The sequence below is a fragment of the Chlamydotis macqueenii genome, chromosome 1, assembly GCF_036417535.1.
Source record: "Chlamydotis macqueenii isolate bChlMac1 chromosome 1, bChlMac1.mat, whole genome shotgun sequence".
NCBI lineage: Eukaryota > Metazoa > Chordata > Aves > Otidiformes > Otididae > Chlamydotis > Chlamydotis macqueenii.
This window is the reverse complement of record NC_141556.1, coordinates 28,212,994-28,357,172: the sequence shown is the minus strand read 5'-3', so window position 1 is coordinate 28,357,172 and position 144,179 is coordinate 28,212,994. Positions and strand designations below refer to the sequence as shown.

Genomic DNA, 144,179 nt, shown 5'->3' with positions numbered 1-144,179 from the left:
AACCCTAACCATTCTATGATTCTATGATTCTAATATATTTTCTGTTTGAAAAATGCAATAAAAATATAAGACGAATTTTTTCTTGACCTAGTGCTATTCAGTTAATCAGCCCAAGTGACAGCAAAATAGGTACCAAAATGGCAGGAAAAACAAAATTAAGCACATTGGAGTGAGTGGGCAAGGACTATATGTAATCTTTCACCTCCAAAAAGCTATCTTGCATCTCTATCGTCAGTCTTTGCATCCAGCATAATTGGGACAGTATCTTTCTATACAGGAATAAAGCTAGCAAGAATTAGGAAGATCGTGATCTAGATCCTCAAGTTAGAGTGAATCAGTATTGTGTCATAACAGAGGCTGAAGATATATTCACATGCATGTGAAAAGTCTACACCAAGAGAGAAAAATTATCAAGTGATGACAAGGTCTGGAGGCTGAGGGGACACCTTATTGCTCTCCACAACTACCTGAAAGGAGGTTGTAGGGAGGTGGATGTTGGTGTCTTCTCCCAAGTAACTAATGATAGGACAAGAGGAAATGGCCTCAAGTTGCATCAAGGGAGGTTTAGATTGGATATTAGGACATATTTATTTACTGAAAGAGTAATCAGGCACTGTAACAGGCTGCCCAGGGAAGTGGTGAAGTCACCATCACTGGAGGTGTTAAAAAAACATGTAAACGTGGTGCTTTGGGACATGGGTTAGTAGGCATGGTGGTGTTGGGTTGATGGTTGGACTTGGCAATCTTAGAGGTCTTTTCCAACCTTAATGATTCTATGATTCTAAGGTAGAGGCTTATTTTAGCTGTAGTTGATATTCTTTGTATTGCATAGCTTTGTTTTATTTATTGTGTTGGGATTTCAGTTTTTTACTCTATTTTTCATAACTATCTCATGATCATCACATTTTTAACTTTTCAGTTGCTTAACATTAATTTCTTCCATTAAACTTTGCTTAGAAAAGAAAGTCAAAAGACAAAAGAAAGACTATTTGGAAAGTGATTAACTGTGTTTCTTCATTAAATGTGCAGGAAGTGGAGGGTGACACCTTACAGTCAGACATTTTTGAGTCTGGACCTAACTAGCTGCCCAGTAAGGCTGAAAACACAGCTGCATGCCAATGCAGGTGGCCCCACTCCAAGGCCTGGGCACTTGTGCTCACAGCCATGCTGTTGTTTTCTTTGGTATTGCAAGACACACGACCTTGTTTATAAGAGAAGAGCATTACATTTGCAAATAATATGGTGTGTCTGTTTGAGGATTTGGACTACAGGGTTATGTGAGTTGGCTTTTTATTGCTGTTACTCAGCTGAGTTACCCATTCAGAGAAACAAGGATGGCCTGTTGGAAGTGTAAATGCACTCTCACGCACATGCAAGAAACTTAATGAGATGCCAAAACCCTAAGTCTGAGCATCAAAATGTCTGGCTGTAAAACGTGTACGCAAAACACAGGCTCACATTGATCACAGAAAATAGAATACACAACTGCTTACTGGTGAGTTCTAAAATGCTCTGAAGACTGGAGCCACTGGAGCCACATAGTGGTTTTCAGTCTTCTAAACTGATCTTGTTTCAGTTCAGCTGGAAGAAAACTCTGTTTAGAATCAACAAGATGGTCCATAAACACAAGGAAAAGAGGGAAGAGTGACTGGTACATGCCTTTGAGTGCATTTTAAAGGGTACCATGTAGAATTTATGCACTGAAAATCGGATGTTAACCAGCCAAGCAGAAAGAGCGTGATGTCTGATCATATAGTCATCAGAGTTTCATTTTTCTTTACCAAAGTGCTTGTAGACTATCTGTCTGATCATCACCTGAGACCAGCTAATGCAAAAATTAGTCTTTCACGTATCCTAACTGCTTCTAGGCTCTCCTAGACTACTTTCAGTGCTGAACAACAGAGATAAATTCAGTCTACTAAACTGTTTCTCAGAAGAGAATTTGAAAGTTTCTGGTGGATGATAAATACTAGAACATTTTTTTCAACCAGCTAGCATACAAATCCCTTTTTATTTAATAAGTCAAGAACAAAATGATCTTTTGTCCTATTGTAGTGATGAGTCAACAGAAGAAGCTACAAATATGGGGAAAAGCCTGTTGGGATAATGCTACTCACTTTGGTTTTCATTCCATTTGGCTTGCTTTCCCTGAACTTATGCACTTATGGTAGTGCGTAGGAAAATGCTTTATTGGTTGGTAAATGAAAGTCTAGATGCAACTCTCCTCCTCAGCACTAGCTCTCCAAAAAGAAAGGATAAAAGAAAGAAATTGAGGGTGTTGCCTTAGTATAAGGCTCCTAATCTATGCTGCAGCCTGCGGCTCTGCCGGACTGGGGTGCCACACCGTAGGAATTTTGCACGGCAGTACCCATGCAGGAGTGAGAGCAATGTGCTGCAAAATAGGCAGTCTGCCCAAGGCACATTGCTCTCGATGACGGTGGCACAAATCCCAGGGGGATGGCTGCCTGGGAGAACTCGCTGACTGGATATCAGCTGAAGAACATGTTTAAATATAGCAGCCACTGGTCTGGATTGAGGACCTCACTGTCACAACAAGATTGCTAATTGCTAAGGCTTCCCTACTCTGTGGTACAATAAAAGAAATTACTGTAAAATGGATTTACTGTACAGATGAAGACAGTGCCTGTGGCTCCATAGTCTTTGGCCTAATAGCCCCTTGAGACCTGCTGAGTGGTATTTTCAACCACTGATCAAATTTTTGGCCACAATAGAGAATAAAGAATGATGCAGAGCACAAAGGATGGGGAGAAGGGTCCAGTCAGCCTGGAAGAGGACTGACACATCCTTTGGTTTTGCTGATACCTGAGGATGTAGTGCCCTGAACCGTATTTCTGACAGAGGATTCCACAGCTCTGAAGATCAGACTTCTTCTGTTTGGGTAGAATACCATGTACTCCTTAATGGAGAACCAAGAATGCCAATTTTTAGTAGTACTAGGGACCTACCATTTAGTGTTTGGAAAAAAATACATTAAAGCTTGCTGTTCCTAATCTATAAAAATGTGTAACTGTCACAAATACATTGCTTCAAGGATATGGAAGCATGCTAAGGAAATAGATCAAATTTTGGATCAGATGAGGAGCTATTTCACTGCAAGAAAACTACATATTTGAAAATCCTTCAGTTTAAAGTTCCTTGATCCTCAAATCCCATTGATTTTCTCCCTTTCTGCGCCGTGGTCCTTCTGCTGCTTGCATGATTTTATGGTATTTAAGTTCTCCCTAGAGAAGATCACAGGCTCATTCTGCTGCAGACTGTACAAACACAGTAAAAAAGCCGTTCTCCAGAAAACTGTAAAGATTTGCAATCAACATATATAGATGTGTTTATATGACAAGATATAACAAAACTCAGTACCTGAAACATTTATAAAAAGAAGTGACCTAGTCAAGGTCATCAGAAAGAGCAGGGGTGGAACCAGCAGCACCATCCCAGACTCTGGATAAGGAATCGAGGGCAATACTCACTACTCTGTGGCTGCTAGATCTATTTATATACAATATGACTTATAGCCACAAATGCAAATGTATCAAAATCATTTCCACTCAATTGTATTCTCCTCTGTAAATCAGGAACTGGAAGCTATTGCCATGCACTCAACAGCATCGGTATTAATTGGTCCCATTTCATATTCTTTTTGTCTGACCAATGCAGCTTGACAGTCTCTAATGGGATTTTCAGATGCACACCATGGATTCTTAAGTGATCACTTTTTCTCCCCAAACATATGAGTTCTCTCTTATTCAGACCTACTTCCACACCCTTCTAGTACCTAATTTCCAAGCACACAATGAAATGCTAATTCTTTTTAATCTGTTTTTTTCCCTGCCAGTAATTGTAGAAACATCTAAATATATGAGTTAATCTAGCCAAGGTTTTTCTCTAAATGCAACACTATTTCATTCACTCTTTTAAAACTTATTTTATAAACTAAGCATTTTTTAAATTTCATGATATTTAGTAAAATGTTACAAAATTAAAAACAATATATTCTCTCCACACCAGAGGTCCTACTTAGTCCCTGTTGCTCCAGCGTATTGCAGTGTCCTGGTTTTGGCAGGGATGGAGTTAGTTTTCCTCTCAGTAGCTGGTGTGTTTTGGATTTTGTGTGTGAAGAATGTTGATAAACACCCTGATGGTACGAGTTGTTGTGAATGAGACCAAGGACACCGTCCTGCTTTCCAGGTCTTGCTAATTTGCAGACGCAGGAAGCTGGGAGAAAGACGGACAGAATAATTGACCCAAAGTGGCCAAAGAGAGTATTCCATGCCATAAACGTCTTGCTCAGTATATAAGTGGGGACTGGCCAGGGTGGGTATCTGCCTTCCTGGCATCCATCTTTCTCTCTCGTTTTGCTGGCATCATTCCCTCTACCTTGCTGGCTCCCTTTTGCTCCTTTGCCTGCCACTCGGTTTTGTTTCCATGATTGCTGCTCGGGACGGGCTGTATCGGTCATTGGGACATTGGGCGGTGAGAAAACACATATTGTTCACTTTGTATGTTTTAATATCCTTATATTCTGTTATTATTGTAGTTTTCCCATGTTATCATCTCAACCCACGAGTTCTCCTTTCTTCCCAATTCTCTCCCCCATCCCACTGGGGAGGGGGAGGGGGAGCAAGAAACTGTGTGGTAATTCGGGCTAAACCATTACATACACATAGATGAGACTAATTATCAGGGATCCAGCAAAGACAAAGGATGTAGCTTGCTTGGTGAAAAGGGAATGTTGAAACAGTTTACTGAATACCCCTTATCCTTTGGACTGACGCTGTATTTCTAGGATTACATATCTGTGTCCTGGATGGATATTCTCCATTGAGGAAAGACTGTCATTGCTCCAAAGTATAGATGTGTTTAAAAAGCACAGATTAAAAGCATGCTATAAGTACCCATTACCATTCTAAATGGTGTAGAACATAATCCAGACTAATCAATACTCTCATGAAGGTTTCTATATTCATAGAAGTCCCAATTGTTGTAATAAAACTGCATGAAATCAGCAGTACCTTTTACTGAATAAAATATCCTTTCATTCCTGATAAAGGAGCAATAGGGTAGGCTTTTTTTTTTAATTGTTGACTCAATACTACAGGATATTTACAACTAAATCTATACTTATATGTAATGTTTGTGCAGTACTCCATTGTCTGCCACATTATTTAAAAAATATGAATCACATTATTATTTTGGAAATAGCTGAATTATAGAAACATCAACAAAAAGTCTGCAACCCTAGCTTTTCTCTGTATTTAGGTAACATTTTCTGTCTTGTTTTTTGACCTACCCTAAAGCCAAATTGATTGTGAGATTGGCCAGATATAAGACGACACCAATTTTAAAAAAGATTTTTTAAGGGATGTTACAAAAATGTTCAGGTATTCTTTTGGAAGTGAGAAAGTCCATGCCCATTTAATTGTCTCTGTATTTTAAGCCACTTAAATAAATGTTATCATTACCTATACTCCAGGTATTGTTTACTACACATTGAGCAAATCAAGAAATGTAAATGACAGTGCCCTTACTGAAGTTTGTACTCTACCCTTGTAGTGATACAAGTTCAAATATCCTCTTGTAGGTATTGTCTTCAAAGCTGTTATATCCATTGCATGAAAATACTCTGGCAGACTTAGCTGTGGCTCTGTCTTTATCTTAATTCTTTTCTCTAGCCTATGGATCTTGTTTCTCTAACCTTTCTGAATAACTAAGATCATTGTATTGCTGTGGCACTCTGCTTGCCCTTAGCTGCACCTTCTCCATTTCTGTAATATCCTGTTTTATAATAGGGTGACCTGCACTGTGCTGTTTTCTTAATATGGACTCATTAGTCTCTTGGACTGTGCTGGCATAATTTCCTCAAATTTCTATTGAATAATCATATCTATACTTTTCCAACGTATTGTTTGCTTTTACCTCTTTTTCGGCTGATAAACACTACACAAATTAGCTCACTTTTTTTTTTCCCCCCAGCAATGTGAAAGTCCTTCTTTGCTCAAGTGTAGTAGTTTGGTTTAAATCAGAAGCACATGAAAGGCATCAGGATGATCTTAGTGGTCTCTTTCTTTCTCCCACTAGAAGACAAATATCCCTCCCTCTGTCTCCAGTCGATTCCCAAACTGTCCATTCATCCTTTCTCCCCTAGAAGTCCTTCTTACATTGTGACTAGGGAGTCCACTGTGAGTACTGAAAGCCAAGGAATAGAATCATAGAATCATAGAATGGTTAGGGTTGGAAGGGACCTTCAAAGGTCATCTAGTCCAACCCCCCCTGCAAGGAGCAGGGACATCCCTGACTAGGTCAGGTTGCTCAGAGCCTCATCCAGCCTGGCCTTGAACGTTTCCAGGGATGGGGCCTCCACCACCTTTCTGGGCAACCGGTTCCAGTGTTCTACAACTCGCATTGTAAAAAATTTTTTCCTAATTTTCAATCTAAGTCTACCCCCCTCTATTTTAAAACCATTACCCCTCGTCCTATTGCAACAGGCCCTACTGAACAGCCTCTCCCCATCTTTCTTGTAGAAGGATTGCCTTACTTAGAAGCTACATAAATATGAACACAGTGATGGGGACAAGAGGTGCAGGAGGGTGTGAGACTGATGGTGGGATGAGAGGAACACTTCATAAGGAAGCAGAGGGGCAGCCGATGGACATGAGAATGCTGGGAGAGTACATCAGGGATGGATTTTATGGCCTTTAAGTTCTCCCTAGAGAAGACAGCAGGCAAGGACAGAAGAGGAAGAGTAGAGAGGTCACTTGGTCACTGTTAACATCTAGCTGGGCAAAAAAAAAAGCCACACAAATCAAGACTAGTTGTCTTAAAGTATCACCAACAAAACACATGCTGATCTTCACAGTGCTTACATTTTGAACTTAACACCTGCTCATCAAGACAGCTACCAAGTCATCAAACCGTTATTCCAATCATACTTGTACATATAACTACTTAAAATGAGCTAAAATGGAAAGAAAAAAAACCCCAAAACTCTCACATGACAGTTTTTAGTAATTGTATTTAAATCCCACAAAGTGACACATTCTAAGTATGTCACCTTCTACTTTACCAGATCAGACTCTCCTAGATAATTGTGATGCTGAGATCAAAACAAGACTGGTAAACTGCTAATTGTAACAGGCTTTGACGTACAAGCTCAAAACAAAATTGGGTTTGAGTACCAATACAAACAGCTCAGAAGGTGTAAAATATCTCATAAAAAAAATTGAGCAATGCCTTTTGATATCAGAAATTCTGTATTTTGCATGTATTTTTGTAAGTCCCATATTTAAGAATTCAGACCAATATGGAAAAATAAATCCATGAACGTTATAACCCCATTGTCCCAGGGAGAACAGGATTATTTCTACTATGAAGATAACTTTTATAGCCCTTACCTTTCTTCCATGAGGCTATTCCAAATTGAGTTTTGAGGTGGAAATTGGTCAAATTTTTTGTATATAAAAAAAACCCCAACCCAATAAAAGTACCAAAGAGATTTTAATTTCGTGGACTGTGTTTTAATTGAACAAAAATTAGAGCAATTGAACTCATGAAAGCTCAGATCTGCAACATGAGGAGGATAAAAATAAATAATTCAAAGTAATTTTTACTCCTTGCCCACAGTATCCTCTTGCAGATTGGGGTAGGAGAAGGGGCAGCAGGCTTTTCCCCATGTCTACCAATCTTAATGGTGATGATAAGGTGGCAAGGAATTGCATAGTCTCTTCTCTACCCCAGGACAAATCAACATTTCTTCTGCAACCTCTAAGGACTAAGTGTGCATGTGCTACCATCTCAGCAAGCTGCAAAGTTGTCCATATGCTGTAGATGCTCTGGATGAGTCTCCTGCCTTGTTCTGCAGTCTCCAGGCAGTGGAGCACATGGGTGGCTCTCAGGATAACTACACCTTACTTCTCCCTGGTCCCCTGGACACTTCAACCTGACTCGGAGTGCAGAGTTATTCCCTGTTAGCTCACAGGTAATTTTTAATTTTTTTTTTCTTCTGAATACAGCATGTGTTTGTGGGGATTGTTTCTTCTGGTGTGTAAACTGGCTTTGGGAGAAGTCATTTGTGCATCTTTAAATCTATGACCATCCCATATGAAGATGCTGGCTAAGTAGGAAGGAACTTACAATGTCAGATGGAGTGAACATGTTACTAAAAAGGAAAAGGGGAAGGCAACACAGATCTACTGCACAAAAAAAAAAAACCCAAAACCAAACAATTGTTAATATCAAATTTCCAAGAGAACTCACACTCCTTGTAGGTCCATATCTACTGATGTTAAAGTTCCTTTTCAGCCATCCCAACCTAGAAAAGCAGAGACTGGACAACACAAGTGCAACTGTTGTTAAATCTTCAGTAGGCCTGAGAGCTGGATCTGGAGTTAGACTTGGAACCCTGTTTAAAGATTTTAAATCTTCCATCTTTTCAAGAAAACAAAAAATACATTTTTCAGTGCTGATCTTTAAGAGGTTTGTGGCACAAAACTTCTGTTCGTTTCAGCTACTAATTTTTCACGCTTTGTATTGGCATTTTGTTACATGTTCCTCAAGGCACATATTAGTCAGCATCATAATACTTGGGTAGTGCCAAGCAGATTATTCTGTGTTGCTTTTTGGTAGCAAACACAAGGGACTATCAGCATGAGAGAGATTGGATTGGGAATATTAGTTTGTAATTACAAATGATATTTAATTAAAAAATTGTAACAGATTAGCTATACCATCACTTTCTGTAATTTTCAGAATCACAACAAAAATATATTCGTGCATTATGCTATCTTATCTTCATATGTAGTGATTTGTATAACAGCACTTTGCATAAATTAACGGAAAGCAGGAGAATCTCTACAAGCACGAGGGAATTTACAAAGCAAAAATGATAGAGAATCACTTCATTTCCAACCCCACTGTGTTATCCGTAAGGAAAATGATGCCCACACTCTTTGCTTCTACCAACATAGGAATATTGTCACAGAGATGTTGCAGTATGTGCTTTCAAGCAAGCGAGCTTGTGAATTAAAACCCCAAATTTATATCCATGTTGAGTAATAACAACAGGTGTTGGAATATTTTTTACAGCAAATCTACTGTTAACCTTTTTGAAACCTTTCTTAAACGTTTTAAAAATATTTTTTATATATATATTTAAAACTCTTAAGTTCACAGTCAAAACCTGAGAGTTTTTAATAGAAATTTAGATGAACTTCTGTTATTTTATTACAAAGCAATTTGATTAGGAGAAAAGAAAGAGCACCTGATACAGATTAAGGCTCTACAACTGAGAAATATCAAACAGCAAGGGTAGAGCCTACTAGGAGGATGATAAAATGTACATCTCATATTTTTCATGCTTATAAAATTTGAGCTGTTGGCATCCCAAGAAATTTCTGATTTAATGGTTCTTCTTGAGATACTCATCTTCTTCATGCTTTTACTGCTTTTTCCCACTGGTGGGTTGTTTTCTGCAGGTGCTGGTGCATTTTTACCCCCTCTGCAGTTTGATTGCTTCGTCAGAGAAGCATCGCATCAGAAGTTTTGTCTGCTGTGCAGAAGACCACCGATAAGGCCCTCTACCTACACTAACTTGGTTTGTGCCACAGCCAGATCTAGTACAGAGCAGTGCCCAAAATAATTAACAGGTCCACTGTTTCTGCCATGTGATAGTCAATGAGCCACTAAGAGGTTTTGTGATAACACAGGCTAATTAACCATAGGTAGAGAAAAATTTCTGTACTAAGTCACTAGTTTAATATCTGGGATGTTTGCTATGTCTCACTACTCTGGGAGGGAAAAAACTTTTCCTGTTACAAAGGTTCTTGGAATTACTCACTTATAGACTATAACCTCTGATTTTAGGCAATTAACCTCAATACAGCTTTTTTTCTGATGATCTTCTTGGAAAGATGACCACCTCATTCATTCCATTCCCTTCTCTCCATCTTACTGCTGAACTGACTTCGTTTTTCACTGGTATTCATAAAAATGACTTAACCTTTAAAAAAAAAAAAGGAAAGAAAAGAAAAGAAAAACCCTCTAACATCGCCAGAGTTCATTTATGTCCAAGCTTTAGATAGCGATAATCTAACTTCTACAGAACAAGCCCCTTGAAGGCCTTCAGAGGTTAAATATCTGTATTTAGATTCTTATCTTCCCATTACTCGATATCCCCATCCATTGCACTTTGAGCACTGGTTATGATTTGCCCTCATGTAAGACCTGTGGCACCTTATTCATTTTAGCCTAATGTGGTTTTCTCCATTGTTCTGACTACACATTTTCCACTTCTTATTATAACTCAGACATCCATCCAGACAGAGTGAATTTGACAATTCACATCTAAGATTTTATCTTGAAATTTTTTTTTTTTTTAGAAATACCAGATTGAGTAGGACTTTCCTATCTGATAATGATGTGCAATGAATCAGCTAAGTAAAAAGTACCTTACCTCATCTTTTCTGACTGTCCAGGTTGGTGTCAAGGCTAGGAGAAGGAAGATTGTGAAACAACATGAGCCCAGAAAGAAATCTCTTTATGAGAGGAAGGCACCAGCCACTAAGGGAAACTGGAGGAGTATGTTGAAGTTGGAAGTAATAAGCAGACACCAAATGACTACAGAGGACAGCAAAATGGGCTAGGACCAACAGAGACTACAGACTGGTTTATTCATAGTTATGGTGAGGAAGAGACTGCAAAAAAACCCTCTTGGGGACAGACAGCCAATGGTTGCTTTGTCTGGTAGCAGATACATCAATGTACTCTACACAGGGTAACTAATTTGGGTTTAGTAGGCTACCTGTGTTCTAAAAGGTACACTGTGTATTGATGTGAGCTGAGAAACCTGCGAAGGTTTCATTTTAATGAGGAAATGGACTGGCCAGGAAACTACAGGCACTTGAGGTGTATTAGCTCTTCATTGAACTTGTCCCAGTAGCTGCAGCCATGTATGAAAGAACACCAATGCCTCAAAGGGATTTCTATATGGTAAATAAAAGACAATGAACTCTGAATATTCCCTCGCAAATCCTGTCCCTGTCTCTCACTCTTCTCAGTCAGTCTTGTTAACTTAAAGAGCATAATTTGTCAGGACCTTCTCTGGCGATATGTATTTGAGCCACTTCAAGTTTTTTTTTGCATATGTCTTTTTGTAAGAGCCTTGATAAATATAGTCTCCTTTTCCCTCTCTTCCCAAGTATAATATTCCTCTTCTTGGCACCAACTGAGCAGTACTCTGACATCAGTTCAAAATGCCATTGGTAGCATCTATTTTCTGGTACCTATGTTAAATATTCCTAGTACAAAAGGGACTTCTCTTGACTTGGATCTTCTGAGCTGTACTGTACCACAAACAACACAAACAAACCACAACTTTCAATAGAAAAATAACATTGATCCAAACAAAATATTGACTGTTTGTGGTAAAAAAAAAAAAGCAGAGATTTTTGAAGCACAGGGGAAAATATGTTATTTGTCTCTCCTATTTCTTTCAGTAGATTGTACAATGAATGTAAAAGGACTGTACATCAAAATTTTGACTGATATTATTAGTTCAGTGTGAAATGCTATCTACTTATACTACTGACAAAATTATTATTGCAGAAATTGCAAATTTATATTTCACACTTGTATGAAGTGGCATTTCTCTGTGAGTAAGAGTTACTAATTTTGGAGATGTTATATTACTTTTACAAAATCATTTAATACCAAGTCAAAATGTTTTCTCCTAGAAAACTCCACAGCTGAGGGCTGGAACACTGTTGGATAGAGAACTCCTATTGAAAGGGGGAGGAGGTGTAAACAGTAAATGTATTGTTTAAAGATAACACTGTAAAACTTTTTTCTCAACATATATTTCCCTGAAAATAAATGTCATTCATTAAGATTATAGTTTCAGTATGGGAATATTGTTTATGAATACATTATAGATTCACATATATGAATGCTATTTGTCCATAAACTGTTAATATTCAACAAGCCATGTAAAATGCATGGAAGGCCCGCTATCAACAGGTGGTATCAGCTCCAGCACAACTCCCTCTGTTCGTGACACTGATTTTAGGCATACTATATTAGCATGCAGGCAGGCAGATATTGTTAACAGTTTCCTTTAGCTAAAAAAAAATATACAACGGAGGATTCAACCTGTGAAGTTGCCAAACTACACATTAATGTTGTCAAGAATCAATGTGTTGGGGGAAGGGGAATGTTGGTTTCAACCATAGTTGCTTTTTAAAGAAGTAGCCTTGATCCTGCTAGACAAGCATCTAACTGATTTCACTGAAAACCTTACTGAGGTACACCAGCAAGTGTATAAAGGTCTGAGGGGTGACATTCAGAGCTTATTGAAAACAATGGGTAAACTGCATTTGATGCTAATGGAGCAAGAATTCTGCCTAATCATTTCTTCTTCATTCTGCAAGTCTGCATGAACTCCTCCTCTGCTACAGTCCCACTGGATTCACTGGGACACCCCAAAGAATCTCATCCTTCCCACAGCACTTTATAGAACAAGAAGTAACTTGGCAGTCTTGGGAAATGCACTAAGGTAATGTCTCAGAAACAAAGAAGGACCACATACACACACTGAGTAGAGGTTTGAGCATGATTTTTATCTTAGAGGTGATCTGTCTTAAGCAGTTGAAAGACAGAAACAAGAGTGGCATGTTGCACAGCCCTTGTCACTTCCAAAAACCAGCAGCGGTAGTTCAGAATTTAAAAATTAAGGTTGGTGTTTTTCTGATTAAAACACTATAGCAGAATAATACAATAGAAAATAAATAAGCAGAATGGTTATCACACTTTGAAGTTTTAAAGCAACAAAAGTAACATAAGACCTAAAGCTACTACAAGTACTTGTTAGTGAAAAGTGCAAAAATTTGTGTTTTTACAGAAAGAAAATGCTTAGTGGCCAGCTAACAGGAAGAGCTGAGCTCACCAATGTAACAGAGGGGTGTTTCAGGATCCTAGGGAATGTCCTTCAGGCAGAGGCCCATTCTGTTGAGCTGAAGTAAAGTGTTGTTGGGAAGACTGCCCTCTGAGAAGTCTGTGCTACGGGCACTTCCAGAGACAAATTTTGGTTCTGGAAGGATTAGAAAGACGCATTGTAAGCAGCATAATGGGTGAAAGTATACAAACAGCCTGGAGGAGGAAATTAGCTATTTCCCTGGAAGATTTTGGAGGAAGAGGTTTCATTTTCAAAAGCAAATATTTGGAAAGGTGTGCAGATTCTGGTTTACATTTTTATATGAATACTTTGCATAATGTTTTATTTTTTAATAGTAGCCACTCTCTCTACGTGGACTTCCTTTTTAACTTGAGAAACTCAGTAATGTTTTATTATATTCCATCAGATCTTTTTTTTTTTCCTTAAGAAACTCCTTTGTTGTTGTTGGAGTTCCCCAACAAAACCAAAATTATATCCTTTTTTGTCATCACAATTCATTGGTAAAACACAAAATGTCAGAGGAAATCAGGGGAAATTGTGTTTTTTCTCAATCATGGTTGACCAATGCCACTATTTTCAGATATTTGAGGCCATTTGGAAAAATGAGTAGAATTTCAAAACCCTGCAGGCTCTTACTCCTGAGTTGCAAATGAGGATTTAGAGAAATGTCTATACAGGTGGGTGCATACAGAGACCAGCTTCTCTTCCCATGCTCCAAGATGTTTGGATAGGAGCCAGCTCCAGGCTGGCAGCTATATAGCTGAGTTTGCTCTCTCTACCTGTATTTGATGTTTCTAGGCTAGAATTTGCCTCCAAGGCTGCTCTCTATTAGCAAACTGGCAAACTATGTGTAAGATATTTTGGGGAGGCCTTCGTTTTAGTGTTTTAGTCTGTTTACCCTTATCTTCTTCAAGAATCCGTCATGATGCAATGGTAACTGCTATTCTATAGCATGACTTCCTATGAACACAGCTTTGGCACCATGTTTGCTTGTCCAAACCATTTGCATACCTTTAGTTCCCGAAGTCTGAAGTGACATGACAGAGAAAGCAAAGCTTGTAGAGTCTCCAGTGCTCTTCAGCTGAAATGAGACAACAAGCTGCTTGGGCAGCCGTGGCACATATTTCTGCCTCACAGATTGATCAGAACTCTACTGAGTGGTTTGTGCCTTCTCCAGTGACACAGTCAAGCATGTTTGCACATTTCACAGAGCACTGGAGAACCGTTAAGGGATGAGTAGTTACAGGTTGATTCTGCTTGGGCATTTTCTGGTAACAGCTTCTAGTTTCAAACTACAGACAATAGGAAGCAATGTGTTCTCAATGATGGTTTATTGCACTGTTATTTCACTCCCTGTTCATCTCACAAGCACAAGGTTGTTCACCTTCAGGTCACATTATCAGGCTCACCAACTTTGTTTATTCAGATTTTTTTTGCCAGTGGTGAGGATGGAGAGATGCTTGGGTCGAATACTAGGGTATTTGTTCAAGTTCTTAGGGTGAGATCCTGCTCACATAACATTTTATTCAATGATCAGTCTCAATACTGGCTATTACTTAACACAAACCACAGCAATGCCACCTTACTTTTTAAGCCAGGTAACAGGCGACAGATTTGCCTGTTTTCCACTGTAAACCACTGTGGGCAAAGGCTGATGTGTTAATTGAGAATGCAGTAAGTTACACACATCATAGCAAATATCTGCTGTATCAGGTTTACTCTTGAAAGCTTTAGATAAATAATTATTTTTTAAAAAATCAGAATAGGTACCACTGGTCTCTTAAACTTATGTATTTCCTTCATTTGAAATGAAAATTTCTTTCTTCACCTTTGAAAAAAAAAAGATATTAAACCAAAGTACTTCAGAAATGTCTTTGCTAAATGAAATACTGAGTGCATGATGAAAAATGAGGTTCTTTATTAGTATCTAAATAAAATCCGCTGAAGTCAAAGAAGAATGTCAAACATGCTTGAAATCTTGTACAAATAACTTTCTTGTGCATTGGTTCTGAAAGAAAATGACAATCTGTTAGACCATTGTTCACTTTTTTGACACTGATGTTGAATCCAATATTTTTTCACACTTGTGCGTTAGAAACATATGTGTTTATAGACATACAAAGTCCTGATCCATTTTTTGAGTTAATGATGCCACTATACCATATTTAACAAACAACAGCTGTTATCTAAACTAATAAACACAAAGTCTGAAGTCATTAGCTGGGGTGATCTCTCATTAGAAGTCCCACTGGCCTTAGAGGTAAAGCAGATTACTCTCCTTTCTGTCACAATAATGTACAAAGAGATGTTTTACTTTCTCCTTGCAGTATCCTTCTAGAGTTTCATTATTTTAATAATTAAGCACATATGATGACAGAAAACTCGCAACACATTTATTTTTAAGTTTCATGAAAAGTAATAAATATTTCCTTCATTTAGCCACAGAAATGGTCCTTCTGTCACAAGAAATATTGTTTACCTTTCTCATAATGACGCGGTGAGGACCAGACTTTCTGAGAATGGCATCTTTAATAAAGTGAATGTGATACAAACAGCCAAGGAATGCTGCACACTTTGAATTGAAACATACGGCTGTCACAGAGTCAGGCCATCGCGCTCCAGCCTTTTCCTGTTAAGCATAATTGCTTTTTATAAAGGTTCTATGGGAAAACTAAACCAACACCCCAAAAAAAACCTCTGCATGGCATATTTTTTGTGACTTTACACTCTCTCTGTGTGTAATTTATAGTTGGCACAGAGAAACACTATTTTTAGGATATTGAGACAGTATGATTGGTACTGGTTTTCTGGTTCATTGTCCCATTTTCTAGGACTCCTGTTTCACAGCAGTCTTCAGAAGTCCATGTTTCACACACACATATCTATATATATACATTTTAGAGGCAAGTACAGCGTTTGATTCTTTCCTGTGTCGTATTCAAAGAGAGGCCTGGCAAGTCAGCACCAGTCTCAAAAAGGTCACTGCCACGGGCAGAGCACGTACAGACATAACACGGTTGTAAGAAGCTGTGAAAGTAAAAACAGTGAGTAAACTTGCTTAGAAAGTAAGAACCAGTTCAAGCTCTGAGAGTTTTTCTTGATTCATGTATTATGAGCCATCTACTATGAATATGCATAAAGTTACCTCTTTTGAACTTCCATGAAACAAACTCTCATAAATAAACAAGGAATGCACAGTAGTAACTGACAGAGTCATTTAGACTAGATGTATTGTGCTAATGGAGTGAAAAGAATAAAAATTTTCAAGGGCTTCAGCCCTCAATTTTAATAAATTTCATGGAAATCGGATCAAGCCCTAATTGCTAATTCATCTGAAATTATTAAAAAGAGATTTCAATTACATACTACCATTGAATTTTGATGTACCAAATTAAATTAGGACACTAGATTGTATCTTTTCCTTAAATCCAGACCTATTTAAAAGCCTTTTCTGTAAATTCTGAAAAGGAACTTTGTGTTCAGTTATGTTGTAAAAATCCAGCATTAGTATGAAATAGTAGGTTAAATCTCTTACTGAAGATTTTTAATGACATTTCAGTGTTCCTCTTATAATTACTCTTCATCTAAGATATCCCATAATGATGTTGGACATTCTTGGTTCAGGCTCACTGGCTTGCTTCATTAGCATGTCATTCCCATTCCACATCATAAGATTTAATTGTAATGCCGAATATGCACAGCTCTCCACAGAAGTCTAATCAAAGTGGATTCACTTGTATTATTAATATCAAAAATCAGTCCACTTGCTATTTTTATAAATAAAAGAATCCAGATACATAAATCAGCTGTCATTTATTAGCATGTTACTGGCATATCTGCCAGACATATGAGCAGCCCTATCACAGTTCCTTAGGATTATTTTCATCAAGATTAAAACCCTTCTACATTAAATATACATACTAATTCCTCCATAAAGTAATCAGATTACAGTGCAGGTGACATTGTGTGCTGGAATTCAAATGATTTGCAGTAATGAGCTGGAAAGGTGTACTTGGAGACAGAGGGAGGAAAAAAAGAGAAAAGGCTTTGGTTTTAAAATCTGATTTCTTATATCCCTGTTTTGTTGTTATTGTTACCTCTTGTTCCTTTTTTGATAGGTTACAGATCTCATGGTTGTCAGCTGCTACTTGGCAAATGGAGTGACAATCGAGTGGTGCTGGTTTTAAAGGTTACCTGATGTCTGGGCGAATCTTCCCCCGCTCCTCAGGTGAGCGGAGCAAAGCACGAGTAAGGAGTGTGGAAGCCATGTCGCTGTCCTTCTAATACACACGCGTACATATGCAGATATATTCGTCTCCTTGTGTTTTGTTTCAGCAACTCTCTTCTCCTTTTCCTTATTTTCTCACGTTTCTGAAAATTTGTATCCATTTCTGAAGTCTTTTCTGCAGGAGTCCTAAAATGTGTTTTTTGTTAGGGCCTTAAAGCCATGAAAAGGCCTCACCCACCATCCTCCCCAGGGCCTTTCCCACCCCTTCTCATGGCCCAGGACCCCATCTCCGCTCAGCCTGGTGCCATCAGTCCCTGTCCCAGGGATGCTGCAGGGGTATCCTGTCCCATTCCCTGCTGTTCCTGAATTGTTGTTTGGCTCTCCTCAGCTGACTTTGGATCTAACTTGTCGCCTTGCCATTGCCAGATTGCTGAGCTGTCAACAGGATGTGCCACCAGCCCCACCTCTGCTTGCCCTGCCCTGATGCTGAGGGACAGCATCCCATCACTGCGGTCACTGGTATCACAGGCATCGTGCCTGTGTTTGGGTCACCACTGGCTTCCCGATGCCTGCAGAGCAGCCCTGCTCCCACTGCTTCCCAGTTGGTTTCCAACATGCACCCAAGTGCCAACTGTCTGCACAGTGTTGTCCCAACCAAGGCAGCACAGAAACACTCTTATGACTGTCTGGGGCTCACATCTAACAACTCAGCTGTTGTTGCTCTTGTAAGGTACTGTTAAACTTATTTGGTGGCAGACGGTACCACTGCCTTATCATAGCTCTTCCACAATTCAACAGAGAATTTGGAAACCCTCTCCTACTCTCTGCATAGGATGCACCCCTCGACTCCAGTGTGGAGGAGTGGTGTATTAGATCTGCATAACAGACAACAGTAACCAATGAAGGTTTTAAACAGTCTCAGGATTTATGCTTTCAAGATGTGCTGTGCTTGAAATGAAATTTTCTATTGTAAATATCAATGTGGTTATTAAAGTTGATATTGAAATATTGATAGGCATTGCAAGCACACTTCTAAAAAAATGTATTTAAAGGATGTTTTAAAATACATAACCTGTTCGATGCTGATGATTCGATAGATAATAGAAATGTTTCCTGTGTTAGGGAGTATTTTGATGCTGCAGACAAACAAAGACTTAGCTGAGTGGGTCTGAGCAAGGACTATCATAATTTTTTTCTCATACTGGAAATGGATACTCTGGATTGTTTGGTTTTTTTTCAGTACAAGACCTGCACTGAACATTCTTTCTTCATTCATAGTTTTATGTGCACGTGAAAAGAAGATGCTATTTTGTGATGTTTGCAGTATTTACCCAGCTACTGACCTAAAATGCAGGAACGCACTGAGTTACTACAGACAGTATAATCTGCTCATATTGCTGTTCCTGTGTTTCTACCAGAAAGAGGTAGAAAATAAGGTAGATAAGATAGAAGATGGGAATTCACTTTTACCAAAATCGGTTGTCAAAATCAGCAGGATAAGCAATGGTAATACTGATAATAAAATAAAGGAGGACAGCACTGCTTCATCTCAAATTGGGTTAGTATCACCTTATACTTTCTCCTGTGATTACAGAAGGCTGGTCATGTGTGTTGCAATTACAGTAATTGATTTTGCACCACAAGCTTGTATAACTAAGCCGTAATAATTTTTCAAGCATTTTTTTTTTTTACTAGTTAGATACATAAACAGGGAATAACCTGTAATCTACTAAATTTAAACATCAGTCACATTTATTTGACAAGCAAATAGCATGGCTCTAAATCAATCAGCTGTCTGTAGCTTATCTTAGTTCATATCTTATCCATGAAAGAGTTACATATCTGAATGGCGAACTGATACATACCCATGAATATTGCTTCTAGAGCTGTTGTTTAAGCCACTCTTTGATTATCTGTAGAATGTTTATATTGCTTCATTGTAAACATCTGCCACTTTTTTTTTATATCTACCAGATGTATTGTAATGGTAGCCAAATCATGTCACTAAGAAAGTCCTCATGTAAATAAAGCAAAAATACTTGATGGATTTGTGGTCTAGATACTTAATACTTTGACCCTATTTTGTTATGGATATTTCTCAGAGCATATCCATTTTGTATTTTTCAGGAAGATCTAAATTTACTTTGTTCATTTTCCAAACTTGCTAAGCACATACAAGCTTCAACCTGAAAGCTAATTTAACTCAATGTTCAGTCCAAGGCAGTAAGGTCTGTGGATGGGCTTGGCTTCATGAAGATACACCTGTACCTTTTAGTTGAATCAGACCTTTCAGCTAAAAGATACACCTTTTAGTTGAATCAGAGAGCTGGCAGAAGTTAATTTGGATACATTTTCAATAAACACATAGATGTACTCTAAAACACCTGTGATCATCATTAAGTTTAAATGCTTTAAAATGACTGCTTACATCACTGTGTAAGGTCCAAAGGCACATCTAGAATAAGATCTGTTCTTTAGCTAATGAAAAAATTGTGGTATGAATGGGATGTGATTCAATATTTAGGTTCCTCTAGATGTCTACATGAGAGTTATCAAACTGAACTGCCACTGCAGCCAATTAAATCTGGAAAGAAGTTCAGCTAAGCAGACTACATATGGTGTGCTGCCTAAACTTGAGCACCTATTTTCATTTGAGATGCCCTAAGATATTAAAGCCTTCAAGATAAAGGTTTGTAGATGTGACTTAAGAATTCCAAGAGACAACATCCTTCTGGAGCAGCTAGAGGAAAAGGATAGTCTAAACCTCATCAAAAAACACTAGATGCCTGTGTTTAGACAACAAAATCAAACCCTAAATACCTGCTTTGGGATGAGTTAGGGTCTTGATTCACATAGGTATCCAATGCCATTGGAGATGCCCCAGAGCATCCAAAACCTACACTTAGGACTGCAAAATATGACATAAGATCCACAGGAGGCCTGCATCTTTTTGGCTTGGCAGTTGAAGGCCAAATGTGCTATTGCAGGGAATCTCAAATGATGCTAGAATCAACTGAGTCAAAACCTAGACCTACAATGACTGTAGTGAAAGCTTAGGTACATTTCTCATGTAGATATGCAAATGTCTATATGTGCACCTAAGCCCCATCTGAGGTTTCTTTATAAATATATGATGAAACACCTTACAATTGATCTGATTTCTTGCCTTCATTGCTGCAATTGTGGTGGTGCTTCAGTACCCATCTACTATAACGGTTTTGCTCCATTCTCTAAATCCTAGCCTAAATTCATTAATTATTAGATTATACCTATGTTTTCATGCTAACATGGTCTGATAGCTCTTCTCTTTTCTTAGTGTCCATTTCCATCAGCTATTTATAAAGAATATAACATCTCCTTTCACTTTTTATTTTGCTGTGCTTAACTGAACAGTTACTGATTCCCCTCCAGGATAAAGACATGTATACTGTTCTGAATTTATGCTGGTCACTCTAGATGTCACTGTCTCCCAGAATGGAACTCTCTCACAGCATTTAAGTGCATTATTTTGCTATTATGTCCATTATTTTGCTATTATGATGATGACAAGAGGAAACGGTCTCAAGTTTTGCCAGGGGAGGTTTAGATAAGATATTAGGAAAAAATTATTCACCAAAAAGGTTATCAAGCTCTGGAACAGGCTGCCCAGGGAAGAGGTTGAGACACCATCCCTGGAGGTATTTAAAAGACCTGCAGATGTGGCACTTTTAGGGACATGGTTTATGGTGGACTTGGCAGTGTTAGGTTTACAGTTGGATTCAATGACATTAAGGATCTTTTCCAACCTAAATGATTCTATGATTCTGTGACAAGGCCAGGCTCTTTGACTGCATTTTAGATTACTGTTGCAGATCCTATAGCAGAAGCAGCCACATGAAGATCTCTTTCAAACCATTTTATTACAACATGGCAAAGCGTGATACAAAGATTAGCCAAGAAGCACTAATGGATTTTTTTCAATGTTCTGGATTTAGACAATCTATGTTCAGATGAATGACTGAATGTGTTTTTCTGAGAATATTAAGCAGGGTTCATTATAATTATTGATCATTTTACAGATGCATAAAGTTATGAAATGAGCTTTTTTTTTAAAAAAAAAAAAAGTGAATACAAGGGCAGAAGCTGTTGTATACGGGAATTCTGAATGGAATTGCAGTGCCAGAGTCCACTGAGAGTAATTTTTCTATCCACTATATTGAATACTACAACTTGCCCTGAACTAGCCTAGCCCCCTTCTTTTTTTTTTTTTGCAGAAGTTGGCATAACTATTTCATATTACACAACAAATTCTTTCATTCCCAGATATGCTATTAAGCATGTGGAATGTAGGTGGGGATAAAATTACGTAATCTTCTAGGATACATAAAAGGGACATTTCTTCCTGTATCTATTTCAGTGTTATCCATGCTCACTGTTTTTGTTGACCTAGCCTAATGGAGCCAAGATTGTATCAATCCCATACTCCTATATTCAGTTTTGTTCTCTTTCTAAAACACTATGTTGATAAAAAAATCAAAAAGAACACAGGAGACAGTCCTAGGTAACATTCTTGGTTGCATATTTTCATTTTCTGATTTCTAGATATAATTTATACTTCATTTTTCAAGTTGTTTTTGAGAAGAAGAAAATATTGCTGAAACAAATTATAAAGACTTTTAGGAATTTCCAAAGATTCTAAAAAATGTATTTCAAAGGATGAACTTTACATTTTAAAAAATTTAGTATGAATGGAGCTAGTTTCACTGGAAAAAAAAAATATATTCTGAAAAAGAAAACAATGATTCATTTCAGATTGAACAAAAAGTTTTAATTAACCCTAAACTTTTTTTTTTGCTTCTTTTTACAGGAAAATTAAATCTGTTATTTAGATATTCTTCTTTTCCCCCTACTCCATAGAACATTAAACGTATTAATATTAAACCTATTTTTTTTTCTCTCTCACAAAACTATTCATACTCTGGTGTCTGACCCTCTCTGCAGTGAAGCAGAAGACTTTTTGAGTGCAATTAGATAAGAACAGACATTATAAATCTTTTTTCTCCTTGTTTCTTTCCAGTAAAAGTTCTTATCTTCTTGTTATCCCTATAACAGTAGTTGCTCTTTTCCTAGGGTGTTTTTTTTTTTTACTAGTGAAAGATTAAGGAAAAGACTGAAATGACCTTTGCTGTGATGTAACAGGGTTATTGCAGTGTTTTGCTCAGACTTTCAGATGAATGTGAAGGTCTGCTAATTTTCAGAATTCTTTTTGATGGGCAAAACCTTGTAATAATGGAGATTACCTGTAAATGAGATGAGTTTTCTTCTTCTCTTTAATTTTGATTGATGAATAAGAAATTGCTACAACCATCTCTTCATGTCACCATATCAGTATCATGATTTCAATGTATGGGATTTAGGCCAAATGCTGATGATATGAGACCTTGGTGTAGTGATAAGTACACATGCTTGGCACATGAATTACTCTGATTTCAGTGGGTGGTTGTCCATTAGTACTAGATGTTCTGGGTTGAAAAATATTTTACGAACAATACTGGAAGTTACGCCAAGAAACTCTAGATTTAATCTTAGCTGGCCTAAGATGATATAATATCATGAGCATCTGTGGACCTACACTGGTTCATTTTCTCCAACATGATATTTTGCTTTCTCTTTTCTGTAATTTTTGGCCAGGAAATGCCAGTTTTAATGCTTTCTATCTTATAACAAGTGACCATTATTATTACTACAGCTTGTAGGAGGTCTAGTATAAAGTAGGGCTACTTGGCATCCCTCAGGACTCAACAATGTTTCCAACTCAATGGGTTAATGGGCCAAATATGGTGGAACTAAAGGAAAACCATAATACTGCTGGTCAAGGGCAAGGTTATCAAGGGATGTGGAGGCTAGAAAGGCGAGCAGTGAGGTCTGAATCCCTGACCTACCAGCTCTGCACTCCCTGCCTGAGGAAGGACTGATCCATCATCAGTGTAACCAGTGCATAGGTTTTGAGGCCTAAGGGAAAAGAGAATTTTGAGGCACTACTGGAATGTACTAATGAGATGAAGTTTAGACTTGTTAATGTTTTGGGTACATCTATGGTTATAGTTCCACAGGAAATCTATAAAACAGTTAACCGGCAGAACAAGAAAAATAATCCTCTAACATAACAACATTGCTTCCTTTTGAGTTGATGAAATATGTGACTTGTGTGTCAGAACACCTTGTGATGTGCTCAGCATGCCCAGTGTGCCAACATACAGAACTTTCAAAAAGCAGCCAAAACATTTTCTCTCTTTGTTCTCTTCCTACATCCCTTTGTGCTGTCTCTCTGACTTTGTTTCACTGTAGAACAGGAAAATTAAATCTGTTAATCTATGCTCATTACTCACCTCTCAAATCAATTTCAGTCAAACATATTTTCCTTTTTTTCCTTTGTATTTATTGTTAATTGAGTTAAAAATATGTACGGATAATTGTGAAATAACTACAAGATGTTTTTGTGACATGTTCAATAAAACAGAGGTGAAATCCAGCCCAGTGTTCCGCTTTGGGCTACAGACAGCACAGAGCAAAACAAATAGCACACTGCCAAAACAAACTAGAAAAGCTCACCACTGTGTTAGTTTCACGGATGCCATGCTGGTCAAAAAAATATGTAAATTCCCCTCAGAAATGAGGGATACCCCCAAGTCTGAGGTAAGTGTGTTTTTTTCCTAAGTCCATTTGGACCTTCTCCAGCCAAAATCAAAACGTTCTGATACCGTTTCAGACTGGAGAGCCTATTGAAAACTCATTATCTTCAAATAGGATTACACTCAGTTAACATGACAACATGCACATTACAATATCACATAAAATCAAAAGTTCCAATTTGCTCACTACATGTAAATCCAATTCAAAATATTTCCATAACATATATCCGCTGGATGTTACACTATTTGTATGTCACTCTAGAATGGATTAACTCCATGACAGGCTAGTCTCAGTTTTTCTGCATTTGGTGTTTTTAAACAGTTTATATTTGTTATCATATCAAAGACAGGCTTGCAGTTTTCAAAAGGAAGAAGAGAACACAGCGCCCAAGGCTCTTCCAGCATTACATTTCTTATTCCATTTTATCTTTCTTGGTTTTGACTAATGTCAGTAACAGCTACTGGTAATAAACTGCTTGTTACAGCTTGCACTTGCCTTCAAGCACTGGCTTTGATACATTGTCAGCCAATTGGAAGCATTTCCTGATTACATTTCCAAATTGCTTGTTTATTGATCGAAAGTTAATAAAGCAAAAGACAACTTTACGGCTTAAATTAAATGAAAGGTTCCTTTGATGTTCAAATTATCCAATCAACCAACGTGCGATGAAATGCAAGCATTTGAAAGTTTTATCTGGAAAGCAAAATGTACTAGATAATGGTTTCTAGCACAGGCGCTGTATCTAAGAGCTAATGAAAAATACCCCTAACTTTAAATTTCATTTATTTTCTGCTGAAAAATAAACAACATTGAATTTTGTTGTTTCTAGGTAGCTGAAAACATCAAAGGGCAAATATTGTGTATCTTTTGACAAACTATAATTCCTGCTACCGGTGTATTTGGTTAGCTGCAATAAACACCAATATAGATTATAATTTCCTCAGAGTTTTGCATTTGCTTGTCAATCTATTTGCTTCTGGTGCTGTATTAAAACTGCTGTGCCCTGTCAACTATTACCATCCCATCCAAGAAAATGTTGCAGCCTTCCTGGAATATTTAGCTGTGCAAGTGATGCCTTGTCTCCAAAAATGACCACAGGTCTTATCATTACACTGCTTCTTCAAGAGCTTTTAGTTACATAGTGATATTTATTTAAACCATCTAGGCTTAACAGCATTGTGTTTTTTTCAGAGAGTCAAGCACTTCTAGTGCCAAAAATTTCTCAGGCAATGATTTTCAGTACAGTTTAAACTGGGAAAATGGGAGTGGATACAGTATGTGGTATGTACAGTAAGAACAAAATAACAAATAAGAGCAAATCTTAGTAAGTAAGCAAGAATGACACCAGGAGAGGTACAGCCACGTTATAGCTCAGACCTCATTAGGAGATTTAGATATTTTACGGCAGAATAATATTGAAATTGTCACTTTCTGCAAAAAAAAAAACCCCTACAATTGTAGTAAAAATGAACGTAGGTAATGCTTTCTATACTTCATCCTACAATACCATAACAATATTGGGGTCTTTTAAGCTGAGAGCTATATTTGTACACCACATCACAAGGAACAAACTTGTTTAGCTGCACTAAAGCAATGAATGTGATACTTGTCCTCTCAAATGATTAATAACTCTTTTTTTTTTTGTTTAAAAGTTTACTATTTCATGGCAATGGCACTAGCTTTGTAGCAGTATGCAAGTGTAAATGTACTGATGTATGAGGTCTCTACATGTCAGAATTAAAATCTGTCCCTCGAAATGAAAGGCCTAATTGAAATAGATTTGTAAAAGCTGGAATTCATTCTGCAAAAGACAGCATGCTGAATGTTTTTCTGTCCTTTTGACACAAGCCCACATAACATCTCTGAGGACCTTAATGTCAGACAAAGCTTACAAGCATAGCAAAAACTACACAAAGAATTTTTTGATGTGATGATGACCTGGTCTTCAGGAAAGAAAGGGAAATATGGATTTTATTTTATTAGTGTGGCTCTTGAAGACATTACTTATGCTGTGGAAGACCAGCTTCATTTGGCCTGTAGTTAATATTTTTTTCTCTTTCCTATTTCTATGTTGATAGAGAGATATACATTTAGAATTGTCTGTGTAAAGCAGAAATTGATTTATGTTAGAATCCACTGCTGCAAATGCCAAACCTAGTGGCAGTGGTCCAGATTCAAGATTTACCAATTTTTCACCTTTCGTGACAGGTGATCGACGTGAAATGCAAGGAGAATAGGCAAACTAGCACTGAAGTGGTAGGAGAGAAAGAGAGTCACAATCACTTATTCCTTGCACAGAACACTGAAGATGATGATGGGACCCACTGATTCCAGGCTGAGTGCATGTGCACAGCAGTATTCTGCCAATATCCTCCTGCTTACCAAGCCTCTGCTGACACCATCAATCCGCGAGCCTTCCTGCACCTTGGCCTTTATGGTTCCTTTTCTACCATCAGCAAACGTCAGACTCAACAACATACAGCCTGCGATGTGATTGTATCTGGCAATTCTTGTGAACATAGCATCTCTTGGACACACGAGGTGCTGCAGACATGCAGTGAATTCCTTCATACGGGGATCAGCTTCTGCACCTGGAACGCTAAGCCAACAGGTACAACACTAAAAATAAAGGGATAATTTTTTGCTTGTTTTCTCCACAACAGAAGAGAGAAGGAAAAGCAGTAATGATAGTCAGGAGCTGGCTATTGCTTCTTATTTAATACTTTTTGCTAATATAAGGGTATTTTATCTGCACACTGTTCATGAGCGTTTACAGCTCATGTTCTCCAGCTTATTCTTCAAAGAAAAGAAAGAATAAAAAGCAGAAAATCTACCTTTATGAATGAAAATTTATACAGACATGTAATATGATATCCGAAGCATAGCTCTTAAGAAAAACGGACAAATATCACAAGATCTGGGATTAACTGAAAAAAAATTGAAAGCACTGCAAGCAGCATGATTTATTTTGTGGATTTCCCTTAGAAATCAATCGGGTTTTTTTTGTGGCTTGAGTTCTTCAGATGATGGCAATATTGAAATCTACCCAGTGGGAGCTCTAGAAAAATGTTCTGAGACTCATAACCTCCTTTGGAAAGTTAATCTTAATTTGGGGCATTGTTCCTTTCATAACAACCGGATTTCCATTAATTTCTCCTTTTGTTGTAAGCAAAAGAACCTCAGAAATAAAATTACTAAAATTAGAATCAAGTAGGGTTGGCTTTCAGTTTTTGTTTGTGTTTTTATCCTATTTTAGACAACAGATTAAGTCACTTAGTCCTGGAGCTCCTTTTCATGTCAAAAGCTCTGTTGACTGATGTGAATGAGTCATTCTCAGCTAACTGAATCCTAGGCATCCATTACTCTTTAAAAAAAAACAAACTAAATAACTCTGTGGATGTTTACCTATCAAATATTTTTATTGTTAATAACTTCATAGTGGCAATACTGTAATTAATGGAGAAATGTAGATTTTTTCTTGAAATTATAAGTGTATTTTGCACACTGATTTCCCCTTACAGCCCATTTTGCACTGTCCAGTCTACATCTATCCGACATAAAAATACATCCAAACCCACGAATCCAGGTCCTTAATCACTTTCTAACTTCACTAATCTAATATAGCACTTTAGAAGTCTTTATTTTTAATGACATAGAAGTGCAGGAAAATGTTCCATAATATTCACATATTTCCTTATTCTGGTCTTCTGAGTTTTAGAAGCCATGTATTTTTTAAGGATCTTTGCATTTGGTACGTGCAACTTTATACTTAGGGTTCTAAATCATTTTGGGAAGATATTGTATTTTTAAGAATAAACTATTTAAATGCTGCAACTTTTTTTTTTTTTTCCCAAGGAGTAATCTCACCCTTACCCAATCTTCCAGCAGATGATTTCCCTCTGAACCACAGACCAACCATTTATTAGATTTAATGGTGTAGTTAGCTTTAACTCTAAAACAAGCGCGATACCAGAGGCAATCTGAAACTCAGGCAATTAATTGGATGCCGATTTTGTTTAATTTTAGTGAGAGTAAACTGCTAAGTACTGACAGAAGACAGAAACTGCTATATGCAACATTAACCCTTCTCCTGCCACATAGGAGCTGTGCCTTAGGGTAGCCACTTGAAGGTATTGACTCAAAATGTTGTCATTAGAAAGCTGTAGGGGCAAAGTCCAACGCATTCTGTGCGTATAAAGCCACAGGCTTGGCCTTTTGTTTGATCTGCAGTGGCTGGAAATCTTACATCACCCAAAGGGTTAACCTGCTTAGACACATTTGTGAATTTTAGCCACAAGAGAGAGACTTTTGTTTGCATCTAGGCAATTCTTTTTAAAAATCCTGCTGTCTCTGAAAAGGCTTCAGCCATGCTGGCTTGCAAACTGTGCAGCGCTATAACCCACACACCCCTCAGTCCAGCTCCTCCTCCTCCTCCTCACTGTGTAAATGGGATTGTAAACAGTATTTTTATTTTAAAGACAAGGCTTCAGGTACTGTGTAGCTATTTAGCCGCTATGCTGTACCAGGCAAAGGTATTTCTCTTGTTTAATTTGTCACATAATCACCACAGAACACTCAGTCCATCAGAGGGTTGAAGGAGTCTGAGTTGCCTAATAAATTCACCCTTTGCATGGTGAAAATGTTTCTCAATGAAATAATAAAATGGAGTTTCAGTTAGGAAAAAAATGAGATAAACTAGTGTAGCAAATAAGTAAAGATTATACACACAGGCAACCCACTGATCAAATATTTCTTAGGGCTATCGGGAATCTATCAAGGATACTGAGCCAGTTAGATAAAGAAATTACTGAAGAGTGATTTACTGAGTTGTTTAAGAGTCATGTTAGAAAGATTATTTTGCTCACAGCAATGTGCTAGCTCTGTTTTATTTAATGATTAGTTAAAAGCTGTGGTAGAATATTGCATGCATATGCGAGCTTCAGTCATTTATTTAACTATTGGTTATGCTTACCTCTACACTGTCCATCTGAAAATATTAATCATGCCATCAAAGTCTAGCTTTACAAATATTTCTCTACTCAGAGTCAGCATTAAAGCAACACTGTACATTAAAGAAAACACCAGCATGTCTCAGGACATTACCAGTTTGGTAAATGACTTCTATTGTTTGGACATTTGAATCACTGGACACCTGGCCAGAACAGACCTGAAAGGACTGTCTGTATTTTGAGTCCTAGGAACCAAGAAATAAGGATAATTATGATGCCGATTGATTTGCCTTTGACATATTCTGAGCACCTCCATTGAGCAGGAAAGAGGACAGCTACGGAGAATAATCCCCAACGGCTAACTCCCTATGCTGACAGTGGCCCCTTTCTGCGGATCACTCATCTCCTGAGCTCTGCAGATCCAGAGCAGCAAGGAATGGCCCCTCTCAAGAACCAGCATTTCCCCCCTCAGCACATCCCCGTTTGCAGTCAACACCATCTTCGTCTTCGCTGCTAGAGGCAGAGGGGACCTTTTGGCCCTGATTAGCACCTATAATTTCAGAATTTCTGAAATGAATCGGTCTCTTTCCATCGCTATTTGCGCTTAATGCTTTCCTTCACTTCTATGTTTCTTCACGCAAACGAACAAGTGGGAATTTTCATTTATGTCTATTTTTTTAATAGGCAGCAAAGGTTAGTTTTTTCTCCTTCTGCTTCAAAACCTTAACATTTTCCTGAGTTTTTAAAAAAAATTAATTCCACACTGGTTTCCTGAAATAAGGGAATATAAAAACATAAATGTTGGTTTTCAGTCTTCAGTCTTTTTATTTGCTTTCCCAGCACAAGTTGAGATCTGAACTTATTTGAGACAATGTTAAAAAGCTTTTAACAAGATATATTTAAAAATATAAAAGAGAAAATGAATTTGCCTCTCTGCAAATGTAACTCAATGAAGAAGTATTAGCATGTTTGCTTCCCACAGAGCACTGAAGTAAAAACACTCAGTTGCCAAAGATTCCTAATAATTTCTGGTAGATCATTAACAGGTAAGATTAACTAAATTCTGGATACATCTCATCTGCATCGTCATGATGTAAGCTTCTGGATTTTCAGAGTTTAAAGATGAGTAAGGCATTAACTCCAATTTGGGAGCCATTTTTCTTCTAACTTGCTTTCTTTTGGCTCAGACTCTAAGCAATGATGAAGCACAAGGGCAACTTTCACACTTGCCCATATTTGCAATATTTGTTTGTTAACTTTATACAGGTGAACGTGCTCATTACCAACAAAATCATAGGAAGGGATCTCAGAAGCTAATTGACATCAGCATTGCAGCAAATCAACTTAAATAGCAAACATACATAGTATAAGCTCTGGAATGAATGCGCTGTAATAACAGATATTTCCAGGCTCGGGATTATGATGGATGTACCCAGCAGGGATAAATTACTTCTCTCCACAGCATGACTGTGCCTAGAAGACACATGCTCTGCCTTGTGTACTTTTATCTTTCATTATACTTCACAGAATCAGAGCAGCACCGACACAGAACTGCTCGTTTGCTTGCCCCACATAAAAGCCAACATGCCACTGCCCTGTTCTTCACTACACAGGGCTACACCACTGAACTGGATGCCCATCTTCACAGGCAAGTGCACAAGTGCATTTCATGTTGCTGTTAGGCTCGCTCTGCTGTGTTTTAGTTATTCCCCTGGGGCTGGTCTGTAACATAGGGGAGCCTGACAGTTAATGGATGGTGTACATTCCGGCTTCCCAAGTCTGATCCAGCAAACACATACGCAGAGTGGCTGAGCCATTTAAAAGCCAGTGATGGGGAAGGGAAGTCTGTGACGTGATGTCTTTCTGCTATTACCATTATTACATATATATAGCCATGACTGCTTAAGTTGTGTTTTCTTGCCTCTGGTTGGAAGACTGAGATGAAGTTAAGAAAGGAAAAATATTGCTAAAGGCCAGTGAAAAATCTTGTACTTACTCAGGCATTTTAAGATATGCAGTAGCCTCCCAAGAGAAATACAAAGACACCTTTTCTTGCAACGTGTAGGATTAGAAAGTAGATAACATGACAAAATGTGCAAGAATGAATTGTTCTCTGTTCTTAGGAAGACCTAGGTGCAATAACAAGCCATCTCCATCTTCGACTTTTATGTTGTTAGTTCCAATTTGTGTTTAAGAATTTAAGAATCTTGTTAGCAATCAGTTCTTATGGAGATAATGTACTTTCTCAGTATTAGTAGGTAGAATGACAAGTCAGCAGTAGTATTCACCTTTCAGTTCCCAATACTACATTGTATTTGTGACAACTTCAACTTTGAACAGGCTTCTAATACAAATCCTTAGTGTCTTGGGTCATAAGACAACAAACTTCTGTCAGAGGTAAGGAAGACATTTGCCTGACTGTAAGTAATTGTCAACAACAGAAGTGCTTGAACTTTCCTTTAAAGCACAGGGTAAAACCTGGCTTTGCAGAAAAAAAATAAAGTAAAAATATTTACAGTCATGAACAAGCTAAAACAGCAGGCTAGAAGCATCAGTAATACTGAGAGAGTCCTTCTCCATACAGGCAACAAATAATCTCGGTTGTATCATGGGTTTTTGCAATGGGGGCATAAAGAAAGAGCTGGTAGAAAATAACCTAGTGCCAATTGTTCACAAATTTATTCAGCTTAATTAACTGGAAGAGAAGTAGCTTGAGGGAGGGGAGGGGGGCTGCAACCTTTCCCATTAGCACCACTCGGTGTGGCACGGGCACCAACTCATGTGCCAGCACAGCAGCTGCATCACGATGCAGCCATCACCCCCACCAGCACAGCTGCATCCAAGCTTCCAAGGATCTCAATTTCAAAAGGATAAACTTTGAAAAATTAAGGAAACTAGTTAATGAGGTCAACTGGATTAAAGAGCTTAGGGATTTTAATGTGGAGAAGGCGTGAAATTTCTTTAAATCAAAGGTGTGAAAACTGTCTGGAACTTGCATCTTAATCAAGAGGAAAATCTTGTAGGGAAGGCCTTCAGAGCTGACTGGATAAATAACCACTTCTGAAAGGGCAGGAGAATAAGCAGATAGCCTAAAGGGATAGGGAGTGTTCTATGTCTGAGAGGCCAGGAAACAGAGAAGTAGAGTGCCAAAAGTCAAGCTGAATTAGACCTTGTAAATTAAAACAAACAGCATTAAGTAGGGGGTTTTTTTTTGCCTGATTCATGTATGTATAAATATAAAAGAGAACACAGTAGGTGAAGCTCAACTACAGTGTAACGAATGAGAGGATCAAGAATAAAATGGTTCATGGCATCAAATTTAAATCAAATGTATTGTTTTCTGTAAGGACAGAAGTGCTGACTATGGGAGGTGAGCACAGGCTGGAAATTAGAATACCCAGGCTGAAAGTAAGACTCAATTATGTAACATAGGCCTAAGTGTTTCCATTCCCAAAATACCCAAATAAGTAAGTGCATTTTCTGAGTGCACCTGTCAAGTGGAGTGACAAAGTTCCTGACAGGGATCAGCAAATAGAGCCCTTATATTTTAGATGATGATGGGGACATAGGATAGCTTAAACACTGGAGGCCCATTAGTCTGATTGTGGTATCATACAAAGCTATAGGGAATGTCTTGAAAGAAAAATTAAGGAACAAGGGCTAACGCATAAAACGCAATATAGACTTTCCAAAAGGATGTCTTGCCAGACTAACTTGATCTGTTTCTATGATAACTGATTTCCTAGACAAAGGAAATGCAGCAGGTCTAATCTATCTGGAGTTCAGTAAAGAACTTGATTTAATGCCACTTGTAAAGTGGTTCAATGAAGTTCAGTAAAATGCAGGTAACCAGGCTCCCCAAAATAAGAAAGAATAAATATTAGTAAGTCTAACAGAAAAGCAGCCTACTCTCCCTTCCCCCCTGAATCAGTCCACACCATTCGAAAAAGTAAACTAAAATCATCATACTTGAATTTTGTTTTGCACTGTAACACAGAGCCAACTGATATTGAGAGAAATGTGTCTTGCATTAACCAATTTCATGTTATATTTATTAATGCACTAGCTGGACACAATATTGCTTATTTTTCAGTAGAATTAATGAAACAAAATGAAATTAAATCATTAGAAATGTATGTTCATTTTAAGTGCATCATATGGAAAATAGGAGAAAAATGGTTATCTACCCTGGTGCCCAAATTAATCAAGCATAGTAATAGATTGCAGGAAAATCCATGTTTTTGTTTAAATGTATTAACTAGAGAGGCCAATTGAGATTAGTGTAGGCAAGCCATCCCTGGACACTGTCTCATTTACAGCACTGCCTTGGAGAATAACGTGCTGGCGCATATTTCTGTGTTGTTGACTATGGTTCCACCCGCTCTCCAGTTGGGAACATGTGGTCAATTTTTTATTGGTAATGGGTGTTTTCATGTTTCCACTTTCTCTGTTTACCTGAGTGTTCGCGTGAAGTCTATCTAATTTATGGATGGAGGATTGATTGTGCTCAGAAGAGTTCTAAACACTTTTGGCGAATCCGTCATGTTCCAAAAAAATTAGAAGAAAACAGAAAAAAAAACCTCTATGTGTGTAGTGTGACTTCTCACAAAGAGTCTTTTCCCTCCCTTTCCCGTATTACTTAATAGTGTTTTGTATATCTGCATTTTCAAAAGCCTGGATTTCGGGAAATAGCCAGTAGGATTGTGAAATTTACCTTCCTTAGAAACAATTCCAGAAAACAGATCCCTAAAGAGTTTTTCTCTCGCTATGGTCTCCCACATAGGGGACAGAAAATGTGATGGGGAAACCTGAATATTTTTAAAGCACTTAAAGCTTGCTAAAACACTTTGTAATTCACTTGCTTGCTGGAGATGGTCTGATGCAGATTAAGTTTCAACGGATAGTGATTTGTGAATAAATACTTGGCAAACAGTTGGAAGGCAGAGATGTGAAACAATCATAGCCTTGGCTATTTCATTAGCCACATTTTAATGATTTTTTTTTCTTTCAGAGGGAAGCTCAGCAAAATTATAATTTCTTTAATAAATAATTAACAGTGTATTATTTCAATAAATAAATTAGTGTTTATATAGTAAAGAATACAAATGTTTTGTGCATACATTCTGACCTACTTCTCCAGTCTTCTTGGCTGTTTCCCAAAGAATTATTTTTAAAAATTAATGATGAACATCAAAATATTTCTGTTTATAACATCATATCAATGGTAGTTAAATCTATAAAATAATTCAATCGTTTATCCTTCTTATCTTGGGAATGTTTAATCAAGCTTGATATTTGCTTTAAATTAGCACTGTCAAACGTACATTTGTATAAAATCTCCCAAATCATGAAAGATTTATAATTTGAAATGTATTTGGATTATTCTCTAGTTAATCAGCTAGATAAAAATTAGTGGTACTGTAACTAGAACAATTAATTGGATTTAAAAATTAAAAAATAACTGGGACATGCTACTTCATGTACTGCTTCACTTTGGAAGCACATATAATATCCTAACTATGTCAAAGAAGTTTTATGAACTGTTCACTAAATCCTAAATCCCTTATTTTGTCTTTAACAGACAAAAGTTGTATTTTTTTTCTAAGGGAGTTTTGAACAAGAAAGGGAGGAATACATTCTTTGGGTAGTGATTCTATGAAAATATTTATGTGCTACAGCTCAGTAAAACACATACATATCAAACCACAGATGAAAATTTAAGTATGGAGAATTTCATATTTAGTTCAAGTTTAGGGGTGGATATTCTTTTATTCATCACTGTTGTAGAGGTTTCTAAGAGGTGAAGGCCATCTACAGAATGTACTAACTTTGCTCTGTACATTATTTTAGTTAAAAACCCTTATGTACTTAGCCTCATTAATGATCAAAATCAGCTCATAAATAAAGCACCAGTGGACAGACTTTGCTGTACGTCCCTGCGAAATTACTTCACTGATGACTTGCAGAGAGTGCCTGATGATCACCATACCCCATTTCTGCAAGGACTGGGCTGGACTGGTAGGGTAATGGCAGCATGGAAAGTTTCAAAGACAGTACTACCCATTTCTGAGCTGCCCAGAAGCGTTTGGCAGGTAGACTCAAGGGGGAAAAGGAGGTTGAGAAGGGAGGCACGTGGTTGTTCTTGCTTGGGAGAGACTAAAGGAGTTGGGAGGTACTGCCTTGGGGGAAGGAGAGGCTTGAAAATATCCTTTGCTCTTTATACTGAAGGAATGGCAGAATTTATAGCTTCTGGGGGTTTTGGGAGAGATAATGAAGAAAACTACTAAAACAGGAGACAGTAAATAGGATGATTTTACATTTGTAGCCTGATGCTTGTCCCAGATCCCAGCATCCCTCATGCCAGTCTGTGCATCACAGGACAGTGAATATACGTCTATCTGTCTCACAATGCATTTGTTTAAATGAAATCATAAGAGGAGCTGCCATTTGGGTAAGTAGGAATTCAACCTTGGTCATGGTTTCAGGAGACCACTGTGATAGAAATAATCACTTATGTGCCACATCTCTTGTGTTGTCCAAAACTTGTCCAAAACAAGCAAAACTTGCTGTTCACAGCAAGATGCGCTTTACTCATTCTAGCAGGCTAGCTAGGCTTTATGCTTTTAAATTATTTAGACTTGCCAGGTAAGTCAGAATCTGTTTCTTCTGAGCCTTGCCTTGTACACTATTTTTTCATCTCACAATACTGCCATTAGTCAACACAGGCTAGCTTACAGGCTAATAAAGCCATTCACCTTCTGGCACTGGAAATGCTGCCTTGGGCCTTCTAGAGCATTGGAAATTCTTCAGAGACCTCCTCCAGTCCTCCAAAGCACTTCAAAAAATTCTCTGGATTTGGCAAATAAACAAGAAAATACCATATAAGATAGACGGAATTTCCTACAATTGTTATACATACTGGGCAAGCTTTCTGCAGTCAGGTCTCAGTTCCATGATGTGAAAGTGACTAAGGATTTTCATTTGTATGTTAAATATTCACAATGCCAATTAAAATGGCATTGTGAATATTTAATTTTTCTGAACACCAAATTAACAAAAGTGCCTATAATAATAATGGCCTTACACTACTGAAATGATGGAAATACAGATCCAACTTTCCTGAAGGAGCAAGTAGAAGGTTGCTGCAAGTGGTACCCTCTTAGAGAGACAGTTAAATAAGGCAAGGGCTTATTGTCTCTAAACTGGAGACACATGGATTTGATGGAGGGACCACTCAGTGGATAAGGAATTGGCTGGGTGGCTGCACTCAAAGAGTTGTGACAAATGTCTCAATGTCCAAGTGGAGACCAGTAACAAGTGGAGTTCCTCAGGGGTTGCTATTGGGACTGGCCCTGTTTAGCATCTTAGCTGGTGACATGGACAGTGGGATAGAGTGCACCTTCAGCAAGTTCACCAAGGACACCAAGCTGTGTGGTGCAGCCAACACGCTGGAGGGAAGGGATGCCACCCAGAGGGACCTTGACAGGCTGGAAAGGTGTGCCTGTGCAAACCTCATGAAGTTCAACAAGGCCAAGTGCAAGGTCCTGCACATGAGTCAGGGCAATCCCTGGCACAAATACAGGCTGGGCAGAGAATGAAATGAGACCAGCCCTGAGGAGAAGGACTTGGGGATGCTGGTGGATCAGAAGCTCAACATGAGGTGGCAGTGTGCTTGCAGCCCAGAACGTCAACTGCATCCTGGGCTGCATCAAGAGGAGCATGGCCAGCAGGCCGAGGGAGGTGATTCTGCCCCTTTACTCCACCTGGAAAAAACGAGCGTTGCCATGCTAGATGAGGGCTACCTCAGATGTGCTTCTCCTCTCCTTTGCTTTCTTGAGCATGAAAGATTACCACCTCTAGGCTGCCCTTCAACCCCTGTGCCTTTGGAGGGTCCCCACACCCCTGCCTGCTCTTCCCTGGCGGTCAGCGGCATGCTGCATGCAGGAACTTTGCTGGGTGTCCCAGGCTGGCTGACCTTGCTGGCCTCATGGGGTTGGAAAGCACAGTGTAAAATGAGAACTCTGGCCCTCTTATACCTCAGGCAATATACAAGTATCCATGCATACCCTCTACTGCTGGAAAAGAAAAGAAAAAATATCTCACACTATCCTCTTGGTAGAGCGCCGTTTGGGTCCTGTTGATCTGGCAAACTGTATTTTTCACGGCAGTGAGCTCTCATGCATTTTATCAATTTAAGAGTAAAGAATGCTAGAGGTTGGTTTGGGTTTTTTCCCCTCATTTTCCTTGTTTTGGCTTCCTAAAATTTCAATTTTTTTTTCAAAGGAAAGACAGAGGTTCATGTTTCTGAGACCAATGGCAACAAACAGTTCAGTTTTCTTCCTGGTGCGTATTTTCTCTGTGGTATGGCAGCCACTACACCACAGCTGCTTCCCAGCACTGCTGCTCCTAAGACTTTCCTTAATCCTGGCCGTCCCTTAGTAAAACATCTCATCTCAGTAGGCCCCAAAAATGAGAATATTGCCACTATTTTTTTTTTCATGTAACTGCACAAGGGAGGGCTGTACATCAGCAGCAAGAGGCTGCAGTAGTAGTGCTAGGAAATACCGCAAAGCAGAAATATTTACCTATGTCGCAGACACTGGTGCTCTGTCCTCATCACCATAGCTTGGGCTGGAGACCAGGGCATGGCACACATTCACTCTCTTGTCAGTGGTATTAATGTCAGAAAGCAAAATATGAGCTTGAATATTAAGCTTTGGAAAGAGGAGGTGGGAGTTGATTTTCCATCTCCTGACCTTGTCCTCTTCACTGTCTGAGCACCCAGATCTGCCATCCTCCAGCTGGAGGAAGGTCGCTGCAGACCAGGGGGTCTCTGCCACTGCGTTATGGTTCAGACACAGTGCAAAGTTCTCCGCTTTCAGCGAGAAGTTATTAATGCCGTCACATTTGTACTGCAGCCATCGATCAGCTATGGTGTGATTTTCTTAGCGATTTCCTGGTCAAGCAATCTCCAGATAATTTAAGAGAACATGACATAGTTGTGCTTCTTGCTGCTGCTTATGTGACATGATTGTTGTATTTGCAAGGATAAGATCAACACCAAAACACAGCCATGGTTGTCTGCAAATTTTGGAGATAAACGTATTCTTAGTCTGTGATTTTTTTTTTTTTTTTATTTCACTAACAGATCTTTAAAAGCAGGTTTTACTCTCTGGCTGCTGTGTGTGTTAGCTCTCTGTAAGACTAGCAGGCCTATGTTACATCTGTGGGCTTAGATCTCAATTAGTATTTTAAGTCTCACTAAAATTCAGGGCTTTTGGGCAAACTGGATTTTGGGTTTTTCTGATGGCCATGCCTTTTCACATTTTTAGAGCAAGAACAGCTCAAAATCTACACAGAAATAGATTCCCCAGCACATAACTTAGTTCTTTCTGGTCTCCATGATAGTGGTATTTTGATATTGGATTCTGCTTCTGTTGTAATTGATAGTCTGGACATCAGTCATCCACCAGTCCTCTTTATCTCTTCTTCATTTTGTTCTGGTTTTATTTGACCTCTTTGCATTTGAAGGAGAAAGAAGGCGAGCTTTCAAACACCAGGCAATCCTTACCTTTATTATCCACTTTCACATTTCAGCTGGTACTTTTGGTTTTCATCAAAGGAAGAGTTGTGATTAGATCAGCATACACCATCGTATATGAAAAGAAGAATAAAAGTGTGTGGCAGCGGTAAGCTGTAATCTCAAAACACTGAAAATATTTTGGGGTAGTTATGTCTAAGGGAGTGGACATTTACCTGAGCTGTTTGCAGCGGTGGGCAGAGCTACGTAGTGGCTGGGAATGGACCAGACAGACTACAGAAGCTGTTGGTATTCGCACATGCTGGAAGAGCCAGTAGAATGAGGAGCACCAGCCAAAAAGTTGCAGGGTAGATATCCTGACACAATCGCACAGCAAACTCATAAATCAAACTTATCTCAGAGCTCATATGAAGCAAGCTTACTTCACAGTTTTCAAGATAAATTATGTCAGCTGTTTAATTTGGGGTTTTTTTTTTGTTATTTCAAATTAATTTCAGCAAAGGTTTGTATCTGAGGTACGCGCATCGTCAAATGAAAGCAAAACTTTACCTAGGTGGTTCCAGAGGAGATGGAATGTTTTCCATTTTATAAAAGTACAGTGCTAAAAATATTTATTTCTTAATATTCTGTTGCCCGTAAAGTAGCAAACACAAGTATGGTATTTCAAAGTTTATTGCCCTGGTAGGCTCAGCTAAAAGGCCATATGTTTCCAGCAGGGTCTCTTCAGACCAATAAATGTAATGTTGCTTTGCGCATTGAGAGCAGTGAGATTCAGCTGTACAACCATTTCAGTTTACTACAGAAGCTTTTACAGTAGAAACACACTTTTATCCATGAGGGTACTTGCTTTGTTTCCGTAATGCTAATAACTCCTTCCTTCATTCTCGGAGTGTTTAAAGATGATTATTACAGCTGGTTGGCACTGCCTCGGAATGCCAAAGCCTCCTCGGCCTCCTTAAAAATTCTGCATTGGGTATTATTCGCTTAGTTTTTAATTATTAGCATTTATATCTGTTTTTATATCTTTTGCATATCGCTCAGCTGTTCAAAGGGAGTATTCCCATGCTGCCGGTCTGAAGCGCTTCTGTTTGAAGGCACCGGCAGCCTGGGGAATCCTCCCATACGCTGTCTGTGGCCAATCCAAAGAGCTGACGATTGGGTTCTGCCAGTGCACATTAAACTGATTAAACTATTTTGGAGTCACTTTATCTGTTATCTTGAAATAATGAGCCAAAAAAGAGTCTTTCTAACAAGTTGTGCTTGCTTTGGTCTCTCTGCTATTTCTTTTTACTCATATACGCTTTATTTTCCATTACATATTTATCTTTATGGCCTGATACTCTATTTTCCAAATAAGCTGAAGGCTGTCATGATTGCTATGGCAGGGAACCTCCTGCAGAAGCTGCTAGAGAGATAAAGTGCAATTACCAGTATTTGCTAGATAACATAAAAACTGTGTTAGGTGACATCTAGAACATTTCTCAAATAAATTACTCAGTATTTCCATTACCCCCTCCCCTAGTTTGTTTTTACTTGGAGAAGTAATTTCATCCATAGCTTAAATGGGATGTAATCAAAATTTTTATGACTTTCTCTTTTCAGGGTCAAAATTAAATTCAAATTTTTTTTTTAAATTGGCCTTTTGATTACCTATGCATTTCTAAATCTTCAAAGATAATCTCTCTGTCAAATCATGGTTTCCACTGTTGTAGCTTATGCTAGCTTCTTTTGTTCTCATTTTCATCTTGTTTTCTAAAGAGTCTGTTCACATTGTGCATGTTCTACATGTTCATGCTACATGTATAGGAGATACAGGAACTTTAAAACCTACTGAACTGTTTCAGTGCATACCTGTAAATGCCTACCCTCTTCATCAAAATCCTTAAGACAGATGCTGGTAATTCTCCTACTTCAAGAATAGTTGCAGTGTTAATTTGTTTTAAAGATCAGAGAATCAACACTTAAGTTGTGGGGAAGAGGGAGAGAATTTTTTCTAAAAATTAAAGACTTCTATAAAACTGAAGTTTGCAGTCTATTATAAATCAAACAATCCAATCTTCAGTTAAGTTTCTCCGTCCTCTGTATTTTTTCTTTTCTATTAGAGATCATATCTTGACTTACATTTTGCTATGATTAGGTCTTTTGCCATTTTCTTCTCTATGGATTATTTGATATCTAGGCCTGGCTTACACTGCAGCCTTAATATAATTAAGTAAAAAATGTCAACCAACACAATTTCTTTTGAAAGCAGTCTGTCTTAGTTCCACTGTTCACACAACTCCCTAGTTCCTTCCATTTGGTTTCCAGTTTCCTCCGGCCCTTGAATCTTCTAGCCTTTGGGTATCTTCATACCACATTATCATTTGCAGACTAGAAAACTCTTTCTGTGTGATAGATATTTTGTTCTAGACACGCCATTTGACTTGAAAAGTTGAATAGTGTGTCTGATGTTTAACACAAGGTACGTTTCTGCGTGGTTGTTAGTTCAGAGGAGCTAACGCACCACAAATCTGCACACCTGTATACCAAATACTCATGTGAACTGACCTTATGCTACTTTGCCCCACTGCTTCTCTCTGCATGCTTCCCGCTCCTCTTCGTAATGAAATACATTCAAAACTTAAGTTTATGTGGTATTTTTTTTTAAATGTCTTTGTCTTGTCTGGTAGAAAATTTTTGACCAGCTACAATTAGTGACTGAACTTGCAGAATGGCATACTGCCTGTATTTTGCTTCGTACTTTCTTATAGCTTTTTTACCTAATATAGAGTATTCTGTGGGACAGAATAGTACTCTGTGATTGAAGAAATTTTTTTTTTGTGAGTGTTGCTGCCTGCTGCAGTTGCTGTGCCTATATAATGAACTGCAAAAGCCCCACTGTGTGGGTGCAGCACAGGTCAGCAGAATTACATTTTCAGTTGATGAAGTTTCACCAGTTTCCTGAAAATAAGTGGAATAATTTGAAACGGTAAGGCTCTATTGGCTGTGGAGTTTCACTTTTAGGATTTTGTTCTGCAAGCACATCTGTATCTGTGGTATCTTTATTACCATTTTTATTTACTGTCATTTAAATGGATCGATTTTTAAAAACTAAACCTGGCTAGAGTCAACATAGGACATGGCCAATCTTCAGTGCATGCTTTTGTACTCACAAAGAAAACATCTTCAGAAATGCTTGTAAGCAAAAAGCTTAAAGTCTTTGCCTTATATTGCAGATACCTCAGTAGGTTTAATGCTGTTCAGAAAGCTCACAAGGGGTGTTGCGTGGACATGATCCACTTGCTGGATTGCAATGAAAGATACTCAAGTATATGGCACTTGCCAACAAAATGGTGTAGAACCCCATTATTTCTTTCTAGAGCCACCAAGCGCTACTTTTGTCTTCACAATAGGTAGCTCTTCTGCTTTTTTTGTAAGTCATGGAGATAATTTTTCAAAAGAAAGATCCTAGTCAGATGTTAATTGCATTATTTCCATTATTACTTTTATCACCCTATGACATTTCAATATCAATTTGAAATGTTTTGTAACCTTGAGACAAGTAACACTGTGCAGCATCTTTCAAAGAAGACAAACTGAAAATCAAGTGTAAGTATTAATTTTGTAAAAATGACTTGAAATGTTGTTTTAAGAGTTTTGGATACATACAGTTGTTTTTATCTGGCTGCTTTCAGTGGCTGCAATGTTAAAGAGGGATCAAACATTGAAGCCTTTTTTACAAACCTTTGAAATCTTTGGCAGTTGTGCCAAACCAGATTATGTAGCAAAAAAAAAAAAAAATGCACATGTATTGTACCGTGTGTTATCTCTGGTACATACAGACATCTCACTATAGTAGAAAAGAATGTGTACTTTAAGTCCATACAACAATAGCTTCCCAAATGGTAGAAATGGTAGCTACAGAAGCATATGGTAGTTCCAAATTTCCACTCTGATATAATTCCATCGTGGAAACTATTAGAGAGGAAGATGGGGAAAGAAAAATTTACGTACCAGTCAGGGCATGATGTGAAGAATACTGGTATACTGGAGTTCAAAACAGTATTTGAATTTAAGATTCTCTAAAATGAAAAGGTGAGAGATGTGGTAAAAAGCTGGTAGAAAGGTGAAAGCCAGCAACATGTAGAGAAAAGAAAATTTATCTCTAAGAGGAACTGGTTCAGAAATGTAATTTACTGTGGCCAGTTAACTTACTAGTGCTTTGAAAATCTGAAACGTGTGTGATGCACACCATCAAATAGGGGATTTCTTAAATTACAGTTGTATGCTAATTACTTACTTTAGGCAGTGGTTTGTCTGAAGCAGTAAATGATCCTAGACTTTTTGCCTTAGCAAGAAAAAAATCTTACCACTAAAATGTTGGGGACTGTTAGTCACCAGTGCAGGAATTGCCACTTTTCTAAACCTTGAATAGAAATGAATTCAATAAAAAGAGACATAATGACAGATTTATAAAAGCAACGTTCCTTTACATAATGGATTTTCTATTCTAATGTTTCTTTACTGTAATCCTTTAAAATTATGCAAAAAATTTATTATTTAAGTGATAGTAAAGAATTCATTAAAAGATTAATAGTTCTGGTTTACCAATTCGCTTACCAGGTCACTTAATTATTTAGTTCATTAATTCTGTAAATGTCAGACTTACCATGAACTCTAGTGATTTGCATAAGTAAGGTTATAGTTCTACGAGCAATTGTCGTCTAACAACTTCAAACAAGAATTTGGCATTATTTTTACATTTCAAACGAAATAAAGTGTTTGTATCCACACATACCCCGCCCCTATATATAAAGGTGGGAAAACCAATCTAGCTAATTGATCTATCAGCATTAAGAAAGGCTTGAGGGGATATATTTTTTCAAAGCATCAATAAGATAGTGTCCAAATTAGACTATATGCGTGGAACTTCTTTTAGGAGCCACATTTCCCATTTAAAAAAAAAAATAGTCTTTGAAGGAAATATGAAGTCTTCTAAAGCTTCATTTATTTATTTATTAAAAAGTATTACTTGTTGGAATAGTGAGATGACGGTTCAATGCAATTATGAAAACGATCCTAGTACTGAGGTGACATTTCAGACAAAACAAACATTTATGCTATGCTAACATGATCCCAACACTAGCACTTATGTGTATAGATTTGCACATATACACACGTGTGCATAAACATGCCTAGAGGTATGGAAGAAGTACGTGTAAGAACATTGGAATTAGTTTAAGTAGCCATTAGCTGTTATTTAATCTTCAGCAGTAGCCATCAAGGCAAGACACTGTACAGTATGGCACGACGAACCTTCTTTTTGCATAGGTGAAGTTTTCCATTCACTTGGTAAGCCTGAGTGGAGAACATCAATAGCTGGTCATTATGCACCATGTAAAATAATTTGATGCCCTATGATGCATACAGGCTAAGTAAGGCCATCTTAAATAATTTTTATTGTGGAATGATTTCTTCCATTACAGATTCTATGCACTGTAAAATAGCATGGGGCTGTAACAGTCACAAGCCAGTGTGTACTCATGTATCTTGCTGCAGTGAGCGGTTCAACGTGAAAATGAATGCTTTCTGGCAGGCGAAACTCACAGCCCTCTGTAGTAGTGGCATCTGCTCTGGCATGTGAATCAGCCTCACTCTTAGAGGATGCATGCCAAGCAAGCAGAAGTTTCTAGGGGGCAATACATAATCTGCTCAGACCCACTCCCGCAGCCCCCATGAGTGGATTCATTAAGTACAATTAGTCTTGTAATTAAGGACCACAGTATTAAGCCCTTCAAGCATCTTTTTTTTTTTTCTTTTTGACAACACAGAATCAATCTTGTGACAGCTTCCCTGACATACAATCTTAGATCTTGATAAACAAAGTGCAAGGATTACAGCTAAGGTGATGTGAAAACCAGTAAAGCACGAGGTGCTCTTACACAGATTAGGATCCTTCAGATCTGTGGAGTAAATAGGTATAAATATAAGGAGAATAGGTCAGTGTTACATGTACACAAAGGTATAAAGGAGTAAAAATGGGAGCTTTAGAGACAAGAATCTTTGTGTATTCTCACCTAAGATATTTGCACATATTGGATATTTCCTGCTGGAATAAATTGCATCTTCTGCAGTGTCAATAATTTTGGGAGCAGCAGTGTGAGTTTTGTATGGTCTTGGGAAACACTCAGTAGTTTTAGTACAAAGAAATGTAGAGTGGAAGTTTTGTGGATGAATCGGCTACTATGTGCTTTCCTGGGATCGCCTGTGTGTGTTTATGGACAGAGAGGTAGGGACTGGGCTGATCTCAGTGACTTTGGGACACAAACGGGCCATAAAGCTCCTATGCACTTTAAAATCTATTATGCTAAAATAGGCTCTTTAAAGGGAAAAATCAGTGTAATGTCATCTAATGTGAATCACCACAGAGCTAGCTCTGAAGAGGACCCACAGTTTATAGACATTCAACAATATTTGCGGACAAACCAAAGTGATCCTCAAAAAATGGCAGATGTCCTATAATCTGATCCTGCTTTACCTACAGCTAAAAGGTCAGGTTGTTGTCTCTTTGGTGGTTCACAGTAGTTACTCAAATATTTTTACTAGCTCTGAAACCTTCTGGAGAGAAGAACACAAACCCAACCATACTGAAAAGCATTTAAAAGTGTTCAAATATGGTTACTTCTAAAATACTGTAGCCAAAATAGTTTTAAAATTGATGCTATATTTCATAGTTTAATCAATGCTTTTATTGCTTAATTGGGCACTTGCTTTCAAAAAAAAACCCCAACAAATACATTAGTGTGATAAAGACAAACCTTGGTGACATTACATTAATCTTTAAATCCCAGAAATCTGAGGGTTGAATCCAACCTTAAGTCATGATGTAACTAATCTGACAATCCTGTACAAATCAACCATAACAGCAAATTGTAAAAATCACCACAAAATCTGATACAGTATGTCTTGCTCAAGCTTCTGGTGCTTCATTTCTTCCTATGTGTTTTACCTGTGTTAGCAAGAAGATTCTTTGTGTAATCATGTGAACAGTAATACAGCTGGTGAATAGGTCTGAGTTTGTTATGTCTGATTTAAAATTAAACCAGCTGCCTTTTCTCAGTTCCTCAACCATCAGTGAAAAAGCAGGTAGAAAGATGGGCTGAGAGCAATCTCTCCCATTTAGGTGAGAGGAAAGTTAGGTGGCATTGTTGCCTTACCCTACAAAAAAGTATTATCTGATAATCCCCAGATGAGTTTACTGATGAGTAGTGTCTCAGTTAAACTTTGCGATTTGTCATTTTCCTACACGCTTCCACCAATGACAGGAGCTCTGCAAACAGAATGGCAGAACGCAATGCCAAACCCTCTGCAGCTCAAACTAGTTGCTGTGATGTCCTATTGCTAATAAGCATTAATTTTCTGACTTTGCAGAGCTCACACGAACAGAAATCCTTTAAATTTTCCTGACCCCTAGGGCATAAGAACAGCAGCATTGTACTTAAATCTGTAACTGCTTGTGGTATATTAGCTTTAAGCACAGCAAGGACTGAGGCTGTACTGCACATCCAAGAACAGAAACAGTCCAGATTCAGAGTTTGCTTGCAGTTGCTTGCAGATGCAGCTGGTTTGGATTGGAGGCTGGAGCAGAAAATGAAGTGTGGCTGGATGCAGCTTCTAAACATCGGGCCAGAATCCCAGCTGATGTATACTGGCACAGCTCCGCTGAAGTAGTCATGTTAGTTTATGACAGCTGGGCTCTTGCTCAATAGTTTTTCTGATGTGCTAACTTGTGTTGTTGGCATTTGTCTTTATTGCTCTTCTGGTCTAGATAAAATAATCCTCATTTCATAAACCTGCAACGTTAGCCTTCCTGATGCAGGGCTTGTTTGTACGTGTGACATTATCAAAGTGAAAAACGCTGACAAAATAAAAATGCTACTTCAGTGTAGGAGAAACCTCACAAAGACACTTTATGTTGAATTAGCCAGCTATGTTGCATAAACCAGTAGTGTTTGGATTAAGTGAAGTGTCATTTGCAGGGTGTATTTTGAAATACGATGTATTTTGAAGGTCATGGACATCAATGTTTCATCAGCTTTGTATTACTGAAAAATTTGGGTATTTCCTAATGATTGTTAATAGCCAATGAGTATATATTCCTCACTACCTACTGGTCAGTAGATTATTATGGAAATATGCTTCCATCTATTTCAGGAGTATAGATCAGGTCAAAACTCTGTCTCCTCTGTTACTGTGGTCAGTAGTAGGTGTTTCTGATTAATAACTACACAGACTTCCTTATTCTAATAGTGCTTTGAAATGTGAAGATTTAATAATGCTTGTAAATTATGCAGTACACAAACTTCAATGTTATAAACTAAAAATTGAGACCATTTGCAGTTTTATAAATGTCTGTGTGCTAACCATTTACCTTTTGTCCTATATCATGTAAAGCATGTGTCTTCTCAACACGTATTTCAGGTTGTTGGTATAAACAAATTTTAAAATATTTTTTACTATGAAAACTGAAATTTGAAGCAAAAATATTTGTTCTGAAGAACTAGAAATATCTGACATTTTCAATTCTGTTTGGAATGATAGAGATTGAGCAGTACAAAATAATCGTAGGATTAGTATTCAGCCTGGGACTATTCAGACTATTGCTCAGATAAAATGACAGAAACAAATGTGAAAGTTCTATGAAAAAACATCCAAGGCTGTGAAAGTCTAAGTACAGGGGACACATTCTGTAGTATCTATTCCCCATCTTTCTATGGTTTAATCAAATATCATGTTAATAACTCTGATACTCTGAGACCTTTTACTAGCTTGCTCTGATGTTTTTCTGTCAAGGGCTAACTAATAGTTTTAGCTCTCCAAAGAACAACATAACAAAGATAAGGCAAATGCCAGGAAATGTATTCATTAAATAGTCAAGAGAATGCCAAGGACAAGCTCACTGTATAATGCGTTAGGAGAACATAAATATTTGAGAAAAGCAAGATGCTGCTTTGGTATAACATATTTGTGAAGACTGGAATAAGCATGTTTTAAGCAAGGCTTCTCTTTAATTATTGTCTGAGTTTCACATAAAGTCTGCTTCATCAACTGGATAAATATTTGACTGCTGTTCAGTAAATTGCATTAGTTTACTTTAACTGTATGCTCAGCCTTATTCAGGCATCCTACATTAGGCAATGTAGTGTGTAATGCATCTCTGCAGGTGACCAGAGCTATTCTCTGTATGAGGTAAATTAAAACTCATATTTTAAAAATTAAACATTCTTGCACTTCATGATTTCAATATTTAATTATAACCTGTGTCAGGGCCTAATCTCTGACTGAGTCAGGCATGAAATTAATCAAAAACGAGGCAAAAGCTTAGCAGTTCTACTGCACTGTAAAAATATTTTTTTTTCAGCAATCCTGTGATTATTACAGAAGTTTTATGAGAAAGATGCTCGTGAGCATATATAGTTAGGGCAACAGTTAAAAGGTTAGTAAGTAGCCAAAAAACTGATGATTTTTGTTGTTTGCCTCGAAAAAAAACCCAGCAGAACAGTTTACTCCTGAGACGTGAGCACACCTAGGACGTTGTAACATTACAGATGCCATCAGACAGGGAAAGAAATCTTTGATTCTTTCTAATCTATTTCAGGAAGAAAGCTCACCTACATTAACAAAGCACAGCTTTGTCATTCTCATGGAAGTTGCATCAGGCTACTAATATAGGAGTAGATTATTTCATGTCAAGTTAAGTATACTGCAGCTATAAAGAATACAACTACATTGTACTTCCAAAGTCTTTGTGCAAATTAATTTGCTTTAAGTGAACTATTTCTGGTTATATTTTTTTTTGACTGATGGAAAAAGCTGGTGTGGAGCAGTGAGTTTCTTTTTCACTGTGCATAATTACCTTATCTTTCCCCCTCTTAATCTGCTCTTTTAAACTCAGCAAGTTCAGAGCCAAACTTTGTAGCTGAGAAACAAAGGAAATGGTGATGTGCTGAAAAAGGCTGAAAATAATTCTTGAAATTTCACAAAGTTCAAGCTTTTTCTGCAAAGTCATGAAATTGTGCTTTGGTTTTACATGGAAAACATCGCTTCAGCCGGGTTTGGTTTATTTTGATGAATTTATGTATTTTGTGTGGCCTCAGCACTTCCTGAAACAAATCATCCATAAAAAACAGGAAGTGCAGATGCGGCCAACAATAGTGGAAAAATTCCCAAACAGGCTCCTAAAAGCTGCCTGAACTACTTCTGGCATAACAATATAAAGTATATAAACATGTTTGAACATACCGTGTGTATGGTAACTTTCTCCCATCCCGCTACAAACAAAGCTGACTGGCTTCTGAAGGCAGTCAGGTAGCAAGACTGGCAATTTTATTTTTCTCAGCTCTGTATTCTGTTCAGACACAGGCTGCCTTTGTGGTTTTAGGCTAATCATGTGTAACCTCCTTAGTTTTACCTGTTGTAAAACAGCTCACATTGATAACGATTTGTCTGAGAATTAGGAAGGTGTCTGTTATATGAAAAATTTCTTATTATTACTAGAAGAAAGATTTGGAAGGTGGTAGCTGAGCATGAACTTAACTGTTGGTTTATTTATTTGGGAGAAGGGGCCATTCTAGCAGACACAGGTCTTGGAGTGCCACATTTTAAAAAGAAAATAAATTTTTTGCACAGGTTATTCATATGAACCTGCTGCCCAAGACCAGCCAAGAGCAAGTCTAGCTCTCGGTGATAGTTCAAGAACCATCAACTTACACCCACTCTGTTCTTTTGTTAAGATTATCCCTTAGCCCTAGAGTCACACTGGATCTCACAAATGAGAATATTTTACACCCATTAAAGTACCTTGGCCATTTGCAATTAAAAATGTACTTGACTTCACCTAGTCAAGCCGATGTTCTCAGGAAAAGCCTCTTGCTCCCCACACATAGATGGTACGAGATAGCTGATGTTGGGATTCTGCCACTGGCATTGCTTTAAATTGAGGTGGGATCTGATGACTTACCAGGTGGGACTTACCAGGCCTAACTCTGCCTTGCTGCCTGGGCTTAACTGAAATCCATCACCTAAACAGGATTTGCAGTCATTAACACACCTTCTGGTGAATCTACACATTATTTTAATGACACATACTCATCCTTTAGATGTAATTTAACTTTATGAGAACTGTCGTAGTTTAGCCCCGATCGGGACCAGACTACGCAGTCTCTCTGTCACTCCCCCCACCCTCTGAGAAAATGGGGAGAGATAATATAAGAAAAAAAATCACTAAATAAAACCAGAACAATAACATTTGAAAATATACAGAAATTCTGCATGAAAAAAAAAAAACAAGCTATGTGATGTAAAGCACTGGTAAAATAAACTGTTACAAAGTATGGCGTTTTTTTAATAATGTTGGACAGCTTCCATTATGTAACACAAGTATTACACTTAGTCTTTGAGCTGAATCTGTTAAGAAAGGTTTAGCAGACTTTCCAAGTATGTATTTTCAGTAGAATGGAGTACAGTATAGAAATTCAGAAGCTTATTTTTCAGTTGATTTAAGAATATTTTTGTCACCTTAATACACTTTTCTGACTTCCTTCAGGCTTTTTGAGTCTTCGAGATCTGGAGTTCCTGTTTTACTTTTGGTTACAGGATAAAATCTAGTTCTTCAGAGGTTTCTAATGTGTAGTGAATGCAAATAATTTAAAGCCGTTTGGCAGGATTATATTAACCAGGGTAACTGTTGCTGTCACTTAAGCCTCCCCAAGTTTTTCTTGGAGATGTCTCAGCTGTTGATCAAGCAGAATCCACACAAACTCTTCAAAATCAGAACCACCTATCTCATGCGTGTTGCTCCCATTTCCATGTGGAATAGAAAGATTTAGATTCAAGTGTCACCTCAGATAAAAGATATTTCTCCAACACATTGACTTAAAATATCAATTTAGAACAGGCCCAACTTTTAAGTGAACTCAAACAGTTTATTATTTTTAAAATAAATAATTTGTCTTTAACTTTTTTAGAGTTGAGTTGATATGCTTAAGAGTTATTGCAGAGTATGTCCGATTGCATTTGGTGAGCGTTACAGAATTACATTTATTAAAACTCGTTTAAACTTTTTTCTCAATTTAAATTACATAGAATATACTGTACTCAGAATGATAGTAACTTTGCTTATTGTCGTAGTTCAGCCCTGATCGGACCAGACTACGCAGTCTCTCTCTCACTCCCCCCACACTCCGAGAGAACAGGGAGAGAAAATATAAGGAAAAACGGCTCGAGGTTTGAGATAAGGACAGGGAGAAATCCTTAAAGTTACCGTCACGGGCAAAACAGACTCGACTTGGGGAAAACTATTCATTTATTACTACAAACAGCAGGATAATGAGACAGAGAACAAGATAACCTCCCCCCACCCCTCCCTCTTCCCGAGCTTAACATTATCTCTACTACTTCCCCCCCCCGAGCGGCACAGGGGGGAAGAGGGAATGGGGGTTGCAGTCAGTTCATCATATGTTGTTTTACGCCGCTGCTTCATGGTCGGGGGAAGAACTCCTCACATTCCTCCCCTGCTCCATTGTGGGGTCCCTCCCACGGGCCACAGTCCTTTGTGGAACTGCTCCGGCGTGGGTCATCTCTTCCACGGGTGCAGTCTCTCCAGAACAGCTGTCCCAGCGGGCCCTCCACGGGCCACAGCTGCCTTCAGGCATCCACCTCCCCCGGTATGGGGTCCTTCACAGGCTCCAAGTGGATCTCTGCTTCTCCGTGGACCTCCATGGGCTGCAGGGGGACAACCTGCTCCACCATGGTCGTCACCACAGGCTGCAGGGGAATCTTGGCCAGGAGCCGCATTACTCCTCCCCCTCCTTCTGAACTGACCTTGGCGTCTGCAGCCGTTCCTCACAACAGGCTGGTAGATGTCTCTCAGGATCTTTTTTTACATCTTATTCACTTCTCATCTCCTCTCCACTTCTTGCAGCCGGGCTGGACCGAGTCGGGCCCAGTCAGCCACCTGGCAAGAGGCCAGAGGGTGAGGCCTGCAAGGCCCATGAGGCCTGTGCCTCCCCCTCTGCGCCTCTGCCCCCACTCAGCTCCTTCACATCTTCTCTCCTCTCTCTTTTTTTTTCTGTTTTCCCATTCTTAAATACGTTATCGCAGAGGCGTTATCACGAGACATTCTGCTACCAATCGGCTCGGCCTTGGCCAGCAGTGGGTCCGCCCTAGGCCTGGCCAAGTCCCCTGAACAAAGGGGAGCGACTTCTAGCAGTTTCCTACAGAAGCTACCACCTTAGGCCCCCCCCTACTAAACAAAACCACGACACTTATAAAAAAGATTAATGACAATGAGGATATTGTTATATTTATTGCTATGCGGTTGTGGAAGATAGTTGAAAAAGTAACCACTCTCTTTTTCATGCAATTCAAAAAGGCTTTTCTTAGCAACCTGAGGGCTATTTGGTGTAACATCCTATTTACCGTGAAACTTCAATAATTTCCCAATATTTTCATTCCTAATAATGGCCTAAAACAATTACAGTTTTAGGAGTTCTATAGCCCTCACTGCTCTAGAGGTTTTCTAAATATTTTCATTATCTGATAGCAAATGGCTTTCTGCTCAGTATACCATACAAATCTGACCATGAAGTTACTTACTAGGGTAAGTGAAAGGTGTTGGTCTGTGCTTTTATTGCCCTATTTATGAAGTGATTGCTAAACCAAACAGTACCTTATAACCTCATGAATAAATCATGGAATCAGTCACTGTATTTATAAAAATGTCTGATACTTCTTTCCAGTTTCCAGCATTTGAACATCTTTGGGTGACTGAAATATAAAACTACTGAATGGTGAGCAGATAAAGTTATCAGAGCTGGCTTTTGTGGCTCGAAATGCTTGCAAGCAAGGGCTCCTCTGAATGTCAAAGCGAATTCGTCTGTTTACACATACATACACACTTCCACATTTTCATGCCTGTCTGGCTAGGAAGGAGTTTATGGTTCTTCTCGAATGCAGAGACAGTCTTGCATCAAGAGGTAAAAATCTCAGATTTGAAGCTGTGTCACAGTGCTGTGCCTCCCACCTAACTCTCCCCTTCCTGCAGGGTCTTTTGGATGGGAAGACACGAAGTCTCCATGCACGAGGAGAGCAGGCAGCTCTTCAGGCAGCCTGCCAGAGCAGCAAAGCAGTCCCACCATGGGGCAGTAACAGCTCTGCTGACTGCACACTTGGTCCCACAGCTTGGTCCTGGCTCTGTTGCCGCCCCCCAGCTCCATCCTGCCCTGGGGCATCAGGGGACGGGAACCAACATGGACAGCAGTACGACTGCTGCACAGCTGTACTGCACTGAGTTTATGTTCCTCTTGACCTGTTGAACCTTTAACCTGGCTCCATCTGAGGCTTGAGAGAGCAGTGAGATCGTCTTCCTAACATGCAAAGGCAGACTCAGAACCATGGTGTATGTGTTGGGAAATCTAATGGTGCTGCCAGGTCAAAAAAGCTTTATCATGCTCCCCTCAACACTTATATTGATATTGCCAGCAACTTCCCATCACATGGCTGAGTACTGCAAGAAAATTACTACAGCAATCTTGTTAGATGCCATACAAGCATAACGCTATGCCAGTGTCCCATAGACCCACCTTTTATTTAAAGCTCCATCATGCCTGTTGATGACTTTACCGATGTGCTCCAGACAACTGTGACAACGATTGACAATGTCTCAATTTAAAACAAACTGGCAGCGCTCGCCTGGCTTCTTGTGCTACCCCTTCCTAGCAGACAGCCCCTGAACACCCAGTGGTCCTGGGGGTTTCACTGAGCCTGGACTTGCTAGTGAGTCCTGCAGGCGCTGGAAGTAGTGGCATCAGTACTCGCCCTCAGGCACTCAAGTAACCAGTGGATCCTGAGCGAGGTATCACAAAGCTACGATCAAGTCTATTCCTCTCGTTCACAGATTGCATACATGAGACAGTGGGAGCCACTGCTTGTGCTTGTTCTTTGTTGTGTATTTCAGGTGCCTGAAAGTAAATCACCAAGACACACTTTCTAATATATGAAAAGCTGGAAAGAGATAGTTATAAATGTATATATATATATACACAAAGTGCCAAAATTAGATACACATATAGGTAGCTGAAACTTGAACTTTAACACCATGAAATTTTTTTTTCACTTCTGGCACATTTTCAGTCCTTTTCAGACTTGACCTTCCAGTTTTGGATATACTAAAGCAAAGTAAAGCAGGTAGAAATTCAGTGAAGTGCCCACATCATCTTTCCCTCCCCTCTACACTCTAGTATTAAATGTGTACACTGCAGCATTAAATGTAATGACTGATTGGTTTTGGAAGCATTGGTAGCATCTATCCTCCACCTGCTGGTACCGTTTCAGAGACAATTTCTGTGCTGTAAGCATTTTTAAATAGTTCCTGATACATGAGAACAGAATGGACTCAAAATGTAGACAGTTAAAAATGTATGAAAAGGGAGTTGTCTTCATATGTAAAATTCACTTATCAAAACATCAGGAATGTAGGAAAGGCATTTCTCAAGTAACTGTAGTAGTGTATATATATAGGTAAAAGTATAATTTTCAATGTAAATGAGGAAAGCAAACCTACTGGTAGTCTCAAGCTTATTCTCTGATAACTGGAAATCCATTTTCATTTAGATAATGTCAATTACTTGTTAATATCCCATTAATATTTGGAGAACAGAACCAGAATGAGGGGCAAATACATTTTTCTCAGGATTCTTCATTATTACTTTCATCTAATAGAAACTATCTATTGACAAAAAGAAAGGATGATTCAGAAACCAAGAACAGTTTATACTGCATCTATCTTAAAAGACAGAACCATTGGGTGACTATATGAAACAAATATCATTCTTTGTTATTAATTTCTTCCTATGCTAGTGTCCACATCATGTGGACAATCTATTACTGCTTTTTGTCTAACTGCCACCTGTATCGGCAGTGTCAGTGGAAAGATATTAAAATGAATGAACTTAGGGACTAAACAAGTCTGTCTCCAGTTCAGATTTAAGGCATATTGGCAAGGTAACGTGGGTAAACTCCCAAATAGATGATATGTCTGTCATGTGAGGAAAAAACTAGAAGATCTGAATTTCAGAGCAGCATTTGGGGCAATTTTTAGGCAGTTAGGTATAGAATTGCAACCATTCAGGGAGATTTTTTTTTTCCATGGAAATACAGATCCACGATCAGGTTATCTTACCTACAGTGAGACTGATTTATTCTCCTCTGTATGTGGATTTTGAGCTATGTGATTCCACTAGGTTATTAGGATTCCCCAAGACCTCTCAACCTTTCTGATGTTTCCAGACATCTGGAATCTTGGATGAAGTAGGGTGAAACCTGCCCAAGCAAAACTTATAGTGGGAAAATCACCAAGACCAGGGAAACCCAGACATCTACTAGCCTTATTAAAGTTGTTTTTTCTTCAGAATGTTTCTGGTCAGATACTCTGGTAAGAAAACATATATGTGAGATTACATTTGCGGGTAACTTGTATTGTTTCAAACCTGTATTATTTTAAAAAGAAAACACCTCTCTACATCAAGTTAACACGTGTTGCCTGTATTTTAAACTCCTCTGTATTAGCCATAATTGAAAAAGTCTTGTCTCTGAGTTTAACTTTTTTTTTTTATGTTTATGGTCAAAAGAAAGCCAAAAGCATAGTTATTTTCCTAATATGTTTTGTTACTCTACCCTTCTGTCAAAATTTATAATTCACATTCATTTTAAATAGCAAAAATTAAAGAAATACGCATTCATGTGACTGAAAGAACATAAAAACTTCCATTACCCATGATTTCCAGCTAGGAGAGATGGCAATCTACAAAACAAAGTGACGATGATGTGAGACTTCATTTCACATATTGAGAACGTTCAATGAATAGCTTAGCAGAGAAGTACTTTTACATCTCTTTAGCTATGTGCTCTTGCAATGAATTTTGATTAATATTTCTGTGGTAACTACAAAAAGCAAGTACTAAGGAAAAGTCTGTAAGGTGTGTTTAGCTACATTAATGCAGTGGCACTGCAATAAATGAGAAGAATCAGACTGAAAAATACAAGTTGACATGAAATAGTATTTAGACTGTGCAGTGATCAATCATATTTGCTTCAATACAACTTACATTTGGCCCATATTTATTTGACAAGTTCTGTGAGTAACTTACTTGTCATACGCAAGCGGTGTCGGGTTAAAGCAATGACCCTCTGCTGCTGGACCAGGCACAGGGGCTGCTGGGGTCGGTGTGGGAGCTGGAACTGGTGGGTACTGCCACCCCCAGCACTGTGGTGCTCATGCACGCAACTCCACCTGCTCGCTTACCATGGCAGTGGCTGCCTCCCTTTGCTGCATCATTGCTGGCAGTGTTTTATGCCTTTTATTTTACTCTAGCAAGTCAACAAAGACAGGCTTAAAGACTGGACAAAACCTGACTCTACATGTAAGACATGTAAAGCAGAATTAGGCAGTTCTGTCAGTGGCCTCTAATTGGGTCCACTTATCAGCCAAATAGTAAGCAAGTGACATGCCGTGGGCAACGTTTTACTGTTGGCTTTGGTTTTAGCTTTTTAATATACACTGGCATGAAGCACGCCAGAAGACCTTACAGTCTGCCAGACTGGGAATTACTGATCTAATGGTTATAGCAGAGATTTGAGAAACAGGACATCTGGTGCTTCTTCCTACTATTTTTGCTGGCTTTCTGTATGACCTTAAGTAGATCACTTCCCTCCTCTCTGTCTTAATTAACTCACCATCTATATTACAAAGATATTAATTCCTACACATCTTGGCCTAAATATCAATTACTGTTATTATGCTGTGGCTTCATATGAATGTGCATTTTATAAAAAAAGGGATATTTCATAAATAAAATCATTTTAATGCCTTTCTTTTGTTTTGCACTATGTCAGTTAGATGCTCTCTTCAAATCTGAACATGGTTGATTGTCTCCTATATCTTAAATGATTCTTCTGTCTGACTTAATCAAAAAGAGTTGTTTCAATGATGATTGGAACTCCTTCATTTGTCTCTAATATGACCTTTTTAAGATTGGAAAAGCTGTTAGTCCCTCTTCCGTGCAATCAAACAACCTTTATCTGCCATTTGGCATCACAAGTAGCAGTTTTCTTTATGCCCAGAATGCACCCAGATGCTTTCGGTAGATGAACGGAGATTTTATCCTTTTCCTCCACTTTCTCTGCTTCATTTTCACTGAATGAATGGGTGGGATATGCCCATATTCTCATAGAATGGGATGTTATAATGCCTGAACTTTATCCTTTGTAGTTCCAAGTGATTGGATCATTTCTTCTCTTCTAGTAAAATTGGACAGTGTACTCAGTTTTTCATAAAACCATGTTACAGACTGGCAAATAAACTACAGGATGCTTAATTTTTTTTCCTATTTCAAAGTGACAAGATCATCAGAAAGTCAGTAAAGAGAGTTTTCAAGGGGGTTAAGAACATTTTTCAGACTGTTTCTTCAGGAAGATAAAAGTAACACCCATTTTTTTCATTTGGCTGTGGGTGGCCAATTACGAAGATCTGTCTTTGGATGAAAGAACTAGGGAGTGTGAGGCACCTGCCTACTTGAATCCACTTCATACAGAAATATTTTGCACTATGTGGATCCTTGGCCCAGCTAGCTGTTTGCTAGCTGAGCAAGTATCCAAGTGTCAGCCAGTGAGCAGGGTGGGATGCCGGTGCTCCTGAGTCCAGACACTTACCATCTGCCTAAATAACAGCAAAATTCTCTAGCTTGAGTCCGAGACTGTTGCAACAAAATCACAGACTCCATGGATGGTGTTCTGGAGACCTTTATTGTTAGTCAGCATTAGTCTTTTATAGTCTATGTAGGTTACACGTGAAGTGCACGCACTTAATCATCTAATTTGATTGGTAGCAATATACTGTTCACACGCCTTAAGCTTCATTTGGATTGGTTATAGATTTTTAGTTGTCTTTACTATTTTTGCCTTTGATATTTACTTATCTTGTTCTAATTGCTGGGGGTTTTTTTTTGTTATTGAGCAAGTGGTGTTCAAGGACATAGCTCAAATTCTTCAATATCAGACAGCTGTGCTGCACTCTCTGTTCCCACACGAGACACAGGTTTAAACCTCAGAAGTGTTCTCAGACCTTGCAGGAATTGAACACTGTAGCAGAAAGTAGCTGGAAAGAGACACTGACTTGGCATGTGTCTCAACATACAGGGCAGGACCTCCTTAAGATGCTGCAATTGGTGTAATTTGAAACAGGACTCTGAAGCCAAATCCTCCACATCTAATGTGGGAACATCCTGACCACTACGCTTCTCAAAAAGGAGGTGGAGCTTCCTCAGTATTTCCTGTTAAGGCCTTTAAATGCTGTATTAAGTAACTAAATGTGAGTTAGGAGAAAGGTTAAGAGGGGAAGAAGCAAGAACATTCCCCTGGGACACAGGAAACTTATATTCATGTACCTGTTCCAAAGAATGCTTAATTATTTATATGAAATGCAGGTCACTTGTTAGAGACTAAGTTTCACCTAATAACTATCAGATAAACATACCAAAAGTGGGAAGACTGAGAAGGAGACAAATCCATTGCTGTTGTCACTTCAGCCCCTGTGATACCTCATCTGCTTGTTTGGTAGGTGATTTCCTCTTGATAAAATAAATGATGAAAAATAAGTCATGTCATATTACCCATTTAAGCTGGAAATTATTTCTCCCCACCCCCTTTTTGAAACAAAGTAGAATGTTATTGGTATTGTATGGCAGGACAGCAGGAGCTGTGATCTGGTAAACTAATTTCATTCCTCTAATTTAGATTTAGTTGCAACCCCTTATTGTGGAACCGGCACTCCCAGTGCGTAATCAGCGAAAGATGGTTCACCTTTGAGTTTATACCAGTATGGCTTAGGCTGAGTAAATGCTAGGTGTGCAGAGTATCATCTAATTGTCTAGTTTTCCCTACAGGGGTCTATCCCTGTTAGGCAAACGCTGTGCCAGCCCAGTAATGGCTTGAACCTAACCTGGGTAATAAGTGCACATGAAATTTAGTAGCTCAGCTAAACCCAAAGCTTTTGACAATCAAATGGTTAACCCTTTCACAGATCTGTTTCTTGGGAATTGAATAAATGAGGGTATTGTAATGTAAAGAACATTTGTTGGCTGAAGGCCACCATGAGGGAGATTAGTGGGGGGTATTAAAGATGAAATTATAAAGTCTCAGTGAAAGAGATTCAGTTGAATTCAATGATAAATGACAGTGAAAGGAAGAGAGGGATATTTCTGAGACGAGCTGTATTTCCCTAAAGAAAAATACTTGTGAGATCAGATTTTTAAGGAGTATTCTTTTTTTTTATTATTGAAAAGGTTAGATTATATCATTTTTGAGAGCTCTGTTCTACTGAATGTAATCAAAATTGACATGAAGTGTTTTAAGTTTGTTGATAATTCCATACTATTCTGACCCACTTTATCTGAATATCTTAAAATTCAATTTCACTTGTAGAAGGTATTCTCATATTATCCTGCTATATAGGCTACAAAAGGCTGGTAAATCCATAGATGTTCACAACCACTCATGCAGAAATGAAATATTTAACTACAAGGGTATCTTGTATTTCAGAAGTTATTTGCTGACACTTCATTCTCTGATCTTTGTAGTCCATACAAAATGATTTGCACATAAGAAATATAAGCAAATGCTTCACAAATTGACTTTTTGAATATTTTGTTACTACTGCTAATAGATTCTATTAAGTGCTTTCTGTTCAAAAATGTTTCAAATGTTGTGGGTTTTTTTTATAATTTAAAAGCACATTGCGTGTATTAATCCTCTTAAAAGATTCCTCGTTTTTCCTCAACAAAAACAATAAGAGGATAGGGGTGCACATTCTCATAACAAGACATATGAAAGCTGATGTGTATTTATTATGCTTATTAACTTAACTTTTGTTAAAAGAATGGCTAATTATAATGCTTTTATTATAAGAAAAAACCCTTTCATATTTTATGTAAATCTAAACAGGTAGAAGTCACTGATTTTTTGCTTAGTTTGAGTGGTTATTAATATAGAAATCTAACTAATCTTCCTCCTTTAACATTTAGAACAAATTACAGTGCACATCTCATCGAGTAAAAATGCAGCCTCATGTCATTCTAAATCACATTAAGAATCAGTTGAAGTTGGGGAGGTGGATGTCGAACTGTCAGATTTTAGAAAGAGTGGAAAAACTTGAGATCAGATTTTCAGCCTACAAATTCAGATGGAAGAATTTAATCAGCCACTTTCCGTGTGCTTCACTGACTATCAGAAGTTCTGTCTGTCACATACAGATGTGGATGTGAATGTTTGATGTGTGTTTCCCAGCTCTACCTAATTGGATAACTACAGAATTGGTATTAGAATAGAGTGCTAGTAGTCAGACCTGCAAACTGGACAACAGCCAAATTTGGAATGGGAAAATGTACATTTTCAGTGTCCCTTCTGTGTCAATAAACTGATTAAAAATGTTAGCACTGAATTGACTTTTTTTTTTGCATTGGATTTTAGGATTTGATTTCTACTACAGGAAATAGGTTTCTGTTGTTTGTTTGAAAGCATAACTCTTCAATTTTCACATATATTAAACAGCCCTTATTTTTATTACATGCACCCTAGAATGGAAGGAGAAGAGAATGACCCTTAGCAAATTGTAAGAAATGACTAAGAACCACCTCACCCCAAAAATTTCTGTTCTTAGTCACATGCCCTGGTAACCCATAGGGGACCTCAAAGTTTTACTAGCCAGTGTCATGGATGGAAATGAGAACATCACAAATTTTGCCTCTGTAAAACACTTTCTCAGCCTGCCTCTCGTGCTATGCAAAGGCTATTACCGCATCCAACTCGGCAAACAGACTGTCCTTTATCGTGTGTGCGATAGCATTAGCATCACAGACAGTGTTCATTTTCTTGCCGTTCCCCGCTACAGGACATGTAGAAAAAAGATTCGTGATCGGAGCAGACACTGTTCAGCGGGATTTGAGCGTTGACAGAGCAGGCTGAATAGTAACATACGTTTCAAACATTATATTGTAAAATTCCTGTAACACATCTGGTCAGTGCTGTTGCGAGAAGTCATAGCCTGACTCCACTGGGCACACCGTTTTGCCTCAGTTCAGTTACTTGCATTTAAATACAGCCTAGGCAGAATGGAAAGGCAGTGAGATTTTTGAATAATTTGCTGGAGGGCTTAAAATATCTTAGTAGAACAAGACAACTATCTAAAAAAAAAAATAAATTCTCCTGGGTAGCAGATTCATGGCTTCATGACTAATTTGAGATGGCATAATTTTAGAGATACTAAGAAATCCTATGACGAGGACAGAGCTGCTGCATCCTAAGATTTCAACCTACTGTCGTAATGTGAGGGTATAAGGACTCTAGAAAGGGCACAATACTTGTCAATTAAATTAAAAGTGCCAGAGTGGTTGTCCATGTTGCTGAGTTCCTGAAATGGCAACATGTCTTGTTTTGTTTCAGATGTTACCAAAATCCATACTTTCAGCTTTGGACTGTTTCACAGTCTCTATGGGTAGATACATTTTAAATACAATTATTAAGTAAAGGAGGTGATTAATTGATTTCTGGCTCCTATGTGGTTTTGGGTAGAATTTAAAGTTTGGGGTTATACAACCTTAAACAGTTTGAAAATAAATTATTTATGAGGATTTTATCTCTCTGCAAGATACAGTGCCAAAATTGCAATTGGAAAGATGCTTAAAGTGAAGTTTATTCATATGAACAGGGGATCTGGTACTTGGTGTTCTTCAAAGTAGTTGTTCAAACTGGCTTGTTGCCTTGGTCCGAAATAGTCCAAGTAGATCAGTCTACAGGAAACACAGGAAGACCACATCGTATTTAGGTTCTGAGGAAGGCAAATTATAATGTGGAACAGCACTTTACAGTACGATAGAAAACTGGTAGGATTTTTTTGGTGGGTTTTTTTTTCCCTTTTTTTTTTAAAAAAAAAAAGTATGGTATGAATTATTGACTTCCTTATACTTGTTTTGGAGGAAACACCTAAAGAACTTTTCTTTCGAGATCAAACCAAAAAAGATAAAGAGATGTCTAAGTTAGGTGAGGCGCTCAAGTTAATATATTTAGAAGTGAATTTATTAAGGGAGGAGGCAGTAAGGGGGTTGTAAGCCCTCTCCCCACATTTAGTGCTCTTAGGTACGACATGTACAATGGCATGGCCGCTTTGCTGTGTTGTCCCAGCGTGTCCTCTCCATCCACGTACTCCTCCTTCTCAAGCACACTCTGCCTGCATTTTGAACATACTCACACTTTACTAGTTGTAAAACTAAATAAACAAAGAATGAGGCTTTTTAGGAATTTTCTGGAAATCCAAAGTGTTCCAAATTCTTAACTGTAATATCATTTGAGAGTAGAGTGTGCCTTATTAAACTACTGATATTACAAAGCATGTCTGAAATCTTGATACTGAGGCCTTCCAAGATACATCTATATTTATACTGCATAATAATAACAATGATTTAAAAATAATATTCAGCTGCACTGAAATGCTCCCTCTCTGGCAAACAAATCTTGGGTTTCTGTTGGATTATTACTGTTGTTCTAGGGGCTAAATGGGTTGAATGTATTCTTTTACTGTCTTACCAACCACCAGGACACAGCAATGCCAGATGGTGGGGGTTTATAGACAGCACTTTATGTACATTAAAAAATATTTAATGACACTCTAATCGTGTTAAAGAGTAGCCTGGATTTAGAAATAATGTCTCAGCCACCAATCACCTGCAAACAATGAATAACCCCTGAGAAAGAGTGCCAGAAAAAACAAGAGATTGTGTATACCTTCCTGGAATTATGAACAGATTTCTGACTTGATGGAAATTCAAGTAGTGTTGAAAGTTGAGGAAAGGAAAGGTGTAGAAGGGCCATATATATAATAACCCAGAAACACAGCTATATTATTAGGACAGAAATGTTTAAGTTTAGCATGACAAGAAGTGTGAAGAAATTGAGTTGAAGTGTAGCTAGATATGGAGATAGAGTCTCATTGAAATTTTTCACCTCATGCCTGGAAAAGGTCTTTAGAAAGTTTAAGTAAGAAGAAAATGACACAAATATTATAGTACCTGAGTCATGCCAGATTTGAAGATGACAGTTTCCTGTCTTCTGAAAGTGTTAGAGATCCTGAAATTATAACTAAAAAACCGAGTGCAGAAAAATAAAGACAGTAGAGTAAGGATAAGTACATGGGATGCAAAAAATTAGACAGTCAATTATTTTTTAAAAGTTGTTCATGTACAACCTGTTTACACTCTAACAGAGAGAGCTCATCAATCATTAAAATCGCTTCACGCTTCCCAAAGTAAGAGCCTGTTTTCATTACTTGTAATTTTGCCAAGCCTGAAACATCTGTTCTAAAATTTCCCACACAGACTGAATTTTTGGAAAATTTCAATCCCAATAGATAAGTTTCTTCCAAGAACAAGATTAGACAGAAAAATGTGATGATTTATCCAGGACCACAATGGAAAATTGAAAGAGATAAACTAAGCCTGCACCTTAGAAATTGTAGCATAATGTCTTGGTCACAAGGTAGCTCTTCTTTACAAATCATCATGATATTTCTGTTTCATCATTCAACGTGATTTACTAAAATTCTGTGTCCCTGTAGGGAAGCGCTTGCCAAAGTTATTGTTTTATATTAACCCTTTCACACTTTAAACAGGATAGTCACTTAAAATTGCACGAGTATAAAACTAAGTAGCTATGGTATCTCTTGGTTGCAATACATTGCTAGTTATCAGGATGTGATAATGTGAAAGCTAGAAAGGAGTGAACTGATCTGGAAGATTTTTTCATCTGTGTATATCACATTATTATTAATTACCACAAATAATACAAATGCAGTTTCAATTGTACAGGGCTGGAAAAAATAGAAACTTTGTCAGAACATGATAGACCTGCAGAAGTGGGGAGGTTTTATTTTTCTCAAAAGAACGTTAGTTACACCAAGAGATTTCAGTTCAGTTGTCAAAAGAGCCATCTAGAGTTCATTGTTAATAGCATTGGAGAGGAGATATATGTAAAAACCAAATTTAGTCCCCTCTTTTAGGAGGGAACCTGGATCACGAGCCCAGCTTCACACTTTGGGCCTATTTCCATAAAATTCAGAGGGGTTTAGTTCAACATACGCTGTTTAAGATGCATGTAATTCAAATAGCCTTCCGTAGAGAGTCTTCAGTGCATTCATCCTTCCACAAAGAGGTTCTCCATAAAAGCTCTTTCTTTCAAGCCCGATAGCTCCTGCACATGAATAACTTTCACCATAGGAACTCACTGAGGCAGCAAACCCTGAACTTAGTGTCTTTTCAGAAATAACAGGCTCTTGGAACAATCTTCTCTTAGCTCCCTTCAGAAGCAATTAACTGCTTCAAGTACACCTGGAGCTTATTAAGCCTGGGAGAGGCCTTAAAGCTACAGTTCACATTTCACTTCAGCCTGGTAAGAAATCAAATAAAAGGGTGATTTTAAGAAGGCAGGTAATGCTTATTCCATATTTCTGGCAAGCAAAATATTCTATAGAAGGTGCTTGCTTCCTTTGGCAAGAGAAACCCCATTTCCAGCCTAAGAAGCTTCATATTGTATGAATATTTCATTTCCCTTCACTTTAACTGGAGAAAAAGTACACTAGGACATTTTAAGGGCTTTTCTCAGTTTCCAGCTGTGTGATCTATACAGCCACATAAAGATCTAGATCTACGGCATCTGCTAAGACTGCCTGCTTTCAGAAATGACATAGGTGTAGCTATGGTCACCAGCTTGTTGGGACTTTGAGATGGCTGATTACGGGACCTCAGTATCAAGCTATTAAGAGATAATGATACTTGATAATATACGCTAATTTAAACCACTAAATTAATGACAGCTGTGTCACTGTAAATATTCCTTTTTTGGCTTTGAGTCAAAGTCAGCACAAGGGTGATTTGGAGAAAAATCAAATAAAATTATTTAGTAAGCTCTGTTTGGAAAATGCATATTCATTCTCTGCTGAAATTTATGTCTCTCAGACTATACCAATTCACAAAGGGTGGCCTTACGTGGATGTGAATTTTCCCTTCTCTGAGAAAATAAATACAGATCAAAATTTTTTTGGAGAACTGAAAAGCAATTAAAGAACATCTAGGATACTAGCTTTCTTTTAAAACTAGGATAACATTTTTGGATGGTCCAAAGTCCTGATGGTCAAAGAGGACAATAAATGGCAGGAGTAAGTGCATCTGAGTATCTGGCATCGAACAGACACATTTCATAGTCTGATCACACCAATGACATCCCTGTCACATTTGATCACAGTCTAGGTAAAATCACAAAGATGTGGACAAGATAACCCTGAAAGAAACTTTTTGCTTCGGTAAAACTGCACGGATGTGAGACAGATAGAGTCCATCTAACTGGGATCTAGCAGAAAGAGTAAAATACTGATTTCTAATATGAAAGAGTAAAGACGTAAATGTAAGCATAATGCATTTCAGAGTTAATGTGCCAAATCAATGTGGTTGACTTTATTAGCTAATAGAGGCTGTAGATAGCAGATAAACTCCTTCCTGGAAGATGGATGAGAACTGACTTGCATTTCACTTTTGTTCCATAGCTTGCCTTGCAACTAGCAAGGAGTGTTTATACCTGCTTAAAGAGTAGTGATGTTTAGCTGGTGGTTAAAGGCTCCACATAAGGTCCAGATGATGTTCTGTGAAGTGGAAAATAATGCATGATTGAGGAGCCAAGGACATACAGATATATTTGAAATTTGGATAGATAGCCTTTCATCTGGCATTCCCTAATATGTGAATCCTATCTGAAACAGTGGCTATTCAGCTTTAATGTTCTTTGAACATATTTTAAATAGGCACAATATAAATGATATTCCCTTAAACTGGCACTTCTCCTGGGACTCACATGCCTTAGAGCATTTTTAATAACTTACATTACATGAATGTAATGGAAAACTCTCTATTGTTCTTCCACTGGCCAAGGAGCATTTACCTTAATAAGAGTACCAGGATGTTTTGTGACTCTCTCTCCCAAAAAGCAGCTCCAACAGTCTGAGAACAGAATGAAAGACTAGGCTGACCATGGCACTGGTCCTAGGTAATCCATCAGACTGGGCAAAGACGTAACAATATACACATAAGTGTAGACTAAATAAAAATATCAACCTACCTCAAAGTGAGACTTCCACCTGCGTTCCTGTTATCAGTAACTCTTCCAAGGTTGGCAAGAGATTGATTGCCCTTGTATGTAATCACCGTATGATTTCAGCACACTCAGGAGAAAACACAGTCAGTTTGGGAACACTGGTGAGAGTGAGGACGTGGGTCTCAAAAGAAAGGAATGGCAAATTTGGGAGGTTATTCTCAGAGCACAACTGGTAGCTTGACAAGTACCATCAGGCTGGTATTTAGATGTTTTCTGTTCTCATCTGTTTATCTGGTGTTTTGATAAGAAGCTGAGCACTGCCATAATGAAAGTGTCCTGGAAGCAGTGCTATGCTGACTCTTATTTATAACTGCTTATTTATATATTACATCCTAAATTTAGAAAGTATTTTTTAGTGGTGGTAGTGGGTGTTGATTGCATTGATCCTTGTTACTGTTTTTTTCTTATTTCAGCTGAATTGGTCATGGCATTAATGGTGGGTAACAGTCTGGGGGTTTTTTTGTTTGTATGGCAGAGGACCCATTATAATGTAAATTCAAACAAGGTAATAATAATAAGTAAATATAAATAGATAATAATTTCATACATTTTTTTTTGTTTCTGATTTACTAGTTAGATAATTTTTGAGACTTACTGTAGCATTAAAAGTTCACTGTTATAACAGGAATACAGTATAATACTTAGAAGTAGGATTGGAAAAGAGAAGTTGTATAGGAAAAAGAATGCTAGGTGAATAGCACAAGAGAAATAAGAGAAACTAGAAGAAAAATATTTTAGAGGCCTGCAAATTCATTTCACTATGGCTTTGTGAAAATTGCATATTTTTGTGGGATTCTGTATTTTACAATTGAGACAGAAAGTGAGAGTCTACATATTTAACAATTAACTTTATAAAATTATAACTTTGAAGTGAACTTTTCCTTTTGGATGTGTTCAACTACAGTAATTCCTAGAAAGAAATTATGAAAGACCTTTGTGTTCAACTATACCAATCAGTTTACATTTTCTAGGTAATGTTTCTTTCTTTTTGTATTAGGTTTGCTGGAGTCCTTCTCCCTGGCTCCTTCAGATTAGGTTATTTCTATTTTTTAAGGAGACTTTAGCAGAAGAGAGGAAAGCAGTTTAGATCCAGCCTCTGTGAAAGTAGTTTCATTCAGTAAGAAGTTATCTTCTTTTAGCTTGCATTTTGGTACTTATGCCAGGAAGGAAAAGGATTCGGTACTAGGCTTTGAAGATTATTGCTTTCATTTTGTCTGTTTCATGCAATGTTTTGTAGCTATCTTGAAAAAAAATCTTATACAAAATAAAATTGTTTTGGCACTTATTCTGGATGTTGGTTTCATATCTAAGAGCATCTAGCAGACACTCTTTCAGTACCAATGGATTTATCACCAGTCTTAAGCTTTAACGCGTCCAGAAGATGCTCTCCAGATAAGTCTTCAGGCCCTGCTTCTGCAATTAGATCCACTTGGGTGAAATAATGTAAAGGCCCATGCACTTCAAATAACGTGCAGGTACCTAATGTTTTCAGGTCAAAATTTAGATCTTCAAAGCCATTACTCTACTGCTATTGTATGAGTCCAAGGTGATGTCTACACTTGACATACATTTCTGGATATCACAACCACAGTCCTGGTGGTGCCAAACAGGCCAACGGTTAAATACCTGAAGATTTCACAAATTCACCTTTTTGCCTCTTACATCTAATCATGCAGAAATCTTCAAATCATACTTATTGTATAATTCCTTGCATGAAAAAGACCTACAAAGATTTCGGTTTTGCTCCCAGTCGCTCTAGTCACTGCACCACAAGGGAATGCTCTCCAAATACCTGAGAGACGGAGTCAGTCAGAGGTGGGATTTGAGCGTGGGTCTCCTGCAGTCCCAGGTGAATTCTCTGGTTGGGTCTACTGGCTGTAACACCTACACTCTCTAACTTATTATTCCCAACTCTATGCTGTTGTCGTGGGGATTAACCTGCGTTAAGCACCTGAAATCAGAAGAGAGTTCACATCTGAGAACCTCAGCAGGGAAAAGAGTCAATCACTGCCCACCCAGAAGATGGGTGGCTCCTTGCCTGGGAGTGCTGATAGATATCCTTCTACCCATTTCCCTGGCTTTGGAGGATGTTATTCTCACAAGCCTATTTCTTTGGAAGCTTCAAGGCAGTAGAAGCCCGTGTGCTTGTCGCGGGGTTACAGATTCCACCAAGCAGCAGGGTAATTAGGTTCAACATTGCAACAATTTACTTTGAAGTCCATTATGTGGACATAGCCTTGTTAGTTTATCTCTGAAGCCTAGAGAATGGAATACAGGGATAATTATCAAGAATGGTAGAAAAGACAGCCCCAACAAATAATGTCAGGAAAATTAGGAGGTCTCAAAATAAAGGAATTGACCTTGTAGTGGATAAATAATGACAAACAGTGGGACAAAGGTTGTGCTTTTATTTTGAGAAATGAGACAAAGGAGCTGACAATACTCACAGATAAATAGAAGCATAACATCCACAGCAACCCCAACTGTCAGAGGTCATTCTGGAGTCACATTTTACAAGTCACAGGTTTCAAGCTTTCTTTGGTAATATTTCAGCAAATAAAACAAAACTGAACTTCCAAGATTTCTCACTAACCATAGCAGCTATTCATCATTCTAAATCTCTACCGGCATTTTCAGAGCTTTTCTGTCACAGCCACTGGAGTGGCAGGAAATTCCTGTACGGAGCTTGTCTTTTCACCCAGCAGTTCCAATTACTTCGGTCCTTGACTGCTGCTTTGACAGCATCACTTCTGAGCCATCCAGCAGTGTGATAAAAATTAGGAAACAACAAAAACAATGCGTGGCTTTTGAATAGGCTATTTCTTAAAAAGTGTTTGAATATATGTCAGTTAATTACCATGCTCTGTGGTCATAAACCAGAGCAGATTTCACCATTTGTATTTCTTTCATCTGTAGTCAAGCGTTTCTTCTCTGAGACCTGTCACAATAACTGATAGTTTCGTCGTGTCTTCATTGTGAGCCAGAGTTGGGTTTTTTAACTATTATTGGAATTATCCTATACTTTATAATGAGTATAAATGGATTTTTTTTTTTTAAATAACCATGTATGGTCAGAAATTCATTGAGGTTTTCATAGACAGTAGTCTTGCATTTTAAACATGAAAAACTTGAGGTATATGTATAGAACTATTTTAATGTATTAAAAATCTGAAGTAGAAAATAGTGTAATTTTCATCAGAAAATACTGTTTCTGTTTCACCACACACTTGCCACTAATTAATAGTCTGTGGTTTTAGTATAGTCACAGCCTTGCTATTTGAAACAATTCCTTGGGAACATTTTTTGTAATAATAAAATTTATTTACATATTTGTGTCCACTGAGCTTGTAAAGACCAATTTCTAGGAGTCTGAATAAAACCATGACAGTCCTGCTGAATTCTGTGAAGCCTTAAGACTGAGTTTCCCTTTGTTACAAATCAAAATGTGTCAGAAATCTACTGACTCAGAATAAAATTGCAGGTTACAATTTCACCCTTGGGCTTAATCAAACATGTGGTGTAATATCAAATTTATTGTGTACTTTTGCTTTGAGCTTTGCTGACATTTCAATGCCATCAGCTGTAGAAATGTCGAAAAATGTGATTGTCTTTTTCTGCATTTGGATACAGTGCCATAGTTCACCTTGGCTTTAACAAGTTTCATGATATTGTCCATATTTTAAGCTGATAGAGGCCATTTTAAATATCATATTTGTGTATATAAAGAATCTCATATCACTAAGGTTATTATAATGAAAAACTACTGTACTACTTTTCACATGCTACTACGTTGTTGATTTTCAAGTCCATGGTTCTTGATTACCATATTTATGAATGCAAAGATTATGTGATTGAATATGATAAATATATGAATAATTTATTGGCTATGTTTTTCCTTTCAGGTATTCATAATTGTTACATTTTAGACCCCAAAGCACATTTTTACCTTAAGCAAACAAAGAAATAAACCTGTAAGAAACGTACGCATTCAGTATCTTATTGCAGATACATTTTGTTGTTCAAGCAGATAAAAAGCTTTCAAGTGGCTAGACACATGCATTATGTCCATGCATGTGTATAATGTATATATATTTTTTTAGTGTATATGCACATAAAAACACAAAACATAAAGTAGAGGTTCAAAATCTTATTTGCTTTCTGTATTAGTTATGTTGTGAAAAATACTGTTCATCTCTATTTGGAATTAGTGTTGAGTTTTCTGTTATTAATTTCTTATTTTATTCAGGCATCTCAATTTTGTGAAGAAGTCTTAATAGTGCTTAGAAAAAAAAAATCTTTCTTGCATTTGATACAAAAATAGAAAGTAATTCTTACTCAACAGCACCTTTTCTTCAAGAATCTAAAAGCAGCTCATATATGTTGGAAATGAATGTTTGCACACACTAGTGAAATAAGTGTTATTCCTGTATTTTAAAAACACAAAAGGTGAGACACAGGATGACTATATGGTTAGATCTACAGATCTAGGTGCCTAACTGCATCTCTGTGTTGAAAGCTCTCTCAACTCTCATCCTCACATACAGAGGTTGTGGCAACAGCAGCTCTCCTACGTATGGCAAACCCTGCTCGTCCCAGCTGCCACTGGAACAGGCGACACAGGGATGGCAACTCCATACATTGGCGGTGTCTCTTGAGACCCTTTGTCATGAAACCATTCCCTCACCTGCCATCTAGTTAGGACGGTGCTTACACTCTTTTTAATAGAAGTTTCCACCAGCTAAGGCACCTAGGCATCCATTTTCAAGTACATCCAGACATGCTTGTCTCAATACTGCTGACTTAGTGGACACACACGTGCTGCAATATTGTAACTGAAGATATGTGTTCAAGCACAGCGTTGATATAGAACTGATGCAAAATCTGCTTAAGCTTGCACAAGATCTTATGCCATAACTGACAAAACGCAGCTCTCCTGAAATTCAATGCTAAAACTTTAAAGCTGCATTTTCTTTGTGTTTTGTTGCTGATGCCCTTTAGGAAATTCTTTATTTTCTGTCTGTAACTATGAAGTCCATATGAAATGCTACTTATTCAGTGCCATGTGAATATCAGTGATTACCTTTTAACATAAGTGCAACTCAAAAGATTATTACACTCTGATTAGTACTTGTTATTATTGTCTGTTTCTAGGCTTCTGTTTTTCTGTAGACCCTCATCTGCTGCCTACAGAGAATGCTGGATAGCATATGAAACAGAAATGAGCTTTAAGTGACATTCACACCTCCTAATCTGAGCTATTTGCAATTATTTTATAATCTTACAAGAGAAGAATTAACAGCTGATTGAGACTACAAATGCTGCAGGTAACAGCCACAAGGATAAGTCACGGAGAGCCTACTGTTGCAGGTCTGACTGGGATCCCTCAAATCATAAGCCATACGTTAAACACACTCCACAACAGCCTAAATTCTGAACTATTCTTTGGCAGTCCTCCTAAATACTGTGAATTTGTAGCAGTGAGTATTGAAAGCCATCACATTATCCAAATCTCTGAGTTCAAATTTTGTCTTGCCTATTAGCTGAATAAAATTTACCACCCTGTCAGGTACTGACCATACTGTAGCATCACTTAATTTTCTTTAACTATTCTGTATAAAAATCAGTCAACATCTCTGTCTCATTTAATATTATTTTTGCCAGTGTTATCCCAATTTTCTTACTAATTAGTGCTGCCTGTTGTATTTGGTTTAATATTTGGGGCTTCATAAGAAAGCTTATAATAATAGAATGGCCATGATGTACTTAATTAATTTTAAAATCACTGCCAAAAAAACAAAGCCAAAAATACAATTAATTTTGAAAAGGGGAACTACATCAGAATGAAGAAATTTCTTAAAGAAAAAAATTGGAAAGGTTATCCAAAAGGGAAAAATACGAATTAAGGAAAATATTGCAAAAGATATACCAAGAGAATTTTTTTTTTCCAAACACATGAAGAACAAGATACTTAGAAGAAGGGAACAAGAGTTTGTAGAGACATTAGATAATCAAGGTATGCAAAAAAAAAATTATGTTTAGGGAAGATAAAGCTGACACTACAAGCATTTTTCTGTATATGTGTTAGCTGTGGAGAAACTTGGATCCCATGTCAGAAGCCCTTGAAAAACAGGCTCATATCAAAGCATGTTTCAACAAAAGAATTCATGGAAAGAACTTACAAAATTAAAAGATAACTTAGCACGTATGAAATCAAGAACTTTAGTGTAATTTAGGTATGAGGATGCCAAATTATTTACTACAGCATGTAATCTTTTGCTTTAAACTGCTTTGATACTTAAGGAATGAAGGGTGCACATGTGATGCTGATTTAAAAAAAAAACTTACAAGGAAGATCAAAGAAAATACTTGTTCCCATCTGAACGGAGCAAATATGAACAAAATAGAAGAACAGAATTAGTAGATGTGAATAAATATGATATATGGTGTGAGGGGAAGCTGTGTGGCTTTTGTAAAGCAAAGTTAAATCTAAAAAATTGTGCATAGCTCACTGGAGGAGTCAGCAATCACACAGACAAAAGCAATCCAGCTGCCAAAGTCATCTTGCAATTCCAAAAAGCTTTTTACAGCGTTCCTTGTCAAGGGCCCGTAAAACAGACTACACTGCCATTGAGTAAGAGAGAATGTTTTTGAATGGATGAATAACTGCTCAAAATGAAGAAAAAAAATAAATTTATATGGTCAGTTTTCTCAGTTGAGAAGGAGAAACTAGAAGGCTACTCTAGCAGAGATCTACAAAATTGTGTGCTAGACCTCTGCTCTTCAATATAGTAGAAAATGAGGTGGCATAGTGGGTGGAAAGTGAGATGATAAAGTTTGCTGGTATTACAAAGTCATTCAGGACAAGAAGGATGAAGACTAACTGAGAAGAGTTGGATAACATAATACTTGGTAACAAAAAAGCAAGTGAAATGAAATGTAAATAAATGTTAAGTGATGTCCATGGGGAAAAATAACCTCAGCTTTAATTATATACAAATCTAACTTAACGTGCACAAGCTGTCACTCAGGAATGAGATCTTCAAGTTATAAATAGGGAATAATTGCAGAGAAAACAGTGCTATGAAAATGTCACCTCAAAACAGAAAATACCATTTCACCTCTCTTTAACTTCACAGTGTGCCCTCATCTTGAACACTATATATACTTTTGGTTCACTCTTATCCCCTCCCTCCCTAAGTCAGAAAGATGCAGAGAAGATAACAAGGATGAGCAGAAGTATGAAACAGTTTCAACATTATTTTTATTAAACATCTTAAGATTCTTCAGGCCCCCCCCAAAAAAATAAGGCAAGTGAAGAGGGATGTAACAGCAGTTTATAAAATCATCAAGGTTATAGAGGAGTTAAAAAGGGAAGGATTGTGCACTGTCTCTTCTAGAGGGAAAAAGTAGCTATCAGATGAACTTAGAATATGGCAAGTTCAAAACAAAAAAAAAACCCTTCACATAATTAAGTTACTACAGGACCTTTGTGGTGTTAAAAGCTGATAGAAGCTTGAAAAAGAATTGGTAAAAAAAATCCACGAACTACTCAAAAAGGCTACCGAGTAAGAAGAATAATCTAGTTTAGCTAGTTCTGAACTGCAAATATGTGTGGTCTGGAAAAGTAGACTCAAGACATAGAATTGTTCTTGCATAGGCATCTGCTGCTCGCTAATGTTAGAGAGAAGATAATGAGCTACTTTGAACTTGATCTTACCTAGCACAGATATGAGTGGCCTATGATGTCCTCTACTTATTTTTTATATTTCATTAAACAAACATTCCTTTTATTATATATCCCTATAAACAGAAGGGACTGAGGGAACTGGCGGATGAAGTTGCCAAGCCACTGGCTATCGTATTTGAGAAGTCGTGGCAGTCTGGTGAGGTCCCCAGTGACTGGAAGAGAGGGAACATAACCTCAATTTTTAAAAAGGGGAATAAGGAAGACCCGGATAACTACAGGCCGGTCAGCCTCACCTCTGAGCCTGGCAAGGTCATGGAGCAGATTCTCCTGGAAACCATGCTAAGGCACATGGAGAGCAAGGAGGTGGTTGGTGACAGCCAACATGGCTTCACCAAGGGCAGATCGTGCCTGACCAATTTGGTGGCCTTCTATGACGGGGTGACGGCATCGGTGGACAAGGGACGAGCAATTGACATCATCTACCTGGACTTGTGCAAAGCTTTTGACACTGTCCCGCATGACATCCTTCTCTCTAAACTAGAGAGGCGTGGGTTTGATGGATGGACCACTCGGTGGATAAGGAGTTGGCTAAATGGCCGCACTCAGAGAGTGGTGGTCAACGGCTCAATGTCCATGTGGAGACCGGTCACGAGTGGCGTCCCTCAGGGGTCTGTGCTGGGCCCGGCCCTGTTCAACATCTTTGTTGGCGACATGGACTGTGGGATAGAGTGCACCCTCAGCAAGTTTGCCGACGACACCAAATTGTGTGGTGCCGTTGACACACTGGAAGGGAGGGATGCCATCCAGAAGGACCTTGACAGGCTGGAGAGGTGGGCCCGTGCCAACCTCATGAAGTTCAACCAGGCCAAGTGCAAGGTCCTGCACCTGGGTCATGGCAATCCCAGGCACAAATACAGGCTGGGCGGGGAATGGATTGAGAGCAGCCCTGAGGAGAAGGACTTGGGAGTGCTGGTGGATGAGAAGCTTAACACGAGCAGGCAATGCACCCTTGCAGCCCAGAAGGCCAACTGCATCCTGGACTGCATCAAGAGGAGCGTGGCCAGCAGGTCAAGGGAGGTGATTCTCCCCCTCTACTCTGCCCTGGTGAGACCCCACCTGGAGTACTGTGTCCAGTTCTGGAGTCCCCAACATAAGAAGGACATGGAGCAGTTGGAGAAGGTCCAGAGGAGGGCCACGAAGATGATAAAAGGGCTGGAGCACCTCTCTTATGAGGACAGGCTGAGAGAGCTGGGGCTGTTCAGCCTGGAGAAGAGGAGGCTCCGGGGAGACCTGATAGCGGTCTTCCAGTACTTCAAGGGGGCCTACAAGAAAGATGGGGAGAGGCTGTTTAGTAGGGCCTGTTGCAATAGGATGAGAGGTAATGGTTTTAAAATAGAGGGGGGTAGAGTTAGATTAGAAATTAGGAAAAAATTTTTTACGATGCGAGTTATAGAACACTGGAACAGGTTGCCCAGAAAGGTGGTGGAGGCCCCATCCCTGGAAATGTTCAAGGCCAGGCTGGATGAGCTTCTGAGCAACCTGATCTATTTGGGGATGTCCCTGCTCCTTGCAGGGGGGTTGGACTAGATGACCTTTGAAGGTCCCTTCCAACCCTAACCATACTATGACTACTATGATTAATTCTGCTTCATGCTGTATTTGGTACAGTTTTCTTTGTAGACAAGTTTATTTAAGTGTCAGTAGGGCCTCTTGTGTCAGGACTAGGGGTAACAGTTTCAAAATAGAGGGAGGTAGATTTAGATTAGATATTGGGAACATTTTTTTTTACAATGAGGGTTGTAGAACCCTCTTGCCATTCAGGAACAGGCAACCTGGCACAGGTTACCCAGAGAGGTGGTGGATGCTCCATCCCTGGAAATGTTCAAGGCCAGGTTGGATGAGGCTCTGAGCAATCTGATCTAGTGGGGGATGTCCCTACTCCTTGCGGGGGGGGTTGGACTACATGACCTTTGAAGGTCCTTTCCAACCCTAACCATTCTATGATTCTATGACATTAAGTTATTAAGAGATGCAAATGTACTTCAATTTTCATGCTAAGGCTGAAGCACAAGACATTGCTACATGAAAAAATAGTGACATTTTCGTTTTGAGAGATGCATTGTAAAAATATTATATTACTATTAATAATTACCTTTTTCTGTGCTAAGTTCTTGCTTAAGACTGCTCACATTTGAGGAAGCAGGGATTTCTAAGCCTTTTTTTTTTTGTTTCAAGGACCCCACTAGCCTCACAAATTAAAATTCAATAATCAAGTGGAACATGATATATGGGTTGCACCTATGTAGCCAAGCTAATCATCCTCTGTTTTCCTTGAGGGTCAGGTTTGTCTGATTATCAGCTCTGCACATACACTAAGCTCCAGCCCCAGCTACAAGTATTTTTGGCAGAGAAGCCCAGGCGTCAATGAGAGTTTATGCAAAGCTCAACACCTGACCTGCTGTAAGGACATGGAAACAGTCTGCCCCAGCTTGGGCTGAGGGCCACAGAGCATTTCCCGCTGTGGATAGAAAAGAGAAGACCTGAGACCCCTTCCTTTCTGCCCTGCTATGTTCTCTGAGGAGGGACAGAGCAAGGAGGTCACAGTCAACAGAGCCAACCAGGCACTCTCTCCTGAACAGCGTGCTAGCAGCACCATCACTGCCCTTTGCACTTGATCTGTTTCCCAGCACATTTCATATTTCACATGGCACGCAAATGAATTAATATTCACAGTGTTCCTACACAGCAACTAAATGTTGCCCTTAAATAAAAAAACCCCACCAACTTGTCAGAAGACAGGAGCCAGGCAATGACAGGAAGGCTTCTGAAATTACCCTGCTGCTGGGCTCAGAATTCAGGAACTCTTTTCATTCCTGGTATTGCGTTGAGGTTGTCTTGCTCTTTGATGTAGCCTAGAAAATGAAATGAGCTATTAAAATCTGGATACATTTCCTCACTAAATTAGAAACATTTACAAGCCTGGCATTGCACATAAAACTTTGACAGCATTTCTCGTGATAAAACCAGAACTAGATTTATTTTCTTGTACGTTCTGGATTGTGTGACCTGTGGTCTCTCTTTCTCTATTTGGCCTGTGGTTTACTTTGTTACATAATCGTTACGTCTACTTAAAGGTCAGCCAAAGTAAAATTATATTTTGCTGGAGGTGAGACGTAAACAAATGTTTGATCTTGCCCAGCCATTGTTCTTAGGCCTTCTGCAGAGCTGGGTTACAATGTGCCACTATTCATAAAAGGAGATTATATTTTAGAATCTGTATTGTATTATTCATAAATATTTCAAGCTACCTGCAAACCTAGGTTAAGAGCTATCATGTCTCAGGAAGTTAAAAAGGCAGTTATTGTGCATTCATTGCATTTCGTACAATAAAACCATGTTTGTGTGCAACTGGACATATGTAGTTGAAGAAGTCCCTGCTCCTTGTAGGGAGGCTGGACTAGATGACCTTTAAAGGTCCCTTCCCTAACCATTCTATATGAATATTTATTTATAATGCCCATTTTCATCATTGCTTCCCCATCTTAGCTTGAAAGTAACCAACTAAACTAAGAAAAGAAAGCAAGGAATTCTTACAAATCTCGTTGCTCTATATCTAAACTCCAAATATAAATTATTGAATACTTTGTTTTAAGAACTTAAGAATTTGCTCACTGCATTTCTACTTTAAACAGATGCTGTAGATACAGATGTAGTCTTTTTGCATTTACATACAGCTGGTGTTATTAAGAATATCCACATGAGAAAAGGTTACAAAGATGATCCCTGTAAGAAGGTGAATCAGATAGCATATATTGTAATATAGAGTATTTCTTGCTGTAGCTGACTGACACGTTTAGAAAAGCGGATACTTTGATGAGCAGATCAACCGCATGATATTCTCCCAGCATCTTCTCCAGAGCCTCAAAGCAAACTAACATAAGGATGCAACGTATGTGTCAAGAGAAATAAACACACATTAAACCAGACATTAATTTTCCTCAAACTAAGCTTTGAAAGCCTATGTGACAAAATATGGGGAAAAGGTAGATATGCCAACTTTACAGCAACAGTCACATTTCAGATAAAGAAAAGCTTTTATATGAAGTTCTATCCACAGTCCCTAGCATAAAATATTAATAGTTCCAGCTATACTACTTTATAACTGAGGAGGGAGTGTTCCTAGGGGAGAATCGTTTGATTTAAAAAATCTTGCTATTCAACAAATACAGAGTGTTTGTAATTAAAAATGTTTATCTGTTGGCTAATATGTAAGAACATTGGTGCTAAATGTTTGATAATTTTATTCAGGTGTGCAATCAGAGTTAACATAAAGCAGCCTCATATAAAATTGTGAAGACTACTGTGGAGCTTATATACTGAGGCTTTAAATTACTTTATTTTTAATAACTTGGTTAACCTAAAATTATCTTCCTGTTTTTTTGTGTAAGGAGAACTCTAGTTAAATGTTGTGTTCGTTTGTCCTCTTTTCTTAAAACAGCCTGGGAGGCACTGAACAGCATTGTACTTCCCCTCTCTATATGCTGGAGGTCAGGGATTTTTGCTTCCCACAGGGAACCTCTGCTTCACTCTGCCTCACCCCCCTCCAACGTCCAGAAGAGGTGGCAGGCCGCTTTTGACAATGTGAACTTTGCTACGTCCAATATGAAAAGGGAGCTGGTTGTGGTCAGATGTGGGCAGCAAGCTGTCATTTAGAAAAGAGTTCCCAACTAATGGATAAAGTATTTTTAAGCATGCTGGAACGGTTCCACAGCCAAGCTGTTACAAATGAATAGGTCTTTTGTTGTGAGCCTTGATCTCTTCCCTCCTTCCTCCCTTTCGCCCTCCCTCCCCTCTTTGTCAGAATGAGTCAATATCTTTCTAATTGGGTGTCCTTTCTGGACTTTTTTTTCCAGGTTTTAGGCATTAAGAAACTTCAAATTCTTAAACACATAGCCCTGGTGCTCAGAAACCATTTTTTCCTTTAACAGACTTAGTGCTTCAAGAGGTATTCATTTCAGAAGGCTCAACAGTATTGTTATGGTTTCTTTGCTGCACACAGAAAACGTAAAAGGAACTCAGTTATACTTCAGTGAAACAGCATTATCATCCCAAGAATGAACAAACTGATTTGTTATGTCCTTAATGAGAAGCCAGTCAACTTCTAAATAGTGTTGTGGAATTGTTCTGAAACTGTGGCCCACTATGCTGTCAGAGATAACTACCCTGCTATCTCGGTGGTAGCTCTTATTTTGTCATCACATCCTTTCTGACTGCCTGAGGGAAGCGAAACTGGGTAAAGCCATCTCTGTCAACAATGCCACAGGTGAGATAGGCCAAACTTGACGCTGATAGTCGGCAAGACTGAAAATCTGGTAATGGAGCCTCCTGACACAGAACTGTGGAAGATGACTAACAGGTGTATTTGCTGATTTCCCAAATTCTTGTCTTGAGATTTGAAACAAATAATTACTGCTCGGAATTCATTGGTACCTGCCATCCCATGATCTCAGGCAAATATACCCTTCCTAGGAAGCAAATACTGCCATGCTTATTCCTAGATAGTAAAAAGAAGGCATGCAAAGATTAAGTGTTTTGCTTGTAGATGCAGTGAAAGTTTGTGGCAGATTTTAGAAAACAGTTGAGGTTTTCTGCATTTGAAGAAAAAAAAACCACAACAATGGTAGATGCAGAAGAAATTGTGTGTTTATAGAAACACAGCTGGGACTCAGAATTAGACGCACTGAGACCCTATTCATTTTGAGGCTTGAGTGATTTTTAGAGAAAAAAAATGTAATCTCTCACCACATTAGAGTGAGATTTTATATATTTCTTTGTAAAGAACAGAATGTAATGATTGAACAGTAACAACCATTGAAGCATTGGGACAGTCTCTTGTATGGACAAAGCCTGATGTCTGAGGTAAAGAAAAAGCAACTCTTTGCAAACTAGTATAAAATCTCACCATGTGTAGACATGAAGGAATTATTTCACACTTTTACTACTGACTTCTTGCACTTTTCCCTGAAATACCTGGTGTTGTCTGCTCTCTAAGACAGACTGCTCTGGGAGTCTCCAGAGTGACTCAACACGGCAGCTCCTCAGTTCTGCCCTCTCACCGTGTGAGACCATGTTATAGAGTCATAGAGTATCTGTGAGGAAAGCAGAGTGAAAATCAGTGCCTCCCTGCAACGCTGTGTTCCTCTGTCTTCCTACCTCCTTCCTCTCTCCCTTCTGAAATTACCTAGGGAGAAGAAACTAGACATTGAAATTAGACATGTAGCAACCGTAAATAAAAGTACTCATATATTTTGCTGTGCAGTAACAGTCCATCTCCAGTCCTTGCTGGATGCTGTTAAAAAAGATGCTGTTAAAAAAGACTATTAGGTATGTTCAGAAATTTGGATTTTGTGCCTTTTATCTTTGAATCATTCCTAGTGGATATGAAGTGAGGAAGTCAGAAAACAGAAGACAGAAAACTGTTGCGGCAAATCAGGCCTTCTTTTATTTTTCTCCATAACAGTCAGTGAGAAGGGCAAACATATTCTATTTCTTTTTGGACTAGCAGTTAAGGAAGTGCCAGCTTGCCACTGCAAGCAGTGTTACCTGCCTTCTGTGGTGTCTACTTGGACAGACTCTCCAAACCTGCTTGTGTGATTTTCCAGCATCTTCTTTCCACCTTCCTTCTTCATTTCCACTAAATGAAAAGAGGATTGAATTTTATAGAGCTTTAGCCTGATACATATGAGTTCAGAGGAACAGGATGAAGGAGAATGATGATCAGAAATGTCACCGGGTGTGTACAGATTGGTTGCCCCAGTTCTGGAAGTCACCAGATTACAGCCTAACGTTCTTGGGTTTAGTAGTTCAGCTGCAGAAGACATTACCTCATTTTTACATGAGCACCAGTAACGCCTTCTTTGTAAAAAAAAATAAAATAACCAAACATTGCTATTTTGTGTATAGCAGACTACTGTATGGGATCTGTGAATGATTTGAGTCTCTTGGTATTCACTGTCTAAATAAATATGGAGTGGTATCCCTGCATTGGCCTTTTACTTGTGACTCACGGCATTAACTAAAAACAAAGATCAAAAAAATCCCCCAAACCCTCAACTCCAACTTCCTCTCCAAGCTCTTATGAGGGTTTTCCACCAGAACCTCCCTTCTCCTAATTCCGTAGTGGCCTCTTCCTAAGGCGTCATTCCTTACTTCATTTATATTTTTGGAGGTATAAATGAAACAGGCCTGTTCCCATGAGACCGGAGAATTGCAGCCGCTTTGGACTTGTTTCCAACATGTGCTAACAGGCCAGTTTGGCAGATGATAATTGTTACTCATTTACAGTAGCAATACAAAAGCGAGTCATAAATCCTAACTCAAATAACGTATGTTCACGCTCCAGTCTCAGCCCTCCATTTCTACACAGGTAACTCCCTCATGCAATTATTTGTACTCAGTCCTGCTCTTAGGGAGAGGAATATATTCTTTCTGAATTCTATCTATTCTTTACCTATACCTGCCCTTCATGGGACACAAGTAGGGGTTCTCGACTGAACTTACATCACAGAATTTCAAACATTCATTTACCTAGAAAAAAATCTGTCTTCTTAATATTGTTTGTTAAATGTGCTTCTCTTACTGCCTGATGGGGAAAATGTTCATGTCGCTGGAATATTCCAGCAATAAATAGCTCTTGTGAATATCGAATGTCTTGGCTCCACTTCAGCATTTAATCACCTTCAAAAGCTATGAATTGCTTCATATACTCCTCCACTATGAACATTGTCTCTTAATCAAACTGGATTAATAAGTTTAAGAGACATTACCAACTTATGTGTGAATTTTGGTAGGTCATGAGAATAATGAGCCAGATGTACAGGAGGTGTAAAGAACAACGTAAGTTGCAAGTCCACAACTTAACACTTATACAACATGCAGAGAGTAGAAATACATGATATTAGCAAAGAAAGCTACCAAGAGGTTCATGGTCATTTACACCTGACATAATATATTTACTTACATTCAACATGACAATGTTTACATTTCTTGACCCTAATGGGGTCAAAGACATGCTTAGACCTGTTGACAGGGGTACTTTTCAGTACTGCCTGATACTCAGTACTGCCTGTATTTTCACTTGCAAAGGGTTTTGTATCCCGAACCAGAGCCAAAGGTTTGCTCCAGAAACCCTTCACATATTGATTTCACAGTACTGTGAAGGAGATTGCTTAAATGGTTTCATTATTGCCATTTTTGAAGTTTAAATTTACATATCAATTACTGTATATACATTATTTAACCATAAAGAAGATACGTGCTTATTCTAGGTGCTGCAAGCATTCTTGACAATAGTTGACCATAAACATCTACTGTACACACACCTTACCACTTTTCATTAACTGTATTAAAAATGAGAGTTTTTAACTGCTTGCTTGTCCCAAAGTCCTAAAAATCAACTATGTGGGCTATCACAAAGTACAACATAAGCAAACTCCATCTGTGCACGGCAGCAAGGAGAGTGTGTGTGTGTTTTGTGTTTTGAATCATAAAGTTGTAATGAAAATATTTTATAGTAAGATCCTCTCAGTATAACACTGACTTGGTACAGTAGTGTATGTGTTCACAGCTGGAAATGAAAAAGCTAGGGTGTAGCTTGTGGTTTGCAAAGATAAGTCAGATGTCATAAACTGAGCAAATTTTAATCTTCTGATTTTGCACACAGTATAGCACAGCTGACAATAGTACAACTTTTCCAGTGTTAATAGAGCCATGTCCCCTTTAATTGATTTAGTTATATTATCAATCTCCCAAATTGTACATGGCATGCAGAAAACTGATTCCTTCCCAACAGTGATATTTTATGAGATTGCCTGTGGATTTATAAATAGCCAGAATGTTTTAAAACTAAACCAAAATCCAAAGACCAAAAGGAAGACTTAAGTAGAAAGAACCTACTCATAAATTAATGAAATCAAACATTCTTCATAGATTAAAAATAAATTGTAGTATTGATGAATGTAGTAAGCAGCACAATTCCATCCCATTGCTACCATATTACTGTCACTTCAACCTGAACTTGCAATTTTCACAAGTTTCAGCATTTATCTTTGGAACTGTCACCTGTCATGCTTAATGAAACTAAGTGACAATTGTATTTCTTTTAGTACATTAATATAATTAGGGTTTTTTAAAACCCACTTCAGGGTTAAAATAAATCATAGAACTTCATTAACTATTGCAAGATAAGAAATCCAACTTGTAGCTTTTTTTCTAAAGTACTGTAGGTTTGCCTTACTCTTACTTTGTCTCCTTTAATAAATATTGATTAGGATTAAACACTTTATAATATATCTTTTTCCATTCATGAGTTCTAGGCATCCACCTTCACAAATGAGGATAAATGATAATCTCATGGTCTACCGTAGCATATCCTTTACGCATGCACTTTGTGAGTGTAGTTAACTAGAAATGTCTAGACAGATACTTAGACAAACATTAATGTATATGTACAGAAATCTGTTGTGTATTTCTAAAACCTTCACTTTATTTTACCAAATTCTCAAATTTTGTATTTCCCTACAAACTGCAGAGCAAATTAATGCAATATTTTAGAGTGCTGTATCCATGGGTCAAGATTGCGATTCTGTTTGCATCAATGTGAGGCCAAAGTCACCCCACTGTTCCCAAGTTCACTCATTTATGTTGAGAAAATGAGATCAAATATCTTCTGCTTTATTTTAAAAAGTATTAAACTGTCTCCTTTGTCATGGGAGCTTGTTGGTGCTATTCACCACTTCTCATTCCATAACAGATCTCACAAAGGGGAAGAATTTAAAGTGTGACAAGGTATTAGAAGCTGTGGATATCACAAGACAGAGTTATTTTTTGATATTATAAAGGAAAAAATAGCATGGCTTTGTGTTTCTGCTTACCCTCATTTTTTGTCTTTTGCAGTTACAGTTTTACAAACAGAAAATTCAATGGCTGGTAACTTATATGTTTCTGAAGATTTAGGGTTTATGTACTGACTTCACATACGGCACCAAGCTTTTACAGCATGACTTGCATAATTTTCACGTTCTCACAAATTAAAGTGGTTTTTTTTTTTTAATTCTTAGCATATTTGATCCCATTACAATGGCAGAACAAAGGAGGTACTTAATTAATATAGACCATGACTGCTCCTTCACATAGATTTCCAGATGTAAATTGTATTTTTTTTCCTAAAGAAAACAAGACCTTGGTGATGTTACGGTGTTTTGAGAGAGCACTTAAATCACCCTTTTCTAAATTTTATATGATTCTTTTTCAGAATTACCCACAAACGGTAATACAAAGAGGTAAGATATAATTCTGGTGAGAAGTATTCATTGTTTTGGAGTGAGAGCATGGGGTGACCATACAAAGAGCACCCCCATTCCCAGCCTCTGAACGGACTGATGTTGAGATTGGAAAAATGGAGCGGGCTGGAACATCTCATGTCCCTGCTGCAAGTGACAAACGCCTGAGAAAAAATGACAGTAGCATTTGTGCTCCTCCCTTAATTATATTTATGGTGTAAACTAATTAAAAGCGTACCTTTAGGGCAAAAGGTATGCTTTTACCCTAAAAACCTAAGGTGTCAAATCTTCTTCAAGGCCATAATAATAGTGTGCTTGAAAGTTTATCTAGACTCTGGAGAGTAATGGATCAAGCTCTGAATTGGTTTACCATTATTACATAAAAAATCCAACTTTTAAAAAATCCATTTTACTAACATAACAAAATTGGGCAAAAATCATGGAACTGGTCAGAGATACAGGACTGCAATACCGGAGACTCTACAGTGAAAGCTCTCATGCCAAAATTGCTTAAATTTTACTTGGTTGTGGTAACAACAATAAAACTTTACTTTTATTATAATAAAGTATATTAAATTGAAAATAAAAATAATTTATTGAGAAAATGTAAAGCTGACTTTGGAAAACCACAGAAAAGTATTTAAATTGTTTTTGTTGATCACTGATTATCAAGGTAATTTACAGCCCGCAGGCATTTATATCTTGAAACAATCTCTGAGAGAAAACAGCATGTTAGGATTATAAAATAATTGAGTACAAACTATCTTACTTTTATTTACAATCATAAAAAAAAAACAAAACACCTCAGTCCTCAAAATAGCTGCTTGTATAAGTTTACAGGAGCCCATTTATAGCTCTTATAGTGTAAAACAATGTTAAATAAAATTATACTCCAACATTGTGACTTTTACATAATTTTCATTAGTACTTTAAAATGTTTGAAATAAACCACAGAAAAAGGAAAAGAGAAATGAAGGAATTTGTACAGTGTAATAGGCTTCCTCACTAAACTAAAATGTAACCATTTCTTCTAAAGGGAACACACTAAAATTCCCGTAATTTTATGTCCACACACACTCTCTCTCTCTCTCTGATATGTGGTAGATATTACACATATTAATGGAAAATATAATTGTGTCTGTCATTCAGAGCGCAGAACTGTATCCCCATACATGAGACCCAAAAGTACCAGCTATAAGGAAGACTCTGAATCTAATTTGTGTTTTCTGATTTTATTAATATTTTAGCTGAGGTATTATTATAGTCATGCATAAATATTTGCTTCTTGTATGGTTGGTAGTTTATACTCTCCATTAATTGCCAAAATGCATTATCTGAATACTTTTTGGAGTTTACGTCTCTGGGGTAATACCAGAACTATAAAATACCTTTCAGTACTGCTTATTAACATAATACAACTGAAAGTATTTTAAAACGAATAGTCGGTATGAACACTACGCAGTCCCTGAAACGGTATAGATAGTGTCCTCTTGTGTCTTTCTAGCTATTCCAACAGTTCTAAAAGGTGAGGAAGGGAACTGGACAAAAGCCAAGTTATCCTTAGCTTTTCTTTTGTTTCTCGGGGAAAATTCCCACTCTGTGAGCATAGACAGAGAATTATATCAGGCCTGGACCCACGATTTGCACTACTTTCACTTAGAAAAGCAAGAAACTGAGGCAGAAGACTATTTTTCCTTTAATTACTTGTTTTAGACAAGTAAGGGTGCCTTTTTGCATATTTACGTGCATGGATTGCCAAGATCCTCAGCTGTCAACAGAAACAGAAAAATAGAAAACAGAAAAACAATAACTTTTTGATCCAAATGAAGTTTTGTAATCATGTTATTTTGTAATTTTATTTTGTAATTTTAGTTCTGTCCAATCTAGAGAATTGTATGTTTCTGACTGGCAAAAAAACCCCCCACTGTTATTTTAGGCAAATATACAAACAAACAAAACCATGATAGCTAAAAATACTAGTAGAACTGACTAAGGTTTGTTTCTGTGGGGTCTTTTTTTGCTCTGACCTGTATTTTACATGTAATATCCAAACGAGCATTTGATGCTAAGACCTTAGTCCAGTCATTTCTATGGATGACAAAATGAAAAAACAAGAGGATAAATCCAGGCAATTAAAGTAAATATTGGTTATAATTATAAGATAGAACAAAGAGAGGAAAAAAAAGACCTAATGAAATATTTTACTCCAAGAAAACTGTAATTCATAGAATTGTTGCAGTACTGGATTTTTTTTTCTCTGTGTTGTAACGATATGGGTGAGAAACGACTGTGCAAGATGGCACAGTTGTGAAAAGCATGAGAAAATAACTTCTGCTTGTATATATAGCAATGACTTTTTATCAAAGGTTTGATTGTGCATTCAGTCTTATGGACTCATAATATGCAAATACATTCTGCTGTTAATATACATTCACAGCATACAGGTTAGTGGCTCCAAAGGAGCTGTTGCGATATATGCTTTGAATATGTATTAGGAATAAGAGACAGTATGTAAGAGCATTCTGTATTATGAAAATATAACACAGAATGCACAATATTTTTAATACTCATTCACAGTGTTCTCTCTGACAGCTCAAAAGGAGCAACTGTACTGTGTATTACAAACTCATATTGAAGATGCACAAAATTAACTAAATTTTTATAGATCTCTGGATGTGATACCATGATCTCACACAGCAATATAACATACAGTCGTCTGTTCTGCTGCATTATTTATTCTATTTGTAAAATATGCTTGTTTTAGTATGTTTCATTTTAATATTTTTGGGAAGAATTGAGTAGGTACTCTTTTCATATGGAAATATTTTTATTTTTGTGTAACTCTAGATATGGTATTTTTGCAAATGTCATTTGATATTGGCAATTAGTTTGATACTGCTGAGAAAAGATAATGTAAATTTCATGAATACTCACAACGGTAAGGAATGTGCACAAAATACTAATGTAGAATGATGCCAGATCCAGCTACTGCTCAGGCTGCAGAAGCAAAAAGAGCCTTGTTAACCTGAAAAGCAACAGAAATATGTGGCTTAGGGTGTTTTTTTCTGCTTGCTATAAATAGAGTCTCTAGGATTATTATGACTAAGTGTTTCAGGTAAATTCATTAAGTTACTATAAATTTACTAAGTCTCTATATAGCTCATGTTATCCTATTCTGTGTTCAGTTAGTCACCCTTTTAAAGCAATATTCCCTTAAACTTCCTGTCCTGTTAACCCAAAAGATGCTGTTGTCCACCATTTGTCTTTGCTGAGATGATGTTTAATGCCAAGATAAGTTCCAAATAATCTTGAATGCATTAACAAATCTGTGCAGAGTTTGACATATTCACTTTTGCTGAATTTCAAGTTTCTTCTGACATCTTAAATAAGTTGTTTTTTTTTTTATCAAGGTGCAATATTAACTGCAAAGAGAAAAGCTGAGCAACTGAAGGGAATATATACAAGTAAATTAACTGTTCCCATCCAGCACACTTAGTTGTAACTGAATACTGAATATTTCTTCTTGAGCTATTTGTAGGAATGTAATGAATGACTAGTTGACATTTTGTTGTGATGAAACGTCATTTTGCATGCCTCAATATATGATCTGTTACTTTTTCATTTGAGATCTATTACCTGCTTGAGCGAGCTACTCGCTTGATCTATAAGGAAGAGCTGAAACTATCATAAACCATGCCATGTGATCTGTTTTGCCCTAAGTAGAATAAAGCTTGTAGAGCTGAATTCATCTTCATGCAACTCCTTGGACATCACTGGAGTCACATCAGAAATAATTCATTTGAGAATATTTTATTATGTTTTACTTCATAATTTATCAATTTTAATGAAATTTTTTGCCATCTGTGCTGGAAAATATTTTACAGAAACAAAATCTTTCTTACACTAAAAAATTAAATGGAGAAAAATATATTTTCATACTTTAAATTCATGTTTACACTGAGTTTAATTCTTACTTGGCAGCTTTACACACCACAAAGCAGTCATTAAGCCTCATATTCCCTTTCTCCCCACTGTGGAATCCATCCTGTGGCAGAAAAACATCAAACCTGGACAAGAATCTCATACAGCAGAAAGAGTTCTTGCTCCCAGGGTAATGTACAGCATGACTGGAGCCACTTGCTTCTCTAAAAGAGAATGCACTTCTTTATTCCATTTCCGGTTATGGGAAGAGTTACATCTGCATGTCTCTAATTTCATTTTAGGCATCCTACTGTTCATTTGTTTTCATGTTTGTGCTCTACGGAGGTGGATTTCCTTGGACCAGAAGGGTTTGGTGACTCTGTTAGGACCAGCTGCTGTCTAAGCAATATCAATGTAAGATACTCATCCACTCATTTACTTACTTTAAACTCTATGTAGGCTGCTACACAGCTCAGCCGTGGCAGGTTAAGTTCATCCCATCATCTTTTTTAAGAAGATAAATCGAATGCCATGGAGTTCACCGTATGGGTTTCACAGATAAGGTTAAACTCCTCCCCTCGAACACCAACCCTGGGTGGTGTCTGCTCTTCATAGACATTTATTATCCAATTAAATATTTTGAAGGCAGGGTGTGGTTGGCTAAATTATTGCTCCTCCCACTGCTCTCTGCTATGTTTCCAGTTTCAGAGGGAAAAACACAAGCTTGTATGTTGAGTATGAGTCATAACCTCTCTTCTGCTACTGACTCACTTGGGAGTTTGAGGTAAGTCAGTCTACCTTATGTCTCAATCGCTCTGCCCCCAGGACAGCAAGGAAAGAGGAAACTACGGAAAAGTTATGCAATGTTTTCAGAGATGAAAAGTGTAGATATTGAGATCAATATTATTATTATTATGTAGTACGATAATAATTTTGTGTGCCCAAAATTGATTTTTTTTTTTACATAGCTTCCACCCCACATGAAATGTTTGGTTTTTTTTTTCCATTTTGTAATGAAAAAGTGTAAAGACAGATTATGTTCTACCAAAGGACATCTTAGGTTACTTAAATACTTTAAAATGTATTTCCCAAGGGAAACTATATGCACCTTTCATCACACTGTTCTCTTTTACACCAATAATGAACAATATAAAGCTATACAGTGGTGCAAAATTATTGATGACTTCTGAAATAAGAGGAGGCCCTGAAGCATGTGGAGTCTCACACAGAACTGGCTCCTACTCAGGTGTTTACACCCTGGCCTGGTTGGTGTGTAAGCATTGCAGGGAAATGCTAAACTTTAAGAAGTGAACTTTTAATACCTGACCATATTCCTTAGCACTTATGATACCAAAATAAACATCCATCAGTTGTAGTCTCTTACATTAGGGTGTTGATAGTCTGTAATGTGGCTATTTTGTCTTCCTACTTCTGTTTCCCCCAAAATACCTGGCTGTACACTGTAATGAGACATACTAGTGAAGTTTATTTACTAAACTGTAATAAAAAAGTCTAAGGAAATTAGAGTTTAAACATGGGCACACTTTGATAGAGAAAGGTGATATAGTGTGCCAGTGTCAGCAAAGTAAAGCGCGTAGCTTATGGACGCCAGCACACACCTGAGCCGTAACCGCAGTACTCCATGGTGCGGGCAGGGACAGAGGCTGACCATCATATCGAGCTGTGCCATGGGAAAGAAATGTATTTCCTATATCGAGAAGGCACAGGTAACACCGCTTGGTAGGGGACAGCGGAGGAAACAGTTTGCTCTCTAGGGTTTAATTTTGAAAAATGCTTGTTCCAGCCTTTGAATATTTTTGTATACGTGCTTGAAAGTCCTTTTGAAAAGAGACCTATCTTTACGTTACTAGTTGAGGTAGACGAGCGGGTTGAGTTGGGTTGGGGTTGGGTTGGGTTGGAACTGGTCCCCAGGAGGGGTTGGAAAGGCCAGGGGGGGCCGCCGGGGCGGCCTTCGCCCTGCCGCGCGCCTGCCTGCCCGCTCCTCGGGCGCAACTGGTGGGAGGGGAGCAACCGCCGCAGCGCGCGGCTCCATCGGTAAAACGGCCTCTGCACCGCTGCCAAGTGCGGCGGCTGCAAACCCTGTTCAGGCGTGAAAGCCTCCCTTTCCATTCCCCCCCCCCCACCCCCCCCCGCGCGCCCCTTCTTCCCTGTTTCTTCTTCACGGCCTGCGGAGGGGAGTTTCCGTGGCTGGGGGCGGGGGGCAGCGAGGCGCCCCACCACTCGGCCCCGGCCCTGCGTACCCCAGCCGGCAGGCCCGTGGCTGGCGGGCGGCGGGACCTGCACAACCGCCGCCCGCCGGAGCGGGGTGTTTCATTGTCCGGAAATGATGGAGAAGGAGTGACGGTGGCGGCAGTGGGGGGGACAGCGGCTGTGAGTGCCAGGCTGTGCGCGCCCCTGCCCAGGGGGAGAAGGCCCGCGGGCGCGGGGTGGGCGGCCGCGGGGCGGCGGCGCGGAGGTTCCCGCGGCCGAGGCGCGGGGGCGGGCCGCGTGCCGCCGGCGGAGCGGGAGGAAATGCGGAGGTAGGGCGCGCCGCGCTGCCCGCCGGCTCCGCCGCGGCGGACGGGGCTCCCCTCGGCCCCTGTTCCCCCCCACCCTGAACACCCCCCGCGCCCGCCCGGCCGAGGGCCCGCGGCCGCCCCCGCCCCGCGGCCGCCGCCCCCCGGCCCCGCGGGTGCTCGCCGTGGGGGGTGGGCGGCGCGCCCGCTGCCGCGCCGCCAAGTTGCCGGCGCTGCAGTGCTGTCCCTGCTCAGTCCCGCGCCCCCGAGCCGTGAGTTTTCTGCATAAAATACGTTAACGAGCCCTTTCATTTGCTTGTTCCTTCAGGGTCGCGTGTTAGTTTTGTTGGAGGGGGGTGCAGGCTCCTTGTTGCTCGGTGATAGAGCTGGCAGATGTCCCAAGCGAGAGAACCTCTTCCTCCGGGGCCTGAAGGGCCAGAGCAAGCTCCAACTGAAAACAGCTCTTTGATCTCTCTCCCTCGAGGTAAGTTGCTTTAAAGTTTCTCTGTAATCGTCGCGCCTTTTATTTGAATGATATATTTACTGATTTGTTTTGTGGGTTTTAACCCTTCTTCTCTTTCTCCTCCACCCCGACTTCCCCTCTTTGGTGTAACTCTAGCAGTTTCACCTCTTTATTGTTTTAATCAGAAATTCCTATGTCGAAAATGCAAAAAAAAAAAAAATGCACTGATGTCAGCAGCGGTTCTCAAGTACTTGAAGAACTGCAGTCATTCAGAGGCAGATGCTGCCCCTTAAAAATCACTTTCTTGTTTCTCGGCTTTGTGTTTCTGTTTAGAAGCTCTTTCCTGTAAAGCTGTCCTTCCAGATCTTGCAGTAAATTGATGAAGGTTGATCCAAGAGCAGGAGTGTTGTTCAGGTTGGAGGTCACTTTGCTGATTTTTTTCTTAGATTACTCTGTGATGCTGCAGCTAAAACCAGTTTCTAAGAGTATTCACTTGTATTGAGAGTATTAACTCGTATCAGCTGTTCTGAAGTGGTTGTTTAAAAGTACATTCATCTTCAAGAGAAATTATTTAAGTTATGTCTTGCTTGCATTTGCACAAAATACATTGACATTCTGATCACCTTCATGTACAGAAGTTTGACAAGGTGTATTGCAGGTTATCCTCCAAACAGGGAAGTCTGTCTGCCTCCTGAGTCCTGGTCTGTGAAGATGAGACTTAATTATTTTTGCTGTTTACAGCTACAACTTTGTTTTCCAGAATTCTGACAGCAGTTTTAAAAGTCTCTGAAGAACAGACAAAAACTGTAACTTTATTCATAACTGGTTAACTGGAGCAGAGCCTGGTAACACAGTTGTGCAACTGTGGATTAAAGATGCAGTCTTGTTTTCATAACTTGGAAAATCAATAGCTATGTGAAATCAAAGTTGAAGACTCATTTGAGAAACCAGAAAGTATCTGTAGCTAAGTGAAAAATGTTCTGGCAGGGAGACATACTAAATTGGCTTATACTTATCTTATTGTTGGGAATTTTTTTTTTTTGTTGTTGTCTTAGAGAATGACTCATAACTTCTAAACAGTAAAAAATAATAATTAAAAAATAGATACAGAAGACGAAGCATGCAGAATTGAACTGTTGGAATCATGTTTTTGCCAGAAACATCAGTGTCTGTAATACATGTTTATTTTCAGTGTGTTATTTTTCTCTGTCGTGATCAGGTGGCCACACTGGTTAGATTCTGCATGTAGGCCATACATCAAAGTTACTGATGTAAGTCAGTGAACTAACTAGCCTGAAGGTGACCTCATTCTTACAGTGCCACTTTAAATTGAGATTTCACTGTGAAATGAAGTTGAATGTGATTCCATTTTGTAAGAGTTTCAATACATACTGTTCTTGTTACGAAAAGTAAGGAAACAAATATAGGTCTGTCCACAGACAAGTTACATGCAGAAAATCTGAATGACACAATTACAGCCGACAGCTGTTGAGGTGGAGGATTATTAAGTTACTTTCTTAGGGATCAGTAAGGTACAAACAAGTGCCATATATTGATTCAGGTTTTCTCACTGGCCACACCTTTCAAGACACACGCTCAATTTTAAAGCATATGTATGTTCATAGAAAGACAAGGCTGTTTTTTGTACAGAATTCAGCATTCAAATACACAATTTTTATTCTAATGAACTTAGATTTAAGGATAACTGTGGATATTTGTTGCTTTTTTCTAGCCTAAGTCTGTTGGGGAAATGGGGGTGGAAAGAGGAAGAGGTGAGTTCATAACATTTCCAGTCTATATTCCAGCATTTCTGTTGTCAGCTTTGCAGTGTGTGGTTACAGGGTAAGGTAGTCCAGATATTCCAGGACTGAAGATCTAAGATAATATGCCTGGGACTTTCAACACCCCCTACTCTTTCTATACTACCCTCAGGACATCCAAAAGTCCACTGACTTCTCTAGAATTTGGCGATAATTTTAGAAGCTGTGGTTGAAATTCATATTATTTCTGGAAATAGGCTAGAGGTATTTGGAAAAATCTGCAATAATTTTAAATAATTACTACTTTACTTAAAATCACATCATCATATTTATGTGATGACTCCATATATTTACAGTGAGATACCAGAAATCTGTGTCCACCTAGGAATAGAGATTCCTTAAACAGAAAAAAAGTCTGATGTTGTATGTGTAATAAAGTATTAAATGCGTTGTAGTGAGAAAGAATTTTTGATTGGTAACAGCATACTTTATTATGCTTTCTGTATTTGTTTAACTGGTATGGATACCTTATATCCTGAGAACAAACTTCCCTTCTTCTGTAGTTCTGTGAGGTATCATAAAAAAATCCAGGTTTTCAAAGTGCTCCTTCTGCTTGCTGTTTTATACATTCAGATGCTGAAGCCAAATTGTATTTTTCCATGAAAGGAAAATAAACTTCAATTGAATTTTAAATATTGAACAAATAGCTATCCCACAACCTAATTAAAAACAAGACAAAAGTAATAAAGCTTAGGCACATTGCAGGGATATACATTGATTGTAGATACGGTGAAAACTGTGGGTTGAGACGTAGTTTGGCCTGCAGATGTGACTTGCTCTGGCTTTCGCAACTTTAAAAGAATTTTTATGTGTTACTTTAACCAACATACTTTCTCAGCATCTCCCCCATCATTATTCTTCCTTGTTAATTCATTTTTAATTAATGTATAAATATTAGAAAGATTATTGGACTTTGACCTTCCACAGTAAACATGCTATGAGAGCAAATGAAATTATAGTGTCTTCTTTTATGGCAACATCAATACTCAGTTTCAGTCTTTAAACCATTATCTGTGCCAATGGAGTCTGCTGCTCTAAGGTACAGTCTATAGGATGAAAGGTTTAACCTAATTTCTGCTAGCATCTAATTTATTTTTTCCACGTTCTTTCAAAAGTGTAGCTCTACTCATGCATCCTTGTCCAAGATCCTTGTCATACCATCTCTCTTCTCCTTTAGCTCCACAGGCCTTGGAATCAAATTATGACTACTTCTCCCTCTGTGCTGTGTAACGTAGTCAGTGAGTAGTGTCATCTCTATGTGCAGACCATTTCAGTTTGGCTGGTAGGTGCCAAAATAATGTCTCTGAGCAAGGAGTGTGACAATTAGTCACCGTTAGCCTCTCCACTTTAAGGAAAATGTTTCATGTTAGAGGCCATGTTGTGATTATTGCCTCTACTGTGGGTAGAGCTTTTTTCATTAAAACCTCTCCTTTTTAATAAACCATGGAGAGATTCAATGAACGTGGTACTATATTTAGAGAATCAGGCCACATTTTAGAAAATGAAGTATGGCCATCTATGAGGTATTTGGAATGCTTTTGCCTTTGCTTTTTGGTAACTAAATGTAACCTAGAATAACAAGTGAATAATTGTAGAATCATAGAATAATAGAATGGTTAGAGTTGGAAGGGACCTTTAAAGGTCATCTAGTCCAACCCCCCTGCAAGGAGCAGGGACATCTCCAACCAGATCAGGTTGCTCAGAGCTTCATCCAACCTGGCCTTGAATGTTTCCAGGGATGGGGCCTCCACCACCTCTCTGGGCAACCTGTTCCAGTGTTCCACTGCCCTCGTTGTAAAAATTTTTTTCCTAATATCTGATCTAAATCTATCTCCCTCTATTTTGAAACCATTACCCCCTTATCCTGTCACAACGGACCCTACTGAAGAGTTTCTCCCCATCTTCCTGTAGGCCCCCTTTAGGTACTAGAAGGTCGCAATAACGTCTCCCTGAAGCCTCCTCTTTTCCAGGCTGAACAGCCCCAACTCTCTCAGCCTGTCCTCACAGGAGAGGTGCTCCAGCCCTCTGATCATCTTTGTGGCCCTGCTCTGGACCCTCTACAGCAGGTCCATGTCCTTCTTGCGTTGGGGGCTCCCGAGCTGGACACAGTACTCCAGGTGGGGTCTCACCAGAGCAGAGTAGAGGGGCAGAATCACCTCCCTCAACCTGCTGGCCATGCTCCTCTTGATGCAACTTTCTCAATTTAGAAAGAAAATACATAAAATAATAATAAAAAAATGTATTGCGAAATTGAGACTGATAATTGCACTTCAACTATAAGAACTTTTAAATAACTTTTTAGATGATGGAAATCTAGAGATTTTTTTTTTTTTTTTTTTAGTGGGCTGGGGGAGGAGGATGTAGAAGTCTAGTGACTGTTCTCTCTTCTGCAAAGCATGTCACTGTTGCTGGATGGAGATCCAGTTCTGATTTGGTGTCTGAAAACGCCATATTCAGCAACTAATACTTCCACCCAGAAAAGTACAAAAAGCACGTGCTCCTTTTCAAGAATGTGATTCAAACCTCTTCATGTTTTCTGTGCTTAACTGTTTTCATGATGAGGAGCCCTAAAGGAACGTGCAGACTAGATGAGATTGGGTGACAGAAGACTTACTGCGGGGAATATTTGGACATTGTTGAGGCAACAGCGATTACTATCACCATAATTATTGCACTTTACCAGCAGCGCCTCAGTGTTATGAGTAATGTATTTTTATTTTAACGGTTAACCAGTGCACTCAGATTGCTCAAACTTACCAAATACTTCCTCTGTTTTTATGTTCCCACTTGCAATCTGACAAGAGTTGAGTGAATCCGTTCATTTGTTTCATCGCTGTCTGTCAGTACTGAGGCATTTATTGAACATTACTGACTAAAATACCTGCAACTTTCATAAGTGTCTAACTCTTATTTGTCATAAAAATATACTTCTGCTTCCAGTTTCACATGCATGCCGTTCCACTAGAGTGATTCACATCCACATGAGTATGATAGACTTGTATTTCAGAAAGTTGACTGTAAATGTCTTGCATCAGATTTGAAATACTTTCGTTCCATCTCATAGGCTATTTTTTTATCAGAATAATAATTGTCAAATTCTATTCCAGGCCCTCATAAATTAGATTTCTCTTTGTTTTAAACACTTGTTTTTCCTAATAAGTAGCATCCAGCGAAGAGTGTGTTTTGCTGGTGTTTTCATTTGGATCAGCAATGCAGTTTTGAAGTGAATCTCCTGTTTTCCCCTACTTTGGTTTGCATTGTGGAGTGATCCTGGGGAGTGACCTGGAGAAGATTCCTTTTGGACAAAATCATCTAAAAGATGCACTGCAGGAATGTGCTTAATGCACTCCAGCCACTAATAAGCCTTCAGTCTTTGAGATTAAATCTGAGAATTAGTCCAAAGCAGAAAGCCCCTGGAACACGTGTAATATGGAATGTGTCCTTAAAATAAACTCTTTCACTGTACAGGCCCACTTTTATTGGCCTGTGCTGTTGCTAATGCAGCCATAGCCACTGAGTATTGGCGCTTACATGAAGCTAGTTTTGTACACATGTGAAACATTGTTGGATGAATGACGTAAGTTCATAACTGACTGCATGACAATTAGTGTGATTATTTGTGAAAACAAGTTTTCACTTATGTATTTGAACTTCTTAATACTTTTAATAGAGCAGAGTACCTGTTTGCATGTTACTATTAATTTTTAATTTATCACAACTGAAATTTGTCCAGGACTGTCAAACTTGTTGTACACTCGTAGTTGTTCCATAGCTTGCACCTGGAAAATTCTGTGTAAGAGCTTTCCAAGAAGTTCAATTGAATTGCTTTAATTTTAAGAGACTGATTTTTTCAGTGTGATTTTTGAGGCCATTGGAAGTTTCAATGAGATATTTCAGTGAAAGCCACTGAAATGAAGTAAAAACAAATTAGTCATTTTAGTTTTAAAACAGTCAGACATCTAAATGGAGGTTTTAATTCCATAATTTGTGGATTATCAATATTAATTAGATTGTATAGTCAGTCATTAATGAAGTTAGATCATTTTAGTCAAATTGTGAACTGAAATAGGCATTCTGTTACACGAATAGCACAGTTTAACTTACTTGTTATGTGAAATTCCTAAAAGTTTTAGACATTTCATGAAGTAGTTGGTGGGTGTTACTGTTAATGGTTGCATTGTAAAACCTGGTATTATCGTGGTTCCTTTGTGTTACTGTTGTGAACAGTGGAATTTTCAATAGGAAATACCATCCACAGTTGTTCCTTGCCAGCGAGGATACTAATGAACAAAGGAAGTGTTAGAAATGCAGTGTTTGCCACATGCTCTTCAATCCCTCCCCACCACTGTAGGCTTGAGACAGAGAACCATTTTGTTATCTTTGCTTTTGGAAACATTCTTCAACTTTTTTGTTACTCATAGATCTACTTTTGTGTTTGGGTTTGGTTTTTTTTTTTTTTCCATTTTCTAATTTCTCTTTGATTTGAAGGGCGGAATTCCATTTGGGATGGTTTGAGCTTTGCACATGTATGTTTAAATCTGCATCTGCTTGTTCAGGGATTACTCAGGCCTTCCAAGGATTCATGTTTATGTCCCAGCAGCTGGGTTACATTTAGATGCCTAAATAGGCTTTGCCCTGTGCTTCCATCATTCCTTCGCCCTTGAACAGCAAAATGGTTGGACTGTTCCTGACTCTGCATTTTTGAGCATCACAATGACTCCACTGTGCCAGTCCATTCTGCGTGTCTCTTTCTCCTTAATGAGAATGATGCACTCGGGTTTCCAGAAGCCTTTCACAGGAGTTACTTTTGCTTTACTTGTTATTTGCTGTGGTCCACCACATTTGTTGGTGAACAGAAAATGAATGTCTCATAGCAACAAAGCCTTCTATTGTTGCAGCAACAGGATTTTAAACTCGTTTTGCATCCACGGTGTCCCTGTGTCAATAGATAAACTCTAAACCTGTTTCTCAAGTCCAGTTTGTAATGTTGCTAGTCAAGCACTTTTATAGTTCACATGCTTGGAAGAGATGGCTGAGTCAGCATATAGGCTTATGTGTCATCTAATGAATACAAATCAGCTGCCAATAAGACACTAAGGATGTGCAAGCCACTTAGTGTGGACACTTGTTTCCATTTTTCTGGCGTGTTCAGAGAATGAATATTACATAGTTACTGATACATTAAGGTGTGATGCCATATTTGAACATAAAGATCCATTTCTGAGTAAACTCAAGAGATGTAGCAGGATGTGTGGGGCAGCTGCAGTGTGAGTGTACAAATGGACAAGCACTTGGGGTAGACAAGTTGGTTATTTGTCAAAGACTTGAGCTCTTTGAGGTGTGTCCTGCAAATGTACATCAATTACCTCTCTTTTTTGCATCTTCTATCAGTTTTGTGTATTAATTTGACTTCACTCAATATGCTTTACATTTTCATAGAGAAAGATAGAATAAATATAGCTCTGAAAAGAGGGATGTTCTAAGAATTTTTCAGGAATTAGTTTGATGTATATGCCAGCAACTTTGTAAAGGCATAGAAGATAGGATTGGAAGGAATCTGGAGGGATCTTCTTGCCTAACTATTTCTTGACAATTCTGGATTCACTACACAGTTAGAGTTTGTGCCATACTTACCTTCAGGATAAATCACAGGGTTTTCTGTATGGGTGAAACTCCTGCAGGGGTTTTGGCTGGAAGCTCTTCAGCCCAGGGACGGCTGTTAAGTTTGGAGAGGTACACAGCCGCACAGGTTGCTGGTCTGGGGCTGAACTGAAGACTATGCTGCTTTTGTGACGTGACCTAGAGTAACTTACTGTGGTTTTGAAGAGAGATTGGATTTCTGCCTCAGCACTGCCAGACTCAGAACATAATGAGTCTTTTCTTTCCGTTATTTGAACTGCTAGGAAAAGCATCTTTTTTTCTTCTTGGCTGTCAGTTTTGGAGGTTAGTCATATGAGAGTGGAGGAGTATTCTAAAGGAAGCGGAAGCTAAAATACTAAGGAAGTATTGCATAAAAATTTTTAAGGTTAAGCTTGATTAAAACAGAGAAGTGTTATACATTTATTTGAAGATGCAGTAGAAAAAAGCCATACCTGTCTGTGGCCAGATCCAGCCGTTAGTATTTGTGCCAACTGTAGGTTTTATTAAAGCTGCTCTGCCACAAGCATGGCATGTCAGAGAAGATTAAGGTCTTTGCAGATTCTTACTGGACTCAAATGTGTTATCTTTCATAAACTACTCATCACTATTCTTGTGCACCTAACACAAAAATGATGGCATCAACAAAACACAGACTCAAGAGTGTTTTTGAGACTGTCTTCATCTGTGATTGGTTGTAGTTGGTATGTTGTAGTTGCATCTCTAGAATTAAAAAAAAATGTTATGATCCCATCATCAGCTGTTTATTATAAGGGAATAATAAAGAAATTACTTTGCACTAAAACTGAGGCCTGGTGCACATTCAAGAGAAAAAACAAATAATGAATCAAGACACCAGTGTTTGTCTATTTTCAGTGTTCTGATGCATCAGAAGGGATGTATGAAAAAATCTTAAATAAACGTAGCTTAAGGTCTACTTTTTCTAAAGCCCCATTGTACTAAGTCTGTCTGGGATGGAGTGGATTTTCTTCATGGCAGCCCCTGTGGTGCTGTGTTTGGGATTTGTGACTAAAGCAAAGTTGATGGCACACCAGTGGTTTGTCTGTTGCAGAGCAGCACTTGCACAGCATCAAGGTTTTCTCTTTTCCCACTCCACTCCTCCAGCAACTGGGCTGGGGGTGGGCAGGGGGCTGGGAGTGGACAGAGCCCAGACAGCTGGCTTAGGTTGACCAGAGGGATATTGCATACCGTATAATGCCGTGCTCAGCAATAAAAACTGAGGGGAGGAGGTTTTGGGGGAGGTAGACATTGCTTAGAGACTGGCTTAGGCATCAGTCTACTTGTGGGAGGTGATAAGTGATTGCCTTTACATAATTTGTTTTGTTTTTTCTTCCTCTTCCCTTCACTTATTAAACTGTATCTCGACCCATGCGTTTCCTCACTTGTGCTCTTTGTGTTCTCTCCTCTCGCCCTGCTGGGAGTTGGGGAGGGAAGGAGCGGCCATGTGGTCCATAGCTGCTGCCTGGGGTCAGCTCACCACACCCACAGAGCAGCATCTGCCAGGAGATCAGCTGCTCCAGAGGGTTATTCTGGAGGGCAAAGTAAGATACCAAATACATGTTTAATGGTGTAGCTTTCTGTTATGCATATTCGTGGGGAAGTCTTCATGTGAGTTCAATAGATCAAAGAACAGATACTCAACGTTCATTGTTGTAAATGTCCTATCAAAATTGTTTGGTGTTCAGTTGCAACATTGGGGTTTTTTTGCTTCTTAATAGTGTCTCTTCTTTCCTGTTAACTGTTAATATAATCTACATGTTTTTGACTGGCTTTTTACCGTATCCAGCTAGAATAATAAAAGTAAACATGAAACATGTACAACCTACATAGTTAAAAAAAAAGACAAAAAGATACAGAACCAAAAACAAGCAGAGGAATGAAAACTAAATCCCTATGAATAATGATAACTGACTGTATTCTGCAGTCCTTCAGATTTCTTATATAAACATGTAATCTAGAACACTGAGGGACCCATAATACTAACATTAAGTGTTTCCTTAGAGCCGTTCATTGTTTACTACATGAAATAGTAGAGTTCTGCAAAGTCATGTCGTATACAAGAAAACTGTATACAGTAACTCTGCAGTTTTCTACTACCAGTGTCAGGTAGATGATGATGTAATCTTGGGTGTTGTTACTGCAGTAAAGTAATGTAAGAGCAAAATCTCTTAAAATAGCTCATTCAAGCTTACTCTATGTGGAAAGCAGAGTGCTTTTACACTAGCAGTCTTAAGGACACCACTTATTTTCATTCAGTCTATTTTAGGGCACTTTTCGAACACTTTTGAAATACAATTGTACCTAATATCTAAGTGCACAGGCAAAATCATCATACTTCAATACAGCCAGATTTGTATCTGATAGATATCAGGTAGAAGTAATTTGTATCTATTGTCTGTCAAAGGGGTTGAAAAAGTCTGGGATTTTTTTTTTGATAGGATGAGTATTTAGGTGAAATTAAGTCATCAGGGCAAGATGCAAAACTCATTGTAGTCAGTGGATATCTTCCCGATCGCTTCAGCAACTTCATGGCAATCCCAGTGAAACAGTTCATCTCAGGATGGGCTTTTAAGAAATATTAACAAGTTGTTGAAGAATTGGTGGTGGGAGGGAGGTCTAAGAGAGAAGTACCACAGAGGTAGCTAGGGTCAGACATTTCAGAGATGGAAATCAATAGAAGGGAAGCAGCAGTGCTTGAAGCCACGTGCTACTATACACACAATATGGCATTTATTATTTTGAGTGATGTTCAATGCCTCAGTTTAAGAGGGTGGATAACAAAGGTAGAAAGTTAGGATTTAAAATCAAACTGCTCTTGGTTTCATAAAGAAACTAACCTTTAATATGTCGCAGTAGCAATAAGTGATTTTTTTTTTGTGTGTCTCAGGACTGGAATAATTGCTCTACTAGAGGATATGATATCATTACATTGTGATAAGTGGTTTATAAACACATTCTTGTTTGAAACAAGTAAATAGAGCTAACAGACTTTTCAACAGTTGCTCGTTTAGATTTACTGCAAATATTAAATATTTCCTTGAATGCCGGTAGGAAAAACTTGTAGCAATCAAGAACAGAAAGATTTATGTGTGTGAATTTGACTATTAAAATATTAGTGACAGCGAAAATGAAAGCTGTCACTTACCTTGGTTTGAGAAAATACAGGTCTGCGTGTGTTAACTGTCAAAATCATCAAAACAACAAAATCTGCTCTCTTGTGAAATAAGCTTAAGAATCCCTCAAATAAACTTACCATGAAAATTTCCCTACATCTTGTGTATACTTGGAAAGAAGAAATAATTTTTCCTTTCATCATAGGCTAAATGTTGACTTTTATTCAAGAATGGCTTTTAAAAGGCTGATTTTCTTTTTTTTTTAATGAAAGATAAGTAATTGTGTTATAATAAATTTTCTGAATTTCTGTACTAATAAGTTTTGAAGTTTCAACAGTATTTGTCTTTAGTTGTATGTTCAATTGTAAATAATAGAGAACAGACTTTTGTAGAATTTTTGTGGCTTTTATGTGGCAGAGCCACATGTATGTGGGCAAAAAACAATGTTTTTTGTGTGATAAAGCAATCCAAATTTTTATTAAAAAATTTTGTGGAAGGTAACTGAATATAAACAAACTCAACTGTAACTTATTACAAAAGTTGCTGGGTATTATTTTGCATAGTTAAGCACAATGTGACTGAAAGACTTTCGTAAAGAGGAATTATTTTGATCTGGACAAGAAAACAAATGGAAAATCAACTTTATTATGAATTATTTCCAAGGAAACTACATGAGATGCTAAGACAAGTTATATTGTATGCTCTCTTGTTTTTAATTTTTGAAATTTTTGTTCACATGGGGGAAAAATACCCTAGATACTAATACCTTAAAATTTCTTTTGACGTAGAAAAAACTGACCAAGAGAATACTGCAGTAGCAGATAAAGACATAAAACAGCCTTCCAGTAGCCAAAGTATACAAGCAGAGATACAAGATCAGTCCGTCTGGGGAAATCACGCTGATGGTGACCTCATCAGAAGTAAGTATTTCCAAAACAAATTGCTGTCATTTAGGCTTGCTTTCGCAGTGTAACAGCATACTGCCTGTTGGCTTTGTTAAATGTGTGTCAAATGTAATTGTGTTGCAACTGTAATGCACATCTACCACATTTATTTCCTGGAATGGCTCCTGTCAGGACGCATACGCACGAGTTCAAAGAAAGGTGGTATTTGAGTGGTTGTGCAGTATAATATACACCTCTATAGCCTCCACATTTGAAAACCTTAATGTTATATTGTCTTTATCATTCGTAATGGGATCTGTGTATTTAGTGGCTACATGAGCTGCTGTATGCAACTGTGCTAGGTGTCATCACCTTTGATTTCTCAGGTTATTAATTTAAGTGGCAGAGTAAACTATGCTGAAAGCAGTTGCTTCCAGATGCACTGAGTACTTGTCAGGTGTAAGTTTACAAAGAGTTCTGAATCCTAAAGCAGTTACTCCTTTCAAAACTAGAAGTATGCTGTAAGACAAGGTTTTAGACCTACTCTGTGGGACTGTGGGGTTTTTTTAAATTAATTTTTACAAGTCCACATTCCTAGTGTATGTCTTCAATGCTTTAAAACATAAAAAGGTATGCAAGATTTTTCTGTCTTGAATTGAAGATCATAGGCTGTCCAAAAGATCATCCACAGTTGCACCCTCCTGAGGCGAAAATATTTCTGTCAGCTGCCAGTGCTATGCTAATGCAACTTGAAGCTATGTGAATGCTTGAATGTTAGTTGCTCAAGGGAGGGGCAGCATGAGAAACTGTTCTCTAATTATAGGGTGCATTCAGAAAGCAAATGGACTAAATGGTGAGTCTTGCTCTAGTTCTCTGAGATTGTTGCGTGACCACACACTTCAGGGTCAGTCTGTCTTTACACTGCACACATACTGTACAATGTACAGTGGGGTCAATCCATATTTCTGAACCTGCTATTGTCATAACTGGTGATTTTCTCTGGAGCTATATGTTTCTTCTCAGTTTGTTGGGGGTTTTTTTTTGTTGGGTTTTTTTTGGTTTTTTTTTTTTTATTTTGTCTATACAATCAACTTCTGCACTTTGAAGTTCTTTTTGGAATCTTATTTAATTATTTTTTCCAAATAATGCATCCTGATCAATACTTACGCCCTTAATATATTGAATACTTATCTAGATCCTTTACAGGAAATTTGAATTTAGCAAGTCAGATGTTTATCTGACAATTTAGAAATAGTTCTTAAGAGCTATAAAGAAGGACAATTGTCTGCACAACTTGAGACTTTGCTTAATCCCAAAAGATTATTATTTTAGACCTAACTGTCCCTGGACAAGCAATTGATTTGTGCTTGTGTTGAGGATGTGGGAAAGTGCGTATGGCATCTACTGCTTTTGGAGTGGCCTCCTTTTCATTCCCTCTTACTAGAGGCTTCCTTATTCCCAGACCCATGGGAAAGCAGATTTATTTCATAGCAGTTAGCAGCATGCCTGTACTGTGGAGGAAGGGACTAAGGACAATAGGATGGTGCTGTGCTTCCTCTAATCTGTTCACCGCAAGGACATACTGTGCACTGGAGGAGTGGGAGAGGAAAAAGTAATTTTTTCAGCGTATAGTATAAATGGCAGCAGATTGTGCAAGTCCCTAGCAGCGAAGGAAGGGTAAAGGGACTTGACAGTTACATGCAGTTATATGTCTCTGTGATTGGGAGAGTTATCTGATTTTTTAAAAGTAGCAGGAAAAACAGCAAAGATAGGATGAAATTCTGAGGTAGGTATGTATGTATGATGCAGTGCTCCAGTGTGCACAACTGTGCCCTTCTGAAGTTACTAGTAGTTTTACTTTTGACTTTGTGAAAAGCAGCTTAGGTGAAAGATGGATGTTTATAAAACTCTTACTCTTAAGAAGAGTTTTATAATATAGTAGTGGCTTTTTTGTGAGACATGTTTGAGTAGCTGCTATGATGCAATTCTCTCTTTGTTTCAAATTCATGGTGTTTTTTAACCTTTAATGTTCCTGCTGCCAAAATCTTCTAGACGGAAGAAACAAAAATGGCGAAATTAAAGCATCTTTGTTTTCCTCTTTTATATTTTGAGCTGTGCCTATTAGTAGGGAAGTCTGTTCTATTTAAAAAAAAAATTGAGAAACAGTGTTTGGCTCAATTACAAGTACTTCTTGTAGCTTGCAAAAGTTTTACAAATTGATTACCTAGTAACTAAGGTTCAAAAAATAGAACAAGTAGAGCAAAGAGGAGCTTGTTTATCACAAACATCACTTAGGTATTTCATCTTAAGTAACAAGTGGTGTAGCTCAGAATGGCTGTGATTCAATCAGATCTATTGCCCCACTAGACTAAAGTTTGCAGAATATTGCATATTAGAAGAAGCTCGATGTTAGAAATAAACAGTGTTTTGATCATTATGTTCCACTGCAAAACTGTTTCTTTAAATGATTTTCAACAGGACATGCTTTAATTTTCTCAGGTATTAACAACTGTTCACCACTATCCTAATGATTCAGTTTCTTTTTTTTCCCATGCAGATTGTTTTCCACCCCCACAGTTGATAGATACTCCATTTGTGTTAGTCTTAGTTTTCACTTTATAAATGTTTCCAGCATTTAATTTCCAAGGTTTTCCTTGTTTACAGCTGTTTTATCCTGCTGTTATATGGAAGTAGATTAATCAGTCAGTTATACTGGCACACCAACAACGAAGTCCAGTGTTAGAGAATCTGTAATGACTTCATTATGTATGATTTCTCATTTGCACTTGTGAACTCATTTTACTAGGCAACATCAATAAACTAAAATGCTGCCCCTGTTTTCCACAGTAAGACATTTTCAGTTCACCTTGCCCTTGCAGTCTTTTTCTCAAGCCCCTTTTTTTTTTATTCTCTAGATGATGAAATTTCCCACAGATAAGCCCTTTCCCCACCTCCTTTGGGGCATCCCTCCTCCTCCAAATGAAAACTTTCATAATATCCTGGGTAAATGGCTAATCTTACAGGAAGCTTCAACCAAGGAATTAATTGGTTTTGAAAAGAGCTTGAGAGTCATGGTAGAGGAATATTGGCTTCCAGTGCACCACTGCTTTAAAAGGTTACTGTATACTGACATATACACAGAGGAGAGCTAAGTAAGAAGAAAATGGTTATATTACCTTTCTGTATTAATTGTTAATGCACTTGCGTAACTGTCACTGGAGTACTGTGTTCAGTTGGAGAAGGGTCAGGGGAGAACCACAAATATCTCAGGAATGACTGGAGTAGTTGAAAACATGCCTTATTGTGGAAAAACTTGTAGAGTTCACTCTGTTTAGCGTTAACAAGGCAAGTAAAGAGGGGCTTGCCGAGTTCCTAAGAAGCATGATACCACAACAAGGAGAAAGACAATTCTTCAGCTGTAGCAGACAAAGGGAGAACTAGCTATAATGTCTGGAAGTTTGGCTAGACTAGAAATAACAGTATTTGAGAACAGGAAGAACTGCCAAATATTTGGTGGTTTTAGGTGTGTGAAATTGGCTTTACTCCTCACAAGATGGCCATTGCTATCTATATCTTACAATTTTAGAATCTTAGTAAGGGAGAGTCTCTTTTCCGTAGCGGTTCTCCCAAATTGAGATAACAGCTATAGTTTTGATCTTGGGTATTCTTCAAAGCAATATTGAGACCTCTTCCTTTCCTTTCACAGATGCACACATATTTTGTATTTTATTTCAGGTTGTAGAGGTTCAGATTTTAGCTTATCCTTAGAATAGCTCCATCTGCTTTTCCTTCTTCTTCCGCAGTGTATTTTAAATATCTGCAAACACCTCCTGCTTATTTTCCTTGTATGATCTGGGGACCTGTAACAGAGATGTTCTGCTTCTGTTATCATTCACCTTTGGCAAGTGAGAAAGAGTGAATGTTAAAACATGTGGCAGAGTAACCTGTGGCTATAGCAATGAAGCTGTAGGAGTTTTTGCTGCTCCATATTACCACAGTGACTGTCTTTGGTTTTTTTGGGAGAGGTTGGGGGTTTTTTTTCCCCTCTTAAAAAAAAAAAGGCTATAAAGGTGGATTTCAGAGTATTTAGGCAGAATTTTTACAGAGGGTATAGGTTATCATCAATGGGTGCTGTTATGTAGGGGAAGGAATGTTTAAGAGGGAAGAAAATGCCAGTCTTGAATGCTATTTGCTTGTAAGTATTTAATCTCCTTTCTGGTTCTCAAGCAGGACCTTAGCTATGTGATATTTAAGAAAACAAAAAACATCTACCATAGATTCAAATTGTCATGAATAATTGATTAATAATAATCCAATTCTCAAGATTAAATACCTAAAATATGCCCATGTTTTACAGATAGAAAGGTCATTGCTATCCATCATTTCCTAGCTTCAATTGCCTCTTCCTCCTCCATGAAACACCCTCCTGATAAGAGTAGTTCTTCAGAGAAAAGGATGCTTCACTCAGCTCTGTGGAGATTAAACAATTTTGCATGTTCTTGTGCCCACTGTTTTATTTACTACATACTTCTTTATTGTGCTTTGTTTTATTGAAATATAAACCTGGATATTCTTTATCTTTTTTGTCCTTTATTTTTATGTTGACATTTTTATTTTATCTATTTTTCCTGTCTGGAGATTCCCTTTTCCTACTGGCTAAGTAAGTGGGTGATTTCCATAGTTTAAATTATGTAGTTTGAGTTTGGGACTTTTTTCCCAACAAGAAGAAGATAATCTGCTGTTAGAATTGTTCTTTTTGTTTGATATTAAACCAAATATCTTTTCTTGGCTAATTTATAGTGGATAGTCATCTTACAATTATTGTTATTTCAGATGACTGTGTTTATTCTGTCTAAAAAATAGTGGTGTGCTTGAGATAACTTAAATGGTTCTCTTCAAAGCTAGAAATTATGACATATACAGTCTTCTTGCAGTGTAACTGAGAGTGTAAGTACAGGAATCACGCAGAATAGATTAATGGAAATTATTCAGAATACATTGCTGAGTCTGAAAGGTGTATTCTTTTAGTTAAAGAAGTGATTTGTGTACAGTGGTCCAAATATACCCAGGTATTCACTTCATCTGGCTGTGAAAAAAGTGTGAGCCTATGAATGAACAAAACTTTGATCAATTCAGTACTTAAATACAGGAATGCACTATTTGATGTTTAAATCCTTCTTTAAAAAAAGTAAATCTTTGTTGAATTGAGCAGTAGAAGTAATGGGAATGTGAAGCACACTCGTCTGCTGGAGAGATTTTCCAGTCCTCTCCCCAGCAGACACCTAGCTGATGTTACTTCTGTTTTTGTCCTCGACCTGGCAGATCTTCTACTACTTGTGTTCCAAAAGTCCTCAAAAAATTCCTCTCATGCCTTCTGAGGAGCCTTATGGGTTTTTAACTTCTTTCCAAGCAGTTGTAAGATGGCTGACAACACATGCGTTTTTGAAAACATTATTTAAAAATAGTGTGCATCAGCTAATTCCCTTAGCACAATACAGGAGATAAACTGTGATGTATTGCAATAGTTTTGTACTGATTTTGGCTGGAAAAGAGTTAATTTTCTTGATAGCCGCCCACAGGAGTTACACCAGAGCAAGTTTTCAGCTACTAAGTAGTAAAATACAACTTTGATTATATAAACCGTAAAAAAGCGAAGTAAGTATGTTGTACAGCATATTCAGAATATTTGTGCTGGTCAAGATAAAGTATTTCATAAAGGTGGGAGTGAAAATCATGCTGTTTAATAAAATTTTGGAATTTAGTTGGCTTGAAGGTGGGCAAGCCTGTGAAAGGTGCATGAATTTACTCCTGCTGATGGTGCACCAGTTGAAGCTGAAGAGAAGAATGAATATAGTGCTCTTGCAGTAGGCTGAGAAATAGAAGTGAGAAATCAGAAGCCACTGCTAATCAGGATACCAAGAAACCAAACATTTCCAGTATTTCAAATAAACTAATCAAGACTTTGCAGCTGGTGCACACATATGCAACTGGAGCTCATGTTCACTACTGTTTATCTGAGTCTTGGTGATTCAGCTGGGGTTGTTTAGGTTTCTCTCCTCCTTTTTTTAACGGATAATGATGATGCACTCTTTCCAGTCTCTACCTGGGAGACTTGTAAAGAAAGATAGGCTTTTCTTGCTGAAAGTGTATCCATCTTCTTGCCATTTTTATTTCCCCTAGGAATTTCTGGTATCAAACTTCTCAGCTGAGACAATTTCACATCCAAGGAATTTCACACCTCATTGTTGCACAAGCATAGCATTTTCATTTAATTTTCATTTAATCCTCTCCTGGACAGAGAGGCATTTTCACTGATAGCTGTATCCTTACACTTACAGTCTTCAGAGTTCAACACTGGTCTTCCATGTTTACAGAAGTTGCCTGTGGAATGACCAGAGTGTCGCTGAAGTTAGTTGTCGCTTATTTTTAAACTGAGCTGCTGTGGGATGCAGATGTTTTCCATGTAGGCTTTCCCCTTCAACTCAGTTGAATGTTTTGAGGCAATGCAGTTAATGATGGACTGCCATAGGTGAGGAATTTTTATACTTTGTGGTGGCTCCATGTGTAGAAATAAACATCTGGCTGTTGTTGATCCATTTACAGTAGTCAGACTTAGTAGTGAGAACTTTAAACTGCAGAAGATGACCATAAGATAGATGCATGTATTCTGCATATCACTGGTAGCAAGAATTACCTGGAGCCTTTCATTTTCTGTTCTGCCTTACTTCTGACTCTCAGAACATCATCTGAATTTATGGTCTGAGGCTGGGGAAGTTTGGATGGCAGTAATCGTCAGTGCCAGACAAAGGTGAAATTCTTCAAGTAATGTGAAGATTACTCTGTTTGAGCCTGACGTAAATTGTATTTTAATTTCAGAATATTTTCCTTTGTTGTATTAGTACTGTCTCAGAATTAATGTGCTGTTATGCCTAGATGGGAAAGAATATTTATATTCTTTTCCTGATTGGTTCCTTGTATAGGGGAATAAGTACAATATATTTGTAGTGGTTCCTTGAAGAAGAAGAGTAATAAAACTCTGACCACGTTCTACGTGAAATATTATACTACAAAACCAATGAGTCAGTGTGGTTTCAATCTGCTATTTTCAGTACTAACGGTATTCAGTTAGCCATTTTTAGCAAAGAAAACACCAATTATGAAGTGCGTGAAAGTATCGTCATGCAAGTTGTACTTTTAGGAACCTGTTTTCTGGCAGAAATGTCTTGAACTTCAACCATGGCAAAAATTCTCTTAGTGTTTATCTTATTTTTTTTTTATATATTTGCTGTCATCTATGTGGAACACTTGGAGTAAGTTTATACAGCTGAAAAATAGTACTGTATATTGTCTTCACATAAAAATAATTGAATTAATTCTTCAAAACTTAGAGAGACAAAATAGTTTTTAATCTTTTGGATTTTGTATTTACTGATAAAAAAGTGAAAGATGTAGAGGGGCTCACAGTCACAACAGAAGGCTTAGCTAAGTAATTATAGTTAAACATTTTTCTTCTTGAAATAGCTATCTAGAGGGAAAGGTCTAAATACTACTTACTTGTTCTGCATTCTGCTAATATCTGCAGTGAAAAAGTACCCACAAGTACCTTTCCCTGAAGGTATTTTTGTAAGGGACAAGGAGAAACAGGAGCCTATGACGTGTTTGCATGTTGTGGTGGCGGTTTTTTGTTTTCCCTTAAAAAAAAAAAAAAAAATCTTCATGATCCAAACCCAAAGGATCTCTTTAAAAACCATGAAAATGTCAAACAGCTGTGGTCACTCAGGCTATTTCTAATACCAGTTTTGTTAACTCATACTGATGAGGTAGGCCTGAAAATCAGAGGCTTAAATTTTACTTTTAAACCTGCTTCCCTCAAATTCTGTGCAGTATCTCAATTATATTTTTAATTTAATCTGAAGGTATAAATATTATGACACTTGTTTAGAGAAAACTGTAAGATTTAGCAATGCTAATGTTAATTACAGCAGAATTTCAAGTAAGAATTTCAAGTTTTTCCTGTTGCAGAGATTCCTCAAGTTTAAGTGAGTTTTATTGATTACCAGCTTGGACTTAAGGTTGTATGTTTGCATAAAATGTTGTGAAGTTTGCTTTTGAGACAAGGCAAGTAGAGCAGATTGTTAGACAAGCCTATGTAGTATGTGGCCTATGAGTCAGATTTGACCTTCATGGCAAGTTTTCGCCCCTGAGAGATAGCACAAGCCGTTTGCCCATTCCTCAGTGTAGCAGGAGCAAGGCTGGCTACAAAATACGTCTTTCTTAAAAAATAAAACCTCTTTGCCAGTTAGAAGGCATGTGCCTTTTGCAGTCTTCCTTCAGTAGATGCATATTTTAACTGCATTCTATAAGTTGCAAGTTGAAATAAAATTCACATTTTAGCAGAAAAGCAATGGAAGATTCTTACGCCAAGCAAAATTGGCTGTAAGAACAGTGTCAAACCAGAATGAACATCTTTTAGGTCTGTACAATTCAGAAGTACAAGAGATTAGTGAAGAATGCTCCTTTTGCTTGAATTTCAAAATGAAGGAAACATTAAGTTTCAGTGGGAAGATCTGGGATCAGCCTGCCTGGAAAGGTTTAGCTGAGTGATCAAACTGAGTTCTTCACAGAAGTGATAATATTTGGTTGCTGAAGCAGGATACGGAGCTAACTTTGGATAAAAAACATGTAGTTTTCATGTATGTAATTTTCTTAAATTATACCAGCTCATTTAACAATTTAGTATTTCCTTGCTATTTGCTTTGTAACTGTGACCTTATAAAGTATTTCCCTACATCGGTATATATTTTTTTTTACTACGTGCTGACTTTTTAGTGATAATAGTCACTATCATATTTATAATGTAAAATCAATATTGAGAAATATTCTTATATGGGAATCTCTCTTTCAGCAGACTATACACTAATCAATCTATAAAATATCTAGCAGTGTACATTCATGCATCTGAAGTAGTTTAAAAGTCCTTTCTTTAAACATGAAACACCTTTCTTAAAGATGTTTCCTAACAGTCTTCATCACAGCCATTCTGTAAACTGTTTTGTGCTGAATCAAGACGTGGAAACTTCAAACTAGTGTGAATTTTATATTTACAACAAATAAGACAGTGTTTAACTTCTAAAAGATACAGACAGGAAAAAAAACCATTTTAAAAGACAAGTTCTAGTAAAAGTTACTTTTTTTCTTCCCTTGCTCTTATTTTTCCTTTCCTTTGACTGTTACTTCATCTACTTTTCTGTCCACTTGATTTTGTCATTCTGTAGAGTAGTGTTACGCCTGAGGAATCTTTAACCTACGATTTAATCAATAAACTCCACCTTAATTTTAAGTAAATCACAGTTTCCTTTTGACGTTTGTGTATTACAGAGCATCCACTACTCTAGCTCTGTGAGAAGAACAGCCTAACAGAGAGACCTCATTTGCTGTGCTGCCTCCTTGAACAACAGAAATAACCTAGCAAAAGCTTTCTTTTGTTAACATCTCTGCATCAACAACTGGGGTTCTGCTGGAATAGCTGGAATAGGGCAAGAAGTTTAGCCCTCATGATCAATATTTCTTGGATATTTGTGGAACAGGTCCTTTTGGAAAAAGAGAGACGACTTGATTGGCACAGGGAAGGTTCCTGTAGTATGGTCCACTTTGCTCTCAAAATTTAAATTTAAGAGTTAAAAATCTATTTCACAGGGACTATAGTGGAATGACATTTCAATGTTTTGATTATTTTAAAAAATCCTTTTGGAATTTTGGTTATTTTGGAAGAAAGTAAAAGAAAAGGATTGGTGATATGGTAGAAAGAGAAGTGGTGACTATCGTGGTGGAGTCAAAGTTGAAGGAGTGCTGAAGTGTTTTCATTCTTAATAAATTGTGCTGTATCCTCTTTCCCATGTTTATTTTATAAAGTAAAAAGAGAGAGAAAAGACTGACCCATCCCTGTTATTGTTACTATCTTTAAGTCATTTTTCTCTTTTCTGTTTGCATAGTTTTCTCTAGTCTGCGCTTACACTCTTTTTGTTGTTTGTTTGTTTTAACAATCCTTTTTCCTGTTTTCCCACTTCTTTCTCTCTTACAGTTACATATATCTAAGGAGTGACAGGAAAGTTGTGCTTAGAGATAGACTGGAAATGTTTTTAAAGAGCTTCAGTATAAAGGCCTGGTCACTTCAGCTTCAGTGTTTTAACAACATCTAAACTATTTTGTAACTAACAATGAACATTCTTATTAGAATTAACATTTTGTCTATTGGAGAGTTAGTTGTAAATGAAACATTATGAAAAGATACTGTGCACTGAAGAAAAAAACAACCCTGGTAACTATTACAACAGACTATGAAAATATTAGCTTCTGAAGTCATGTAGTTACAGATTTAAATTTTCATAAAATAAACAACAAATTAATCTGGTCTTAGTTTGTAGCTACTGACAAAAGCTGAAAGTTAAAGACTCAAAACTGAGAATGCTGATAGAAAGGATATATTTAAAAATAGTATGATGGTTTTTGAGTAGTTTTGCTTGGCACTACCGCACTGTACAGAAACAAGGAATTTTGTCTAAATTAACACTAATTAAATATAAAGTGGTAGGGAGATGTTCCCATTTGTTAATTCCAGTAGCCTAAGAAAATTATATGACATGATATAAAGTAGCTAGTTATGCTGAAGGAACAATAAAGAAAAGGGCGCTGGAATTAATTCCAAGTGGCCGGTCTATGTCAGCAGTGCAAATAAAATGGTAGATGGCATGAATCTTTAATAAAGCGGATAAGGACGTATCAAAAACAATGGAGTTCTGTCCTTTTGGCAGTTGTTTGAATGATTTCCTAAGAGCTTTTCTGTTTGGGGCCAAGAAATACAAGAAGGGAGGCCGAGATGTTTCCCAAGCACGGAACAGCTGCTCAGCACAAAGGGATGGAGGCAGCAGTTTGGCTCACCCATCACCAGCCTGGTCAAGCTGCTGTTGCTGCTGATGACATGAATGTTTTTGTGGGGCTGAAGGCTTGTGTAAGCAGCGAGGGAGGGTTGTTTGCATGTAATGTAGTTGCTGTCTTTGCTACGAGACAAACGTTCCCGCTGTACTTCGGATAAGAGGAGATTGCTGCCTCAGCTGTGACTTTTTAAAGCTCTTGAATTGTAAAAGGACTTAAAAAAAAAGTAACTGTAAATACTCATGCTTTCACTTAAAATACGGTTTCTTTTCTTTGAAATCCTTTCGCTTATTTGCAAAACTTTGTAACAATGTGTTTTTAAATGTAAAAATTGACACTTCTCAGTATTGTGAATGACATTGACACAGCACAGATTTCACTGCTATATCTACACTCCATTTAAAAAAAAAATGAGTTGTGATTAGTGTACAGAAGGATTTTATTTTTCTTCACAAATAAAGGGAAGTATGTCTTCAAAGTAAGACAAAACAAAAGATTTTCAGAAAAAAGATCCTTGTTTGGGGCACTGATTCAAAGCATGGGCCTCATCCAAATGTAAATGCTACTTAGAAGTATTTTTAAACAAAACGTCAATTAAATAAACTTCAGTGGGCCAAATTATGTAGTTATAAGTTGAAAGAAATATTTTTTTGTATTTTTAATAGAGAATGAAAATGATTCCATATGTAATGTTGAATGCTTTTAAACATGTTGAAATAAGAATACTCCCTTTCTGTACGTTAGAGATAAAAACCAGTATTACGCTGCTATTCAGTCAGTTCTGCAGTATAAGGACTTACAGGTGCTACTGGCCTCCACTACATTGAAATCATTCGGGCACAATAATTTCATAGAGATTTGTATCTTGCTTCATGAACGGAGTGGAGAATCAGAATTTTAGCTCACTTGTGTGATGAAAGAAAAAAGTTTTACAGGTAATTTAATCCCGTTAAAACAATTTACCTGTTTTTTCAGATAATTTGGTGCTTTTTCCTTTCCATTAATGCATTTGTTTCTCTGAATTTTTGTGCTTGCAGCTGTTGGTCACTGATGTGACACTGTATTTTTTTAGGAAGACAGATTTGTAATTGCGTGGCTCAGATATCAGAGCTTTCTTGTGAATTGTTTGAGCAGCTTATGCTTTGCTTCCTTTCAGGAAACGAAGTGCATCATTTTTATAGGAAGTTCAGTCTTCACGCACAGTCAGCAGTCTGACTTTTGCACTCTTCTAAGGGATGTGTATGTAAGCAGCGGGCAAAAACTCATTGAGCTTTTTTTTTTTTTACTGTATTGAGTTCATGTAATGGAGGTCATATATGAAAGCTTGTCCAGGATGGGTGGATTTGTCCAGCTGAGTCAGAAAGAGGACTTCCTAGATCATTTTGGTAGAATACGGTAAATAAGAAGTAAGTAAAAAACATTTTCCTCTGTGCTAAGTATTGTTGAGAACTATTATATGTTAAGCACATCCAGCTTTGAATTGAACACACAAATCGCTTAATTGATAAATTTTTACATTCTAAAATATAGTATTGCCTTTCTCTTCAGCATATGAAACTACTGTTATAGTGTAAAACAAAGTTAAAGTGCCTGTGGGGTGGGAAGGGGAAATGGCAGTGAGCTCTGATGCGGAGATGCAGCCCATGGTTGCTTGCAGTTTTGAATCTGGGGAAGGAAGAAAGAGAATTTAGTTTTTTCGAGGACTCTGATAAGAGGACTTTTCAAGGTATAGTCTCAAAAATCAGATTTGTACAACATGCACAAAAACATTTTGGGTGAGATTGTGCCATACCTGTTCAGGGCACACTGGAACAGCTCAAAAGAGGAAAAAGAGCTCTCATTTCTGGGTCATCCTGATGCCAAGCTGGTGTGTTAGTGGCATAACACAGTCCAAGAGCCAGTTTTGCTTATAGTAGCTCAGCTGGGACTTTCTGTGTATGACTCAAAATCCTTTGGTGACCCCTGGTCTCTGGAGTGCTTTAGGATGGGGAAGCCCCACTCATCCAGCCCACAGGTATAGCAGCCAGGTGGATTACTGACGGGGATCCTGTGCCTGTCTCCTAGACCTTGATTGCCATGAGGGAATTCCTGTAGCTGAAGGACATCCATAGCAGAGACTAAACTTTCTCAGTGCATTTAATGTTGTCTGTGCAGATACATGTTTCTTCTTTCTCCCCACCCTTTGATTTTTCTGGATCAGGAAATAAATGGACACTTGCTGCACTCTCTAATACATTTCCACATCTTTTTTCCTCCTACTGACGATCACTCTATTAACTGTCCAGTCTGTAGTAATGACAGGCTGGGTTGTGAAGAATTATTGTTGTGGACCTCAAGTCCTCACCCTGCTTTCTTACCCAGAATTTCCATTTTCTATCATGCTGCTGTTGCTGAACATGGCTGATTTTTGGCCTGGGCTCCAGGAGGCTCTCTGACCTCAAGCAGAAGGGGAATTATTGCTTTAGCGCTAGATCACTGTGAATAAGTATGATGTGCTATCTTTGTTTTATTTCACTGCTTGTCAGCTAGTTATGTACCATTTAATTATTGTTTTTACTTGTAAAACTTGTAGCAAATAGTTCAGCTCTAGTGGGATTTTACTTGTGAATTTTTTTCTTTCTTCTTCCCTACACTTTTCTGCCCTCACAGACTGAAGTGGCTCAGCTCACTGTGTTTTTTTTTCCCCTTCTGTCTTCTTCCCCTCCAGTGCTGTCTTCTTCTGCGTGGTCATTAGCTGCTCTTTTTTCTTTTGATGTTTTTGCCCTGCTATTTTTTTAATAATGTAAAATCCCAAATTTTAGCCTGTCCGTGGTGGTTACTGCCCATTTGCTTCTCCTGTTCCATTTTCCTTGCAGCTGTGCTTTCTCTCTTTCTTCCTTTGCTTTTCTGGTACTTGATATCAGCTGCTGCCAAACTTAGCGTCAGTTCTAGGTTGTGAGAGAGAATAGCAGAGAGAAAATAAATGTAGCAAAGGCATCAGAAAGTCATCGATGTATGTATTACTGTTTTTGTACTGGTATTCCGTGTTTTCCTGCTACCTTTTTACATTACCCTCTCCTTGTTGCTGTCCTTCTATTTTAACTCATTTTTTATTTCTGCATCTTGTTAGTTTTGTTGTTAGTAGCATTAGGTACTACTTAGAATTAAAGAGATGACAAAAGACAGAGCACTGAGAGCTAAGGGGTTGGATTCAGCCTTGAGGTAGAGCACTTTTTTTGAGTCTTCTGAAATTCTGTCACTTAGGTGAGTGGAGAACTAGAAATCGAGGGAGCCATGAACATCAAGGGAATTGCTCATTCCAAGCATTTGCCTTCATGTTCTTTATAAAATCAAGTACAGCCAGTTTTTATGTATAATTGTATGAGTTTAACTGAACACTGTAATCTCCTCATCTGAAGGCTCAGTGTATATGGCCAGTGGAGAATAAAGCTGACCTTTGAGTATTTTCTCACTCAAAGGCAAATGGTGAGGACTGGGCTGAGAAGCCAGAACTGCAACATGCTTCACCATCGCACGACCTTTCCTGCAGTGAAACAGTCTCTAGTGTGTCAGTGGTCACTGAAGTTTTGAGGAAGGGAGCAGGAGATGCTGGAGCCAAGAGGACCCGTTTCTGCCCAGGTTACGGCTGTTAGTGACATTGAGGTTCTCTCTCCTGTCTGGTATGTCCTGCTGTGCTGCTTGTGAGGCAATACGCAGCAAGGGATATCCTGTTGTTTATAGCTTCTCTTTGATGTTTTTTATTTTGTTTGGGAACGGGGAACACAATGGTGAGGGGAATATAAACTGTTACAAATATTTGACTAATGTCGTAAATTCCATGGGACACTGATGAGTCCTTATGCAGTGGTATAACCATATGTATATATATTAACTATGTGGGGACAAACTTTTTAGCAGGGCCTGTTGCTATAGGGCAAGGGATAATGCTTTAAACTAAAAGAGGGTAGATTTAGACAAAATATAAGGAAGAAATTTTTACAATGAGGGTGGTGAAGCACTGGAACAGGTTGCCCAGAGAGGTGGTAGATACCCCATCCCTGGAAACATTCAAGGACAGGTTGGATAGGGCTCTGAGCAACCTGATCTGGTTGGAGACGTCCCTGCTTCTTGCAGAGGGGTTGGACTAGATGACGTTTAAAGGTCTCTTCCAATCCAAACTATTCTATGATTCTGTGTTGTTATAGGTACTAATTGCGTAACTGCTGTAATTGTCGCGCCAACAGCTTGGATTGCTTGTTTTGCGTCTAGTGGTTAATTAACTTTACTTTTAAAACTAGAACTCCAGAAGTAAAGGATTCTGTTACTCAGTGAGATGGGGTTGTACTGGGTTTGTACCCCTTCATATCTTTTATAGTTTGGGGGTCTTTTTTCACATTTATGAAATTACTCATTATTTATGCTGGAGAAATAGATCACTTTCAGCACTTTAGAAATTAACAAAAAGCCTAATTCTCTGATTCTTAATGCATTTATTATTTTGTTCTCAAATTAATTTCTACAAGCCACTGTGCATTAGAAAGCAAGATTTAACAACAACAACAACAAAAAAAAGGGTAGATTAAGATGCCTCTTAATAAGTTACCTATGTAGAAAACATAGGATGAAATAACTAGGCATTTCACCTTAAATACAAAAAAGAATATCAGCTTTAGTATTAATTAATGAATGTGTAAAACACCATAAATATGCCCATGGAACACTGGAATGGTGACCATGAGTTAACCTGCCATTGCACACGTCTGTGCAACGATTACTACTGCTGTAAGTAGTTGTAATACTATGAAACATAAGAGCAAATGCACTGCAATTCTTTTCCAGTCCTCTGGCAAAATGTACGAGGGAAAAAAAAAAGTAGGTAGATAAATGTTGCAAGTGGAAAGCTTTCAGTAAGATTTCCCACTTTTGAGCACAGCTTTATATATAAATTTATTCCCCAGATGTCTGGGCGCTTGTTACCTATAACGTCCTGTTTTGTGTTTGGCTCTTTTCTTGGGTATTTGATGACAAGCTACTGCTGTTTGTCGTCAAGAAGTGACAAACTGTATGCTACAGTAAGAACTGTATTCCACTTTATGTAGATGTGGCTTAACAATCCATGCATTATGTTAGTCATCTTTATTTCTAACTATATTGTGATCTAGCAAGAATTTCCAAATCATCTGCAAAGTTTATCATAGATGCCAATATTTGCAGTCTCACAAAAACCATTGCTAATGATGGCAAGATTTGTGTATGATAAAGAAGGAAAACTGAGTGAGAATCTAATGGTAATTAGAAGGCAAAAGGATATTTGGATTTTGAGATAATTGTTAAAAGACAGGTAATTAAAAATATTAAGGATTTACTCAGTTCAGCAATGATTAAAAACTTGCTGTTGCTGTCATTAAAAAAAATCAGCAGGCATTTCTTCATTTTGCAAAAACACATCAAGAAAGAGGATTTGTAAACAGAGACATTCACTCCACATTTTCAGTGGGAGTGCCTATCAACTTTGTAAACCTCTGGCTACTAGCCCTTTTCATGCTTCCCTGTGGTAACTGCTTCTTTCTGAGTATGTCAAAGACATCTTTATACAATTCCTGCAGCCCTTCAAACGGTGTGTAAGGTCCTGCAGTGCCTCCACAGGAAGGCACTGCAGGTGTCTTTGCACAGATTTAAAAGTACTCTTGGCACCTTCTTGTGCACTTGTGTCGCCTTCTCAACCCGTAAACACACATGCACACATGCATATGCCATTCTTTTCAGCCCTTCACCGACTGAGAGCTGAAGGGATAAAATGTCTTTTCCCTTTGTCCCCTGCCAGCCCCATTTCTTGTACCTGGTGTTCTCTGGATGTGTTCTCAGACGTATTTTAACAAAGTGTTCTCAGTGAGGGTCCTGTAAAACTTGTACTAGCAATTTTACTACAGTATTTTCATTACAAAGAACATGCTCTTTCATAATAATATATTGTATTCATTTTGAAGATGTCCTCATATCTTACAAGAAGCAATTCTAAAAAGGTGGTTGATGCTGTTAGTTGGCACTTTGTTTTCCTTGTAAAGTCAGCATGGTATAAAAAATTCAGTGTAAAAAATTGATTTTAAAAGATAGATTGTACCTTGATGGTACCTTGTTATTTAGTTAATGTATGCCTTCTGTGATATGGAAGCTGCAGTATATGCTATTTATGTCCTAGAAAATATTCAAAAATAATTGCTGACAAAAGCCCCTTCACAGGTTGACTCAGAGGTACATCTTGTAATCTGAATGTTAATATTCTGGATAACTAGGCAGAGAAAACTATTGATGTAGTTTGAAGATCCATGTAGAGACTAGTCAGGATTTTAGTTAGAAAAGTGGGGAAGGAGAGAGATTGAGGTATTTGAGTTCTCTGAGCTTCACGGAAATTTTATGCCTATTGAGCATATGAAAGCGTACAATTTATGATATTTTTGAAAAGGTAAGATTTTTTTGCTAGTCAGTTTGAAATGTTACCTTTTTTAATTCAGGAATTTTTTTTTTTTTTTTTTCCAGAAGCAATTTGGAATCACCTTAATTTTACTCCAGAATCCAGGCAGCCTCTGGTTTTACAATGTAATCCATGAATATCTGTCATAGCTTTGTTTTTCCCCTCAAGCTTAGTGTTATGAAGTACTGACAAAAAACAGAGGCCTGATTCTTACCTCCCTTGCATGTGGTCCTCTTCCATGTGGTCCATGCAGAGTGAGGAGCAGCTACAACTGAGATCAAACAATTTCCAAGCTGAAATTAGACTTTCAACATTGATGGACCCAAGGAGCACCTCTGTATTTCCTAAAAAGAGCTCATCTTCTTATTGTGGCTGTAACTGTTTCAGGAGACAGACAGGTGTCGAGCATGTTTTGAACTGAAATGATATTTTGTATTTTTTTAATATTTGAAAATGCCAAAGGCTGTATTTTCTTTACACCCCGGATTCGTGCATTTTTATTCCTCCCTGGTCCAGCTGCAAAAACAGTGCTTCTGAGGCCTGCTGTGATGTCATAAACAAAGAAAAAAGCATTCTTACCTCTTTGGGTATGTAGTTAGATGACCCAGGCTGTAAACTGGGAAGTGTTTTTTCCATCAATGGCGTTGGCCAGCCTAGCAAAGTCCATGGTCATCTGTATTAGCTGCCTTGGAAATACTTTTGATGTGATTAGGCTACTAATTAGCTGTCTCAGTTCTTCTCTCCCTCCTGATGTTTTCTTTTGATTGACTTTGAGGAGCCTGTATTCTGTGTATATTTGTTATTGTGCTTTGTCTAAAATCCCTAATGATAGCTTAGACTGCCCTCTTTTAGTTGAAAGTTTCCATGTTGACATACTTTTTTTTCTGTTAAATGCATGCATCAGGATTTTTCTCCTGAGAATAGCTGTTATTTTGCAAGGTGTAAACAGTGTATTGTCAGGGAGCCATGTGTATGTACATATTCGTTTAAACTGCGCTAAGGGTTTTACAGTCTGAACGAGAATGTGCAGAGTTACTTCAAAACCATCAAAACTATAGTAAATGTTTAGTGCTCTAATATTTATTCACTAGATAGTAAACTCACAATTAAATTATTATGTAAAGTCAGTTAAATAACAGCAGAAGTTTTTGTATTAAGGCCCACTTTGTGAGGAGACTAATGACAAGGAAGCAGTGAAACACGCTAATAGATTATATGCTGTGGCAATATATTGCCTTTTTATTGCTTTTCCACAGGCAGCAGATTCATGTATAGTTATTACTAGCTACTTTATCTGCTAGTTTTCTATCAAAAAAGATTCAGTCTATTGAATCATTAATCTAATATTTATCATTCTTATTGAAAATCCACTAGTGTTAGCACTGTATAAAATATTGACTTAAATCTACTGGTTTTGCTAAAGATTAAAAACATATTAACCTAAAAAGCACAGTATTTCTTAGGACTTGAAACTATTCATTGTGGATGTTTGAAATGACAATATTTCTATGTTGTATGAGGAATGTTTTTTTTTTTTTAAATCTTTAACATATAGTAAGTGACCACTGCCATCCTGATTTGAAGATGCTGAATGTTCATCCAACTCGTATTTGAAATTTTGATGTGTATTGCATTAGTTATTGAATATCAAGAATAAAATTTTTGCTCATACATAGAGTGTAAAATGGGATCTTTTGTAGCAGCACACGGCCTGTTTAGAATGATATAACAGGCGCTGAATGTTCACATATCAAACAAAATGCCATCTTTCTGTAGAAAAGAGGTGTCAAAAAGTTTCTTTGTACCTTTAACGCATGTGATTATGTAGTACAAAATGCAGAGTTTGTAAAATTTCTTGAATATACAGGCAAAAAATGAATAATTCAAAACAACTCATAAGTTCTACATTCTATTGTATCTTTTATAACGCAGGCAGAAGATAGCATTGTGTTCCCAGTAGAGCTGAATTTGCACAAGTTACACCTCTGAAAATGCCAGATGGTCTATGGTCTACTTTTGAGAGCTGTCACATATGTAAAGATTTGAAAAAAGAGAGACAGCTGAATGAGAGCAGTGGATCATTAAAGAGAGAGTGAGAGTCCCTGGGTATCACTGTGTTTTAAGAAGCATTGTGTCATTCCCCATATTACACCTTTTTTTTTTTTTAAGATATACACAACCTTTAAAAAATAAGGCAAAAATATTTCTGTTTTAAACTGAGTCGTTGTGGCTTAATCTTGGAACTGTCAGTTGCTTTTGTTCTTTATGCTAGAATGCAGTCATATGGTTCCTAATTGGTTTCAAGTGTGTTTTAACCATAAGATTCAAGTCTCCCTAGTGCAAAATTATCAATAAAGTTAAAATAAATTTAAATTGAGATAACTAATCCATTTGGGGTTTTATTCCATTTTGATTTGACCTGTGTAATACATGTGAATACTGCAAAGCCAGTCAGCTAAAAAGTTGTATGTTAATGCTAAAAGACTGAAGTAAGAGTACTTTGGGAACAGGATTATTAAAAAACAAACAAACAAAAAAAAAAAAAACAAAACAAAACCCCACACCCTTCCCCAAAAAACCCTTAGTAAAAATTAGTAATAAAAGCAAAGGCAAATGTTTAGATCCCCTAACACTTCCCATTCACCCACAATTTGACAGAAACATATATAATTTTTAAGGTGGAATTTTGGATAATTTGTCAAGTCACTGTATTGTAGCAAAGCACCAAAAATATACCAACAGTTGTAAGCTGCCACCACCAATTTAGCTGGCTTGAAAAAGGTCATAACTGTCAGTTTTAGAAACCTGCGTGTCCAGACATGCAGAACTTTTTAGTAGTCTATTGCTTTTATTTATTGAGGAAGGTTAACCTCTCCCCAGTAATTCTAGGTTATTGGTGCAACTGCACCACTCCACAGTTGGGAATTGTAGGCAGCAGCACAGTGTGAGGAAACATTGTTACACAGAATGTGAAAAACACTGTTCTTGATAGTGCAATTTACATGGGTATGAAAACTGAGCTTCAGAGAGTAAAAATATTGATTCCTATTGTTGCTAAAGATTTTATTTTTTACTATAGTTAAGTCTACCTTGACTATTTTTAAAATGGGAGGATTTGATTCGTTTTTTAATAAAATTTGTTTTGTGTGTATGTGGAAAGATGTCCTACACAAAGCATTCTTGGCAGTATAGAATCATAAAGTCATATACGTTTAAAGAATCTTGTTTTAAGTAGGAGAAAATTCATTTAAAACTTGTTTTGAGGCTTTTATGGTAGTTTGGAAAGGTTAGCAGAATATATGTTACAAATGGAATTCCGGAGTGCAGAAAGAGCCTTACAAATGCTTCTGTTCATAGATTTTGCAAGCGCTAATGCAAAAAATTAAAGGAAAAACAGTTCTGTATTGCCATCAAAAACTTTTTGGAGAACAGTTGTTCATGTGTCAGATAGTGGTGTTCTCCTACTTTGTTGGCTTAGAGGTTTGTGAGCAGTTACTGCTGGTAATGGAAGAGAATGATCTGTGTCTTCCCTTTAACATCTTTGGGGAGGCTAAAGCATGAATGTTTCCCCTAGTCCTCCCTTTCCTGCAAGACAAAATTCTCACTTTTGTAAAGTAGGTTCAGTCAGAGTTACTAGATAGACGTGGGCAGTCTAGGGTATCTTCTTAAAACCTTAGTTGCTGTGACTAAAAAGCAAATGGCAAGAAAAAATGAACCAGTTCATATTTATACTATTATGAAAAGTATCTCTTTTTGTCTGTGAATGTGACCTGGACTTATTTAAGATTTATCTGAAGTTTAATCTGGACAAGTTTATGATAGTTGGAGGAAGCAATCTGAGAATGGTATCAGTGCCCTTGATAAAAGGGAAGCATTGAGGGTTTGTTAGGCAAGCTCAGAACTGAGAGTCTTTTTAGGGACCATGTTGGTCTGTGTGTCTCCGTAGTATTTGTCCAAAAGTGTGATCATTTGTACCTGAAGTGATCAGTGGAGATGTTTCTTTTAGAGGACACTAACTGTAATTATGTGTACATACTGTTATCTTGGACACCGTCTAATCTGCATACAAAGCTATACTGTGAAATCATCTGAAAACGGGTATGAATAATCTGAAAAGAGAATGAACTGCAGCACTGTTTTTCTTTATTGCTGGCACTGTGTAATCTCTCCACTTGAGTATTCAGTAGAATATGGGCTTTTTCTTTGGCATTAGATTTAGAAATAGTTGAAGATTGGACTGTCTGAAAACCTCTTTATGTCCAAACATGATATAGTAGTGTTTTGATTAGGAGAGGTGATCGGGCTGATGCTTTTTGATTATGAAATCTTATTATGTCACTATCTGTATAGTTTAATTAATTTCTGAACAAAGTCTGCATTTTTTTTTTCTAAAGAAGAATTTTTAATTGGAAACTACTTTTTTATTACAAAGCTTTACATTAAAAAAGTCTTGCATCTTTTCTTTCTTCAGATACAGACTTTAAATACATAGACAATATATTTTCCATGTTATTAAAAATATGCTCCTTTATGATACAGTAACTCAACAAAGAATGGTCAAGTTTCATGCCCTATCATTAGAATGGGTTGATAACATGAACTTTTAGACTCTTAACTAGGCCGTTGGAGATTCCTACCTTGACAGGTTTTGTATTTTTTCCCTTTGACCATTTCAGTTTGTTGCCATTAAAGCTCCAACTGGCCCATTACAGCCATTTTGTAAAATTTTGATTCTGAATTGAGTAATATGGACAGAAGGGACTCTATGCCACAGCTATGTGGTGTTTGAATGCATGTTCCTTCTGGTTACTGGACCACCTCCTCCACAAAAACAGATTTTGATTGGTTTTCTTCCTCCTAGCAATCCACAATCTTTATGAATTTAAGCTGCAGCTGTTGTTAGTTACCTGGTTACTTCTGTTCTTCTGTAATATACTGGTCTGGTGTGGCTCGTTGTCGAGGGGTCCCTACTTTATCACTCAGGTTGTTTTTTGAAGATTGGCAGGTTGGCCAACCTGCAGCTTTGCTTCTGTTACTGCAGTCTCTATCTTCTCTCGCATACCTTTTTCTCTCCTTCTGCTGCATTTCCTCCATTCTTTATTTGACTCCCTTACCCCAAGTTTACCTCAGTTTCACTACTTTTTTTTCCCGTTCTTGATTTTTCTCATCTTCAAATTGCTTGCCTTCTTCTCTCCGTATAATTCACAGAGCATTACAAACCTTTCTGTGCAGTGATGAGGAGAGAATCTAGGCCTCATACAGGCATGAGGTGCATTCTGAATACCTAGTATTTTTAATCTAGAGATATTTTTTACTTTCTTTTTTGGATGAGGGAATGTTAACTTTTCAGTTTGTTCTTTGATCAATAAGAGCATTGAAAGTTGCCTTCCCAGTGTAGCCTAAATTGTTCAGTTATCAGTTTACAATGTAAATTGACCCTTCTTTCTTTCATTTTAAGCACAACCTCAATGTTTGCCTCGGCCAAATACTTCAACACTGGAAAGGGGTGAGGAAGAAAGTGGCAAAATCCAAAACGGCCGTGTTGGTCTGAGTAATGGAAGTGGAATTCACAATGGAGTCAAGCACATGCCTGCAGACAACAGAAAACTTTCGGCTCCTGTTTCAGAAAAAATGCACAGAAAAATTCAGTCCACCTTGTCTGTCAACAGCAACACCAGCAAGAAGAGTAAAATAAGCTCTGTGTTTTCTGAAAAGCCAGGTACTTCACCTGAAGGTAAGCAGAAATTCTTATTAAAAAACCCCCAAACTGAGTAAAAACTAGCCAAACGCAATTCTCACTGATAATTACACAATCAACTGAAAATAATTGAAGAGCATGACTCATGCTCCAGAAGCAAATAGAAATCATTATGATAAAACACAAGTTACTTCCCCAAAGGAAAATATTAAGTATTTGAAAGAAATTGAAGCAATGGGAGATTTCTTGCTTTCAAACATGTGGGCAACATAGTGTGATAATGTTTTAGTGCTCCTGTCAACATTGTCACATACACCAGAAAAAATGTTAAAGCACTAGTTCAAAGCATGGTAAATACTTAAATGCAATAATGGCAGGCTCCATGAGGGCAGAGTTTGCTTTTGAAAATGTTCTGTTAGCAGATATTCTGACTTGCCGTGGGATCTGAGTACTAGGTAATAAAATTTGGACCTGTGCTTCAGTGTTTATGCTACATTTGGGCTGTAAATTATTTGCATGAAAAAGCTTCATACTCCCTATACACAGCTTAAATAAGCAAAAGTAAATAATTTCCCTTATGTTTTAGCTCTGTGTGTGTGTTTTTCCTGCTTGCAATTACTCTAATGCTCTCTAAGATCCCAAGCCTCTCCTTAATCCGCTGCCTTCCCACTAGCACTAATACACTCAATGGGCTTTGCTCCTGCCCCTTACAAGAAGGGTGCAGAGGGTGTACAAATTTTATTGGTTTGAGGCAAGCGTAGATCTGGTTAAAAAAAAGACCTCAGGGGAGTGGGTACAAACGCAGATTTTTAGAGACATGGGAAATGGTACTCTTCAGTGAAATGGGAAGGATTCTCAGCCTAGATGAAAGGAAGAAGGATCAGAAGGACTGCACGTAGTGGCCTGAATGAAGCTTACTGATGTCAGTGGAGTGACTTCTCTTGACTTCAGCTACTTCAGTCAAACCTACTGAGGGAATCTGTGTAGTAATGTCATGAACAGCTTCTCTCAGACTGTGTCATGGGCTGGTCCTCCTTGATGTGGTTTATTTTCATATTTATCTTCAAGAACTTAGCATTATTTTTCTGTTGCACTTTCAGTCCTCTAACATTTCTTTCCAAAATCATGACTTTGTACTTGCTATATTCCTTTTATCTCTTTCTGATACGTGAAATCTAGTTCACCCTCCAGCCCAATATTTTTCTTATATGTGAAATCTGTAAGTCAAGAGACCTAGATCTGTTCACGTGACTGGTATAAAGGGCAGGCCTCTGAATTTAGAAAATTCAGCCTCTGAAAAAGAAATTACGGAGTTCTAAAGAGGTGATACCTGCCCTGTTAATGCCCTTATACAGTTATTTATGGCAAGCACTACCTTTTTTTTTTCTTCTGAAATTATGTTGGAATAAATACAGTAAATGGTTTTTTTGTTTGTTTTTAAAAACCTTGTCAATGATTATGTCAAATTACTGAATGATTGAGGAGAAAGTTAATAAGATAACTTCAAATATAGCTGTAAATCTGATTTATATATCCAACACAGGATTGTGTTAATTGTCTGAAACTGCTACTATACAATTTTTTATACACAGTCAGAAATGTTGATACTTTTAAAGGCATGTCTGATTAGAATATAGATAATTACGTTGTGTTGTCACACTGTCTAACTTACATAGCTTCCAAGTATGGAAATGTAGGACATACTGTCACCTATAGTTTCTTGAGTCACCTAATTGCGAAAATTAAATATACTTACCATTATACATCTAACCTTGTAATGTTCTCATTTTGGATGTGGAAACTTGGATATATGCTCTGAATAGCTTGACCTATGCTGCTGGTATCAGTTGCTCTAGGTTTTCTGGATTTTATTATCTAATTTGTAGCTTTTTTAACCAAAAAAATCCAAACTGAAAACACATGCCATGTATTTTTACTTCATCTGCCTTGTGTATCCACCTTGAGTGCTCTGCTCTATTGCCAGTCAAAAGAATAACTGGTTCTATTATGCAAAACAAAGTGGCCAGAGAAAAGAGATCAGCTATGTCCTCAGAAGGAAGAGTGAAAATTCTGGTCATCAACCTGAGTTTAGACTACAGAAAAGAGAAAGTATTTGTCACTTTTTCCTCTTGCCTCCCAAAAGCTGCATTCTTCTTGTTTCTTCTTAAAAGATGAGAGATGGGTATTTCTGGAGCACTGTACCTATTTGTAATGCAAAGTAAGTCCAAATCTGATAGTTATTTTGCTCTAGAACATCTTATCTACTGACAGAACAGAAAAGCTGGTAGTGAAGAAGATCAATACTGCTCCCATTGGTCTCCAAACTACTAGACAGCCCTAATGCAAGCTATAAAGCCCTCCAGTCCCCCACTCCACCAAAATAACCCCATCAAAATAACCCCCATTAACAAATCTTTTATTAATTGTTCCAACTGCAAGCTCCACTTGCTCTGTAGATAACATCTTGTGAGCTTTTGGAATTGAAGTTGCATTGGAAGTGCTTAAAATGTAACAGACATTTTGGTAGCAGTAGTATAAAAGTTTTAAAATCTGCCTTTTTAAATGAGCCTGTAGCCTATGGAGTCACGTCAGCATTCCAGAATATGCTGTTTAGAAACACTTTCACATCCGTTGAGGCTTAGGAGGGTGTGAGTGCACTCACCAGCTCTGCTCTTCCTCTGTATCTATTATTAATCCATATTGTCCCTGAAGAAATCTTAGTTAGCTCCATAACTTACACTACAAAAAGAAACCCAAAGAAATTATGAAATCGTAGGAGCGTCTCTATTAAAAACCAGTTTTTAGACACTATTTAAATTCTAAAGATTTTTCAAAGGGACTGAGTAGGTTTCAGTGCATATTGAGAATAAAATATTTTTCTTATTCAAATAAATTTTAATAATGTTTTAAATTATTTATGTCAGAGGTGTTACAGTCCTTCCAAAACTCTGGTTGGTAGACCTCTAGCAAAGAGAATTGTCACTCTCTTACGCCTGTTATGTATAGTGCAGAGGAACACCTTGGACGCCTGAAAAAACAATTGTAAATGAGTGAAAATAAAACAGTCTAGCTGCTGTGTTTGGAAGCAGTGGTACTCGTCCAAAGCAACTTAAAGAGAGGAGGAGGTCTAAAGGAAACAGCAAGGAGGCAGCTGAACAGTAAATCTACATGTTAGGAAATGAAGGAAAATGGGTAACTGAATACATACATATGTGTATCAGAGAAGCAGAAAGTAATAAATAATGACATATGCAGAGCTGGAGAAGGAAAGAGGAGAAACTGGCAGTGGGAGGAATGGAAGGGGAATTTAATGAAGTAGGCACTAACTATTTTGTAAAAACCAAACCAAATTTTCCTACCAAAACCTAATGAAGTTTGATGTTATGCATTTTTTTTCAAAGCAATTGTTTATAGAAAGTTGATGGAGAGAAGGAATACAGGTTTTAATTCAGTTTTGAAATGGAGCTCTCTGTTCTGGTCAAGTTGCTGTGACCTCACAGGTTACTACATTTGTCAGGATAGTTCCCACAGCTCCAGTAACTTCTGATAATTTGAGTTAGGGTTATACTCCATATATTCAGAAGGCTAAGATCATAAACAATTGCTGTATTCATCTGGAAATGGTAGCCTGTTAAACTGTGGTAAGCAGATCATGAGCCTGCCTCCTGTACATATGGTGAGATTTTCACTTTATTCATTCCCAGGCTCTCTAAGTCAGAGAGGCACCAGAAAGCATCTTCTTTACAATGATTTTGTTTTCAGAATTGGTCTTCAGAAGTGTGATAAGGCTAGATGCAGGAGTGAGGTAGATAAAGAAAGACTGCAGCGTGAGGACGAGGCTCTGGGGAAGGACAGACAATGGTGTCTTGCCACCAGATTTAAGTTACCGCTCATGCTTTTGCCGGAGTAAGGCTTGAAGCAACCTTCCTCAACCTTCTGGATTGCGTATGTTGTGCTACTGAGATGCAGTGAACAATCTCACCTCACGTATGGAGTTTTTTTCATCCAGTGTTTAAACTTCAGCATTTCAAAGTGCATTTGAATGAGACTCTCTCCCCCCCCCGCCCTGTTCTGTTTAGTATAGTGCAACTGTTCTAGATGTTGAAACCAAGTATAGGGTTGGTGGGCACTGTTTAACTCATGCTGCTGACTACATTAATATGTTAAGAGTATCCCAAGTGATATTTATGGCTTAACTGAAGACAAAGCAAGTCCATCAAATAGCCTTCGTGTTAAGCCAGAGTCTTAAGAACCACTAGGTGCATATACATGACAAGTAATGAGTAGTTCTCTTAGCAGCGTAACAGACATCTCTTTGAAGTAGGAGCATCTTATTTTGGTTTATATTCATTTGTATAAAGTGAAAAAATTGCTGTCAGCTTTCCTTTCCTTCTGGGCATATGATTTTGAGTAGATTTGGGGATTGATTTCCTCCCCCCAGCCCCCCCAAAGTGCCACAAAGAGCAGCAGTATGTTTTCTTTTATATACTATTCTGTCATTGGATTGTTACTATTTACTGAAATTTAGTATGAGTGTGCTTTATATCATGATTAGTCTAACATTGCAGAAATATCTGCTGGCCATCTCTCTCTTTTTTTTTTTTTAAACCATACCTACACTTCTGAAATCCAGCCCATAGCATTAAGTAGCATTTAGGCAGCTACTTACTTAGTATCCTGCAAATCTCTCTACTTGGGCCAACATTTCCGTTGCTGTCTTTTCAAAAGTGATTCGAAGTGGATTTGTGTCTGAGCACGAAGTGCTAAACAGTGGGTTTTTTGTTAGCAAACCTTGTGTCCCAACGCAGTTGTCAATCAGGCAGTGCGTGAATAAACATTATCATATGGTCAAACCTGTGATTTTCAAGAAGGCATTTTGAAGAGTGGTGTGTTTTAAGCATAGTTTATATTTTTGTTTGCATAGCAGGCTTGGGAGACCATTTGCATGTTGTGTAACAGGAGTGAGTGGAAAACATGGCCTGTAACGAAAAAAGGTCTTCCTGCAGTATCTATTTTATAAGGTCGTGGTCTAGCTGGCACCTAACTCATCTCAGTATTTGCAGTGATGAGCAATGGCAATGAAAGCTTCATATTCTAAGGAAGCCTTAGATATTGTAAATTGGCACGTTTCTTAGTGTATCTGTATGCTTGAACTGTATCATTTTACTCCTGGTTATACAGGAGTATATCTGTATTGAGAGTTTAAAATGCAGGTTTTGATGAAAGTTTTCGTGTGTTTTGCAGTGTAATTTGCCTGTTCAGGCAACATTTTAATTTTCTTGATCAGTGATAGTTTCCTATGTTAAGATGCTGAAGTATCACATATACTAAGCTCTGTAACTGTATTTTCCCCTATCTAAATAAATGTAGCTCTGTTATTTAGAGATAACTATACTCCATGAGACACGTCAGTTTGTTCTTTCTGCATTTCTTATTTTTCCTTGAGCATTTTCCTGGGTGCAGTGAGTTTTCTGGAAGGGGATGGGTAGCACACGAACCCCATACGTTGCAGGAACGGTGGTGTGATGGCATGCCTGCTGCTGCTCAATAAGTTTACATCCCCACCTCTGTGCAATGCACACCTTTAAGAAACTTGTGCTGGGGCGGTTTTTCTTCGTTTGCCGTGCCGCTCTGGCCATGAGCTGTCTCTTCTGTCGCCACCGCATGTTCATCCCCGCCACTGCCGGCTTCATGCCGCTGGACTGCGGGACGCCTGTAGTGCCTGCTGGGGCTTCTGTTCAAGGCTCTGCGGGGGGCTTGGAGTAAAACCCTGCTGAGGACCTCAGCTGCCACTTTGATTGCGGTTTTGTCCTTTTTGATTCTCGCTGTGAGACAGCAGACTGCCTGGAGATTTGTTTTGAGTTGTCTGAACTCGGTGAATTTAGTTAGTAAGAAGCTGACCAAGGTCACCGTCCTGTAAGTGAGCTTATTTACCATTGCAGACTTGAAAACCTTTTATCATATGTGACCTGCCTGCTTGGTATGAAAGCTTATTGGGTCAGTTTGTGACAGGTTAGTGTCAAACATTACAAAAGCAGCACAGATCACCCTGTGCATATGTTTCTCTGTACGTTTTTCAGTTCAACTTCAGCATCCCTTGTACAGTTTCGATGGTTGATAGTTTTCTTAAAAGTCTGTTTCTTAAGTAGAGCTGCACCCTCTCATAAAAATGAAGAGGAGGTGTTAAAATGAAAGTTGAAATAAAAGAAATAAATATTTCAGTATTTAAAAGAAATTTGATATTGGAGTAATATCTATATGCAAAGATTTTAGAAATAAAAGGTGCACACGTGCAAATGTCGGAAGACATGGACAAAAATTAAAGTTGTTTTATTGTTGGTATTGTTTCTTGTCCTTAAATGAGCGTAGCCGTTAAAACTGGGATAAGGTATAGAGTGGGGCCCTCTGGGCTTTGAGTAACAGTGTGAAAACAGTTTTAAGGGATTTTAGTCTATTTCTTGTCTGGATATTGTCTGTGGTAACATTTATAACCCAGTTGAAGTAGGTGTTACGTGTACTGTGTACTCTTTGGTTAAATTAGCACAAACTAGCTGAATGTTGCGTGTATGATATAAGCAACAAAAACTTGGACAAGTTGGTTGGGTTTCTGTTTGCCTTGGCATTGTTTAACAGTTTTGATGAAGTTCCCTAACATAATGTGTAACTTTTGGGGACGTGCCAAAGGACTAAGGAAACAGCTTTACTTGCATCCGTGTTTAAAAATGCTGCATCGGATGACCCTTTTAACTTCAGGTCTAACTTTCATCCCAGGCAAAATGAAAGGATAATTAAAGATCAGCTTTTGTGTCTGAAAGCTCATCTTTTTTTCCCCAACTGTGAGTTGATCTAATAAAATATACTGCCTAAAGACCAAGCCTGTCATAATTTCTGCCATTCAGCATAGGTTTGGGGAGTTTGGATCATAATCAACAAATGTGATACTGTGTTTTGGTGGAATCAAATGCATTTGATGAAGGAACTAAGGCAGACGTACTATTTTGTTTGATGAGGTTTTTTTTGTATGAAGTATACCTCTGTACAGTGTTTGGCAGCCCACATCCTCATTTTTGTGTCATGCGAATCTGTTGTGCAGCATTTCTACATTAATTAGAGAACAGTGTAGTAGAAGAATTGAAAAGCAATGTAAATTTGGGACTGGTGTGATGTAGTACGGAAGTCCTAAGGAAAACCTCATCTTCATTAACGATGGGCTTACATAATAAGACATAGACTAATTTCTTCTTTCTCTGGGAAAGTGTTTCGTGAAAACTTAAACCCCAAGAAACTTGAGAGTTAACTATTTATCAACAGTGCTACATTGTGAACATCAAGGCAGATGAAGTTTGATCCTTGGTAAAGACATACGCCTAATTCTTAATTGCATTAGTGTATCTAGCGGGAAAAGATGAATGAGAAAGCCTCTAATTCTCAAATAAAAAAAGGAGGGTAAAGAAATAGATCATTTTAAGCTAGCCTCTCTTTACATAACCAATACTGCTGTATCGTATCTTTATCAGAAAAGACTAAAATATATTAAAGATTCCCAGAAAACATGTCATCAGACATTAAGATAATAAAATTTACTTTTTTTTCCGAATTCTTCAAAAATATATAAATTAAGTTTAGTTCCAGTTTGATTAGTGTGTTCCACTACTTGCTCATCTGCAAAAACTATTAGGATTTTGATGTGATATAGTCAAAGAGTGGGAGTTCAGTATGGTCTGTATTCTTAACATGTTAACATAGTTTTAAAATTTAAAGTAATCAGTAATTTAAAATAGTCTCTTTGGTCTTGGAAGCAGGAAAGAATTACTGGGGAGTCTTCTGCAAGCAGTGAAATATATTTAGTGGTCTCCAACATGGTAGTGAAAAACCTGAGCTCATCTCTTTTGGAGTGAGTTTCATATAGCGTCTTCTTCGTGGCTGGATTCCACTTATCATGGCACCCTGCAACGGCAAACAAAAGGAGAGAGTTTTAGCTGTATATTTTTGCCTATGGAACTGATAGGTTGTTATAGGAATATGGGTACTACAGAAGGATATGTGAGTTTTGTGTAGCATGTAGATTTGTTATTATTACAAAAAACCACAGTGACTATGTCCTTTCCTTTTCTTTATAATTACAACTGTAGATAATAAGCTAAGAAGTAGGAGTCGTACATGGAAGAAATTATTCTTCCGCTCATTTTATCTGAATATATTACAGACTTTAAGAGTCACGATTCTGAATTCAGCAAGTCAGGAGGGCTAGGTAACAGCATGCTTTGTCATGTGTTAAATAATTGCTACCTGGATAGCTATTAAAAGTCAATAACATGAAGAATATAAAAGCATGATTATTTCAGGTTTGTCCTTGAAATGTGGATCAAAGTTTATGTTCGTTGTACAAATGAGTCATTGCAAGAATGAGGAGAGCAGTAAAGGGTGTCTCTGCTTTATGTTAAGTGTCTGAGTAGGTTACGTAAAAATTGTTGTATAAAGATTTTCTAAATGGAAAATTAGTTTTGAAATACAGGGAGAAAGAAATTAAAATAAACAGTAAGTAAATAAATACTTTAAGTGTTTCACTCAGTGAAGAAGAGATGCAAAGAAAGACCCTCCACAGACTTTCCGTCATAGCGCTAATGGTCAAAATTTCTTTCTGTGTCTTGGACCATTTTTGATAGCTTTTACCTTTGAAATACCTTTATTTGGATTAACATAGCTTCTCCTTGTAAGTATTGATTTAGTGTTTTCTTAGATTAGCAGGGAAAAGTTCTCTTGTGGGTCCAGAAAGTCTTTTCTGAGTGCAGTCTCTGTTTAATCCGTGAACTGTCTCTTATCTGTCAATAAATATGTATATTGTAATTCTGTAAATGTTTGGTTCTTTCCCTACAATTTTACATATCCCTGCATGAAGCAGGCAAGATTTGTTTGAGCATCTTATTTTTAATACTGATACACATAAAGTTTTATTACAGTGTTTTGTTTAGAAAAACATTACTAGAAGAACAAAATTTATTGCAATATTAGATTCTTTTAGCTGTATTTTAAAGATACAAAATAGTAAAAACCTCAGTTCCTCAAATATGAAGGCTTCTTAGATAGAACTCTTGGCTTCTTTATCTTATTCTCTCATATTAAAAGACTATCTGAAAGGAGATTGTACCTGAACGAATTTAACACTATCTCCATGACAACCAGCTAATTAATCGCTATCGGTCTGGCTTTGGTCCTCTTCAGTGAACTGATACTCCCCAGCTTTATTTCACATGTCTTCTGATTTTTCTATGAAGGTCACTTATTTAGTGACAGTATTTCTTTGGGAAAAAGCGGCCTTTTAATACAAGCAACAACTTTTTTTAAGAACAGCTCAGTCTTACCTGTGATTTCCTCTCAGCTTTGCTTCCTGCACAGTAGTAGGGAGTTTTTGAGGTTGTTGGGTTTTTTTTTCCTTCTTGCTTTTCCTGATATTTCTGTTTTTTCTTTTGGGCATAGTTACTCATTTTGTATGCTATGACTGTGATCAGATTGCAGTACAGGTATTCCCAAGCTAAGTTTGGATCTAAGTAGCGTAGTAAGTAGGAGAAACCAATCCTCAGCAGTGTGGTGTTTAGCGTGGGCCAAGCGCTATGGTAGTTACTTTGCTTCTTGGGACAGATTTTGCAAGTCTGAGCCACTGTCACTGCATTGCTCTAAGTATTTTTATAAAGTAATCATCTCTACACTGTCCTGCAGTCCAAGTTTCTGCAATGTTAGAGGTACTTTGAATCAATCAAGACACTTGCCATGGTTACTCTGCCATTTTTGACATTATAAATATATTTAGGAGGCCTGCTAATTGTATTACTGTTGCAAATAATTGTAATCTTTCGCCTATGACAACAGTCTCCAGCCTGTGAACTGTAAGAACATAACGTCTGTAGGTGGTCAGACCAAATGCCCCTATAGCTCAATGTCCTGTCTTCCATACTGACCTTTCATAGCAGATACCTGTGATAGCCTGTATGTACAGGGAAAGGATGAGATGGTGCAGGGTATTTTCCCCAGAATATTTTCTCAATCTTCAACTATTTGTGGCTAAAGGAGTTAAGGCTTTTAAACAATAAAAAAAAGAAGGAAAGCTGAGGCTAGGAAAGAACAGTATTCTGTAGCCTGGACCGTTCTTGTATTTTAGTTTTAGTTTTATTTCTTTTTGCTGCTTCTTCCAATTACGTATTCTTTATACACATTATGTGCTTACTTTGGGAGGAGAGTGAAAACAACCGAGCATATCCCTCACTCGTGCAGTACCCTTTTCAGTGGTGCATATTTCATTCCAGTCTTTCTGTTTCCCTGTCATGTCTCACGGATGTAGCAATTGTTTGAAGCTATTCCATATATTTACTGTGGGTGCCACATTTTTTGCGGACGGTTTGTGGTACACCGCCTCAATTACCTCATGTAATTTAGCAGTACTTACGAGAGATGGATATTGATGTTCAGGTGTAGTTATGAACTCTACTGCAGATTAAAGCAGTACATTAAAAGGATTGACAAGAGATTTATGTAGAAAAGCAATAGCAAAATTGTGGTTTGATTGAGTGGTTTTTATATTGTTGAAAATACAGAAATACATATAACCTGATGTTGTGCTGGTTTTAAGATGTGCATAAAACTATAAAGAAAGTGAAAATGATATGGCAACTCCCTTATTTTTCTTCATAACTATCAGGCCAAGCCAAGCAGGTTCAGATGGGCAAGATGCACTGGGAGAGGCTGGAAGTAGTTTTAGTTTCTTTCATAAGCTGATTTGTTGTTTTTTTTTTTTATTAAATCACTTGTGGGCCTGCTGGAAGAAGTTATGACTGAAGATATCAGATATGGATATTTTACATAATAAATGACAGGAGAAATTGATCTAAGTGAATGTTTAGTACTAGGGATTTGCATGAAGTGAAGTGGGGAAAGGAAACTTGCACCAAAACCAGTACTGAATTGGAGACAAGTTAGACTGCAAAAGTGACGTTGAAGATGGGAAACATGCTCATTGTGGTGTTAGATCATGTCTATTCTGAGTGGCTGTCTTTCAGCTACTTATTTGACATTGTGATATATCTGGATTTAGAATAACATATTAATGATTTGTTCTTATTTCTTTCCTTTTTTTTTTTTTTGTTTGTTTCTTCATACATGACATGCTACTGAACTGATACATATGAAGATTGCTGTGTTCACTGTATCCTGGCTTGCTTGTTCTGTGAATTTCTCACCCTCTGTAACATTGTTCTGGGACAAGCATCCTGTGGCATCTGCACATCGGAGGCCTGCTGCTGTTGCTGTGGGGACGAGATGGGGGATGACTGTAACTGCCCATGTGATATGGACTGTGGCATAATGGACGCGTGTTGTGAATCTTCAGATTGCCTGGAGATCTGTATGGAATGCTGTGGGATCTGCTTCCCATCCTGAAATATTTATCCCTTTTTATTTTATTCTCTGTAAAACTGGAGAAGTTTTCTTTAAATGCATTTGAAGAAAGACAAGGTAAGATTTTCACACAGCCAACTGGTATTGCACTGTTAATTCCCTATATATAAATATTTTTTTAAAAGCAATCCTCAAATCTGTATTCTAACACAAATTTTGTAGTTTTGTATTTGAAACTCAAGCTACATTCCAGCTTCCTTTTGGCTTTGCAAATGGAAGACTATTGAAACCGAATTATAGGCCTGATACCACAGGCTGTATGAGGGCAAAATTGTCATTTGAATTTACAGGTTTTGGTCAGAAAAGAGGCTACAGGGCTACAGTGTTTGCCTTTACCTACTTTAATGTTTAAACATTCAAATGCCTCCATGCATAGCATGCCTTTACAGGCATTCTGTAAAGCAAAACGTCTTTATTTCAATCTCTTTGGGTTGAAAGCAACTTTATTATTTTAAACTTAATTCTAAAGTTAGCATCAGGAATCTACTGTTGATTTTGCTACAGTGGTCACATTGGCAATATTTCTTTTGTTTTGAATATCTCATTGGTTTGAGAGAGATTCCTGCTGTTTTCCATTGTCAGTATTGATACTATGGGAAGATTTGGCAAACTAAAATCAGTATAAGTTTTGCCGTGAACTAGAGTACCAATATTTCATTGTTATCAATCAAGACAGAATAGAGAACTTAGATTTTATTTCAATACTAATGTTACTTGAAATGCTTCTTTTTAGAAAGAGACTTTAGAAATCTCTGTAGACATGAAATATATCCTTAAACTAACAGACTAACTGATAGACTAACAATTGTTCAAAATTCGGGTGTAAAAGGAAATCATCAGAAGTTAACTCAAGAATCTAAACCTGTACATTAAGTGGCCCTGTCTATGTTTGTGGCTTTAGAGCCAGTATCACATAACTTAGTATTTATTTCTTCACTATGTGAGAAAGATCCACAGAGGATGGTGGAATATAAGCAGAGTAGAAAAAATTACTTGGTCAAGGAATTCTGTCATTGAATCAAAAAGAAAACGCAAAGATGTTTATTTTCAGATACATTTTAAGTGTTATTTTTAAATAACTGTGTAAAAAAAAAAGGGCATTTAAAAATGTATTCTATCCTTTAAAAATAAAATTATTGTAATTTAAAATGTTTGAAGAATACAGTTAGGATCCAGTGGCAAACTTTTTCCCTGTTGTACCATTAAGGTTTTCTGAGAAATATCTCTCCTTGTCATTGTAATTGTGAAATGAATTTGATCCAACATATAAAGAGGTTTACGACATTCCCAGATTTAGGGGGAAATGGTACCCATTTTCTTTACCATCTGCTAGTTTTTCCTCTCCATGTCTGTAGCTCATTAACTTTCCTGTGTAAACCACCTCTTGATCTCACATAACTAAGCTTTCCTATCTACACTCCAGATTTCCCATTTGTAGATTGTTGGATCTTGTAAATTTAGGCCTTGTTACAAGAGTAATCGATATCCAATCGTGTATTTTTGTTAAGTGAATTGACCATAAATGTCTCTTTCCGCTGTAGTGAATTCAGTTTATGCAAATGTGACAAGCTAAAGATCACAGGAGTGTGAAGCTAAGTCAACAAATGGTCTGATATTAACCAAAGCTTCTCCCTGTGAACACTGACTAGTAGTGCCTACTACTGCAAGTTATCACTGAAGGTAACATAGCCAAATCCTCAACTATAGTAGGGAGCTGGGAGGTGTTGCGTTTTGCCTTAGCATCTGCAATATTGCGGTATATTCTGATGCAATGCAGATCTACTCAGAGGATTTCTTATCTGTTTTTTGATAGTTGCTACAAGAAATGATTCTTACCATGTTTTTGTTTTTTTTTTTTTCCCCATACATTGGGCCAGATTCAGATCTGTGTTGCATAAATTAAGTGCATTTCCACTAATGTCAGAGTTTTCCATTGGGTTAGCTCTAGCTAGAGAGCACAAAGATATTATGGTAATAGGCAGGTTAATAAGGAATCATATAGTTAAATTGATAAATTCCCTGAGCTCAGAATCAGGCCCATGGGGCTCAATTATGACTCCTAAAAGTCTGAACCACATTGGGAAGGGGGAAGAGGTGCCTTGGTTGAGTGGCAGTGCCTGGAGGCATTTTGCCTTTGTAAGGCATAATGCCTCTGGGGAAATTGAGGGCATCACAGTGAGCACTGGGACTTGATGCACCTTGAAAAAAGTCTAGGCAGTGCTTCGCCCATTGTAGGTCTATGGTTGACACCGTGGTGGTGGGGACATGCTCTCTGGGACTAGGCAGCACCATGACCTGTCCTTCCTTGTGTCCATCTGGTCACAGAGAGGTCAATTATGGCTGATTACTTGTTTGAGTGTGCTTTTGAGGAGGGGAAGAGGACTTCCAGTCTCCTGTCCTGCCCCAGTGTCAGTGCCCTGCCTGAGCAGTTCCAGTTTTATGCTTGGAAAACAGCACATTTGCATTTCAAGCTTTTAGTAAATACTGGATGTTAGTAAAGATTACTTTTACCACAGGATGATATAGTTTTTTAAAAAAGAAAATACCCATCTAGGGAGTCCTTTTTGTGTATAAAAGTTTATCTCTGGAGTTTGCTCTGCACAAACCCTTGTTTCTACTTATAGGAACTCAGAGGTTTTTTTGATTAATTGAAATTATGAAAACATGGGAAATGTATTTACTATTAAGTACTTCCAGTACTGTTAAAGTACAAGTAATAATTACAAGAACTTTGTTCATACCTATATGCGTATGTGTACAGACGCTCTCACACACATGCACACACAGACACATATGCAGATATGTTATTTCTTTTCCCACTTAATTTGTGAAATAGTAGGAAGCAAAATAGTGTTTATTAACCCTCATAGTGATTAGAAGTATCAAAGTATTATGGACAAATGAAAAAAAAAAAAAAACTGTGTGATTTGTTTGACATTTAAATGTAATCTGCTACTGTTTGTCATAGAGATATTAGCACTTTTGTCAAATGTATCTTTGTAGCAGAGAATATTACTATGTAGTTTAAGGAATTTCTTTCTGTATTTATATTCTTAATTTCTATTTTGTAATTTTCATTATAGACAGTCTTGTAAGCACCTTCTGTAATTAAAACAAACAATTAGACAGAGACAAATGTGAAGATATAGTTTAAATAAAATTAAAACATCAGAACTTTACTGTCTATTTTATAATAGTTCTTGTGAACTTCTACAGTGTTTCAGTATATAGTTCTACAAACTGGCCCATTTGGAAAAATGGTAACTTGCTATTTGTATTTTATATCAACTGAATGTGCTATTCTCAAACACTATTTTGAAATAAAGATCTTTATTTTGAAACTTTGGGATATCATCTTCTTCTAGTCTTGCCCTGTTACTTTTCTGAATGTTAATTTCATGTCTTATTTATGATTCTTCTGTTGTAACACTTCCTGAAGGCTTTGGCCTTTGGGTGATTTGCACAGAGGGTGAGCCAGTGCAGGTGATTTGTCTTACAGGTGGAGCTAAACCAATTCAGGCACTGGAAGTCACATAAGCATGAATCTCCAACAGTAAAAAAAGTTTATCATTAAGAGGGCAAATTAATTCCGTAGTATAATTGTATTAATGAGCTGAAATTCCAGTAATGACTAAATTTGATCAAAATTAAAATTATCATAATACATCTGCTGCAACAGACTTCAGTTTAATACAACAAGCTGAACACAGAGTGTAATCGGTTCATAGTATTGCAGTAGACATATTAAAGTCTAAGGGCCTTTGTGGCCTATGAAACTGAAGGCTTATACACTGTACCACTATTTTAAAGTAAGGTATGTTTTTAAAATCAATTAGTTTAAACATATATAGATTAGACCACTTCATCTGTGATTTAAGCCAAGATTTTTTTCATATTGGCTTAAGCCAAGTGTGAACATACCTCTCCTACTTTAAAACTGCAGAAACTGGATGTCTGCAGGCTTTTGCACTAATTTTTCTATGTTTGTTTTAAATTTATTGAACTTTCTGCTATGTCCGTGTATATGTGGGCCCTTAGAGGTTCTAAAATAATTGTAATATGTCTCCTCTGGGCATTACAGAGGTAATATGTTAAAACTGACCTAAATTCTGTGCTTGATTGTGTACCATGAAGTGTTGCCATCGAGACTGTGTGCCAAGCTTCTCTTAGAAAATAATTGTTCATGAAAGAGAACTAATAAAAGCACAGACAAATAGCACTGTTTGAGATTTCCTACAGGTGTTCTAGCTGGTACCTATAATATATAACATTTCTAGAAAGAAATGGCTTCTATGAAGAGGTATCATGATCAACATCTGGGAGCTTTTGGATTGAATATTGACTCTATTTCAGCTGTAGAACTTGTGTTAAGAATTGTTTGTTGAGTTTGGTGATTCCTTGCTTTTATAAAGTAATTTTCTGAACTAAAAGCTTTCCTGAGCTGTTCACACATTTTTATTTAAGCAAAAAGGCTTAATGATTGCCATATTTGATGTATGTTCTTGGAGAGCAATGCCAATTGTATTGATGTATTTCCACAGTAAAGCTCCTTCTGTCAGCAGCCTTGTAACTTTCTGAAAGGCAACAGATGTATTTGAAAACTTATTCTTAGCCCCAAAATGAAATTAAGGAATAGAAAAATAGCTCCCTGGTGTCTTCTTTCTGTCCCTCTCTCTGCCCATATGTGAGTGTGCACACCATGTGTTAGAAGACTTCAGGTAGTGTTGATGGTGACAGTAAGTAGCTCTAGAATCCTAGAGCTATTCCAGGCATTAACCTTACTTTTTTTCTACCTTCTAACCCTTCTGACAGTTCTTTTGACTTCCAAAGAGAGCAGGGGGACTTCAGCTCTGTTTTTGCATCAGGACATTGAAGGAAGTTCAGTAAAAGTAATATCCTGCACCCACTTCCATGATGCACTTGTTCACTGTTCTCACTATGCTCGAATGTGAAGTTGATTGCTTGTACAAAATTCAGCCTCCCTGTAAGCACTTGCTTATGCTGTTTACCGGTGATGTGGCGCTAGTGACGTAAAAGGCCTTTCTCTTCTTTAGAAGCCTTTGATATGATGGGCTGTATCTACTATAGTTGGAAGGAGAGAAATTTCTCTGAATTACCATTCCGCAAAACAGGCAGATGTTGAGTTTGATTAGGTGGTCTTAATCTCTATATGGTTTTTAGTATATCAGTTCACCTCACTTTAATATACTCAAACACTACATATAATCCTGTTTGCCTCCTTTATGTATGTATGTTATAGCAATTGTTAGTATGTTGCCATTCGATACTCATAATGTTATGTTAGATTGTATAATACATTTTATACCTTTAATAGTATCTTGCTAATTTTTATTCTGACATGCATATGCTATTTTAACTAACGAAATACTCCACTATAATTGAGGCTCTTTATATCTTCTCAGTAGGGTATGTAATTGGTGCCCAAGCACTATACAATTCCTCTTCAATCAGTGGTGTAGGCTTCTGCAATTTGCCTCATCTCCAAGTTGCACAAAGTGACCACACTGTGAATATGCTGTACGGCAATTTGTGTTTCACATTACAATCTGTTTTTCACAGTGCTTACCTTTGTTTCTTTAATTTTATCACAAGGTGGTTTGTTTGACTTTGTTTTTTTTTTCATCTTTGTTGTTCAAAGAGAACAGTAAGGACTGCTTATTATAGGGGTCTAGGGCAACACCAAGATGTGTGATATATTTTAAATTATTTCTTTGTCTTTTTTATGTTTACTGTTAATATGCAACTCCTAGTCAAATAGACTTGTGAAAGTGCTGTCTTTAGAATATGTCTGAGTAACTGTAGCTCAACAATGTTTTACATTTGAATATATGAAGTTCAAAATACATTGAATGTATCTTGCTCATTGAAATAAAGAACTGAAAGTTCTGGTGAGATGGACTCTACAGAATCTTGCAAATTGGCCGTCTTCAAAGTAGTTCTCACAAGAATAAGATCAGTAAATTATTTTAAAATTAATACTTTTTACAGTGGCATATATATGCGAGTTTTTAGATTCTGTACTACTTTCAGTTCCTGAAGATGGATAAGAACAAGCTGGGAAAAATAAATATATTAAAAAACATGAGTTTGCTTTCCTCCCTAGGAAATGCAATTTCATTTGTCTGTTTCTTCATGTGAGGAAAAGACACCTTGATTACATATTTAATGTAGACTAACAGCAGTGGTTTAGAATCCACGGTAACTTCAAGGTCATTACAAGTAGCGTGTGAAGGATAGAGGGAAACGTGGTGTAAGGATTCCACTACTATTGACAACTGCTGTCATTGTATCAGTAATCTGCTTTACAACTACCAAGCTTTCATGGGGTTAAATTTAAGAAAATTAAGGTGTCCATGGCTGAAATTTTATATTCAGTCTTGTTTCTTCAGAAAGAATAATTAGACATATTTACAGAATTACATTTTAGTAAACTATTATGCCAGCTTAACTGTAACACATTCTGGTAAAAGTACACTAAACAGCAATCCAAAAGCAATTTAGCTGCTGAAGGCATTATTTTCTATCTAATTATTCACAAATTAATGAATAAAATTAAATTCCAATCACTGAAAAAATGAAGCAATGGTTAGAATCAGAACTACACATTAGTTAAAGCTATGCAATGCATAACAGAATTAAAGCCTTCTTTTATTCAAATTCAATGCTTAAAAAAGAACAAATCCATCATCTTGAAATTTGACTTGTAGCTTGACATTAAAAATAATATGAGTAGAATTTTCAGTGGGGTAAGCACAAAACTAGTTCAAGTAGTGTCACTCTCAATTAATGTACTCAGGTGGTGTGCCCATTAAAATTCCCACTTGTGGGTTCAGCTCTCTATGCAAATGGGGTCATTACCTGGAGAATTTAATTGGGTATGACACTGGGAGTAGGAATTTTCCTTTCAAAATAAACCTACTTGCACACATTTTCACTAGAAATTTGATTGTTACATATACTTCATATTGTTTGGCTCTATAAATATTTACCAAAATTGAGAATGTCTTCAGTTATTTATTTTTTTACAGGTGATTCATAATGCATCAAAATGATTTTTAAATTGTTCCATGTATTGCATATGCAAGTCTTGTTACAAAAACCTGTGGTGAAAATGTAGTTTTTGGTGTTAAAATGATATTTTTACATGTTTCACATCCTTTTACAGCTGATATTAATTTTTATGGCATCTGAAAGCAGAACTGTAATATTTGTAGTATAGGTACATGTAAATGAAAAAAGGCTATATCATACTGAACTTGTATCTCGCACACTGTTGGAAAGGACAAATACATACTGTGTTTCTAAGTAATACTTACTTCCAACTTTTGCTGGAATTTACTTTGCAGAATCGTTTGTATAAATAAGGCTAATACTGAAAGATATTCATTCCAAAATGCACACACAAATGTTGTGTAAACATAGAAGTACATGGTTGGAAGGAACTTCTAGAGAACTTCTAGTTCAGCAGTCTGAGCTGAAAGTGTCCTAAACCACATTCTTGAAAATCTCTGACGAAGGGAATTTTGGACACTCTCAAGATTGTCGACACTAGTGCTACAGTAGTCTTACAGATAGAAAGCTTTTTTCTAAC

The 144,179-nt window shown here is 37.8% G+C and overlaps 1 protein-coding gene and 1 long non-coding RNA gene across 10 annotated transcripts; one reads left to right on the top strand and one right to left on the bottom strand.

Annotated features, from left to right (window-relative positions):
• Window positions 1–52,974: 52,974 nt before the first annotated feature.
• LOC147601993 (uncharacterized) lies at window positions 52,975–88,173 on the bottom strand. Of its 8 annotated transcripts, none has more exons than XR_015258553.1 (8): window positions 88,028–88,173; window positions 87,638–87,808; window positions 86,598–86,688; window positions 79,927–80,017; window positions 79,354–79,472; window positions 76,109–76,235; window positions 62,507–62,564; window positions 61,117–61,231 (listed from the first exon to the last, which is right to left on the bottom strand). It is a non-coding gene; the product is annotated as an uncharacterized LOC147601993 (long non-coding RNA). The 8 variants fall into 8 exon arrangements; XR_015258548.1 differs by lacking the exon at window positions 88,028–88,173 and adding an exon at window positions 78,814–78,877 and having other exon boundaries at window positions 87,638–88,001; XR_015258555.1 differs by lacking the exon at window positions 87,638–87,808.
• Window positions 88,174–88,236: 63 nt separating this feature from the next.
• On the top strand, window positions 88,237–139,908 carry MDFIC (MyoD family inhibitor domain containing). Of its 2 annotated transcripts, none has more exons than XM_086747603.1 (5): window positions 88,237–88,368; window positions 90,429–90,584; window positions 101,943–102,074; window positions 124,880–125,155; window positions 136,302–139,908. In XM_086747603.1, the coding sequence occupies exons 2-5, from the start codon at window positions 90,494–90,496 to the stop codon at window positions 136,547–136,549; spliced, it is 747 nt and encodes a 248-aa protein (XP_086603729.1). In that variant the 5' UTR covers window positions 88,237–88,368; window positions 90,429–90,493; the 3' UTR covers window positions 136,550–139,908. The 2 variants fall into 2 exon arrangements, with proteins under 2 accessions (XP_086603729.1, XP_086603736.1); XM_086747610.1 differs by lacking the exon at window positions 88,237–88,368 and adding an exon at window positions 92,296–92,335 and having other exon boundaries at window positions 90,430–90,584.
• Window positions 139,909–144,179: the final 4,271 nt, after the last annotated feature.

Bases quoted from the DNA above. Each gene is read 5' to 3' on its own strand.
- MDFIC (XM_086747603.1), top strand. From the start codon at position 90,494: ATGTCCCAAGCGAGAGAACCTCTTCCTCCGGGGCCTGAAGGGCCAGAG. The intron at 90,585-101,942 runs GTAAGTTGCTTT...CTTTTGACGTAG, and splicing joins TTTGATCTCTCTCCCTCGAG to AAAAAACTGACCAAGAGAAT. The intron at 125,156-136,301 runs GTAAGCAGAAAT...ATACATATGAAG, and splicing joins GCCAGGTACTTCACCTGAAG to ATTGCTGTGTTCACTGTATC.